The sequence below is a fragment of the Pseudopipra pipra genome, chromosome 2, assembly GCF_036250125.1.
Source record: "Pseudopipra pipra isolate bDixPip1 chromosome 2, bDixPip1.hap1, whole genome shotgun sequence".
Classification (NCBI taxonomy): Eukaryota; Metazoa; Chordata; class Aves; order Passeriformes; family Pipridae; genus Pseudopipra; species Pseudopipra pipra.
The window spans coordinates 115,959,088-116,100,699 of NC_087550.1; the positions used below are offsets into that span (position 1 = coordinate 115,959,088).

Sequence of the window (141,612 nt, forward strand, 5' to 3'; positions counted from 1 at the left end):
CTTTGGGGTGACCTGACTGTGGCCTTTCACTGCCTGAAGGGAACTTACAGGAAAGATGGGGCAAGACTATTTCCAAGAGCCTGGAGTGACAGGACGAGAAGGAATAAGTTCAAACTGACAGAGAGTTGGATTAGATATTAGGAAGAAATTCTTTGCTGTGAGGGTGGTGGAGCATTGGCACAGGTTTCCCAGAGAAGCTGTGGCTGCCCCTGGATCCCTGGAAGTGTCCAAGGGTGGATTGGACAGGGCTTGGAGCAAGCTGGTCTAGTGGAAGGTGTCCCTGCCCATGGCAGGAGGGTTGGAACAAGATGACCTTCAAAGTCCCTTCCAACCCAAATCATTCTGTGATTCTATGACCCCCTCCATCATCACACACCCCTGGGTACAGGCAGAGAGGCTGCTGCCTTTCCCAAATGCCCAGCACAGGGTGCACCCCTTTGGGGTGGTGTTGGGGCATCCTTGCAGGGGAGAGACACGGTGGGGAGAAAGGGGGAGCAGCCCTTTGCACAGCTGTGCTGGAGGTGACCTGGAAATGGGAATTATTGCTGCAGATTGGACAAACAAATGATATTGGGAAGAAATTTTTTACTGTAAGGGTGGTGAAACACTGACACAGGTTGCCCAGGGAGGTTGTGGATGCCCCAGCCTTGGCACTGCTCAAAGCCAGGTTGGATAAGGCCTTAAGCAACCTGGTCTAGTGGGAGGTGTCCCTGCCCATGGCAGGGGGGTTGGGACTAAATGATCTATTCCAACCCCTTAAAACTCTGTGATTCCATAAACCAGGCATTGTGTCACTGCTCTCACCACTGGGCTTTGCTCTTCATTGCATTGGTCTTGCTGCCATTCTTGTTAAAATATGCAGCATTTCTTCCATGGACACATGGAGAACAGTCCTTTCCATCTTTTTTCTGAATGGTTAATTAAAGGCAAACTTTGGGAAGAGCTGTTGTGCTCCAGCATCCATCTTCTGATGGAGCACCATTCCTATATTTGGCAATACACACTCAGATGCTCTGACTCATGTATTTGTGAAGAAATATAGATTCAATTATATTTAACTCTGGGAATTTAACTCTGTGTTTAGCTCCCTCAGATTTTTCTCAGATCAATAAAAATTTTAACATACTGTTTTGGAGAAGTTTGACAAGCCCTTCCACTTCCAGGGATTACCTTGCATCAGCCTCTTCTCTTCACCAATATCCATCCTCAGTATTTATAGAGGCAACAAAATAAATTTGGTGAGAAACCTCCTTTCCCCTTTGAGCTGCAGAGACAGGGTGGGCTGGGCTCCTTCACCTGAGGATGAGGAGCCCCCACAGGCAGTGGAACCAGGGATATGTATCCTGGGATGGGATCAGGAATGCTGAGGCACAGTTGGAGCTGAATTTGGCAAGGGATGTGAAGAATAATGAGAAGGGCTTCCATGGCTACACTGGCCAGAAGAGGAAGAGAAAATAAAATTTACGCTCATGGGAAATAAAACAGGAAAGCTGGTGGCAACCAGGTACTGAACACATCTGTCCTCCAATATTTGTTGAGCTCCCAAACCTCCAGGGGAATTAGGTTTCACCAAAAGTGAAGATCAGGTTCCAGACCAGCTGAGAAACCTGAACACATCCAAGTTCATGGGACATGGCAAGATGCATCCAAGGGTCCTGAGGGAATTGGCTGATGTAGTTCCCAAGCCTCTCTCCATGATATTTGACAAGTCATGGCAGTCTAGAGATGTCCCCAGTGACTGGAGAAAGGGAAACATCTCCCATTTTTTACCAAGGTCTGCCCAGGGTTGTGGACATGGGGTATGAGGCAGAAAAGGAACTCTACCTTTTATGAATTTCAAGCCTGAACAAGGTTCTCCCCTTTTTATGTCTTTCTTTTTGAGGCTTCTCCAGCTCACTAGTGATAACAAAAGAGAGGTAAGACATTTCAAATATCATCTTTGTCCCTCTTTCACTAAACTATTATTCCTGGGACCTCCACCAGCATCTGGAACTTTTTAAAATTGACCCTGGTTCTCCCAGTTTTTTGTTGTGAGTGGGCCAAGTGGGCAACGAGCACAGGAAGAGTCCATTGCATGAGTAGCTTCAGGAGCTCCCATGTAAGGACCCAAAGTAAAGATGATGAAGTTTAGCCCCTGGAGAAGCTGTGTTTTATGTGACAACATTTTCCAGGGAAAAGTAACTGTGGGTGTGTTGCATTAGCATTCATATTCTGACAGGAGTGCCGCTGGTCTGTCAGCTTATGGGTACAAGGCACAACGCAAACATAAATTATTAACAGAGTGTTTCTGATCAAAGGGCTCCCAAGCACATGGTAAGAGACACAGGATGCTGAGAGAAAATCTTTTCAGTTCCCTTTTGACACTGAGAGGAGTCGTAACAGTCTCGCTCTTCATCAGCAAAATAAATCTGTCAAATTCAGGCAGAAAATCTCCCGGTGAAAATTCAGTCTGTGTGTGCTCCCAGGAGAAGGTTGGCAGAGGAAGGCTCTTTGCTCCAGAGGCTGCAGGAGAACAGGCAAAGTCTTCATTTTCTGGCCTGTTTGGAGGAGGTCACAACTTCCAAGAGAGGCACACCCAGGGGTCCATGGCATCCAGCCCTCTGCCATCATGGCAGTGCCACCCACTGCAGGACATCCCTGAGGTCCCAGTCAGTCCCTGGGGGTGGGATTGATGTGAACTGGCATTTTGAGGGATGAGCTGCCCAGATTAGCCAGTGGAAGAAGGGGAGAAGGGCTGAAATCCCTCCCTTTTTAGGCCACTCAATGTGTCCATAGCAGCTGCCACTCTTTTCAAACACAGTACCAGGACTTGTGTCTCTTCTAGATCAAAAATTATGATGGCGGTGCCTTCCATGCAATGACTCTGCTCTGAGGACAACCTGTATATTTTCTAGTGTTCAGTCACATTATAAAATGTATAACCTGCCCTCAGACAGGTTTCTGAGTGAGCACAGGACTCCTGTCTCACCAGGGAAAGCCCTTGATCCACGGCGATGCATCTGTTCTCTCTCTCTCCCCCTCCGAATTTTGTTCCCTGCAAGGGATTAATAACTCCTGAATGTACAAAAACAGACACACAGCTACTTCCTAATCTTGGGTGCAATCAGCTTAGCTGGAGAAATCTTGAGTTCTGGAAATGCAGCAGCAACTTAAACTTTTCAAAAGGGTCTTACAATAAAGGTAAGCCTAATATTTGTTTTATTTATACCCTGTCATTTATGCTGTGTGATGGCAGCACATTTTAGTTTCGAGGCACCCCCTTTCTAACCTGTGGCAATCCTTTAACTTAAAGGTGGCCCAGAGTTCTGCTTTCACTTAAGTGCACAGCTAAGCAGTGGCACTCCTAAAGTAGAGAAAATGTTCTAAGTAATCTATTTTCAAGAACTGTTATATGCTGAAAATTGACTATTAAAATGCCACCTCCTTATTCATCATGTCTGTGCTCAGTGTGTGTTCAATCTTGTCTGCTGGCATATGACTGCAATTTTACTGCCTTTTACTCCCACTTACCTGAGAGATGCAGCACAGAGAAGAGGATCTGAGCTGGATCTTGAAACAAAAAGTCTCTCAGGCTTCCAAGGAGTTTCACCTGTGTAAAGGGACTGGAGATGGCTCTTCTCTGCAACACTGAGCAACCTGTAATTGAAGAACATGTTTTAGGACCATGTAATCACAGAATGGTTTGGGTTGGAAGGGATCTTAAAGATCATCTGTTTCCAACTCCCTGCCATGGGCAGGGGCACCTTCCACTAGCCCAGGTTGCTCAGAGCCCCGTCCAACCTGGCCTTGAACACTTCCAGACAGCCACAGCTTCTCTGGGCAACCTGTGCCAGGGCATCACCACTCTCACAGGGAAAAATTTTTTCCTAATATCTAATCTAAACCTACTGTGCAGCTTAAGGCCACAGCCCCTTGTCCTCTCATTCCATACCCTAGTTAGAAGCCCCTCTCCAGCCTCCTTGCAAACCCTCTTAAGGCACTGGGAGAGGATCTAAGGTCCCTCCAGAGCCTTCTCCTCTCCAAGTTGAACACCCCCGGGTCTCCCAGCCTGTCTCATAGCAGAGCTGCTCCATCCCTCTGATCCTCTTGGTGCCTCCTCTGGACTCTCTCCAGCAGCTCCATGTCCTTCCTGTGTTGGGGACCCCAGGGCTGGAGGCAGCTCTGCAGGGGGGGGTCTCACCAGAAGTGGACAATCCCCTCCCTCGACCTGCTGGTCACACCTTTTTGGATGCAGCCCAGGACATGGTTGTCCTTCTGGGCTGCAGGTGCTCATTGCCAAGTCGTGTTGAGCTTTCAGTCCCCAAACACCCCCAAATGTTTCTTCCCAGTCCTGTTATCAATCCTTTCTCCTCCCAGCCTGTCCTTGTGCTTGGGATTGCTCCCACCCAAGGCAGGACCTTGCACTTGTTGCAGTTGTTCCTCGGACACTTTCAGAGATGGGGACTGCACCACCTCCCTGGGCAACTCCTTCAGTGCTTAACAACCCTTCCAGTGAAGAAATTCTTCCTGATGTCCAACCTGAACCTCCCCTGACACAGCTTGAGGCCATTTCCTCTTGTCCTGTTGCTTGTTCCCTGGGAGAAGAGGCCAATCCCCACCTGGCTACAACCTCCTTTCAGGTGGTAACAGATAGTGCAGGGCAAGATCTCTCCTGCTGTACTTTCTGTACAAAATTTGATTCAAATCAAATCAAACCCAAAAAGAACAAAATGAAAATATAGCTGTGCCTTGAAAGGTGTTCCATATTCCATTAGAGCAGAACTACTCTGTTTGGTAGGATATATTTGAATTTTGACTGCAAGAACTGAAGTTTCCCAGCACCTGAAATTGGTACAGTGAAGTGAGACCTCGGCCTCTTGCTGGTTTTGCACTTCATGAATTTTTAAAGAGAAGGAATGATTTCACACAAGCTTTCTGCAAAATAAAAAGTCTCTGTTGCAGCTGAAATCAAGTCTGCTGATCTCAAACGGGAAGCTTTTGTTTCAGAGAGATGTGTGCCTTTGAATAATGGAAAACAGGAGAGGATCTGGAACACAACCTTAATTACAGAGGATATGCTGTGATTATAGGCTTTGGTTTGCTCCCTGGTAGTAAGGGATTTAACAAGCATAGTCCTGGATGCTGTGTGATGTGTGACTGGTCATATCACACATATCAGCTCAAGAAAAAAAATTTAAAAATCCATTTTCCACAGGCTCCCATTAGTATAACTTCTTACCTCTTAATTAAGAAGCCAATGGCTGTGAGTAGTTAATCAACAAAATACATTTGAAGATCTGGGCCTTGGGGCCCTTGTTGCAATCTAACCTGTGTTCCCATGGGAGAGAAATGAGTCAAGGCTTCCAACAAAATCTTATCACTGTCTGTGTCACAAAAATATCAAATATAATTTGAAAAATTGAGTCTTTTCTCAGGAGAGTTCCATGACACGACTTACTGTACAGTGTGAGTCACCTCCTAGCCTGAAAAATACAGCCTGAAACCCCAACACCCAAATATATGTCAGTTCTTCAGTCTGGCCAAAGAATTTTGATGGATGTAATACAGAGATATGTCCTTAACTTTGGTGCAAAGAAAGCCAAGTTTAAGCCAAAATCCCTACACTTTTCAAAGCCTGAAAATGTTCTGGGGTTTGACTCCCTGACTGACCCAGCTCTGCAGAAACCAGAAGATGAGATGTATAACATTCAGATGTTACCTGGTGGCAGTTAACTTCTTAATTAAAAGGTAAAAAGACATAATAATTATCGGTTAACAATTTTCAATCTCCGTACAGACAAAGGAATTAATGTGATTTCAAAGATCCACAATTATACATGGAGAGACAAGGAAGTTTAAAGTATATTTGTTCCCTTATTTTAGTTCAGTGAAAGGAAATTAAGTAGGGAAATTAAGGTTAAGGGGAGATTTTCAGGGAGACTCTTCCCCTTGGTGCACTCCCTAAATCCTTATTCAGTGCAGATAATGGATTTGGAAGGCTCCAAAAGGGCTGAGGTAACATCTTTGCCATTATTAACATCTGAAGGACCTCAGGGATCACAGACTTCCCTCCTACTCCAGCTACAGAAAGTGGGTTTGGCCAAAAATGAAGGGTGGTGCTCTAAGATCCCTTCCACCACTCACCTCCCAAAGTGCTCCTGGGACTGCTGGAGTTTTGGAGTTCTCAGCCTCAGGTTCTGGGGCTTTTTGAGCCGTACATTCCTGATTTTTAAATGGAGCTGGTTAAAATTGATGTTACATTGGGTGAGAAGAACAATATGGGCTTGATACTTCAAGAGGTCCTTTCTAGGCCTATTTCCTACATTTGGTTTATTCAGAAAATGGGATCTCTTCCACTTAGCAAGGTAAAGACATTTACTTAACATCCAGAAATTGAGCTAGTCAAGGGAAAGGTGAGATCAGCACTTTTTGTTTTCTGAGCTGTGAAGTGCAACAACAGACTGAGACAGATTGGGCTGTCTTACAGAAATATCCATTTAATGGGCATACTCAGAGACCCAAAAGCAGGCACTTTATCACAGCCTGTTCTGTCCCACTGGGTTAAATCTCTCCTTTTAGTGATGGTTAGTTTGCTGAGAGGACTGTGAGGCATGGAAAGGAAAGGAGACATAAAGTATGCTGGAAAAAAACCCATCATGTTCAGCATCTAAAGCCCTGAGATGATGAATAGGTGTAGCTAATCTGGCCAAATTTTTTTTTATGATATTCTTTGTAATTTTTTTATGTTAAAAAATGATAAAATGGAGGTGGAGATGAAAGCAGCTCCCTGCTGACTGATGGAAAAGGATGACCCCTCACTTTTAGCAGAAAGAAATGCTTAGTTCTCTTTCTTTCATCTTTCTTCTCCAATGCCTGTGTTACCAATAATAACACCTAATTTAGCTATTTCCTATGGACTAATGGTGACATTTCAGTTGAGTGGTTGATGGCTTTTCTGAGGGCCTTGTCCACCTTCTACCCTTGCTGGAAAGTGCTCTCCCTGAGCCAGTCTCTTTATCTGAGGTATTGTGAAGGTTCTTGCAAAGGTCAGCACAACTCCAGAATAGATTCAGGAACACAAAGGAGAAGTGGTTCTCTGCCCCAGCTCACTGTGGGGCTATTTTATTCAGCACAGAGTTTTCCTTGGTGGTATTTCCAGAGCACCATCAGAAGGTGAGCCTGGAAGGTCTGGGCTCTGGGGGATCTCTCTGCAGACCATGAAAGGACAAGTTTCCCCTGAGGTGATTTCAGGACATTCTGCCCAGCCTGATTTTGCCCTGGCCGAGCATCTCTCCCTCCCCCTCCCTCTCCTTTAACTTTCTGCTTAAATGAGAGAAAGGAAAGAACCCAAAGCTATTTTTTGGCCACGTGGATATGCCCCCAAGGGCTGACACAGAAACCCTTCCCCCTAAAAGATGGAAGTTTTCTATGAATGGCACCAGGGGAGGGTAAGAACAAGGCCAAGCCATGGGATCCCCTCCAGTTCCAACCTCCCAGGCTCTGTGTCTGGCACTGTGCACCTTCTAAAGTTTCTCTTCTTATGTTCCCTCTTTAAAATGCAAGTTGGATCACGTGCAGCTTGTTTAACACTTGCTGCTGCACAGAAACTCAAAGGAGCTGCATCCTCTTACTTAGGACTAGAAAAAAACCCAACACAGTGAGGTTTAATGGATTTTTGCCCAGTTGATTCATCCCTGTGCAGGGCCACGAAGCACAAAGGGGTCCAGCATTCACCCTGCACAGCAGGATTTGACCAAAACAAAAGTCCAGTAAGTGCTGCCTCAAATGATCTGATAATTTTGAGTCAGTTAGAAGCAGTTCAGGCTCTACAGTGGCCTTGGCAGTGGGATGGAGCACTAGCCATGGGTCTTAATGGAGTCACTAGCTCTGATCTCAGCTGGAAAATCCAGTGGCAGTCCTGGATTTGCATTCTTTTAATGCATTTTTTTTTTGTGTGTGAATAATAAGTGGGTTCATTTATATAAATTACTCGAAGGAGTTTGTGAAGGTCGGTGGAATCTAATCCCAGGTTCCCTTAAATATTTAGTTTATTATCTCTTTGTATTTAAAGTTTCAGAAGCTGAAATTTTAATGATGTTATGCAACTGTAAACAGATGAGTTCACCTGATATCGAGGAAGGGAAGGGTGTTAAATAACATAGCTCTTACCCAGAAAAGGCCAAAAACTTGCTGGCTTCTTTTCCAGAGGACATTGCCATTCTGCTGAGCATGTATCTACCTTGTTTCATGTCTCAAAATAATGGAATTCAAAATAATTCTCAGAATCGAGGAATAATTTAGGTCAAAAGGGACCTCTGGAGGCTGTCGGGTTCCCCTGCTCAGTGGAACAACCAAGAAATACTGAATACAAGTAAGGAAACATGGTTCAATATAAATTTCTGAACACCATGTGCAAGGGATTCTGTCCTAGAGCTTGGAATTTTTTTGTTTGCCTGTGTGTGTATTAGCTTTGTCAACAACTCATTGTTATGCTGCCAGCTGGAGTGGAATTAGATGTGAGAATATATTTTTATACAAATTTCAGGTGAGTAAAGAAGGCTTCTCTGTGAGCTCACTGTAGTTCCAGTCTGCAGCACATTTCCTGTATTTTCAGGGATATCTCAGCATTCCTAACACACACTATAAGGATTCCTTCGAGTTGTTCCTTAGGGGGAGAACCAGCCTGTGGAGTCACTTGGTTGTGGAGTTACATCAGGGGGAGATTGGCACATCCTCCCCTTTATGTGCCTCTTAGTGGTGCATCTCCAGAGGCCACAGCACTTCTCGGGCTTTGAAGTATTCCAAAGTTTTCTGGGAGGCAGAAAACCTTTGAATCCAGAGCCTGAGGGAAAGGGCTGCCTGATGTTGGACCTCTCTTATCCTGGTGTGGGAGGAAAACCCTGCCAGTCTTGCACCAGCCTGTGCTGGTGACTCAGGATCTGTAATGAATTCTGGAGCTTTACTTCCTAATGGGATTTTCTGTTGTTTGTTCTCCAGAGCTCAGTGTGATGAGCCCTGATCGGGCACACACTGAGGAGCAGGTGAAAGCCCCACTGTACACATCTCCTCCAGCTCTTGGATGAGGCTCACTAATACCTCATTAAGCAGGATGCTTAATTACACTCTCAGCACTGCATCTATAAACAGTTTGCTACTTATCTGCTTAGACCACATTTAAATTCAGCCTGGAAAAGCAGTGACAAATATTATCACTGACCTGTGCTCCAGATATCAGCGGGAGGGGGGGTTCAGTGGGCAGAGCTTTGATGATCAGTATAAAACTGGGTGATTTGACTCTCAGGAGAGCTGCTACAGAGCTGGCCAGGATCTTGTCTCAGTCACTCCACAGGACCTTCAGGGTGGTGTCTTTCAACAAAACAGTTTCAAATGAACGGGGTTTGGTTTACAACAGCAGAGATGACATGAGGCTCAGCTTCTTCCTGCTGCTGAAATGTGTCTTTCCTCCCTGTTCCTGTTCTCCTTCCTCCCTCACTGCTGCAGAAAACATCCCAACTCCAGTCCATTTCCGTGTTAGATGTTTCTTCCCTGTTTCATTACACACATTTCTAATTTAAAGGAGGACATGACTGATCCCTAAAGAATAAAGTGACCATTATGTCCTTTTGAGGCTCTGTGTTATAAACTATCTTAGCCATGAAGTACATTAAAAATCTGCTGTTCCAGTAACTGAAGGGAGCTGACAAGAAAGATGGAGAGAGACTATTTACAGGAGCCTGGAGTGACAGGACAAGGGGAATAGGTTCAAACTGAGAGAGAGTAGGGTTAGATTGGATATTGGGAAGAATTTCTTGACTGTGAGGGCAGTGAGGCCCTGGCTGAGGTTGCCTAGAGAAGCTGTGGATGCCCCTGGATCTCTAGAAGTGTCTAAGGCCAGGTTGGACAGGGCTTGGAGCAACCTGGGCTAGTGGAAGGTGTCCCTGCCCATGGCAGGGGGTTGGAACTGGATGAGCTTTAATGTACCTTCCAACCCAAACCATTCTGTAACTCTACTGAAAATCACCATGTCCTGCACACTGAAATGCCCATTCTAATCCAGGGGATGGAATCACTAATTGGCTAATGAAATTGAAAGCATGATAATAGATTTATTACTTAAATTGTTGATCATGCCAATTGACCTTGTGTTTAGATCTTTAAGCCTTCATAAAGTCCTCTTGCCCCCTGACAGGAAAAATAAAAACCAAAACAACAACCCTGTGCTAGCAATTATGTTCATTTGACAACTGTGTCTGAGAAGCAGAAAACACAACAAATGGAGCAAACTGAGTTCAGGGAACTCTTACCTATGAAGACTCCAGCATAACTGTGCACCTGCAGCAGGAAAAACAGTCCCAGCCTGGCACTTCCATGGAAATCACTGCAATTATGGGCTAGTTAGATGACATTTGGAATTGCCTGGTCACTGACCCACGAGTGTGTCTGCAGGCAGAGCTTCCCTGGAAGGGGAACACACAGAAAACAAGAGCTGGCCTGCCCTGTCACTCACGTGCCCACGGTGAACTTTCATCATTAAAGCAGCTCCAAAGGGCACAGGGGACAAAGGGGTCTGCCTGGAAAATCTTGCTCAGCAGCAAAATGAACCAATGCAAGCAAAGGACTGATTTCAGTGTTGTTACATGGGTAACCATAGCTGGTGGCTCTTCTTACAGTTTCCATTTCAAAGCACCACCAGTGCCCTCATAATGCTCTGACATTAATTGTGTCTACCTCAGTCCCACCAGAAGGGATTAGCACTTGAAATTAAGGAAACCAAGGCTTTGTAACTTATTAGCCATGAGCTGCTGAGTGTAGCAATATAGCAAAAGAAAAGAAAAGAAAAGAAAAGCTCCCTGTTTTGGTGGCTGATCTTCCCAATATGCATTAGGAAGTCTTCATTAATTATTTCTGATCGGGTTCATTGAAATAATTGAATTGCATCTGCAATGCAGGGCAAAATTTGTCAGCAGGCTGGCCAGAGAGGGAAAAGGGATATAGATTTCTCCTTCCTTATTTCTGCAGTGCCATGTGCCTGCTCACAGAGCTTGACAGGCAGCTGAGGAGTCAAGGTACCTGCTCTGAGGCGTTTGGGTTCCTGATTAAGCAAGTAAAGCTATGAGACTTGACAACAAATTGAGGGCAGAGGGGTAGAAAAGAACCATCTGTAAAGAAGGGTGAGAAAGAAAACTTTTCTGGAGGGAAATAAAACATTATTGGCAGTAGTGCTGCATAGTTCAGCAGTGACTTTGTTGCAGCAACTCAGTGGGAAAGGAATTGCACTGAGAAGGTTTCTGAACACAAAAGGAATTTTCTTTAGGCACCTGCTTAGGGGCAGCACAGGGCTGAGTGACTCTGGCCTTCTGTATCCAGGGATGGGGACTTCACTTCCCATTCCAGTGCCTGACCACTCTTTCCATGAGGAAATTCTTCCTGACGTCCAACCTGAACCTCTCCTGGTGCAGTCTGAGGCCATTTCTTCTTGTCCTGTTGCTGCTGTCCGGGAGAAGAGACCAACCCCCTCCTGGCTACAACCTCCTTCCAGGGAGTTGTGGAGAGTGATGCTGTGCCTCCCTGCCTGGTGGTGGGATTGCACTTAAATCTGGCACTAACTCTGTCCTGGAGTGAGTGGATGGTGCACATTATACTTGTCATAATGTGCAACCAGGGGAAGCCACAGAAGGTGCATTTGCCATTTGGTTTGTGTCGTTTGTAAAAACAACTTTTAAATCTACCCCCAGGATAATCTTTCTGACAGCCTGAGCATCCCCTTTTTACCAGGAGACTGAGGACTTCTACACAGCTCACAGAGGGCACAGGGTGGCACCAAGAGCCCAGGTGAGCACACAGATCCCTACTGGGAGGTAGATTTGAGGTCCAGCCAGCCCAGGAGGGGCAGAGGCCAGGCAGAGCGTCAGGATCCGGGCTGGGGATCCAAACTCCCATCCAGGGATTGCAGGACACACGAGTGGAGGTGCTGGATGAGGCTTCTCACTGCTCTCCCTCACAGCTCAGCTGTTTCCACAGCAGTGTGGTGGAAGGTTGCACAACATCACCTCAAACACGGGCAGCTCAATCCTTACATGTGTGGGGTGGAATTCCCAGCAGAGGAGGATTGCAGAGAAATGTGGATACAGGGGCTGCTGGCACAGTCAGGGCCCTGACAAGCTCCTTCTGAATGCTCTCAAAATTGTCTATGACAGCTAAGCCATCTCATTACCTCTCCCAAGAACCCAGCTATTAAATATCAGCTCAGAGCAGTGGAAATACTTGTGTGTACCACAGTCACCTCCTCCTTTACCTGGTACTTTCCAACCCTTGAACCTCCCAGTGTTCCAGCCTCTTCAGTCCATGCATCTTGTAAACACACATATCACACTCAGCTCATCCTTAAATGTCATGAGAAAAAGTAAAATATGGAAGGAATAAGTTTATTTGTAACTCTGGATGGTCCTATTGAATAATAGAGGTCTTTTAATTTTAAAATAGACTCACCCCGCCGAGATCAGCAAAGGTTTTGCATGAGCAAAGGGAACAGAATTTTGACTTGTGGTTTAATACAAAGTTATAAAACTTCCTCAAATTTGGTTGCACAATAGAAAATAGAATGGCACCTTTCTTTTCAGGATCTCAAGCTGAAAGGTAATCATAGAATCCCAGACTGGTTTGGGTTGGAAGGGACCTCAGAGATCACTCAGATCCAACCCCCTGCTATGGGTAGGGACACCTTCCACTAGCCCAGGTTGCTCCAAGCTCTGTCCAACCTGGCCTTGGACACTTGCAGGGATGGGGCAGCCACAGCTTCTCTGGGCAGCCTGTGCCAGGGCCTCACAGGGAAAGGCAAATAATGAATAATTAGTATTAGTAGCAAGCAGTATGACAGAATCCATACATAATTCTAGGCAAAAATGGTTAATTTTCTTTTAATCTGTGTTGCAGTCACAGCTGTTCTCCAAAGCACATTGCTCCAGTCCACCCAGCATCCCATGCCTGAGGACTCCTGGTGATCAGCAATCCCATCCCAGTCCCTTCTGTGTGTTTGTCCCCTGCTCTGGCAGTGAATGAAAGGAGTAGGGGAAAGCCACTGTTCCTCTGCCAGCTCAGATGCCTCTCCAATGAATTTTGGTGGCTCTGCACAGGCACTGCTTCCCTCTTTGCTCTCTTTTGGCTTTCATTTCACAAATGGAGACGATGAAGCAGAGAGCAGATTTAAAGTGTTTGCTGAGCTCAGGCTCACAGGCAGCAGCAAAAGGCTTGGCTGATAACATTAGATCTTCAGAAGAATGTCTTTAGAGGATCAGGGACCACCCTTGCAATCTTCCAAGATGGAGATCTCCACAAAATGGTTGCTAAATTTGCTTACATTTTGACAGAACCGTCTCTGTTTTAGAATCACAGAAACATGGAATGGTTTGGGTTGGAAGGGACCTGGAAGATCATTTGGGTCCAACCCCCCTGCCGTGGACAAGACACCTTTTACTAGACCAGGTTGCTCACAGCTCCATCCAGCCTGGCCTTGAACACTCCCAGGGATGGGGCATCCACAGCTTCTCTGTTCCAGGGTTTTGCATGGTTGGAGTGTGTCTGTCTGCTCTGTTCCAAGATAACACAACATAAGGCTGATATTCAAACAGGAATTGCTTCCCCAACACAGTTGTGGTGTGGACCAGCGATGGTCATGAAGATTTCTGGCTTCTGCACAGGAGCTGCAACAGGCAAAGGGAGCAGAATTCATCGGGGGGATTCACTGTAGGGTGACATCCAAATGAAACCCAGTGCCACGGGACACCTGGAACTGTCCCAGCATCAGGCACTTCCACTGGGAAAGAAAAATACAGTCTGTCACCATCTCTGAAAGACTCTCAGCTGTGGGGCAGAAATCCTGAGCCACAGATCTCCCTTTGTCCTCCCACAGCAGGTCTAAAATGGGTGGTGGCAGCACCGGTGAGCAGACTGAGACCACGGCATCGGTATCCGGTGGGAAGGTCACTGGGATTGAGGGAATCAATAGCCCAGATGAGCTGATCCAACGTCAGAGCAGCCCCTGGGCCTTTTGTGATGGAAAGTTAATGAGTTGGAGGAGAGCTGAGATGGATCTGGCTGACTTCTCTAATAAAAACATCTCAGTGCTGTTTTCCCTTGATTTCAGCATTATTCTTTCAAAACAAAAACAAACAGAGTGTTTTGCTGGAACATGATTTTTTTTAAAAAAAAAAAGCACTTAGTGTAAGGCTCATTTGAGGGAGTGATCATAGCACAGGAGAAAATAAACAATATAAATAACATCTGTGTGACATGAGCTCTGCTCTGAGAGCAAATGCCAACTGATGCTGGGAGCTCCCAGACATTAGTTCTCTGAGCTGGAAAGGAGTAGCCTATTGCAATATTGCTCTGAGACTGAAAACATCCATATTCATTTAAATAATTGTCTGTGCTAATCTAGCATAAATAACCTATGATTTCCAAGATAATGTAAAGGAGTTGTTGCCAACCTGCACCTCCCAAAGAACAGAGAGAAGGGTGAGGAATAGGGAAGAGAGAACAGGATTTAGTGGAAGGGGTTCCTGCCCACAGCACGGGGGTTGGAACTAGATAATCTTTAACATCCCTTCCAACCCAAACTATTCTATGACTCTACAGCCTGGTCTAGCCTATGAATTTCCCAGGGCAGAAGGGCAGGAATCTCACACAGGATCTCACCCGGAGCCACGCAGAACATTCCTGTCAAATCCCACCTTCACAACACCACGGAGAACTTTCCCACTGGCTGAGGGGGGTTTGGAGCAGACATTTAGTGCAAACCCAATTTGGCTTCTCTCTTTTCCCCCATTTTTTTCCAACAGCAGTTCAGGAAGGTCAGTTGAGGTGTGCACAGTGTTCCTGCTGTAATCCCTGTGGGTGGGATGATGGGAATTCACAGCCATCAGGGTGTGGGTTTTTTTGGGATCAACTGGTACTGCTGGAAATACCAGGCAAACTTTCAGGCATGCAAGCCTTTACTCAGGGCTGAAATAGAAGCAGCAATTTTCAGAGCTCAATACAAGCCGAGAACAAATTAATTAGGTATGTATCAATTAGGCCTTTGTTTAAAGGAAGCATATTTGGGAGCTGTGGAGAAGAAAGGATGGGAAAGAGGGCGGAAAGTGAGAGACAGAGAAAGTTAAAGTTAAATGAAGCTGCTTGTCACCTGGGGGGAGGAAGAGGCAGGTGGTTTATAGCCTGAGGAACAAGAGTCAATTGTGGTGAGTGGGAGGAGAGTAATCATAAAAGTCACATTTGCTGAGAGTATGTTCCTCCACAGCAAGTGGCTTTATGAATTTCAATGCTCAGCATCGTCTTTAGAAAGGGGTTTGGAGGCTGTTTGGAACAAAAGTCCCAAGACGCCAAAGATGTTTTGGCAGCAACGTTCTCCTGCTGGAAGCTGGGGTTGTTTGGTTTGGGATTTTTTTTTTTCATTATATCTCGAAAATATGAGATCATTCTGGTCTATCCTAAATGTTTAGTTTTATTTATACAGTTAGCACGAGGCCACTGGATGAATTCTGTGGTGTTGCTGGGAATGTGGGTGTGGGATTTATGGAAATTCAGACAGGGAGAGTTGGGGATGGGCCTCATGTCCCCCCTCATTTTAGATGGGTAAGATCTATTTGAGTGGAGAGGGAAGGGTAACAAGATGAGTTATCTGCAACACTTTGAGGAGACCATTCCCTGGTTTTCCATGAGCTTCTGGTGGGGGAGTTTGTGGGAAGCTGTGTTTTTCCTGCCTCATGAAGGATCCTTTTGAGGAAAGAGATAGTGAGCCCAGTAACCAGAGAGTTGTTCCCATCTGTGTCACTGGGAGGCCCAACTACTCAAGAATGGTGGTTTTTTGAGTTAGCAGCACCACATATTGTATATTCTGCCAAATAAACACTGAAAACAGGAGCTGTATTCAATCAGATCAGTAAGAAACCAAATGTTTAATCAATATTGTGAGTCGTCCTCAGTGAGAGTTCATCTGTTGATTCCACTCAGCCCACACAAACCTGAGGTGCCTTTTGTTGTAACAAGAAACCTCCACATGAAGCCAATGTTATTTTTAAGTGGCTTTGTGCTAAAGGTTGCCTGAGTTTCCTGTGAAACATAAAACTGGTGAGACGACTTCAGGAAACTTAACTGTAGCATGATACTGTTCATCTTCAATGCATTTTTTTCCCCACACATACAAGCAAGGAATTCAAATCAGAACATTTTGTGAAGAAACATAAAAGGGTTTTATACTATCAAATTGTGCACAGTCTGTGAGCAGTAAAAACCTGGATACTTCTAGATTACTAAAACATCCCTTAAGTCATAATTATAAATCAATATGCATATGTACAAAAGATTGGTGTCTCCATAAAGTGCCCGAAATTCAATATTTTCAGCCTACTCTGCCTTCTGAAAGTGCCTGCATATTTTATATTCCCTGGGTGCTGCAAATCATCTCTGTATTTTATGTATTGTTATTTGTGGAGCTCTATTTGCAAACATAAGTAACAGCTAGTCCTGCAGATGATATACAGTCTGTACAACATGCCTGAGGAAAACAAATCTGCAAGGATATAAATGCCCCCAGCCATAAATTTCAAGGACACCACAAGAATTTTTAACCTCATGCTAATGCTGTTCAGAGTGTTCCATAGCTGCGTGGGATGCATTCCTGGAGCTGGCAGGAAGGAAAATAAATCCAGGCTCTGGTTAATGTGAACATTTCCATGGCTGTGGTACCTGTTTATGAAAAAAAAAAAAAGCTCTGTTTGTTCAGTCAGAGAGATGTGCAGCCAGTGGGGTGTAATTCCTCCCGCTGCTCTGTGAGGTCCACTGGCAATTGTCTGCTGGCAGGTGGTTCCTGAGGTAAATGTGGAATGTTGGAGCACTTCCCAGGTCCCAGGCAGGATGCAGAGCTGGAGGGTGACCTGTCTGCAGAACCCTGATGTCTGACCAGGACTGCTTGGAGCTCCCACAGGGTCCCCAGAGGAAGGATCTCACCCAGAATCACAGAATGGTTTGGGTTGGAAGGGACGTTCAAGGTCATCTCATTCCAACCCCTTTCCATGGGCAGGACATCTTCCCCTAGACCAGATTGCTCAGAGCCCCATCAACCTGGCCTTGAACACTTCCAGGGATGGAGAATCCATCATTTCTCTGGGCAACCTGTGCCAGGGCCTCACCACCCTTACAGGGAACAATTTCTTCCTAATATCCAATCTAAATTTACTCTTTCAGTTTGAACCCATTCCCCTCTGTCCTGTCACTCCGGTTCCTGATGAAGAGTCCTTCTCCAGACTCCTTGTAGACCCTCTTCAGATACTAGAAAGTTTCTATGAGGTCTCCAACATTCTCTTCTCAGCTTGTCCATTCAACAGGAGTGCCAGGAGGTTCTTTTGCCACAGCCTGAAAACCAATTCTGTGAAACTTTGCTTCTTTCCACTGAAGAACCTCAAGCCCCAGGTTGCACCACGTGGAAATCCCAGTGGGGACTCCTCAGCATAGAAGACAAAATGTTGCTGACACAGCCTTTCACCTCAGAGTTTGTGTCCTCCTGCCCATGGCATCAACACAGAAATGTGTTTGATTCATGTGGAAGGACACAGATTAAGTGGAGGAAAGATTTTCTCCAGTTCTAGGTTGGCTCCTTTGCTATGACACCAAATAATATCGAAGCTAAGCTTGAAATCAAGGGCTTGGAGATAACACAGTATAGTTTGATGCCTTTGCAAAGTAAATTCTAATGAATCATCATTTTCTGCTGGGAAATTCCTGTGTCCATGCAGGTTTCATCATTCTCTGACAACCAGGAGGTGTTGCTAACCATGGATGTGCACAGAAAGCCAAAATTCCGTGGTTTTTCTACCCATGTCACAAGCTGATGTTGCCCTGGGCCCATCTCTCTTTCATACAATAGACATTCCTCTAATAAAATGGATTTTTGTTTGTGCTTAGGTTGCATTAAGCTACAGCTGTAACTAGATGTCAGCAACAGGAATACTTGTGTCAGTGAGGTAGATCATAGAATCATAGAATTAGTCATGTTGGAAAAGACCTCCAAGATCATCAAGTCCAACCCTTGATCCAACCCCACCGTGGTTCCCAGCCCATGGCACTGATGCCACATCCAGTCTGTCCTTAAACACCTCCAGGGATGGAGAATCCACCATTTCCCTGGGCAGCCCATTCCAATGGCTGATCACCCTCTCTGTAAAGAATTTCTTCCTAATGTCCAACCTAAACCTCCCCTGGAAGAGCTCAAGATCATACCCTCTTGTCCTACTGCTGGATCCTGGGAGAAGAGACCAACCCCCCCCTGGCTCCCCCCTCCTGTCAGGGAGTTGCAGAGAGTGAGGAGGTCTCCCCTGAGCCTCCTCTTCTCCAGGCTGAACAGCCCCAGCTCCCTCAGCCTCTCCTCACAGCACTTGTGCTCCAGTCCCTTCCCCAGCCTCGTTGCTCTTCTCTGGACCTGCTCCAGCCCCTCCATGTCCTTCCTGAGCTGAGGGCCCAGAACTGGACACAGCACTCCAGGGGTGGCCTCACCAGCACTGAGTCCAGGGGAAGAATCACTTCCCTGCTCCTGTTGGCCACACTGTTCCTGATCCAGACCAGGATCCATTGGCCTTCTTGGCCACCTGGGCACACTCTGGCTCCTGTTCAGCTCCCTGTCCATCCCAAATCCCAGGTTCCTTCCTGCCTGGCTGCTCTCCAGCCCCTCTGTCCCAGCCTGTAGCACTGCAGGGGGTTGTTGTGACCAAAGTGCAGGACCCAGCACTTGGCCTTGTTGAACCTCATCCTGTTGGAATCAGCCCAACTCTCCAGCCTCTCCAGGTCCCTTCTCTCTCCATGGAGATGCTTCTCTCCATGCACGTTCTTTTCAAGGAAAATAAGGATATTTTCAAGGAGAATGTCAAGACATGCCGCAACCTAAATTGCTTCTATTTTTCTCTGCATAACATAAATGCATTTCAAAGCTCCTCCCCAGCCAAGTTAGGTGTGGATGGTCAGAATTCCCAACAGCTTTGTGTACAATAGCACATGGCAGACCCTGCCACGTTCTGACAGACTGACTGGAAATGCCACCGGCAGCGCAAAATCTGCCACGACTTCATGAGACGCCAAATGCTAAACACGCAAAACAGCCTCTTCTTCTTCCTGGAATCAGGTTTCGGATTTCTTAGTTTTGTTGCACAGATTGTCACTGGAAGTGATTCTGAGGGGTGGCTTCTCTCAGCACTCGCAGGGCACCTGCATCGGTTTGTGCTGAACATTAACAAGCGACACGCTGAATAATTCAGAGTTCTTTGAGTGGGTAGGAAGATGAGCACACTGAAAATAACTTGTTTTTCTGGAAGAAGTTTGTCTTTTTGTAAAAAAAAAAGAAAAAAAAATCAGGCTCGAACTTTTTATTATGAAACACAAAATTTCAGGCAAAACATTTCTGCCAGAAATCACAATTATTTTTTTTTTTACTTTACAAAGTCCATTTGCTGGATCTGCTCTGCTGACAAGTTGCCTTGATAAAGTGCATTTCCCATGGTCCTCATCCACTCTATCCCTGAGGCAAAAACACTGTTCAACACGAATACCACCATTGCTGTGGCACAAGTCATTTGGTGCAAACTCAGCCCACAAGTAGAACAGAGACATAAAACATTCAAGCAACAACTCTTCAAAGTCAAGATTTTCAAATCTACATTTTCCAGCTCGAGATTTTTCAATTTCAATTTAAAACAGGATTTTTTTGGCACGTGGGTGACTGGGTTTTATTTCAAAATGGAACATTGGCTTTAAGGCAAACACCTTTTACAAAGTAACTTACTGAAATGGAACAAATTAATTTATGACCCTAAGATGATTTTGTTAGAAATTTTAAAACGGTCCTCACCAAAACTTCCCTTGATTTTATTACAGAACAGGAATTGAAAAATGTTGTTGATCCATAAGCTCAAGATGCTCAGCTGTACATAAAGTACATTAAAAAGCAGTTGATATTGTAGTAACCATTATTATTATTATTATTATTATTATTAACCAGTTCTTCTGAACTCATAAATGTCTTGCAGTTCCAGTCCTCGATCTTGCTGTAACATAGGATTTTTTTTCTGATAGGAGTTTTGCTGGTTTCCTTGGGACCCAAAGCACAGACTCTTCCTCTTGTCCAGTCCCATCAAATTCCTTGTCTCTGTAGCTCAGGCTGTCCACTTATGTCACTTATGTCCATTTATGTCATTTATGTCCATTATTTTGTTGAGATATAATGTGCTACTTCATAAAGGTTGCAATTTCATTTCATTAGACGAGGCAAAAAAAGAAAAATAACTTATAACAAACTGAGAGAAGTGGTTTTAACCTTTCTCTGTTGCTGAAATGCAAAAAAAAAAAAAAAAAACAATAACCTGGAGAAGTCCATCCTACACGAGGGTCACGTTCCTGATTTTCTTTGGGCTGATCGGATGATCAGGACGTCTTTGGGGTCGCACCTGTGGGAGAGCAAAAGCAGTTATAGAACTCAAAGAAATCCTACAAAAGTAGTGCCACGAGGGTTCTCAGGAGGTTACCTGCCAAAGCCTCACCCCCAAATGAAATCTTTCTTCAGCAACCCACTCAGAACCTAAACACAAAGGGAAGGATGAGCAGCAGAACGAAACAAAAGCTTCACGTGGCAGTTCTGGGAATTCATTAACTGATCCTGTGCTACCTGAGGACTTCTTGTGGCCTCTGCAGTCTGGATTCTTTAAAGGAAAACATGATTTTGGGTGTGTGTCTTTTGGTTCTCCTAAAGAAAATACCTGTTAAAAGGAAAACCTGAACATAGCTTTTAAAACTGCAGCAATGAGCACACCAGCACTTCATGTGCCTGAAGGATCCTTCCCAACATCTCAGTGTTTATTCAAGGCAGGCTTTTTTTGAAACTTCCCATGACTGGCAGGACTGTGCTTCCACTGACAGCAGCCTGTTCCCAGGCTGACCCCTGTTCAGCAGCTTTGCAAAGCCTGTCCTCATTTCCAGTCCTAATTACTTCTGTGCTCTTACAAAATATCATGGCAGAGAGAAAAGAAAAGGAAAAACTCATTCTCAGATGCATCCAAGTGACACACACTTTGGATATTTAAATGTAGTAGTGAGACCTCACATAGATAGTTATGAAGCAGCTCTGAGGAATGAAAATTTATTCCAGAATTATAAAACATGTATTTTCACATAGTTTCCTAAATGAAACACTGCAGCTGAATGGTTTGCTGTGTCCAGCCCCCAGTGTTGATTTTATCTGCCTCCAAGTAGATGCTGCCTTCTGGCTGCTCTTCCCTGCAATTCCTCACCTGCTCTCAAGCCCTTGGAAATTAATGGAAATTCCACTGTTTTTCCCAGTGAAATCTCTTATCCAGGCAAACGTGGTTCTTTAACTACTGACCAATCTTCTTGTGGCTTTTTTTTTTTTTTCTGGAGCATTAGTCCTGTGCAGTCTGTATTGCCTTGGTATTCTTCCAGTATTAAATATCTTCAATAATGCATTTGGTACATATACATTATTGAACAGGCCACAGAGGGGAAATGTTAGATAACAAATGTGGACAACATGTCTCTGGTATTTAATGAGTCCCAGCACCTCAAGGAAAACCGTGGGATAAATATAACTATCCTAGAAACATTTCACAAGACAGCTGCCTTCTGTTTTAAACGCAGCTCTCTCTCTCCTCCCTCCCCATCCCTTTTGTTGCTAGAACAGGCTGCTGTTTTCTAAATTTACCCTTCTTTGCTGTTTATTTTTGCAGAGAGGAGAGGTGCTCTGGGAAGTAACAGGATTGCCTGGCTCTGTTCAGGAGACCTTTCCCAAGATCTCTCTGCTGCACTTAATTTCCTGCAGTTCAGCCCAGGCTGGTGCTGAGCAGAGACATCACTCTCTCATTTCCAGAGCACATCAGAACTTCCCTGTGGTCTGTGTTACCCCAGAGATTAATATGTGATGAGATTTGCTCCATTTCTGGCAGAACAGCTCCTTGGCCTTTCCTGATTGTTCAATTACAGGTCTGTTATGACAGGGCTTTCTCACCAGGACAGAGGTTTGGAGAAGCTCTCTGCTACTGTTCCCCCTCAAGATAACGGATTTACAAATAGAATGGGGAAAAAAAAGTCTGGAAAAAAAGCTGAAGCCAAGTGTTATGTTTGTAGAAAGCAAATATTCCCAGATATTGGGGACTGTGAGTATAAAGGATACTGAACTAGCAGTGAGCTGAGTAGCCAGGAAGTTTCAGAGGGGGACCAAGAGCAAATTGTGTCTAAAACTGCCTGAAACAGGTCATTCTTTGGATCCCATGTTTAGTAAATTAGTGGGGTGGGGAAATCTCCCGGAACCTGTTGCACAAAAATACTCTATTGCACCCAGATTTACTACAGGAAAAAAAGACATTGATCAGAAAGTTCACCAAGAAGTGTTGTGGAAAGGGGAAAAAGATTTAGGGAGGGGATTCTGCCCCTCTGCTCCCTCAGGTGAGACCCCCCTGCGGAGCTGCTCCAGCCCTGGGGAACAGCACAGCAAGGACATGGAGCTGTTGGAGAGAGTCCAAAGGAGGCACCAAGAGGATCCCAGGGCTGGAGCAGCTCTGCTGGGAGGAAAGGCTGGGAGAGCTGGGATTGTTCAGCCTGGAGAGGAGAAGCTTTGGGATGACCTGATTGTGGCCTTGCAGGGCCTGAAGGAGCTCCAAGAAAGATGGAGAGAGACTATTTCCAAGGGCCTGGAATGACAGGACAAGGGAAAATGGCTTCCAACTGAGAGTAGGGTTAGATTGGATATTAGGAAGAAATTGTTCCCTGTGAGGGTGGTGAAGCCCTGGCACAGGTTGCTCAGAGAAGCTGTGGCTGCCCCATCCCTGGAAGTGTCCAAGGCCAGACTGGATGGGGCTCTGAGCAACCTGGACTAGTGCAAAGTGTCCCTGCCCATGCAGGGGGTTGGAACAAAATGATTTTTAATCCCTTTGAACCCAAACCATTCTATGATTCTCTGATTTCTATTTCCATGTGATTTTGAATAGCAGAGCCAGAGGACGTTCACCAGCTGGATCTCAGCTGCTCTATGACATCACTGGTGAAAATATAACCCCAATACGCCTCTTTTGCTTTAAAAATCTCATTAGCAACAATGAGCCATCCAGCCCCTGCCTTTTCCTGCCACTTCTCCTCCCCATCAGAGGAGGAACCAAGCAGTGACTTTGCTCCCGGGGTGGGGACGGTGCCCGTGATGTTTCACCTCTGCCCTGCTGCATCTTTCATAGTTATTTCCTTTAGAGCAAATGCCCTGGCTTACTTCTATTTCACTCTTCCTGTGCTCTGATATCAATTAATGAATAATTTCATGAATTTCAATCAGCCCATGCTGTGTGCTGCCCCATTTTCTGCAGAGCTCTCTCTGAAGCAGCAAAGCCTCACCGAGGCTTGCAGCTCGCTGGATGTAACTTCCCTGAAATGGAGACTGCTGGGCAGTGACCTAAAACTCATTTTCTGGTGCTGTGGAAGATCTCACACAACACATTACAAATCCATAATGTATGGAGGAGGAGTAGGACCACAACAACTGTTTCATATTTATACTCTGATCTGCTGTAGTTGCTTGAGCCTCTGCTTGGTTTCAATTTTAAAGTTGTTTCTTCTTTAGGTTGATTCCACTAGTCCTGTCAGTCCCAGACTGAGAAAAAATGGCTTCATAATTCACTGTATCCTACAGACTGAAGGGAGAAAAGGCATCTCTAATGGTTCTCTGTGCAGCAGTTTCTAAGGTGTTCCCCTCTATATGGAAGGATGCAGTAACACCAGAATTTCTTTCGTATAGTTTTAAATCTCTTTGCACCTGGCACCTAGTTAACCATAGATATTTGACAGTCACATGCTTCAAAGCCTGCCTGTTGATTTATCATCTGCCCTGGATGCCTTTTGATAGGGATTTCTATAAAGGGATAATTATACTGGGAAAAGCTTTGCACAGTTTGTTGGTTTGGCTGGGGAAACAGATGCCCAAATCTTTTCATCTCTTCCAGCTCTTGAGCTGGACTAAAAGAGAACCAACAACACGAGGATGAATCAGAAGGTAAACTGAGTGTGTATCAGCTGGTTTCAGGGCTGAATGCTTCTGTGATGTTTGGAATACTGCTCTGCAGTCAATGAAAGCAGGATTTCTGCTATCACAAGCACGTTTCAGTCACTTCTGCAACCCACGTGACACTGGTAATATGAATGATGAACACACATCTGGCATGATGGAAGAGGACTCTGATCCTGACATTCATTTGACAGATGGCAGCTCCTCAGACACTGTGGAAGTGTGTGATAAACTGAAATCTTGGTATTAGGCATCGAAAAAAATCCAAGTTTAACTGCATTAGGACAAATTGCCAAAATTAATGTGGTAGGAGTATTTCCAAATGTTCCAAAAGCATCTCGTGCTTGGTTGACTGCAAGAACAAAAAATCAGGGAGGCACAGCTTTCTGTTCTCAAGGTTATTTTCCCCCCTGCCCTCAGTTTTTAATTTTCATTCCGAATTCACTTCGTTTCCAGAAAAACACTCACCCAAAAGTTCTGGATACCCTTGAAATAGTTTGGATACACTATTACTTCAAACAGAAAACCAGTTACATCCTGCCAGCTTTTGGTACACTCAGCACATTTCCCTGTCCATCAGCAGACAAACAGCCTGGAAATTCCTTCTTGTTTCTTCATGGCTTAATCCCACCCACAAAACTTCACTCCTTCCCTTCTTCCACAGACACTTGGAAAAATTACACTGCAAACTGCACCTGCCATTTCTGTACCTGTCTCATCAATATTTATTACTCTCTTAATCAAGATCTGCTAACCAGTGGATATCACGACCTGACACATACTCTGTAGTACATTGCATCAGTAGAGGTAAAATTATTTGCTTTCATTGGTTTATATTTCTATTTATTGACCTTTTAATTCAATTTTGATAGCTTAATTTTTCTTTTCAAACCATCCTCAGAGTCGGAGCAGTTCTACACGGTGCAATAAATGGAGCTACAATTCATCATTCGCTTCCTTCCCAGTATAAAACCACAACCACAACTAAATAATATTTCCAGTTTATAGAGTGTCATTTGGAGTAGTTAAGAAGAAAAATGGATCCTTCTCCATTAACAGAGCCATGATTCACCCTGGATGGGAGAGGGGGAGTGTGGCTGTGGTGGCAAGTGGAAGCCTCTGAAGTCAGGGTTACACCAGGGATGGATCTGGCCCACTGTAAATGAGCACTCACTGCCTCTTACAGAATGGTCTCCTGATTTATCACAGAGACATTTATGGCAGATTAAATGGACTAATTATGAAGCTTTTCTAGGAGATTGTCCAATCCTGATAGTTGCCGAGTCCCTTCAGCTCCTTTTGTGGGAGCTTGAAACACGGAGCTCCTGGGAGGTGGCACTCAGGACCTGGCAGAACTGGCCCTTGCTCAGGCTCAGCTGTCTGTGGGACTGCCCCAAAATCTGCTAAAGCCAAGGCAGGGGATCCCCCCCATTGCACTTGGGTTTTGGAAGGGGCACTGTGCAATGGGAATGAGGAACAGCCCCTTGGATGGGATCTTTGTCCCTAACACCATTTGGCCTGTAACTCTACTCCAGAGCTGGGAGCAAGGATCACTCAGCCTGGAGAAGAGAAGGCTTAGGGATCAACCTACTGTGGCCTTTCAGTACACAAAGGGAGCCTACAAGCAAGAAGGAGAGAGATTAAAAAGAACATGTAATGACAGGACAAGGGGGAACAGTTTTGAACTGAAAACGAGTAGCTTAAATTGGATATTAGGAATAAAATCTTCCCTGTGAGAGTGGGAGGCTCTGGCACAGGTTGCCCAGAGAAGTTGTTAATCCCCATTCCTGGAAGTGTCCAAGGCCAGGTTGGATGGGGCTCTGAGCACTCTGTTCTAGTGGAAGGTGTCCCTGCTCATGGCAGGGGGTTGGAACTGGATGATCTTTGAGGTCCCTTCCAACCCAAACCATTCTATGATCACTGGCAGTAACTACATTTGCAATCAAAGAGGAGCCTGCAACTCTATTCTAAATTTGACCTTTTCTCAGCTAATGTAATCAGAGTGGGGACCTTCCAGCATCCCTGACTGATGCTCCTTGGCCTCCTCTTCCAGTGCCTGGCTCATTTTTTCCCTCAGCTCAATAATTTGCTTCGTTAGTCATCATTTTTTGAACATCTCCCACACCTTTTATTTTCCTCCCTTCTTCTTTGCTGAGGTATCACTTTTCCCTGAGATGATTTGCCAGATCTCTTGTTCATGTTGGGAATTCATCAGTGCAATTACTGGGCAGCATTTATCTTCTCTGTGGACATTTTGCATTAGCTTCTGATTCAAAGGGTTTGAATGGCCAATAGCTGACCTAAGTGATTTTCTGTTGCCACCCTTTTACAATGACACACACCAGCTCTTTCAGGCTTTGTGCCTGGCTGGGTCCATGGAAAAGGACTTCTGAGGAAACAAAATCCGTGATCTGAAGCCTCCTTTAATCTCCCAAATGCTTTAAAATTATAAATTTTTTTACACATGGAACAGAAGAGATCAAACTGGAATCAAATACCCTCACAGAGGCAGGAATAGGTAAAACTTTAGGGGTTCAGTTTGTGTGACTCTTTCCATCAGTAGATGGACTCCCTGCTCCTCAGGGAGGACTTGGACTTTCCCTCCTTCTTCTTGACCTCCATAGAATCACTGCAAGGACATTTGCTCATTTTTCTTGATTATGCAGGGAAAGAGAAGCAATTGACCTCCTTCACTATGAAAAAATTCGCCGGGTAACACCTCTCCCTCCTGTTTTATACCCCCTATTACTCATTAAAAACTCCTGAAGAATAAGGATGAACAATTTTTGGGAATGTTTCCAGTGTTCAGGCAGGGAAAGACAACTGAGAAACACAACTTCCTGGGCTTAGAAGATGCAGGAAGGCAGGTGGTTTCTGAAGAGATTGTTTGATTCAGCACTGACAGCAAACAGCTAAATGAGTTACCACCTGATTTTTCCTGCTTGACAAGAAATATAATAAAAGAGCACTTCGATGTTTAGTAGGCAATATATTGCCATCAGTGGTGATTGAACTTTATTAGAATACACCCAGTAGCACTTTTTTTTTGTCAGAAAACCTCTATTGTGCAGTTAACAGGGAAGGCAGTGAATGTCAAAACCCCCTACTTTTTGTATGGGAAATGTTTTGCCATATTTGCACTTGATGTCATAAATTTAAATTGTGGACTGCAGATCCACAATTTAAGACAAATCTTCATCAGTTTTATCAGCTTCTGAATATAGAAGATGGGGCCATCACAATATACTGGGAAGCCCTGTTCAAACAAATAATTTGTTTTCAGCAAGATATTTTTAGATTCTAAATATTCCCTTGACATATGGGAAATGGTTATAAACGATTTTCACCTCTAGATTATCTCTGGGTGTTTCTCAAAAACGTGTGGGCAGTTATTGATGCAGGGAGAAGACACTGTAACAGAGTTGTTATATTGTCCAGGGACAATAGAAATATAATCCTGTTCGTAAGCCTTTCAAACACTGTCTGAAACTGCTGCTCAGGGTTATAGATCCCCACCAAACCCTCAGCTGTTCTGCACATGCTTTTCAGCTTTGCTTCAACAGTATTTTGTTTGACATGTAGTTAATGTCAAACATCATAACTCCCAGGCACAAATACATCAGTATCAGTGCTATTATTTTTACTGTTATTATTTTGATCACTGTTTTAATCTTTGACTGAGCACTTCCTAAATTCCATCGTGTGCCAGAAGAGCCAGACACGCTCTGCTATGATTTATATGCAATGTCATCCCACGGCAGATTCCTGCACTGTGCATGTTGAAGCAGCTCTTCAAAAATAAATGAGTTCTCACTGTGTTGAGGAGTGAACTTGGTACCACATCACTGCTCCTTTCCCCAGAGAATATTGGCACAAACCATCATAGAGGTGCTAAAAGTATTTTAAAAACGTGTGACATAAATTAAGATCCACATTAATGCTGTGCCAGAAGACAGCCCAGCACCATCCTGCAGAACAGAGGTCTCTGAGAGAGGAACAATGAAAGGAATAAACCCTGAGCTCGACTTTTTACATGTTAGTCATGTGGAAAAGGGGAAAAGCTCTAGGGTGGGTGTTAATTGGGCACTTTCCCTCCCAGAACTTGCTGCTGAGATACCAAAAGTCTCCAAGATCAGCGTAAAGTTCCCAGTTGAATTGGAAAATACAGTCAAGAAATGCTCATTTATTCATTATATCACACTGGATTTTGCTTGCAAAGGAACCTCAAACCTTGCCTTCAGCAGTACCCCCATGTTATATCCTGCATCTCCTCCAGTCTGGCAGCTGGGGAGAACAACAAAAACACTGCAGACCTCTTTGATTAAGACACCTCTATAACAACTTTCTATATATTATATATAGAATTATATATATATATATATATATAAATAATAATATATAGTAATTATTATATATAATATAATAATATATAATAATTCTGTCCAGAATTACTACCTGTCAAGAGCAGAGGAAACCTTTATCATTTCCATTGTTATATAATAATAATTATTGTTATATAATAATTATAATTGTTAAAGGTCACATTATAATTGTTTAAGGTATAATATACACAGAGGTGAATTCTCAAAAGCCAAGCTGGAGTTATTCTGCCTGGAAAGGCTGAAAGAATTAATTGATTTGCTAATGGTAACAAGTAGGTTTGTGGAGAGAGAGGGGGAGACTTTCCCCATGGGGAGTCTGTCCCAGCAGGAAGGCCTGGCTGGCATTTGGAGCAGGAAAGACATGAAAAGGAATGGGAAGGAAAGAGCTGACGCTGCCTGAACTCCTGTCAGAGCTCGAGGAGAGTCTGGGGGATGGTTTTAGACACATGGTTCAGTTTTAGGCAGTCCTGGGAGGAGCAGGGAGTTCAACTCAGTGACACTTACGGGCCTCTTCCAACTTGAGATTTTTTACGAGGGGAAGTTTGTGGCTTCCTAAACTTTAGGCAGGGAGGTGGGGAGGAAGATGCAGCTGAGGAGAACAGATGTGGCAAAAGCTTTATTAGACACTCCTTTCAAAATCTCCTCCTCAGAGGAGGCTGTTTCTCCCTCATTTTCCTTCATTCCCCCCTACCCATTCCCTGCCCCCCAAATCAATCTAAATCTGAGGCCAACTCAGGTTACTTATCCCTATAAATCATTCAGGAATGCAGAAGGGACAGTCCACTTACCAGTTGTCTCCCTCCACCCAAAATCTGTGTATGCTTATAGCACAATACATACAGTGAGAAAAAGAAAAAAGCTCAAGATATTCAAGGTATCAGCATTGCAATTACCTTTGGCACAGAGCTGATGTATGAATTGTCCTCAGGGCCAGTGAACTTGGAAGATGTTGAGGGAAGAGAGGCAGTTCCTGTAAGAATATCCAAGATTACTGTAATTCAGGAGAGGAGCCCATGTAGGAGCAGGTTTTCTGGCAGGAAATGTGACTCTCCACAAGGCTGCCATGCTGGAACATTCCATTTCTTTACTAATGGAAAAGACCTGCACTGGAGCAGCTCTTGAAGAACCCACACTGTAGAATTTTGGGAAGGATTGTGCCCTGTGGGAAGAACCCACACTGGAGCAGGGGGAAGGACAGAAATGATGTGTCATGGACCGACCACAGCCCCAGTTCCTTGTCCCCTCATCCCCCTGCCGTGCCTGTGGAGAGGAGTTAGATGAGCTAGGAGGGAAGCTGAGTCTTGGAAGCAGTGGAGAATTGAGGAGGTGTTACTGGTTTTGTTTTCTTTCTCACTATCCTACTGTTATTAATTTGCAATAAATTAAATTAATCCTCTAAAAATGGAGTCTTCTTTGCCTGTGACAGCAATTAGTGAGGGATCTCCCCCATCTTCACCCACAAGCTTTTCTATCTTATTTTCTTCCCCTGTCCTGTTGAGAAGAGAGGGTGATAAAGCAACTTGGTGGCTAGCCAAGGTCAATCCACCACACTAACAAATATTAAAGGAGCCTATACAAGGCCTCAGTAGAATCAATTTGTCCAGGTTCACTTTTTTTTTCCTTTTATTCTTTGTAACAACATTTTACAACAACGCCACATGCTCTGGAAATCTTTTCAGTGCACTTATTTCTTCACCATGTATTTGTTGGAGAGAAAAGGATGTGTGCCTGGCTTACAAACTCTGCACAATAATTTTATGTCATTAAGTGTTTGATTAAATGTTTTGATAATAATGTGGTTATAAATGCAAGTGGTGGGTAACAATTTGGTGGAGATTTACATTTGCTTTTGAAGAGTCTTTGTGCTTAAGGACAAGAATTTATAATGCCTTAGTCATTTCTCAGTAAAATGATAGTTCACTAGCTGCCTTTTTTCTTTCCTTCTCTTCTTTTTTTATTTTTGTTGTTGTTGTTGGTAGTGGTGGATTTTCCTTTGTTTTCACAGACCAACTGCAAAATGTTGCCCAAATTAATGGTTGTATGGAAATCCAGTCCTCCCACATCTGGCCCCAGAAGATATTTGGAAGAACAAAGGCATTTAAAATACCAAACCCAGGACTAAATGCAAATTCCACTCCAAAGAACTTTATGTTTTCTCAATAATTTTGAAGGACCTTACTCTAGAAAGTCCAGAATGTTCTGAAGAGGCTCAGGGCAAAGACAGATCCCTCACTGAGTATTGTGAAATATGTGTGAAGTCTCATAATGTAATTCCTTGATATGTTGTCCAAAAGGCCCATGTTGAGAAGCACTTTGACAACATGTGATTCACCAGCTTAGACTCACCTGGGCTCTGTTCTGTGTTCCACAGTTCCTCTGGAAGGTATCCTGGGTTTTCACTACCATTCCTTTGCCTGTTTTCCAAATCTCCATCTTTTTTCTTCTCGGCTGAAACTTTTCTAGAAACAAAAAAGGTGTGTAATTAGAAAATCACTATGATAGGAGAACCCTTGGGTAGCAGAGTACAGAGGAAAAAGTCTTTTGCTTCCCAAAAAATAGGTGCAAAACATGTCTGGGACTTCCAAGCCACGAGTACAAATCTCTTCCCATGTAAGTATTACCCATGGAATTCTGTTTGGAAAGTTCCCATGAGCTGCAATATCCCAGAAAGCAGGAAAATAACTGAGCAACTTTCAGAGAGTGAAGACTCAGCACCAGTTCATAGGTTTTGTAGGCAATGAATTTTGATCTCTAATTGTGAATTGCAGGATATTCAGTGGCCCAGTAATGGTCACTCAGGACAGCTCATTATTTCGGTGACCTGAGCCTGTCCCCAGCTGCAAAAACAAAGAGTGTTATCTCACACCCCCACAGTGAGCTCCCAAGTGGTTCATCTCTACACTCCAAAGTTAATCTTTCACTTTGAAATTTACTTTGCAAGTGAAAGGAACTCCCTTGGTTAAATTTACACATCTCTGAATGTACAGAGCTGCACAGTGAGACAACAGTGCTTTTTTACCCCAAACTCTTACTCTGGAAGAAATGCTACTACTGATCTGTTCCTGCCATGGACCCCTCTCCTGGATAGCCCCAGGTCCACCTTTGCCAAGGTTTCAGGTGTGCCAAGCACAGATCCACCATGAAAACCCAGGAATTTTTAGGGGGAAGGGGTGACATGCTGTTAGTTTGTGGAAAATGCCACATGAACCTGTCCAAAGGAAGGGGGAGCTGGGGGGGGGGAATCAGCCTTTTCTCCCGAGGAACAAGGGACAGGACAAGAGGAAACGGCCTCAAGCCGTGCCAGGGGAGGGTCAGGTTGGATATCAGGAGGAATTTCTTCCAGGAAAGGGTTGTTAAACATTGGAAAGGGCTGCCCAGGGAGGTTTGGAGTCCCCATCCCTGGAGGTGTCCCAGGAAGGCCTGACCATGGCACTCAGTGCTCTGGGCTGGGGGACAAGGTGGGCATTGGGCACAGAGGGGACTCGATGATCTTGGAGCTCTTCTCCAACCTAAAGGATCCTGTGATTCTACTTTTTATGTTTAGCAGGAATGGCTTTACTGGCCCACAGATTTTCAGGTGGGTGTTACTGATGCACACAAACCTGATGAACCAGCCACTGACTATTCTAGGGGATAAACATGTCAGATACCACCAAGAAACCTGTCCTGGTTGCTGGAAGACAAAAGCAATTGTTCAGGGCTACCACCCCCACATGTTACATGACACTGTACTGTGTATTTTATCTGATCCTTAGTTCCCAACAAACTCAGTGTCGTAGCCAAATAAAAAAGGAGCTAACCAAAAAAAAAAAAAAAAAGAAAAAAAAAAGTTTGGGAGGTATGGGAAGATATCCAGGCAAGTTAAAAATAAATGTGGGAAATAAAGAAATATATGTTTGGTCTCACCACTTCTTTGCTACTATAATGGAGCTTCCCAAATCTGGACAATCATCATTCCTTTTTACTGCAGGTAAAAAAAACCCAACCACTGGACCTACAAAATCTGTAAGTGATTGTTAATAATCCTGATTTCAGTGCCAATGTTTACACACTTTGTAAAACTTTGTAGAGTTTTTAATTCAGAGTCTCCAAGCCTGAGCTGAGCCTCAGAAAGCCCGAATTCATCCCAGTTTTCTCAGCTTCCAAAGTGCAAGCTGCACTTGGCAAAATGATCAAGTCAGCCCCACAAATTAAGAAATCCCATGGAAGTTTGCATGGCATAATAAGCATCATTTCCTTGGGAGAAAACAGTGGGTATCTCATTTCCTTATTTTGTTCCGTATCAATAAAGTGCTCTATAAACGGAAATCTGTCAACAGACCTTCACAAAATTTCCCCCCCAAGAGGCTGTAAATGAAACTGGATATTACTGACGTGCCAGGCAACGGGGGGTGAGGCTTTGGAAACTCATGAAGGGACAGGGAGTTAAAAGCCCCCACAAGTGTAGGCAGGGTATGAATTTACAGCGCTGCCTGGATATAAATAATAATATAAATAACATAAATAACCCCACTGCCACTGCTGTCACAGCCACACTGTGCCAATAAAAAGGATCTTAATGCTGATAGCCATCAGCTATTGATGGCTAAAATTGTCCTGCTCAGTGCAATAATGTACCAGCAGCTTTGTACCCAAGCATGTCTGGCAACAACCTGGTGATGGGTTGATGCTTTTCATTGGGGAATCTTTATTAATTTTTTATAGAATCATAGAATGGTTTGGGTCGGAAGGGACCTTAAAGATTATCCAGTTCCACTCCCTGCCATAGGCAGGGACACATTCCACTACCCCAGGTTGCTCCAAGCCCCTTCCAACCCGGCCTTGGATGAGGGATGAGGGGTCCACAACCTCTCAGCATAACCTGTGCCGGGGTCTCACCGCGCTCACAGCAAAGAATTATCTCCTAATATCTAACCTAAACCTACCCTCTAAACCCCTCTTTCGCCAGTTTATCCACCCTCAAAAGAGCCGGGCGGACGGTGCGATTTCCCTGCCCATCCATCCCAAGGAGCTCCTCCTCTCCCGTCCCCGGGCTGGCAGTGACATCCTGTGGCGGCGGCGGCAATCGCCCGCCGGGCTGTGCTGGCCAGCCCGGGGCACCCGGCGACCCTCCCCTGCCTTCCCTGGGGGCACAGCCGGCTCTTAGGAATTCGCTTTGCCCATCAGCTTTAGCGGGAGTGCCTCCTCAGTTTGTCGTCTCTGCGCCCGCCGAGTCAGAGATGCGGCGCCGGCGGGATTTTGGGGCGCTTTTTTCACTCAGGATTCGCAACCTGCTGCTGGTTTTTCGCCCCTAAAGCCGGTCCCCTTTCCTCTGGGATGCTGGGTGGCAGGGCACGGAAACTCCCACATCCCTCTTGCCACCCTGAAAGAGTCCAGTTAACAGGAAAAGTTCCCCCCCTTCATCTGACTCACCTGATTTCACTTTGATATGTAGATGCTGAGAAAGAAGAAGAAAAAGAAGGAATGTTTTTAAAATGCAAGAAACTAAAATATAAATTATAAGTTCTCTTAGAGCATTCCCTGTGTTCCAGCTACCACAGGAGCATCTCTCCCCCCTGCTTACAAAATTTACAGCCCTGTAGAGCAGCTTACACAGAAACTGGAATCAGGCACACAGCACTGAAGATATTCTTCAACAAAGATATTCTTCAACAAAGAACCTCAGCACAGGGACTGAAAGTCTTTGAAAGTTAATGTGTTCCCAAAAAACATGGCCCTCTTGTAGTTAATGTGAAGGGCTGACACTGATTGCTGTGGAGTCAATTTATGAGAGGAACAGGAAGGTGAAATTAAGGAGCATCTGAGGCCAATTTAAGGAGAATTTAAGGAGCATTTTAACCAGGCCGAGGTTAAGAGCAGGATCTGTCCGCTCTCACTTCTGCTTACAGGACTTTGCACAGCACCAGAGCTGACACAACTTGGGGGTTTATATCTGGTCAAAGATACTTTTTAATATAGAGACCAACTGTAAAGTTCCACTCACCTCTCCTCTTCAGGCAGCAGCGAACAACCACCACAATAATAGTGGTCAGAAGAACAATACCAAGGAATGAAAGCACAACTGCAAGTACAATAACCCAGGAGCTTCTGTTTTCTTCTCTGTAATAATTTTCTGTTAAATTAAATGGAGAAACATTGTCTTATCAGAGCCTCAAAACACCCTTTGCAGAATGTTTACCTTTTCTCTGAGATGCTTGTTGATTATTAACAAGGAGCCTGTGTTTTCCAAATGACAGACAAATGACAAATTTGTGGGTGCTGCCCAAGAATTTAAAATATTTCCAAATTCAAATTCTTTAGTGCAGTTGTAACTTTTCCCACCAAAATAGGTATTTTGGGTTGTAATTTATTTGAGTAAATTTTGATATGCTGAAACTGCTCTGAAAGCATCCACTTCTCCCCACAGACCACAGCAAGAGTTTTAGGTGACTACTACAGTTGGTGATTTCTAGTCTGGAGATATGATTTTCTAATCAGTTCTGCCTTGGGGTTTCTCTCAATAATTTCAACAAGTGTTTGTTTTCAGGACATGCTTGGTAGGGCATCTGTCACCCACTTAAAGAGCAGCAAAGAGCAAAACCTGAAGAGGTTTTTTTCTCTACCAGCATTATCCCAATTAACTTGTTCCTTTATCTTTGCTGGAATCTCCAGGGTTAAATGAGGTGATTTCAGGATAACTCAGTGTCTTGCTGGAATCTGTTGCTGTGACCAACCAGGGCTCCTGCATGTTTTAATAATACCTTGGAAAAATAGAATCAGAGAATGACAGGATGGTTTGGGTTGGAAGGGAACTTAAAGATCAAATTCCAACTCCCTGCCATGGGCAGAGACACCTCCCACTGTCCCAGGTTGCTCAGAGCCCCATCCAGCCTGGCCTTGGACACTCCCATATTTCTCAGATAGACTGATGAAGAAGGAAGATATGACAGTTCTGATTGTCACATCATCCTGCCCTTTGGTTTGACCACATATTCCAGAAGCACCTCTATCTGATTCATTTACCCTTTGGAAAGCAGCCCCAAAATAACTTTGACAGATCTTTAGCTTCCAATCCAAATTCCGGGTGTGAGGCACATCCAAACCTGGCACAGCCCAGTCCATTGCATGTGTTTATGGATGTGTTTTCCTCATTAGAGGTCCCAGTTAATGATTCCATGGCCACCCTTAGCTGACAGCCTCTGGAAAAGGTGCCACAGCAAGGAAGGTGACTGGGAGCTGCACAGAGTCAGGGCAATTCCATGTGGGAACAAGGTTTACCTATGGCAGGGAATAAACTAAATCCTTTCTATCTACTTATTTGCCTGGGTGTGTGTTTGGGGTCTGGAGGTTTCAGACTTCAAAAATACAAGACCAGAGCCTCCTACAAAGCTTTAACCTCTGCTAGGAGTCTGCACTCTCCAAAGCTCAGGTCATTATGATTAAGCAATTTTTTCCAGTCTTCTCTAATCCTAATGCTCAATCAGCATGTTTTGGATTTCTTCTGTTCGAAAAAACAAGCACTCAGGAACCCTGAAACCAGTAGTAAATCCTGTAGGGTGCCATCAGTTGTGATTAAAAATGGTGATAAACTTGTTAATAATGTTTTTATCTAGAAGTACTGCAACAAATACCTGCATTGTGTTATATTTTGCTCCATCAAGCATGCCATGAGGATGTCAAGATGATTAAAATACTAAAGACAGCCATTTATCTATAAGGAAAGCTACTCCTTGGTGTGAAGAGAGGAGCTAAACACACCTGCACTGCCCACACCTCCAGGTCTGCCAGCCCAAGGTTTTTCACTCCCTGGCACGTTCAGGTTTTGTGCCAGAGGATTTACAGAGCTGAAGATAGGACAGGGTGCAACACAAACGCTCCCAGCACTCCAGCATTTTAGTGTTTCCTCAGTCTGGGAGCATCCAGAAAGAAACTAGAGCTGAGACCAAGCAGGTGGGGATGGGAGCTGCCAGCTCAGCACAGAAGCAGGGGTGCAAGGGAGGGGCACTGAGGGATCAAACCCCTTTGAGCCCATCAGTAAATCCACACGAGGTTACATGGGGTGTTTAGTGTGGACAAAGCCACTGCCTCATTCCATAGGACCCATCCAGACCTCTGGCTCCTCCCAGAGCTGTCCAAATTTTTAGTTGGACAAAGTATCTGCAGAGAAGGGGATTTTCCCTCTCGCATGCGACCAAGGAGAAACGAGAGACTGGAAAAACCCACACGTGGCTTCCTGGACACTTTGGAGCTTCCTGGATAGCTTAAAAAATCAAAGGAATTCCAGGCTCGTGGAAGATTCTCCATCCTCACCTTCTGCAGGTTAAAGGCCACCTGAATTCAACACTGAGGCCAAGGAGAGCTTGGGCCCAGCTAAGGGACTGCCCTGGATCCCATTTCCCAGTAACAGCTCTGTGAATGCATCACCTGGGATAACTCTGTAGGAGTTCTCAAATTTGGGGCTCAGCCAAACACCCCTGTGAGCAAAGTAACTCTGGAGGAGGTGTGACTGACATAAAAATGCATCACCTTGTAGGGCAAGACTGACCTAGAGGTGCAGGAAGGTGGGACATTCCCATCCCAGGAGCTGTCTGGCTGTAGAAGGCTCAGATTTTTGGTATTTCTTGTATTGCTTGGGAGGAACACGGAGGAATTCAATTCCTCAGGCTTTTAAGGGAAGGGGGAAATTGTTATTACAGTAGTTTTTGGAAGGATTTCTTAGATGTCTGAAGTTTTCCCAGCAACAGGTAGCTTAGGCTGAGCCTGATACGAAAAGCTCTGAGATTTTAAGTGTGATATATATACACATTATATATATTTCTCTGTCAGAAATGCCATGCTTATATTTCATTCTAATCATTTAAAGGCTTCATATTCTCCTACCCTCACAAATTTTGAGTGGCTGCTGCTGCACAGTGATATTTCCAAAGAGAAATGAATGATGGTCCTACGGAGTCACTAATAATACACTAATAGAGCTCCATGACATCTGTTTTTCTGCTCTTCTGATTTACAGTGAGTAGCTATGGAAACTGAGGGTGGATCCCTCACTACTTCACAAATCAGTAGGCAGGGGAATTTATTAATTTCCTCAGGATGGCCCTGTTTTGCTCAGCCAGTAATTAAGATCAATGCAACTACAAAAATCCATATTAAGAATGGTAAAATGGCCTTTTCCGACTGTGTTTCTGAGCAAGCTCTCCTGAAAAAAGGTAATGCTGATAATGACTCACACTGAAAACGAAAGGCACAGTTACTCAATCTCCTCAGGTGTTTATGTGTCAAAATGTCTCCACCAGACCCCTCGTGGATCCACTCTAAGGATGTCTCTGCATGTGCCACGTTCACCCATTGCAGAAGAAGCAGCAGTTCACCAAGAGAAGCTGTCAGCATGATTGTAACCTCAGCAAAAATCTTTAGAGTTATCAAAGGTCTTGCTAAGAGTTCTTGAGAGATTTGCATGACATCCAGCCTTAAACCTCCTTCAGTAAAAGCCAATATAAAGCAACTTAATGCACTGTCCAAAAAATTCCACATGTGTTGCTGCAGGACATTTTTTACCTTTCTCTAAAATTTAGAAGAGGGCATGCCAGGAAGAGGAAAACAGGTCTAATGGCTCTTTGATCTAAGTAGTCTTTGGGATAATGTCCATGGATATTCCCCATCCCTGGAAGTGTTCAAGGCCAGGTTGGATGGGGCTCTGAGCAACCTGGGCTAGTGGAAGGTGTCCCTGCCCATGGCAGGGGGTTGGAATAAGAAAATCCATGGACACTGCTCCCGTGTTTTCCATTTGCACCTGAAGTGCAAGTACTGAATTATTTAAGATCTAAATTCATTAGATGTTTTCTTGGTCAAGGAGCAAAGTCTGGTTTTCCAGTGAATCCATAGGAATCAGTGGCAGAGGTACAGCTTTGTTTGCCTTGCTCAGTCCTGCACTGGGCTTTGTGGTTCATTAGACTTGTACCAGTGCGTTTTATCCTACCCATATATCAGATTTGGGCTACTGGGTCTTAATTCTGTCACCTCTGCACATCCCCTTTGCAAATAAAAGATCTTTTCAAAATGAAGCAAAGCAGAACAAAACACCCAGCTCTGAGTACAGGCAGTGCAGCACAGGCAATGTAGAACAAACACTTACCTGCAGTGGAGTTGTCAAAAATAAGGGTTACAGTTGCATTCTGAGGTTCAGGGAGTGCTTCTATGTCAGCTAAACAAGTCAGAACCTCAGTGGCTGTTGGAGTCACAGTCAGGATGCTCAGGACATTGTGGAGGCCATCAGATCCTTGACTTTGCTGGTTAACATAACTTGACTTATCAATGAGAGAGTCATTTGTCATCCAGGCAATGTCTGGAGCTGGAGCCCATCCTAAGGCTTCACAAACAATTTCAACTGTTGTGTTCTCTTTTACTGTCAAGGTGCTATTTTTGATGAATAAAGATCCATTAACTGTGGGAGGGAAAAGATGTTTTGTTCCTTCAGAATGTTTTGCTGCATTGCTTTCCTGCTGGTAGCTTCAAATCTTATCTTGCTACCCAGAAATAGCTATGCCTTGAGATATGAAGTGAAAAACGATCATTATTACCACAGATATACCACATTCATGGTAGAAACATGCAGATATTGCAACTGCATGGACGTATTGTTCATTATATCTAAAGAACAAGCCTCAGCTTTCAGTACCTTTCCAATAAAAAGCAGGAAATTGCACTTTTTAGCCATCTCGACTTAACTTCCAGCTGACAGACAACATAATGAAATAACAGTGTTTCTCTCTTAAGTTTTAAATATGCTCAGGTCGTATCAGGAAAGGTTTATGGGTGGGTGATGAGATGTTATCACTGCACCAAGCACCTCTTTGACAAACAGGTAGTGCCTGGTGGTTAAATCCTGCTTTCCTGGCTTATTCTTATTAAAGAATAAGAGATGTAACAGGAAGAAACAGGGGCAGTTATCACCTCTGTTACTGGTGGTCTGAATGTGACTCTCAAACCTGCTTTGGCAGTAAAATTAAGACGAGGGGGACAGGAGGCAAAGGGTGGGAAATGAGAACATGGACTCCTTCCCAGGGATAGTTTGAGCAATTCCTCAGAGGATTCCCTGGAGTGCAGTGTAATACAATACCTCTCTGTTGGTGGCCATACACACCTTGGACAGAGAGGAAGGCAAAGTTGTTCTCGCTGGGTTGCTGGATGCTGCACTCGATTCTCCCGGCGTCGCTCAGCTGGGTGTTGTGGATGATGAGCTCCGAGGTAAACTCATCACCGCTGGTGTAATTTTGGGAGGTGAAGCGGTCTGTGGTTTCCACGGATCCCTGGGAACTGAGGACAGTGAGGACAGGATTGCCATTGGACAGCCAGATGAGGATTTTCCATCCTGCAGACACGGTGCAGTTAAACCTGGCCTGGGAGCCAGCAAGGACTGTGGCATTAGCAGGGCCTTTTGTGATAGAGTAACAACAGCCAAGACCTGAAAGGAATTAAAAACCAGCCTGTAAACACATGTAAAACACCACCAAAGGTGGTTAGATAGTTTAAAAAAATCTTAACCAGCTCAGAGATGGAGATGTGCAATCTCATCTTTCAGCTCCAGTTTAGATTAAGTGGGTTTTTTTAAAGATGTATTTAATCTTTTGTCTCTCCTTCTCCCTCTCCAAAATCACCTTTCTCTCTTCAGTAACTCGCTGACCACCATTTTATGGAAAGAAGAGGTTGCACTTTTGAATAGGCAGATAAATGAGTTCTCTAGACTTTAAATAATGAAAGGGGTATGTAAGTGGTCCCCTTGCCATATCTTGGATTGTCACTGATTTTTTGGGGTTCCACATATATCCTTCTGTGCTCTTTCCTCTATTCCTCATGCAGGTATCACATGAATACTTACCCACCTTCTCAGGCTTCCTGTTAACCAGAGTTGCTGTAACTCACCAGTTTTAATCCCCTAAAAGGCAGTATGAGTTTTGGCCACTGCTTTTCAGACCTGAAAGCTCCTTTCTAAAGAAGGCATTTTGTTTTCCTTTCCTCCTCAGAGGGCCCAGGGCTTCCCACTGCCCTCAGAGGAGTGGAGGTGCAGCTGTTCCCCAGGCAGATGGAGGATTCCCTGGGTGGGGGAAGGCAGGAGCACCTGCTCCTGCTGAGCAGAAAGTGAGGGAAGGACGAAGGATGAAGGCTGACACCTTCTTTTTCAAAGCAGCAGCTGGGACTTCAGTCCCTGAAGTCCAACTTTGAGTCTCTCCAAGGATGGACCTTTCACAAGCTCCCTGCAGTCCTGCCAGGGAGCTCTATCTTTTCATCACTTCCTGGGAAACATTCCTGCTGAGGACACACCAGGGCTGCCAGTGGTGCCCTAATGATTCCATCTGTACTCAGCATAACAAAAGCAATTAGATATTATTGTCCATAGCAGTCTAATTAGAACCTCGTGCCTGCAAATTTGGCCTGAGAATAACTGCTCGATTATTTTCCAGGAGAAAGGAAGTCTGGGATGGTCATTCCTCCCCTTCCTAAGAGTATTCAGGACAATGAAGTGATTTTTAAAGGTTTTGCTCACCCCAGGTTTTGCATACTTTGGGTAGTTTATTCAGTAATGGATTAACTATAAATTATTGAAAAAAAACTATTTTTCATTCAGTAAATTAGTAGGGGGAGAACATGATGTATTGTTTCACACAACAGAGATGTTTGATAGTTGTATAAATGGAACCAGAGCCCAGTCTCAGGTATGACATTGCAACCAGCACCCTGGGCATGGGATCTGTAATCTCATTGCTCCAGTGTCCAGATAATTTTATAATTCCCAGCCCACATTTAACCCAGTCAAAGTACATCTCTATCTAACCAGTGTGTAACTAATCAGATTTGTGCCCAGAATTGTTCTTTAATACAAATAGCTCCTCTCTTTCCTCCCACCCACTGCATGTATTTACAGACCTCTTTTGTTTTGCAGGGTTGTACAAACCCAGCTCTCCCTGGTTCTTTGTATGGTTGACTCTGAGTTCTCTCAGGTTTACAAAAACCTTTCCAACATTTTTTCACCTTCCTGGCTTATGTCACCTCTGCCTTGCACCTCAGTCTCCAAAGGATATCTGTGGGTGAGCGACGAAACATTAAATGAAAAGCAAACTTTACCTAAACTGATAGTTGATAAAGGCAGATAAGATACAGTAAAACGTATTTCTGACCAACTTAAATGGTTCATTTTTTCCAGCAGCATTTATTCAAAGCTTCCTTCAGACTTGTAAAGCTGAACTGAAATATCTTAAGACATGAGACAGCTTGAAGGTGAACTCAGCAATCAAACCTGTGAAAACATTGCTTTGCAAACAGCCAACCCAACAAGATGCCTAAAAACCATTTCCTCTCTTTTCTGTTTGTCACTTCCTGAATTTTAGGAATTGGCCACATGCCAGTGGATGGAACCATTTACAGAGCTCTGGGTTTCCTAATGAACATGCACTGATGAAGTTCACTCCATTTGCCATGTAATGTGTCCCTCTTCCCTGATATTCAACATCCAATTGCCATGATTTATATTCATCACTTACATTACCAGGGTCGAGACACTCTCCTAAGCTCAAACAAGTCTTTGAATTCACTATTTTTCCTTGACTCATGTTGTAGCCAGACTTCCCAATACTGCTCCCTGCACCTCTATAATGTCTGTAACATATTGATGTGTTGAGTTTGTTCATTTTTTAGATTTTGTTTGAGGCCTCCCAGCTTGGAAGACTTCAGCTACCACGATGATAGACATAGACATGAACAAACCTCCTTTGAGGGAACACCAAAATGCATTTGGCTGCTCCTGAAACAGGAGCTGCAGCACTTACCCACCCTGCTCCTATGCAAACTGATCCCTGTGCATTTGGAATTCATTTCCATGCCTGTGCAACCACTTTGCTTTTTTAAAGGAGCCATGATTTGCTATGGCTCTGAATAAATGATGTGACTTTCAGGACAATGTTTCCTGTTAATTGATCATTTGCCATGAGATCATGTCTGTGAGTTCCATTATAGCCTCGAAATTTATCCCTAAACAGGAACAATCAGTGACCATTGGCTCTAAAAATACATGGTTAATAATGCTTTTGTTCTCTTCAGACATTCAGGACAGCATGGGCAGGTAGGTAGGAGTTATTCCTGCATATATATATATATATGTAATATAATTATTTTTTATCAGTCCATAGATGTTGTAGGATCTACATCTTCTTCCTCCAACCACGTCTGTTGGAGCAATAGATGGTCTTTCCCTGATTGCTGTCCACCAGGGAACAGGTCCATACCCCACATGGGGATCCTTTGGGAGGCAGAAGGACTGAGGAGCAGGACACAGCTCAGCCTTACCTCCATTTAGATCCCAGTAAAGCCCCAGCACGGCCAATAAAGGAGTTTCATGAGCCTTCTCCACCTGCCCCCTAAACATTTTCTGTGATTTTACCTTTGCCTCTTTATCTTCTTGCTTTTATTGTTTATCCTGCAATAGCACGTGGAGCCCTGAGCCAACAGTGTGTTCCACTGTCCAGCCCACACACAAACACTGATAAAGTACCTTGTGGGAGGTCAGAGAGGACATTCATGACAGAAATGGGGTCTAAACTTGGTTCCCAGTGCCTCCAGCCAGGGCTGTGAGTCCTTTTGCTGGACCTTGCTTCTTGCACCAAGGAGAACATTTTAGTGCTGGTTTCATTTACATCCAGCTTTAAAAACGCCTTGCAGATGGTTGCTTTTAAACAAATTAGGGCCTCAGGCTTGATTTTCACTGCACTTTACAGCAATTACACGTTCAGCTCCTCACAGCTGTTTCAGCATCTGCTTCCCCACACACAACCAGCGAGACATCCCACCCAGGCAAACAGCACCCCCGCAGCAGGGGAATGTCAGACTGTCTCCATGATTATCCCAGGCTTTTGAAGAACAAAGCTGAGTGAGGACACCTTCTCTGAGGCACAGCACTAATTGTGTGCAGAGCAGTGGTGAGAATCTGCTTAGATGAAGTACTCATGGGGTCCCAGTTGCTCAGCCCTTCCCGACAGCACACGGGGTAAACACCGGCCCCTTTATGAGCTGTTTGTTCCCTCATCTGTCACACAAATTCACTGGCACATCACTGCAGGTTTTGAGGAAATGAAAATGCATCTTGTTCCCTCATTTGCCAAAGAACAGCCCTTGCCCTTCATCAACAGTGTTTTCTCTTCCACGCTTGAAGTGCCTCCAAAGGACCCCTTTCTCATGCTGAAGTTTTCAACAACAAGGGCATTGAGATGTGCCACCTTCTCCTCCTTCCCTCCTCTCCTGTGCCCACTCTGTCTTCCCTCTTTTGTAAGTGACCTATTTGGATGCAGCACAGTGAAGGACAGGATGGGCTTATCCTTTTGCCAGAATGATTCCCTTTTTTTTTTCAGCCTCATTATCGTATTTCAAAATAATCTCCCCCTTTATACCCATACTGCCCTTCCACAAACGCTGCCTTTTATCCTTCAGTTTTTGTGTCCAGTTTCTCTCTTCCTCCCTTCCCTCACTGCTGTTTCTGTTTGAATTTCTACATTTTTTTCCTTCTAGAGAGTTTCAAATTCCTTTTCCTCTTCACTTTTTCTTTAGTCTCTTCCTCCCCCCCACATGCCTCCCCTGCCTCACTGCTGGCCCACTGCTCCAGCAACAGCTCTGTTAAATAAAATAAATAACTAAATAAATAAACAGCTCAGGTTTATTCCAAAACCCAACAGCCCTGCAGCTGAGCTTTTTGAAAACCAAAGTAGGTTAGAGCTTGTCAAAGCCTGCAGAGAAGGACCAGCTTGTTCACTTATGTTAACAAGATTTTTAAATGCTTACAGGATGTTTCTGTCAAGTAATACCAGACTACTGATACTCAGCAACACAGCTTTCCACCCACCTGCACCCAAACCTCTCCACAGCCCCCAGGAGTGTCTTCCCCTCTCTTCTCTTACTCACTATTTGACAGCTGTCCCTGTTACAACTTCCCAGTGTCCAAAAATAAGAGATTCGGGGACTTCCTGAGCCAATAATGGAATCTGCACCTATGGATCTGCACTCTGTGATATTTGTTTCCAGCTTTTTTTCAGCCTATTTATAATTTGGTGTCCTCCATATCCACTGACCATGAGCTTTACTATTTAATTACACACTGTAAGAAAAAGTTCAGTCTTTGGTTCACCTTAAATCTTCTTTCTGATACTTTTCCTGGTTGCCACTAGTTCTTTTTCTTATGAGAAATTGTGAATAATCATTTCTCCATTCACTTCTGCAGAGTTAATTATTTGAATACATTGTTACCATTTATTCTTTATCACAAGGAGAAAAAATATCCCAGTCTAATGAAGGCCTCCTGATCCTCTCCTCTTGGCCCAGAGAAGCTGTGGCTGCCCCTGGATCCCTGGAAGTGTCCAAGGCCAGGTTGAATGGGGCTTGGAGCAACCTGGGCTAGTGGAAGGTGTCCCTGCCCATGGCAGGGGGTGGAACTGGATGATCTTTAAGGTCCCTTCCAACCCAAACCATCCTATTATTCCATGATTCTATACTTTTGACACCTCTGCCTCACTTTATACATTTCTCAGATCTTATATGTCCTTTTTGAAATGGAAAGGCTGACAAAATATCCAGTATCCAAGATACAAAGTTTTTGTGGATTTATGTAATGCCAGATTTCTTTTTATCTACCTTTCTGAAGGCACTGAGCAGTGAATTTTGTTTCTCTTTTTCAGCAATTTACTCTCCTTCCAATATATCCACTCTTTTCCCCCACTAGACATCTCAGTTCAGTGATGCTTTGCATTGAATGCTTTCTGTGCCTTTATTGCTTCCTTGGCATCATGACATTTTCTGGCAAATCTTCCTAGTCCCTTTTTGGATTTGGCTGCCCTATGTAATTCTGCACCACCTGCAAAGTCTGCCACCTCACAGTTCACTCCTCTTCACCAGGTTGTTTAAGAGCTTGTTGAATACCACACATCCCTGTGCAATTCCACTGGGAACAGCACTCTGTTTATAAAACACACTGTTTATTCCTGCATTGTGTTTCCTTTCACCAATTATTAAGCCAAGGCAATACCTTCCCTCTCATCCCACTGCTCCTGTCAGAGCCTGTTAAAACCCCAGCTAGACTATAATTAAAAAAAAAAAAATCAGCCTTGTCTTTATTAACCAGCGAGTCACTTTATATTTCCTTTGTCTTTAAAGCTTTGCACCAAGACACTTTTAATCTGAACCCACTTGGAAACTCAGGCGTGTGAAATGTGACTTGGTGGTAAACCAGCAACATGATGATTTGCACATATTTCTGGAAGCAAAACCAGCTGCTGCTACTGAGTTTTCAACAGATGCCGCCTCAAAAGCTGCAGAAAACAGAAGGAAGAGGAATACAAGGAGAGGGGGAAACTGGAAGAGGGCAATCTACCCATCTCTTCCCTACCCCACACACTGCTCAGTCCTGCTCACTGAACCCCATTCTGAGTCATCAGATCATTCAGGCTTGAAATGCAAACTCAGCTATTTCCCAAATTTAACAATCCCACTCTGGGACTGACTGTCCACTCTGATCTCTCCAGGAACAGCCGCTTATATGGCTTTTAATTTATTTCCCACACTTGGTCCACGGGGGCTCATTTCATGGGTTATGGATGTGTCCTACCTGGGAGAGAGGCAGTCAGGATGAGAGGAAGTAAAATGGATCTCTGGAGCCTCTCCATTGGAGCATTCTCTCCTGGTCCCTCAGGCAGAAAGCCACCAGCAGTCAGTGCATCCTTGAGGAGAAGCTGAAGGACAAGGACTTATCAAGTTGCTGCTTTGCGTCCTGGGATCAATGTGACTTTGTGCGACCTGTGATGCCAACAGGGGGAAGAGATTAAATGAGGGAAGGAGAGCAGGATCTTTCCTCAAATAACTGTTTCAATAGGTGGAGAGGAACTTTTTTCAGCAGAGAAACCTCCTCCTACAGACCTCACATCTCTTGTGCCCTTGGTCCCTCCTTGCTGTTACAACACTGCTGCCTCAGGTCTGACTGGGTCGGGGGAGCTCCAGCTTCACCACTGTTAATCATGAACAACTGGGAAAAATAACTCTCTGAGCTGCCCAAAACTGTGTGAGAATCTGCCACTGGTGTCCTGGCAGACTAATGAACCCTGTGCTCCATCACTCGCTGCCATGCAGGGCACCAGCCACTCCCTTGGGGTCAGAGGGGCCCAGACCTCCATTTGTAGGGGTTATTACCCCCCTCTCAGGAAACTGATGTCTCCTGAGCCAGGTATCCTTCAGGAGAGGAGGGATACACCCAAAAATGTTGCTTTGGTGTGTTTCTGTGTGCTTTACTCCAAAACTAGCATTCCTATTCATACATTTCCAGGGAGAGCTTGCTGTGATCATTGATGTGGCAGTCCTGTCACACAGGGGCCACCCCAGACAGGAGGACAGCTCCTGCCACTCTGGCCTCTCCATCTCACCTGCCTTGGGGCAAGGATGAGAAACATGAAATCTCCTCCCAGCTCCCCAGTCTGAGCACTCAAAAAGGCTGATAGTGCAAAGAAGGTCGCCAGGGTTATTTCTCTGAAACTTGGAGTGCCCCTTAAACTCCAGAATAAACCACCAGCAGCTCTCCACTGTGGTCAGAGATAATACACAGAGCCTGGGTGTGAGCCACCACTTTACTTCTGCATTTTCTGCCATTCAGTGTTTGTGATTCACTTGTGAGATATTTTTCTCCTCCCTCTCAAAATACGTGGGAGTTTGACTGTGCTGCTTGGTTTACAAACTTCTCCCCCAGGAAACCAAGTCATGGCACAGAGGATGTGGTTTTGTGGCCAGACCACATTTCTGGGCAGGAAAGTGTTTCTGATTTGGGGGATGTTCTCTGTGGCAGCACATTGTGCAAGGCACAAAATAAGTGTCACCACAGGGATACCCTGAGTTCCCTGCTCAGCTGCAGCACCAGGCTATGCCAGAGCTCCATTCCCTGCTTGGTGCTTTAAGCAAGGGGTCTCTCTGACTTTTCTGCTCAGCCCACCTGGCATCCTGCTCCACATTTCCCTTTTTACAGTCTTTCAATTCACCTTGAGAGTTTAAGGGGCAGCCCTGTCAACTAAGGAACATTTTAAGCCAAACCCGTGGGTTTATTTCTCCACCTGCTGTTCACGGGCTGGTTTGGGTTTACCCAGTGCGTTTTGAAAGGTTTAGGTTTTTTCTCACTTCTCAGGTTTCCTGTGTGGGGAGGGAGGGTCACTGTGCACAGCCTGGAGGGATTCCTCCTGGCTCTGTCACTGGGATGGCTCCTGGCACGTACACAGATCAGTCAGTAGCTACAAGAGTCAGTATTATCTGTCACACGCAGTGAAACAGCCCAAGTGAAGCAGCAGGAAACAAACACAAAAGCCAGGGCAGGGTCCTTTTCCAGGAAGCTGTGATCCCCAGCAGGATCTACAGGACTGGAGAGAAATCCCCTGGCCAGGGCAGCCTTCATACCTACAAATCCAGCTGCACTGATGCAATCTGAGCCGGGCAAAGTTTTTTTTTTTTTTTTTTTTTTTTTTTTTTTTTTTTTTTTTTGTTTTTTTTTTTTTTTTTTTTTTTGTTTTTTTTTTTTTTGTTTGTTTTGTTTTTTTTTGTTTCAGAAAAAAATGAACCGGAGAGAATCTGATGCCAAAATCCAGGGTAAAATCAGCAAACAGCGTGGGGTGAAGCAGAGCAGGACGGGAAAGGGAGGTATCTATAACGTTTTGTTTCACTTTGTTTCAAAACGGGCTTTCAAAGGGCCGGGAAATACTATCTGGTCCTCAGATGAAACGGGATATTTTGGCTGAGGATGAATTAAATGCCTGGGGTTCGTCCCGTGCTGCTTTTCACCCTGCAGGTGCGGGGGGTGACTCACATCGCCGGGGCTGCTCTGAGCTGCTCCCTCCCTCAGCCACGATACCCTCTCTCATCCACCACGCAGGCAGGGGGTTAATGACAACACTAGTGCCCCAGAGGAATGGCAGCTGGATCCAGCCTGGCACAGAGCAGGGCTCGGATGCTTTGGGACACCCATCCCGAATGCCAGGGAGCAGAGTAGGAGATGGGAGCCACAAAAATCCTCTGTTCACCCCGCTGCCGCCACCCCGGGGCAGCCTTCCCGCTGGGGCAAGAGCAGGGGAAAGGCTGAAATTATCCTTCATCCTCCAGCTCCTTCTGCTGGGAAGCCAATAAAATTCCTGGAGCGGTTACCTGGATCACATCCCCGGGCGCCGAGAGGTTCTCCCACCGCTTTCCCTTTGGCGACAGGTCCGGCTCAAGCTCCCAAACCAGGAGGTGCTGGAGGAGGAGGAGGCTGGAGGTGTTCAAAGCCGGGATTCCTGGGTTCCCTCACCTGTTGTCCCGGGGAAACTTCCCTCTGGTGTCGGGGTGACTGTCCCCCAGCCCTGGGCCACTCGCCTGTCCCACACTGTCCCCGTGGCACGAAAGGGTGGCCTCTCCCCTTCCCTCCGCCCCAACACGCCCGTCGGTCGCCCTGTTAATGTTTAACCGGTCCCACAGGAGGAAGTGAGGCACGGCCGGTGACACAGGCAGGGAACAAACTTCACGCCGTCCCAGCCGAAGGGATGGGTGGGTGCCAGCGCCCGACCCTGGGTAGAGCTCGGCTGGGCTGCGCAGCCGGGACGTGAGGGGGCTGCTCTTCCAGGTGTTCAACCACCCAGGTGAGCTGGTGGCACCAGTTTTCCCGTTGTAATGACACGTGGGAGCGCGAAGATCCTGGCACCGGTTTGGTTTTCCCCCTGTCACGACAAGGCAGGTGAGTGTGATGGTGCCTGGCACCGATTTTCCCCCGTTACAATGGCACAGGTGAGTGCCAAGGTCCTGGCAGCATTTTTCCCCTGCTCTAATGACACAGGTGAGTGTGAGGGTGCTTGGTGCCAAGGCTGGAGCTCATCCCACTGTTCCAGCCCTGCAGGAGATGTGGCAGAGAACAGAAGGGCCCGTGCCAGCTGTGCCCTCACCACTGTCACCCACGAGGTCCATCAGCAGCCCCTGGAAGGGTGAGGGGATGGGGCAGGGCCAGGGAACATCCAGGGGGAAGTAGCTGAAGGAGGTGGGGCGAGGGAAGGGCTGGAGACAAGGCTTTGTAGAACTTGTCATGTAAAACTTTCATATGTAAAATTTTACACAGCTCCAAGGGGCCCATCCAGGGCACAAGGCCAGGGCCAGGGACGCAGCAGGCTGTGACAGAATCACAAAATCACAGGATCCCTGAGGTTGGAAAAGCCCTCCCAGCCCATGGAGTCCAATCTGTGCCCGATGCCCACCTTGTCTCCCACCCCAGAGCACTGAATGCCACAGCCAGTCCTTCCTTGGACAACTCCAGGGGTGGGGACTCCAAACCTCCCTGGGCAGCTCCTTCCAATGCCTGACCACCCTTGTCAGGAAGAAATTCTTCCTGATGTCCAGCTCTTGCAGCCTTCCTCTTCCTCCCAGAGCTGAACTGCATCCTGCCCATTACATCACTGTAGGTCGGTGAGTTGAACTGATGTGACACACCAGGAGATTTCTGTGGTGACTCCATCTGCTGGGAAGCTTAAACAGTAAAGAGGGACATGCACCCTTCCTGAAATATATTTCCTACTAAGCACAGCAGCAGTTCTAGCAAGCAGAAATTAATGCCACAATGAAAGGTTCAGTTCAACAAAGGGAAATGAAACATTCTGTCTGGGGAGTTGTGACCAATTTCCGAAAAGATGTTTCAAAAACTTTGCTCTATTAGAAAAAAAAAAAGTTACCCTGCCTTGTTAAAAACAATAGTTATGAAACATCCAGGAAGGTGTTTTGTTTTTTTTAACCAGTTACAATTTTTTCTTATTGCTTTCTTGCTTTTACAAACTTCTCCATTTTTAAAGTCTAAAATCCCATTTTCTTGTTCCACCAACAGCCCCGATTTTATAAAAACATTCTTGAAATACCTTCTGTATAGTTATGTCTGAATAAAGGTAGAGGAAGAAAAGGTGTAACATCTAATAAGCAGATTCCATCACTGGTTGCCCAAGCAGGAAACATGCAGAAGGTTAAAAGAGATTGACTGGATTTTTAGCTTGAATTAATGTAGATAACTCTTCGTAAAAATGCTTTGGAAAGGATAATAGTTGCTTTTAAAACTTTTACAGAACTGCTGAGGACAGATTGGCTCTGTCATCTTTCTAATTGCTCTTCAGGTAGGTTTAAGCTGCTGTTAGATCACCCTTATCCCCTTCTCTGCCAGACTAAAGCCTTGCTCCCTCAGCATCTCCTCACTGGTGCTGTGCTCTAGACCTTTGTCCACTTGATGTCCTGCCACTGGAATTCTCTACATCCAGCTTGTGCTGAAGGGCATAAAACCACACACAGCTTCCCAGATGTGCCTAGTAGAGGGGAATAATGGTTTCTCTGAATTTGCTGGCAATACTTCTGGAATGTTCCCTAGTACCTGGTTTGCAGTGGGAGTGCACTGCTGGCTTGTGTTCACCCCGATGTTCATTTCTCTTCACTGAGGTTTTTGTCATCCACTGTCACTTAGGTGGGACCACTGCAGCTCATACCTTCAGGTTGTTGCACCTGATGTGCAGAACTTTGTGGTCCTTCTTGCTGGATGTCACAATATTTCTGTTGGCCCAGACCTCAGGCTTGTGAAGGTCCCTTTGGATGTTGTGTTACTGCACCTGAGCTGCTGCCCCACCACAGGGACTTCACTGGCATCCCCTCAATGTAGAGTGAATAGAATCATTTAGGTTAGAAAAGACCTCCAAAATCACTGAGAAAAGTTGAAACCCACAGTGGGAACCAGTTGAGTTGTGGCCCAGAGTGTTTATATCCTGCTCTGGATCTGACCCCGGTGGGAATCATCAGGAGAGCACCTGTCACCTCCACCCACACACACCCACTGGCTTGGCTACATCAACTGGAATCTTCCTGGAGCTCAGTGAACGGATTCAAACGTCCTTTGTTTTCCCCAGGGCTGCTCAGGCAACCACCACGCACTTTCATATTTTATTAACTATTTATTAGTGCCCTGTCAGCTCCTTCCTTACTTTGACTTGCCTAATGAACCGTGATATCGTGGTGAATGTGACCTTTGGCATTGGTAAGGAAGGGTATGGGATAAGACACCACATGATCAAGTGTCTGAATCCCCAGCTGCTGAGGACAGCCTGCATGCCCAAGGCTACCCATGCCCATGACTGTTCAAAAGATCAGGCCCTAAGTTTGCCACTCTGATTTAAACAGAAAGTCATTTTGTGAATCATCAGCCTGCACACCAGGCAGATTCCTACCTCCCACTCCAGTTCCTCTAGACACTTCTTTCCAATCCTTCCTTTTTCTTCTGCCTGTAAGTAGGAGGATTTTTACACATTCCCCCCCACCCTTCCAAACTCCTCTCTGTGTGATGTGTAAACTGCTGGAGCAACCCCCCACATTTTTTGTTCTGGAGTGTGTTAGTCTGGAACATAAATCTACACAGCTTGCTGAACAATCCCTCACAAGAAGCTCCAAGGGAAATGGACTTCCTGGGAGCCTCCTGTCATTGCCACTGGGGCCATGAGTGCAATTTTTTTATCCCTCAGGGGAGAATGGGACAAACTGTCATGACAGGAATGGTTTCAAACTGAAAGAGAGTAGGTTTCGATTAGATAATAGGAAAAAAATCTTTACTGTGAGGGTGGGGAGGCCCTGGCACAGGTTGCCCAGAGAAGCTGTGGCTACCCCATCCCTGGAAGTGTTCAAGGCCAGGCTGCATGGGGCTCTGAGCAGCCTGGGGTAGTGGAAGGTGTCCCTGCCCATGGCAGGAGGGTTGAAACAAGATAATTTTTAAGGTCCCTTCCAACTCAAACCATTCTATGATTCTGTGATGGAAAATGAACAATGTTTAAACACCTTCATTCATAAAATCCCCAGGCCCTACAGTTCCATGCTGTACTTTGGCTTATTTATCTGAATCAAAGGAAGTTTAACCACGTGATTTGAGCATTACAACAGCAGAGAAGGGGCACTTAAAATATTAAAGCTGATTCGAGGCACGTGCTAGAAACAGGAATAAAATTCTTCATTTCTTCATGAAAATGGGCTTGAAAAGTGGTTTGACCATTACATGGATTTTGAGAAATGGCTCCCTATTAAAAAAAATACACTTTCTTTTCTCTGATGAAGAGCAGGAGAATTGAAACAGCTGGAAAAGACTAAGTGAGGAGACAAGCTGCCCTTGTGACTGAATTAATTGCCTCTATCTTGATGCCTACAGGATGCTGCTCTCCAGGAGCAAATGAGGCCAAAGAGATGTTAAGCCACAGCTTTTCCAACTCTGAGTCTGTTTTTTACCCTCTCTTTCTATGCCATTACTCCTTTCTTCCACTGTTTGCCAAAATGTTTGGTGATCTGCAAGGCATGTTTCTCACTGGAAACAGATTTTATCAGCATTAGTTGTAGACATCAAAGTGAGACACACAGACCCCTCTTTGTGTCTCACAAATTTTTTAAATCTTTTAATTGATCTCAGTGTAGTCTCACTTTTCCTTAATCAGAAGCCTAAGGAAAAGCTCCAGAAATAACAGGGCTGTGCCATTTCCTCTTTGTGTTTCCTGTGGGAACGTTGGGATGCATTTTCCCCCATGTTGTTCCCAGGCTGTAGGGTATGAGAGCTCTGGAGACCCTTTCTGCTTTCAGCATCAAGCACAGCAAACACTCAGTGCAAGCTGGGCCCTTGCCTCTCTATTTTCACTCCAGAGTTGTCTGAAAGACTGGGTTAGACTGGACTTTCTGGTTTAGGCTGCAAAAGTCAGCTGGGATCAATCCCACCAACAAATGATGCTTCCCATTGATTTGAGGAATCTTGTTTTCTCTCTTTCCTAGGAAAGCAAGTAATCTTTGTCTTGATCTAAAGATTCATGAAGTGATGCTGCTCTAAATCAAGGCCTGGATAAATTCTCAAAAACCCTATAACACCAATGTAACTAATTTGATTTTTTCTTTTATTTCTTTTTCTTTCTTGCTGATTATTATAAAACCATAGCTGTGTGAAGAATTGCTGCGAGCCCTTAATGAGGAAATTTTTTGATATAACCTTCCTCCAGACTTTCACACACAGGAGACCACAGGATTAACCACTTTTTCTTTTTTTTTCCCCCCACTACTTTTCTTGCAGTTTTTATTTGACCTGACTAAATCTGCACAACTGGAATGTGGTTCTCCAGTACTTTCCTGCCAGCACTCCTTGTGAACCACATTCCATGTTCCCCCTTTGGCAGGTGTATTTCTCCTCTCCAGCACTGAAATCAGTGGTGAGCTGTAGCTGGTAAAACAAAAATGTCCTCATTCAGGGAATGTAGATGAAGTCCAGGCAACAAGAAGTAATAAAGTTTGTCACAGAATGACAGGAGATGCAGCTTTGGTGCTGTCAGGAGGAGTGTAAATCTGAGAAGGAAATTTTTAGTGCTCTTTAATACATCAGTTCCCCTGGCAACATTTTCTTTAGCTTTAGAAATGCTTTGTCTCTGGTCCAAACAGCTTAATTGGTCTGATTATCTTTCAGTTTATTCCTAAAGAACTTTTCAGTGCATATTAACGTGCCAAGAAAATGTAAACATCATTCTCTCCACTCGTTACGTTTTTTATTATTGCTTAAGGTCATGTTTTTAGGCTGCCTCCTGAGCTTTACATGCAAAGCCAGATTCTTCCAGGAGTTCAGGCAAAGTGCAAATGCATCCAGAGCTCCTTTAAAACTGGTTGTGTTCAACACCTCTCTGCCAGTGCACAGTAAGTCAGGTGGACACTGCCTTGTCCAGGGCTCCAGATCCCACAGGACTGCCCTGATAAAGCCAGGAAAACTACCATGGGACTATGAAATTATACCCCTAGCCTTTCTTTCTTTCTTTCCTGATGATTTTGCAAGGCTGCTAGTTATGAGTAACCTCTGAAAATAGAATATTAATGACTATTCCCAGAGTGACCTGCAGGCAGGATCCAAACTGCCACTGCAGTGATGAGAGAGCAGATTGTCACCGTAACAGTAGGTGTTTTACTGGAAGAGCTGTTTCTTTTTTGCATTTTCATGAAATACATCCTTGTGACTGACATCTTACTGCTCCCTTTGGGCATTGTTAAGATCACCAAGTAGAAATGGCAGGGTTGTTTGGTTTTTTTTTTAAATCAATGTCTCCTCTGCGCTGCATTTGTGATATCAAGCCTGTGACTGAAAGCTGCCCTTTCACTGTAAGTGAAGTCTCTGTCAGAGATGGTTTCATATATTCATTTCTCTTTATGTGCAAAAGTAATGGATCACTGCTGTATTTTGGCTTTCTCTTATACAGGAGTAAACTTTATGCTGATATTCAGGCTGAGAGAGCTGGAGCTGTTCATTCTGGAGAGGAGAAATCTCCAGGGTCAACTTAGAATCCCTTCCAGTGTCTAAAATGGGCCTACAGGAAAGCTGGAAAGGGACTTTTTACAAGAGGATGCAGTGATAGGACAGGGGGGAATGGCCTTAAAATGAGGGAGGGTCGATTTAGAAAGAAAGAAGTTTTTTGCAATGAGGGGGGTGAAAAACTGCGACAGGTTGCCCAGAGAGGTGGTGGATGCCCCATCCCTGGAAACATTGAAGGTCAGGCTGGACAGGGCTCTAAACAACCTGGTGGAGTTGAAAATGTCCCTGCCCATGGCAGAGGGGATTGGATTAAATGACCTTTAAAGCTCCCTTCCAAGCCAAACCATTCTGTGATTTCAGGATTCTCTTTGGTCTTTGCAACCCTTGTACACAAAATAAGATCCTATAAAATCTTAGGGAACTGGTGAGCACTGAAAGATGTCAAGAATATAGTAAAGATTTACGTGTTTATAGGGTAAAGTTTGCAGTCCTCTCTTCTTCCCTCTCCCACACAGCACTTTCTCCAGAAGGCTCAGTTCCAGTGGCCACTGGAGTCAAACCTCCTGCCAGAGTTACACCTGCAGGGCTTGGCCCAGCATGAGGGGTTGATGTGCCTAAAATGGGCTGAGGGGAGCAAAGAGGGGCATCAAACACCCTCACCCTCAGCACTGAGCTGCTGTTCCTCCACCTCCTCACCTCAGGAGGTGGCATCGCTCACACACCACCTCTCCCTCCCGCTCCCGGCTCAGCTCCCTCTGCTTTTTAATCCCCTGGTTGAACCTTTACCAGCAGAAACACGTGTAAAACCTGCAGGTCCCTTTATGTACTCGAGTCAAACATTTACTTACAGCTGCTGTTTCGGCGCTAATAATTAAATTAAACATGAAGGGAAGAGAGCAGCCTGGAAGATCTACAAGCTGTGGGGGTGTAAATCACACCACATAACTAATTTATGACATTCTGTGCCTGCAGCGGTTTGTAACTGTAATTGTGTAATTGTAGCTGTGATTTCTGAGGAATAGAAAGCTGATTACACTCTATCCCTGCACCCAAAGTCATAAATTAAAAGAGGTCAGGTCAGGTCAGTAGCTGAATGCAAGGAATGTTGTGTGCATGGTTCAGCTGGAGACATTCTAACGAGGCACTTGGATTTATGCTTTCCCCCCACAAAAATAACACATTTCTGAATTTGTGAAACGTCATCTCTCATCCATTGAAATTGTCCAATTACATTTTTCAGTGAAAATGCACTTAAGTGAACTTTTTAGAAGAACGGCATCAAACCAGGCTTTGAAAGAAAATCTCTGTTTGCTCTGCCAGAACATGTGCAAATTCAAGTGTGTTTTTTCAGGCTGGATCCCCTATGTGCTGTATATATCTCTTAAGTCCTGTGACTCAGATTCTTTCCTCTATCCACTGTGATATTTGTAGATATTTCTAGAAATGCATTGGTGTAATAAAATAATGAAGTTTGGTGCAGTGAATTCCAGCTTGAAACAAAGAAGCACAATACATTACAAAGGTAAGGAAAAAAACAAGATAAAATAAAAGATAAAGGCAGTAAGGGAGAACTTTTCCATTTGTGGGTTTTAGTTCATAACTCCCAGTGTTCAGCAGACAATCTGATGGCCTTCAGTTATTTCCCATTCCTCTTTTTAAGTGGTAAGGGAACAGCACTGTGCTTCCAGCTCCCAAGGAACACGTCAGGCAGCCACAGTCAAGCAGTGCTGGCGGTGGTGACACAGGCAAAGTCATCTCAGGCTGGATCTTGTTCTTCCAAAAGGTATCAGCTGTGGTTAAATTTAATTTATTTTCTTTGTCCAATTCCGTAGGTATTCCCTGAGGCATTTTTTGAGAAGGGGAGAAAATTCAGCAGTTTCAGACTCAGATCCAACCGGGCGAGTGCCTGGTCCTGCCCTTGGGTCACAACAACCCCCTGCAGCTCCAGGGGAAAGTGCCTGGTGGGAAAGGCCCTGGGGGTGCTGCAGACAGGGAATGAACACGAGCCTGGGTGTGCCCAGGGGGGAAAGAGGCCAATGGCACCTGGTTTGGATCAGGATTAGTGTGGGCACAGCCCCAGGGCAGGGATTGTACTGACACTGCTGAGGGACCTCCAGGGCTGTGTCCAGTTCTGGGCCATCATGGAAGAGAGACCTGGAGGGGCTGGAGCGTGTGCAGGGAAGGGAATGGAGCTGGGAAGGGGCTGGAGCAGCAGGAGGGGCTGAGGGAGCTGGGGGGGCTCAGCCTGGAGAAAAGGAGGCTCAGGGGGGACCCTCAGCCAGGCAGGAAGGGAGCTGGGAGTTTGGATTGACAGGGAGCTAAACAGGAGCCAGAGTGTGCCCAGGTGGCCAAGAAGGCCAATGGATCCTGGCCTGGCTCAGGAACAGGGTGGCCAACAGGTCCAAGGAAGTGATTCTGCCCCTGGACTCAGCGCTGGTGAGGCCACCCCTGGAGTGCTGTGTCCAGTTCTGGGCCCTCAGCTCAGGAAGGACATGGAGGGGCTGGAGCAGGTCCAGAGAAGAGCAACGAGGCTGGGGAAGGGACTGGAGCACAAGTGCTGTGAGGAGAGGCTGAGGGAGCTGGGACTGTTCAGCCTGGAGAAGAGGAGGCTCAGGGGAGACCTCCTCACTCTCTACAACTCCCTGACAGGAGGGGGGAGCCAGGGGGGGGTTGGTCTCTTTTCCCAGGCAGAGATCAGTAAGACAAGAGAGCTCGGTCTTACAGGGGAGGTAAAGGTTGGCTATTAGGAAGAAATTCCTTACAGGAAGGGTAATCAGGCATTGGAATGGGCTGCCCAGGGAAGTGGTGGATTCTCTGTCCCTGGAGGTTTTTAAGATGAGACTGGATGTGGCATCAGTGCCATGGGCTGGGAACCACAGTGGTAGTGGATCAGTGGTTGGACTTGATGATCTCAGAGGTCCCTTCCAACCCAGCTGATTCTGTGATTCTGGCTCTGCAACTCCCTGACAGGAGTGGGGAGCTGGGGGGTGTCGGTCTCTTCTCTCAGACAACAAGTGACGGGATGAAACGTCATCAGTTTGAGCCAGGGAAGGTTTACACTGGATATTAGGAAGAATTTCTTCATGGGAAGGGTTGTCAAGCATTGGGACAGGCTTGCCAGGGAAAGGGTGGAGCCACCATCCCTGGAGGGATTTAAAAGCCATGTAGATGTGGCACCGGGGGACATGGTTCAGTGATGGCCTAGTGGTTGGACTCAATGGTCTTAAAGGTCTTTTCCAACCTAAATGATTCCAAGATTCTATTAATTTTGATTGGAAAAAGAGCAAGCCCCTTACTTAACTTGACCACATCCCAAAATATTAACACAGTCACAACCAGAAAGATAAGTGAACACACAAAACTGTGGTAACAAAATACTTTACTAAAATATCATTCATGGAATATCTCAACATTCCCATCTTCTATGCCAATAATGAAAACATTCTCACACGTTTTACGTCAACATCACACAGTGACCTGCACAAATCCAAGAGGAGCAGCATTCCTGGCAGATCCAGTGCAGCCCTTGGGTTCTGTTCAGCTCTGACAGAAGGCAAAAGTTTCATTACAAAAATCTCCCCTGTGTTCCCAGAAGTGCCTGGCAGGGCTGTACCTCCAGGGTAAGGCTGAACCAGAGGAGCTGAGAGACCAAATCCTTCCTGCACATTTTGGACAATGCTACTCTAAACTAAGAATATGTTGGTTGATGAAAGTTGTGGGGAAAAAAACCACAATCAAACATTAATTTTTCTGTATTCAAAAAATGATCTTGGAAGAAATAGAGTGTGTTGAGATACACAATTTTAACCAACTCTGTGTCAGCTCTGTTATTCTTCACTCCTCCCCATTTAAATGAGAAGCAATGGAGTAACTTTTAGCTGACCTTTTCATAGCTATTCATAAAAAAATGATGTAATGATCTTCTGACCCAGAAAGCACAAAAATGTTAGGGGAGGGCTCTGCTTTCACAGACAAACTGCCCCCAGATAGCCTAAATTCTTTTATTAGCCCATACAAAATTTAAAAAAACAAGCCTATGTACACTGCAGTATCATGTTTACAGTTCTAGTTATATTTCTGTTCACTTTGTGATGGTATTTCATAGGAAAATACATAAAATTTAGCAAAAGGCCACTAATACTTTTTTGATTGTGTTAAAATTCATGATCTGAGGCCTAAGCTGCAAAAGCTAATTTCATAAAGTCACTAGCTCAGTGGTTTTGTTTAAATAAATGAATTTGCCTTACATGCAATCATTTACTTTTCTTAAATCACCTTTTCCAACAGGTCTAATTGTTGTTAATTTAACATAGTCTTATTTAAAGCAACCCAGAGAGCTGGGGGGGTTTACTCTGGAGAAAAAGAGGCTCAGGGGGCTGTGACAAGGTGGGGATTGGTCTTTTCTCCCAGGTAACAAGTGACAGGACAAGAGGAAACGGCCTCAAGTTGCACCAGGGGAGGTTTAGCTTGGACTTTAGGAAAAAATTCTTCACAAGAAGGGTGTGGAAAATTCTTCACAAGAAGGCCTGGAACAGGCTGCCCAAGGAAGTGGTGGAATCATTGCCCCTGGAGGTGTTCAAAAAAAAGTGTAGATGTGGTGCTAAGGGACATGGTTTAGGGGTGGACCTGGCAGTCTTGGGTTGATGGTTGGACTGGATGATCTTGGAAATCTTTTCCAACCTAAACAATTCTATGATTCTACGAATTACAGAATCAATTTTTAATTGATGTGAGCACAGAGAAAATCAGACGTGGAGAAAAATTATGTGCAGCAACCAAAATCAGTTCTGAACCAGCCAGTTCTCAACCAAATTCAGCTGGGAAGCTGCTTAGCAAGGAGAGGAACAGGCTCCCCTGAATCCATAACATTTCAACCTGAACTCATTTGCTCCCCAGCAGAGATTTAAGCAAAATGCTTATGGATAGGCCATCAGAGGCTTAGCCACATATAATCATTGGGGACAAAGTATTTGGAAGGCAGCAACAGAGGCATCTTGCACAAGTCACTTGAAATGACAAACAGACTCCCTGGAAACAGGATCCAGAATGGGATGGTTTCTTAGACCATTCCTGAGGACCTTATTCCTCAGCTGAATTTCATAGAATCACAGAACGGTTTGGGTTGGAAGGGACCATAAAAATCACCTACTTCCAGCCCCCTGCTGTGGGCAGGGACATCTTGCACTTGAATTTAACCCCAAAGATGTAGTGGTAGAGTCTGCAGAAGTGATTAAGAGAGAATAGCACCATCTTCCCAGTTAGTGGCTGTATCCAAGTAATTGGGAACACTCCTGAACTAAAGTAAAAGCCACAGCCAAGAGGTCAAGCAGAACTTGGCCCTCAGGGGTAACTTTTTTTAAGCTGATACAAAGCCCCAAACTGCTCGGGTGGGACATATCTTAGTGCCACTCACAAGCAGCCACAGTCCAGGGAAACAACCCAACATTCTGTCTCCTGAAGGGAAACTTTATCCTCTCCCACAGCCTCAGCCTGAGGGAAGAGCAGAAGCTGCAGGAGCCACCACAGCTCTTGGATGTCAACACCCCGTGGAGGTGAACAGCTCAACACCCCCAAATGCAAATGGAGACAAAGATCCCTGGGATTGCACAGCTGGGCTGGTCCTGCCAGCTGGGACAAAGCTGGCACCAGGCACAGAGCTGGAAGTGAGACCTACAAGCAACTGCAGGATTATTATATTATTATTATTATTATTTATCATTATTTTATTATCTGAGAGCAAGAAGAGGCCAAGATGACATCGGGCTGATTATGCTGTCCCAGCTCACAGATCCTCCATCCCACAAGACAGGGAGTTAGGAAAGACCAGGAAGCATTCCTTTTGCTCACCATTGTTCCATAAATTAAAGGAATAGCCAGCCTGCACCTTGGGCACAAGGGTAGTGAATGGCAAAAGGCATTTCTGCAGGTTACATGGAAAGAACAGGCATTAAAAAGCCTGACCCATCTCACCAGCAGCAGAAGTATTCAGAAAATACCTGAATTTTAAATAAAACTGAGCTGTTTAAATATTTAATTTATTTTAATAAAATAGTTAAAGTTTAATAAAGAAGATTAAAATGAAGAAGGTTATTCTTCTGCCAAACAAATAAATATATTTTTTTCATCATCAGTGGTCAAAAATCAGTGCATGAGCTCAGGTTACTCCACACCAGAAGAAAATAAATAATATATTATTACTGTTACTAAACACTTTTCAGATTGGGGCATATTCCTGCTGAAAATATTTGTCCTGCTCTTCAGACACTGGCAAGTAAAAAGAGACACCTGAACAGTCCAACACCCATAAAAATAAAAAGAAACAATAAAAATAAAGTAATAAAATCTCTTTCCCTGTCTTTGCTCCTGCTCCCTCGTGTGGGGATGAGCCTTTCTAGTTGTCAAATCTCCTCAGCTCCCAGACCACTTTCCCCCTTGGGAACAGCTCCACTTTTACTGCTCCCTGAAAAAAAAAAAAAAAACATTTCACACATATTACAGGCATTTGCTACTTCTTTGCTGATAAAACTGACCTTTCCTGTGTGAGAAAGAAAATCAAAAGAGAAGCATAAGGCAGGATTTAGGAGCTCCTTTCTCCCTCCTCACAGCCCAAAAGTATTTTTCGCATCTTCTACTGTAAAGACTCAATTCTTTGCCTCTGGAATCTACAAACATCCCAGAGATTTCATGATCTTTGCTTGGGAATGAAAGGAGAAACAGGGCTCCCAGCCTGAGGGATCACTTGAGCACATTATCCCTCTGGGTCTTGTTTAAAAGACAAAAATCCTCCCATCTTCTCCCTCACATGCCCAGTTTCTCACAGCAAAAAAATGTCTAAATCACCCTAAGTGACTCTAGTTTAGCCTTGGGAAACCATTTACAGAAGCTTTCAGGCAACCAAGGGAGCCAGAAATATAAAAGATGTCTCTGGGGTCTGTTTTAATCAAAGACACCCTCCACTGGCTCCACCACAGGTATTTTCAGCAGGAGACACATCCAAGGGAACAGATGAAGCAGCTTTACACGTTCACCAGGTGACCTGCAGTCCCCAAGGTCGTCCCAAGAGCATTGCATGGGAAAATTCTTCCATCTCTGCAAAAAAAACCTGTGTGGAGACTGAAGGAGGGATCTGTGCCAGGATGCAGCTCTGCCCACACAGAGCCCGCTGCAAGGGCAGGGCTGTTGGTTCCCTCTGCCAGGAGAGGAGCATCCTGACAGCTCCAAATACCATTCCTTAAATACCTGCACAGATGGGTGCAGGGATCTATCAGGGGCCACCAGGAGGATGGTGCAAATTTTAGTCTCTGAACAAAAAGTGCTTTGACTTCAGTTTATCACTGCAGGAACGTTCCCAGTCCTTTAGCAGCAGGATTTGGAGGGCAGGGCTGCAGGCCTGGATCTTCCAGAAAATAATAATTGTGTAGAGAAGGGATGCAATGGAGTGAATGAGAGAGAAAGGGATTTGCATGTTCTTGGGCAGAAATTGAGAATTTCTTCCTGGAAAGAGTGGTCAGGCCTTGGAAGGGGCTGCCCAGGGACGTGATGGAGTCCCCATCTCTAGAGGTGTTCAAGGAATGACTGGATGTGGCACTCAGTACAATGGTTTAGTTCATAAGGTCCAAGGGGGGACTTGATGATCTTGGAGGTCTCTTCCAACCTTAATAACTCTATGATTAAAATAACCATTTAAAAAGTCTCTAACGTGCTGGACCTGGAGTTAATTGGGAGTTTTGCTGGGGTCAAGAGCAGCCCTGTAAAAGCAAAGGATTTCAGTGTGTTAGTTCTGGCAGGGAAGGTGCTAGAGCACCTCTCCATGGTTTTCTGTCACCAAGTGGTTCCAGTAGCTCAGCTGCTCGGGTGGTTCCACTTCGTGGCACATCACGATTTTCTTGAAGCGGGAAACGGAGAACCTGATCCTTTCTGGAAAAAAGGTCTGCTCTGAATGGAGCTCCTCCAGCCTAATTTTTAATTTGGCAAGGCACAGTCCTATGAACACATCCTCCAGCTTAATGAACGAAACGCTCTCAGAAACATGATAGATCTGAGTGGCAACATCACTGGATAAAACATACCCAGTCCCGGAACAGAAGGGTGGGTAGGTCTTTCCTGGATACTCTTCCCTACTCACATACCACTTGCTCCCTCTTCTTCTTATGGGGTACTCATGCAGTTTTAAAAAGCCTGTGAAGAACCCAGTGGCCTTCTCCTTCCTCAGAAGCAGCTCAGTGAGGTAAAAAACGTTGACAAACACGTCTGTGTCGGTTTTCATCACGAAGCTGGACTGGGAACAAAACCTGTGAACCCACTCCATTCCCATCATGGTCTTCAAAGTCAGGTTGTAATAAGTGTCCGTGAAGTTCTTTTGGATGATGTCTCTGTACTTTTGGCCCTCAGCAGCGATGTCAGCCTGCTGGCTGGGATCCACAGTGCTTCCCAGGAGGAAATACGTCACCAGGCGCTTCCCGGCGACCGTCCTCTCCTTGCCCCAGGTCTGCCGGATGGCCATCCTGGCATCCAGGTGCTGGCACGAGGATGCCACAAGCAGGACGAGGAAAGGAGGGTTCTTGTGGCAGTCTATGTCTGGGAGCTGGGAGAAGTTTCCTTCTATCCTCCTGAAAGGCTCTGTGGGGAACAGGTAACCTTGGTTGTTCTCACAGAACACGCAGAACTCGGTCCAGTTGTAAAAAAACCAGAAGCTGCCACAGCTGAGCCCGAGGAGGCAAAAAAACAGCCTGAACTTTCTGAAATCCACCTGAAAGAAGCAGGAAAGAACAGCACATTAATAAAAACAATATCTAGTTCCTTTCAGTAATAACTGTCTCCTTTCAGTGCTGTGCACCAAACCCCCTGCACAGGGATTCAAAGCTGCCTGTTTCAGGGCAGTCAACCACACTCATTTCTCCTCATGCCATCCCCACAAGATGTTCTGCTGGCCATCAAATTCACACTCCTGTTTACTTTAGTCTTCCCCCTAAGCCACTGTATCCTCAGAAATCCATACAAGCACATCCAGGTTACCTTGGCTGATGCTCCAAACCTCCTCCCCATTTTCGGCGTCTCACAAACCATGATTTAGACCCACCGAGCCCGAGTGGAGAAGCAGCAGATATGTGTCCATGTCAGGTGACAGAGAATAACAACAGGACGGGTTTTTTAAATACCATGGTTCTCCATTTGTGCCTGTGTCCCAGAGCCAGCAGGTGTCCCAGGGGCAGACCCAGCCAGGTTCCTCCCATCCTCATCTTCCTTGTGTCCTGTGGGGCTCTTGCATCGACCCAGAAACTACTCCTGATCTTTGTGCTGGAGGTGCCATGAGTCACATCTTTGAAGCTGGGTCAGCTGCTCAGAAAAAGAAAAGAAAAAAAAAGCAGCAGTGGGTCACATTGTTTGGATGGTTCAGCTTGTGCAGAGTTTAAGTGACTCACTAGGGCATGCTGAGGTGAGAAGGGGGCTGTTCTGTCCTCCTCTCCTTTTACATGAAAGAGATCCAAACAATAACAGTGTTCACTCATTTATCCTTGTAAACAGATTAATGCGCTGCACATCAGGCTATGAACCTAAATTTTCAGAGAGAGAAAAATTGTCAAAGCAAACCCAAAAAGGTCACGGTGACAAAAATATTGCACATATCCATAAATTAACCTGGTGAGAAGAGTTTAATGCATCAGTTACTCACCCCAGTAACCCACAGGCCCACCAACCACTATTTCAGAGCAGTAGGATGGGGCCATTTCCACCTTCCCCCTTCTTAAAGAATTGTACCTGTCTTTCCATCTGAAAACACAAGTTCACAATCCCTAGAGCTGTAGATTTCATGGAAATTTGATCTCTGCCTTCTGACCAGGAGTGTTCTGTGTAGACTCCCCCAAATCACATCAGTGCCCTCCTTCTTCCTATCCATAAGCATCTTGCTTAAATCTCTGCTGAGGAGCAAACAAGTACAGGTTGAAATGTTATGGATTCAGGGAGCCTGTTCCTCTCCTTGCAAAGCAGCTTCCCAACTGAATTTGAACCAAACTCTGCTCTAGAGGTCATTTTGAACAACATCCAGTTGTTTTGCATCAAAACAAATCTTTCTGGTTTTATAGGAAGTCCTTTTGCAAGATGTTATACTTGACTTTTCTCTCTGATGTGAGCCAGAAATCACATATTTTAATCATCTCAAAGCTTTTTACATCTCCCGTTTGTTCCAACCGCAAAATATTTTACGAAGGGCACTGCCAAAAAAATTACCTCTTTTGTGTCCTACAGACTTTGCTAAAACTGAACTGGTGGGGTGTTTCATGGCCCTGTGCAGATCCAAAAGTGGTTTGCATGGAACCCTGGGGTGCAAACAATGGGGGCCACCAGAGTCTGCAGCCCAGAGCTCCTCTGGCACACACATGAAACGAACACATGAAAAAAAGGCTCTGCTCTCATGACACCCCAATTTTGCTGCATCCAGCTCTGAGGCCTCCAGTGCAAGAAGGACGTGGACCTGTTGGAGCGAGTCAGAGGAGGCCACGGAGACTCTCAGAGGGATGGAGCATCTCTGCTGCAGAGACAGGCTGGGCTGGTTCAGTCTGGAGGAGAAAAAAGGGTCTGTGGACACCTTAGAGCCCTTTCCAGTATCTAAAGAAGTTCCAAGAAAGCTGGAGAGGGACTCTGGGCAAGCACATGGAGTGACAGGATAAGGGGCAATGACCTCAAGCTGAAGGAGAGCGGGTTTAGAGAATCACAGAGTCACAGAATCCTTAAGGTTGGGAAAGACCTCCAAGATCAACAAGTCCAACCATTTCCCCAGCACTGCCAAGGCCATCACTAACCCATGTCCCCAAGTGCCACATCTACATGTCTGTTAAATCCCTCCAGGGATGGGGACTCCACCACTGCCCTGGGCAGCTGTGCCAGGACTGGACAACCTTTCAGGTGAAGAAAGTTTTGCTGATATTCAACCTTAAACTCCCCTGGCTCAACTTGATGCTATTTTTCTCTCATCCTGTCATTTGTTTCCTGGGAACTTTCCTCCTCCTTAATCTCATCTTTCCATCCTCCTCCTCCTCTTTTGTCTGCAGCAGGATTGCATTTTTGCTTTTCTCTTGCAATGCTTTGAGGAAGTAACAGTCTTGTAAAATAAGTTTATGCAACAGTTCATACAATAGAGCTAAAAATGTAAGAGGAGCTCTTACAAAACTCTGAAGAAGAAAACCCACTGAATTCCTACAAAGCAACCTGGACCAAGTGAGATCCTACTGGATTAAACTGCCACTGGTTTCCTTGCCTCCTTTTAAAATATATATTTTCTTAAGTTTTCTTAATCTATAATTTATTTTTTTTCTCCAAAGTACTGAAAAAGTAGGAAAATGCTCTCTGTTCATTGATGTTTTCATTTCAGTGACCTGTATTAATGCTCATCTATGAACTTTAAAAGGGATATGAGATGTGATAGAGAACAACATGTAAGTACATTCTGACCTGTAGACAGACAAGGTTTATCTCATCTGAGTAACCAAAGGATTCTGGAGCTGGGGTTGACATTCTAAGCATCTTTTCTGATTGAACAGGTAGAACAATAAAAGGTCCAAGAAAACAATTTAAAAGTGTGGGGCTACAGGTTTGTCAAAAAATTATTCTTCACAAATTAGGCATCAGATTTTTATGTGGAACAAAACCTGCTGCACTAAAGGCACAAAACCTTTCACTGTTGGACGTGACAAATATAAACCAGGTTTGACACCTTCCAATCTCTTTTCCTCTCAGCCCCTGCTCCCTAAAGCCAGGTCAGAGCACAATTCTGGGAAGGTAACAAAGCTTTTCTGTGTGCAGCTGAGCCAGCCCAGGGCATTCCATCAGTCCCTCGGAATCCCCAGCATTCCCATGCTTTTCCTACCTCCAGCCACAGCGAGGGTCAAACTTGCACCTCGGCTTTGGGAAGTGAATTTTGCACCTCAAAACACACCAGATGTGAGGAGGAAATTCTTCCCTGTGAGGGTAGGGAGGCCCTGGCCCAGGTTGCCCAGAGAAGCTGTGGTTGCCCCTGGATCCCTGGAAGTGTCCAAGGCCAGGTTGGACAGGGCTTGGAGTAACCTGGGCTAGTGGAAGGTGTCCCTGCCCATGGCAGGAAGTAGGAATGGGATGATCTTTAAGGTCCCTTCCAACCCAAACCATTCTTGTGGTTCTATGAAGAAGGTAGTCAAGGTCTGTGATCCAAATCAGTCAAACCACAGCCCTCTCTACTTTGGAAGTTCCAATTTCCATGAGTGGCACGAACTTCCCCCTGAGTTCTGCCAAGTTGAGCAGGTCGGCTCTGGGGTCTCTCTGCTCACACCACCGACCCTCATGGAACTCCTTCATGTTTCACAGCGATAAGGCCGTGGTAAATCCTGTGACAAAGCCTGGTTATTCCACCAAAATTAATCTGACACCTCCTTTAGGCCTGTTAATGAGTGTAATTATCTGAACGGCACCAAGAGATCAAGACTGTCTGCCACATAGTTCAGGAAAAGCAATCTGACCTGAGGCAGAGGGAGGTAAGTAGGTCTAGAGTCCCCCTGGGAAACAGATTTAAAATATCAATTAAAAGAAATGCAGTTTTCTTAACTTTTCTGGGGCAAAGCTCTGGTTGTGCCACTGAGTCCAGTGGAGGGTTGGTGTTGTCTTTGCACTGAGGCGTCACACGTCAGGGGACGACCCAAACCACAAATGACCAAAGTGCTTTTGGGCATCTGCAAAGAGTCCCCACTTTGTAAAGAGGCTCAAGCAGCTGTGACAAGGAAGACCCAAAAGCAGAGGCACAACTGAAGTGCCTAAACTGGACTTACAACCCCAAATACTGCACAGTTAAAGTCAGCGGTTTTATTCCCATTTTCCTTTCCCAATCATCAAAAGTAACATGTGCCCTGGTGTAAGTACTAGTAATAGCTGCTAACTCCAGATTTTCCTTGGAATAAAGCCCCTAAATTGCTTTCTCATAAGCTCAGCAGGACACAAGAAGGGATTAAGCACACACAGATAATAAGAAAATGTCAAGTGCAGTGGGAAACATTTCTCTTTTCCTACATTCAAGTGTTTCAGAGGAGCTTGGAGCTCTCAAAGATGATGTCTCTGGCAAGACAGTGGGCTCAGCAGTGGCTGGGCCACCGTTTTTACGGGAAAATGCTGCTTTTCAGAGGGAGGTTTTTACAGCAAAGTGTATCAGCGGTGTCCTCGCCCAAATTGTCGAGGCTGGCAGGAAAGGAGGGTGGAAACCCAAAAAGGGTACAGGACAAGGGAAGAACTTTTACTGCTGCCCTTACTGTCAGACTATGGAAAACCTTTTCCCCTCTGATACCTCTCACCAACCTCTCCTTGTCAGCCCATCAGCAAGACAGAGCAAGACATTGTTCCTCTGCTTCCATCACTTGAGTTGCTGAACATGTTATTTACAGACAAATCCTCTCCCTGGTTGGTTTTTTTCCCTTTCTTTTTTTCCCTTTTTTTTTCCTTTTTTTTCCGTGGTCTTGATTATTTTTTAGGGTTTTTTTGTTATTTTATTTTTGCAGTGCTGCTGCAGTGAGGGTTTAGCTTTCCCAGTTTCTCCCCAGGCTTGCCTTGGTGGGGTGTGTGTGGAGAGAGGGGCTTTTCATGCTTAAAATAAACCTCTGGCTCTCCAGAAGGGCCACAATGTTTTATGGCCAGGGAGCTGTCACAGACCCAGAGCAGGAGTTCCCATTTCCAAACCCTAAGCCATCAATTAGACAACAAATAGAAAAGGAGAATTACTGTTATGGATTTTCAAATCCTACTACGTTGCCTGGCTTATGTTCTGTCATTATGTTACTAATACCCATTTAGCTGATTGACCCTGTGACTCCAACAGCAGATTGAATCTTCTCTGTAAAACGTTGGCCTGGTTTTATTTACCTTTTTGGGTTTTAATAAGGCAAGAGTAAAAGATGATTAAAAGAAAAAAGATGAAGAGTAGAAACGAATCAAGTTTTGAAAGAGTAGAAACGAGTCAAGTTTTGAAAGAGTAAAAACAAGTCAAGTTTTGAATTTTCCAGAGAAAAAAATATGAGTGATACATTAAATTCTAGATTAGTATTAATCCCAGTGAAATGCCATGCATATATAAATTATGAGATATATACAGATATGTGCACAGCACTGTATTCTTAGCAGTATGGCCAATGCAGCCTGAACACTGGTACAGTTATAATAAGAAGGAAATAAACATTTTTTTGCAGCAATCAAAGAAAAAAACATGATCCAAAAAAGAGACATTATAATATAAATTGGTTAAAATTCAGAAGTTTCACCTCCATGCCCTTCCATCATGAGACAGTTTTCAGAGGAGCCACCTGACCTGCTGTTACTCCTTGACCTTACCCCCTCAAAGGCAAGTTCCCACTGTTTCCTCCTGTGAATCATGTTTTCTGTGCCACAGATGGTGGTGTGCTGGTGGTTAACCACAGCCCCAGCATATTGTATAAACACAGCCTCAGCAGGGCAGCCCTCCCAGAGCCCAGGCACAGGAGCAGCTTTGCAGGCAGCAACCACCCATTAAGGAGGTGCATCTTTATTCTCACCAGGAAAGAATAAATGTCTGCAGGTCTCATCAGTTCAGACACCGAAGTGTCACCTCAAGGTGTGGAGATTCCCATTCCTAAATGGATGCAACGCCACGTGGCCTCTGGGTTCTGCCTCTGAGACAACCCAGATGGCTGATGCCTAAAGGAGAATAAAGATCATGGCAAAAGGGAAGGTTTGGTGGCACAGGGATCTTTTTAACCAGAGGATGCATCTTCCTCTCTATTAAAAAAATCATCATTAGCTCTTAATGCACCTTGAACTCACCCACCCAACCATGACCGGCTTGTAACATTTGTTTTTGGAAAAGCCAAAAAGCCTCCTCAGACCAAAATGCAATTTTGCCCTCAAAACCAGCCAAAAAAAAGTTTGGCAGGAGGTGTAGCTGCTCTGGTAATGTCACGGGAAAGAAGTGCTGCATCTGAGGAGTAAAAAAGAAATGTATTTCCAGGGACTTTAGCCAAGTCAGGAAAGCTTACTTCTATTTTAGAACATCAATTGGCTTTCCCGAGCTGCCTGGAAAATTCTCTGGATGAATCCTGGCCCTAAAACACCCACCCAAATGTCAGTTTGGGTAGTAGTTAATAAGGTCAGAGCCCTTTTCTCCAGGATGGAGAAAGCTGCTGCAGAGTTCAAACCATCAATGTGGAGACACTGTACGGGACAACCATTACAGTCCAACCCCAGTGCAGGTGCTTTTTGACCTTTTTGGGAGCATATTTGGACAGTTTAACTTAATCCACTTCCACAGGTGATCCAAACCCAGCTGGCAGGCAGCCAGCAAAGGGCATCCTCCCTCACAGGCAGAGAAAACAGCAGCACCCCTGGGGCACTCCCTCCTTGTTCTCCCAGAAGGACCTTTCCTCATCTCAATAGTAATTTTTTTCTAAACATTCAGCCTAAAAGCTTTCTCCTCCTGCCTCTGTCCTTCCTTCACCTGATGTGAACCAAACATCCCTTTCTGGACTTGTCTTCAATGCTAATAGACCCTCTTCTTCTAATGCTCCCTCTATTTCTATGGTACCCCCATTTTCCCTTTGTTGCTGATGCTGATGGGCATATTTAACTTATTTGAGAATTGCCTCATGAATCAGCAATTTTCCTCCAATTACTATTCTACTTGCTATATTCCAGATTCTACTTGCTCTAACTCCAGATCTCACCACAGATAAGCAATTGTCCACAAGAGGATGAATCAGAGCAACCTGACCCCACATAAACCCGTGTGGTTCATTGTGCTGAACAGGAATAAAATCCCACTCACACCCACCCTCTCATCTTTATAAAAAAAGCAACCAGGAAATTTCTTCTTTAGGCTCTTGCTGTCAATGCCAGGACTCCAAAAGTCCAGTTATTCTGAGTTTATAGAAGCACCGTTCTTCAAAAATTGTGTCCATGTGCCAGTGTCCCCAAAAGAAGTTATTTCTTGCACCCTCGTTTACAAGTAGCACTGCATGTTGTTTGTCTCATCTTAATGAAAAAGAGAAAAAAAAATCCCTGAAAATAGTATTTCAAATAGAATGAGAATCTCACTCTTCTCCCTTGGAAACAGACTCAAGATACATGAAGAAGTAAGAGAGCACTGCAGAGAAGTGACAACTGTGCAGAATGTACAAAAAAAATCCCCATTCAAAATGGGGAAAATTAGCAATAAAGATATTCCAACGTCACTTTTAAACCTTTGAGTGCTGCTCAGCCCTGCTGTAGGATGAGGACCTGTTAGGATCTTCCCTTTCAGATGGTTTTTCCCCCCCATTTAAAGGTGTGGGAGCACCTTCATGGAGCAGGTGAGCCCAGTGCTCTTCTGTGCCCTTTTGTTTCATGCTGCCTCTTGGCACGATCGGTTTTAGGTGTTTGGAACTTTACACTCCGCTGTCCATGTAACAGTTGAATTAAGTCTTTGCATTTATGTGCCTGTTAAAGAAACAATCCGGTACTTTTGGAGGAAAATGTTCCTGGGCACCACAGGGCTCTCACTCAGGGCAGAGAGAGCCTGGGACAGCCATCCAGGGTCCCCTCACTGCTCCAGCCCTGTGCCAAAGGCTGACTGGGAGGGACAGTGCCCAGCTCCTCATTTGATTAACGGGGCTAAGGCAGAAAGCAAAGGAACAGAAATCCAACTGTATGTCCCTCCTGCTGGCAAATCCTTTCTCGATGACTCCTTGGCTTTAAAAGTGCTGATCAAACACAGCAATCTTGGCAGGATCAGGCCCAGTGGCTGCTTTTTTAATTACTTACCTGTACCTCGTGGATCTTCCTCCTTTGGAGCGTTTTATCCAAGCTCTCAGCAGGACAGCGAGGACATTTGCCCTGTACTTGTCCCGACTGATCCTGGGCTTTACGTGGGGCTGCCAAAACGTTTTCCCCGTGTAAAACATACGATAAATCTGGATTATTTTTACTTACTCGAACCTTCTCACCATCAAATCGTTCTACCCCTCGTGCCAATCATCACGATGCCCCTCACTGCCCGTCTTACCAGGGGACGAACTTTGCACACACTGCTCGGCTCGGGAGAGGGACGTCCCTGGATAGGGAACTCTGGGCTTGGATCCCGATCTTCCAAGCAGTGTTACACCTGCTGCCCCTTCTTACTCTCTCCCAACCCTTCTTATCTCTCTCCCAACCCATCCGCGGCGCTGGGCGTGTTTTGCGAAGTGGATGAGTCTGGTCCAGGGGCGCGTCCGTGGATGAGCGGGATCGCCTGTCCCGGGTCCTACCTGGAGCCGGAGTTACGGGAAGGAAGAGGCACCTCCTCACCTCGGGCTCCTGCAGCGCATCCCCCGGGCTCTGGCCGTGCAGGGGAAGGGCGATGGGCTCCTCCTCCCACCGGGATCGCCGGCTACAGCCGGTGAGGTGTCCCCCGGTGCCCCATCCCGAGCGAGGGGTCCATCGCCGGCGGTGTCTCCCGAGCCGGGAGCGAAGGAAGGCGGCGATGCGGTAACCTGAACTCCCCGCCTGCCTCTTCCCTCTCTCCCTCCCCCCTCCCTCTCTCCCTCCCTCCCTCCCTCTCCCTGCTTCCCTCCCTCTCTCCCGTAGGTAACAGACCGGCGGTCCCGCTGCGGCTCCATCGGCGGGGAAGGGAGGGTCAGGAGTTCGCTGCCCACGGTTTTATTTTGGATATTTGGGATGGGAAAGGGGGGGGAAGGCAGCGGCCTGGGAGGCGCGGAGCTGGGAAGCGTGTCAGGGCAGCGCCAGCCCTTCCCAGCGCTGGGAAAGTTCGGCCCCGCGCTCCCAATTACCGGCGATCCCGCCTGGATTTGCACAGTGGGAGAGAAACCCCCCTCTCTGCTAAAAAGCCGGCACTGAGGCGCCCTCGGAGCGGCCGACGGGATTTTCCCTGATGAGGAATGACAACCCGGCGAAAAGGGCGGAGGGGAGCAAACACTGCAAACCCCTCGGTCCCCACACATTCCCCCTCTCCTTGGATCCCTGTGTTTGCTTAACCCCTGACCCTGCGCTGTTTGGGCTCGGCACAGCCCTCAGCCCCGGGATTAGTCAAGCCTTTGCTTTAGGGCTGGTCCAAGTCCGGGAAAGACCTCCGATCCATTTCCACGACCACTTCCAATACTTCTTGGAGTAAGAAGCCTCTTGAGGAGAGGCTGAGGGAGCTGGGGCTGTTCAGCCTGGAGAAGAGGAGGCTCAGGGGAGACCTCCTCACTCTCTGCAACTCCCTGACAGGAGGTCGTAGCCAGGGGGGGGTTGGTCTCTTTTCCCAGGCAACCATCAGCAAGACAAGAGGGCTCGGTCTCAAGTTCTGCCAGGGGAGGTTTAGGTTGGATATCAGAAAGAATTTCTTTGCAGAGAGGGTGATCAGCCATTGGAATGGGCTGCCCAGGGAGGGGGTGGATTCTCCATCCCTGGAGGTGTTTAAGGACAGACTGGATGTGGCATCAGTGCCATGGGCTGGGAACCACGGCAGGGTTGGATCAAGAGTTGGACTTGATGATCTCGGAGGTCCCTTCCAACCCAGCTGATTCTATGATTCTATGATTCTATGAAGTGGGGAATTGCAGCACTTTCACCTTTATGCACACGCAAACTGTCCCCCGTGACAGCAACAGTGACACTTTCACACGGCAACAATTATTGTAGCAAATGGCTTCGGGGAAAATACGTTTCTCTTCCAAGGGCTGCAAGCTCGAGCTGAAAAGATCACTTCCCAAAAAAGTGTTATGGATAAAACAGCCCATTTCGTATCGAAATACCCACTGGCAATTCGGGGGAGCTTGAATTTCTAGCAAGGAATATTCCCTTGGATTTGTCGTTGTCATTTTTGAAACAAGTTGTTTCAGCACAGCGCAAAAAAAAAACCCAAACAAACAAAAAACCCCCAAACAAACAAAAAAACCACAAAAACCAAACAAACAAAGCCCCAAAACAAAACAACAACAAAAAACAAACAAAAAAACCCACAACAAGAGACAAATCAATCACTGGGAGCTGCTGGCAGCTCCCTTTCTCCTCCCCCTGCACTCCAAGGCTGGGGATGGATACATGTAGTTAAGGAGACACAAAAAAAGCTGTTTACTTGTTGTACTTTGCAGGAGAAATACAAGTGAGAAGAGAGGTGCAGATCCACTTCCAGGTTTGCTGCAGAGAGAACTGCTCCAAAAAGCTTGTGGGGTTGTCTTTTATTTTTATTATTTTTATTATTTTTATTATTATTATTATTGCTCTAAAAAACATGCCCAGGTAGCTTTAGTTTCCTCTAGTGAGGAAGCATTAGCTAAGGCACCTCGAGTGCCTGTGCCTCCCTCTGGGTGCATGACTCTCTTTTGTGCTCCGAGTTCCTAAAAAAAACTTTCCTTTAATTTTGGGAAACTGCTAAAACTTTCTTTGTCAGAGTCTGACCTACAAAGTCCAACAGGTACCGGTCATACAAAAGCTTCTGCAAACAAATTACCTGCTCTCCACCTGGAAAAGGGATATTTTCCCATGGAAAATGTGAAAACAACAGAGGGCTGGGGCTCTTGCCTCTGCCCACATCACATTGTTCACTGGCTGCCATCAGGGCAGACCAAAAATGAGAATCATACAATGGTTTGGGTTGGAAGGGACCTTAAAGATCATCCAGTTCCAACCCCCTGCCATGGGCAGGGACACCTTCCACTAGCCCAGGGTGCTCCAAGCCCCCTCCAACCTGGCCTTGGACACTTCCAGGTATCCAGGGGCAGCCACAGCTTCTCTGGGCAACCTGGGCCAGGGCCTCACCACCCTCACAGTGAACAATTTCTCCTTTGCCAGGGCCTCCCCATCCTCACAGTGAACAATTTCTCCTTCATATCTAATCTAACCCTTCCCTACTTCAGCTTTAGGCCATTCCCCCTTGTGCTATCACTCCAGGCCCTTGGGAGAAGTCCCTCTCCAGCTCTCTTGTAACCCATTTAGGTACTTGAAGGGGCTCAAAGGTCTCCCTAAAGCCTCTTTTACCCCCAGCTCCCTCAGCCTGCTTTCACAGGAGAGATGCTCCATCCCTCTGATCACCTTCGTGGCCTCCCCTGGACTCACTCCCACAGCTCCACATCCTCCCAGTGTTGAGGACCCACAGCTGGAGGCAGCACTGCAGCTGGGGTCTCACCAGAGCACAGCAGAGGGGCAGAATCCATTGCCAATCCCTATTAAAGCCTGTTTCCAGTCCCTCCAGCCAGGCCAGGGGCAGGTTCCTGCTCCCAGCTTGCTCTGTGAGTTTTAGCACTTTGATTCTCCAGGGCTTTTCCCCTGCCCAGCTGCCAGCAGGGCCAGGGAGATTTGAGGGCATTGAGTCCCAGGCAGGACCTCACGCTGCAAAGCACACACTGAGCTGGGAGATTACACAGGGCAATGTCTGGGAGGGGCATGAGGGAGGAAAATAAACTCTGGGATATCTTTATGCTGGGGGGAAAAAAAAAAAAGCAAAACCAAGCACAATCTACTTCTCTAAGCCTTTGATGCAGGATTGTGTTTGCTGTGTGAGTCCACCCCTACACCAGCAAAGCATTTAAGCAGAGTAATGTACATATATGCCTGTATTTCATTAGCAGTAAATTTAAGCCAACATATGTCTACGTGAAGTCAGGCCTCAAAGAGTGAGTCAGGGCCTAAATCAGTGTTGTAATTGAACTAAAATAATCTAAGCCTGCTCTAAATGCACATAGCTTTAACCTGTCACATCAAATGAAAATTATGTACTTTAACTGTAATCTTCCTGTTCCCTTAGTCATCAAAAGAGGCCAGATCAAATTTTTTAAAAAAAGAGACCATGGATGCTGCTCAGCTGCTGAGGAGGAGGTGGGGCTCATGGAGCAGGATACTGACAGAATCACAGGATCATTTAGGTTGGAAAAGCTCTCCCAGCCCATGGAGCCCACCCTGTGCCCCATCCCCACCTTGTCCCCCAGCCCAGAGCACTGAGTGCCACGGCCAGGCCTTCCTTGGACACCACCAGGGATGGGGACTCCAAACCTCCCTGGGCAGCCCCTGCCAAGGCCTGACCACCCTTTACAGCGAGAAATGTCTCCTGATGTCCAACCTGAGCCTCCCCTGGCACAGCTGGAGGCCGTTCCCTCTCCCCCTGTCCCTTGCTCCCTGGGAGCAGAGCCCGACCCCCCCCAGCTCCCCCCTCCTGTCAGGGGGTTGCAGAGCCAGAAGGTCCCCCCTGAGCCTCCTTTTCTCCAGGCTGAGCCCCCCCAGCTCCCTCAGCTCCTCAAAGGACTTAAAACTCTACTTGAACCAAGCCACATTTCCACCTTCCAAGCTGGACTCACCCCCAAACTCAGGCACCCCCATCCACGTCGCTCCTTCCTTCTTCAAGGAGAAAACCAGCAGCTTGAAACTCTGGTTGCATTGGTGGCTCTGTGTTGTCTCTGATCCCTGGTGGCTCTATATTGTCACCTCCTCTGGCATCTGCTTGGACTTGGCCTCGCTAAGGGACAGTTAATATTTCCACAGACGACTTTGTTCGAGCACGAGGGAGGCAAAGATAAGGTCAGGCTGCAAACACCCCTCTCAGGATACCATTGCTTGGTTGGGATTTGGGTTTGCTGTGGTTTGTTTGGTACCACTGTGAGAAATGTGCAGGGGAGCTCTGTCCTTGGGCTCCTCTGAACACTTGTGCTGATAAGACAGGGCAGGAGGCAGAGCAGCTCTTGCAGCTGAAGAGGGTCAGTGATCTACAGGCAGCTACTCAGTGTAGGTATGGGATGTTTGAGCAGCTTCCTTACCTCACTGCATTGGAATTTTCAAGTTTAATCCAATATTAAATTGAATTTTCTCAAAGAACTTTTCGAGAGTTTTCTGCAGAGAATCCACACAGGTTTATTTCAGGCAGGAGGAGTTTTGTTGAAATAACTGCCCTTCAATGGACACAGTTTACGATATAAAGGCACTGACAGAAGTGCAGGTTAAACTAATATGAGGAAAATTGTTACCAATAAAATCTGCTTGTAAGGCAGCAAAATGGTTTCTACCCTCAGATTTACAGTATTATAATTCTAGACATGCAAAAGTGATGATTGTTGCCTAGAGAAGCTGTGGCTGCCCCTGGATCCCTGGAAGTGTCCAAGGCCAGGTTGGAGGTGCCTCTGAGCACCCAGGTCTAGTGGAAGGTGTCCCTGCCCATGGCAAGGGGTGGCACTGGATGATCTTCAAGGTCCCTTCCAACCCAAAGCATTCCATGATTCTAAAACCACGCTTTTGGCAAACAAACTGCTAAATTAGACACACCAGGTACCCCACGACACCTGAAGCTTGATTTATATAACAGCACCCCTGCCAGGGGGAGGGTTGGAATTGTGCTCACCTAATTAGATCAAAATATGTGAAGTTCTACAACAACTTGTGCCAACAAGGCTTAAATTCCGTTCAGCATCAGCAGTTAATGAAGTAAGTGGGCAGCCAGTGTTGAGTGCCCTTCCCCACAGCTGCCTCCTGTGATCAGTGCTCCTGGGGCTGCCTCTTGTCCTCCTTTAATCCCTCGGAGCACGGAAGGGTTTTTCATGCTGGCAGAATCGTGTCCAGGCAGGTTTTGAATATCTCCAGAGAAGGAGACTCCATAGCCTCTCTGGGGAGCCTCTTCCAGTGCTTTGCCACCCTCACAGTGAAGTTTTCCTTCGTATTCCCATGGAACTTCCCGCGTTGCAGCTTTTGCCCGTTCCCCCTTGTCCTGTCACTGGGCACCACTGAAAAGTTTGGCCCCAGCCTTTTGGCACCTGCCCTGGGGGTATTTGTGTGCATTGATAAGGTCACAGAATCAGAGAATGGTTTGGGTTGGAAGGAACTTCAAAGATCATCCAAGTCCAACCCCCTGCCATGGGCAGGGACACCTTCCACTAGCCCAGGTTGCTCCAACCTGGCCTTGGACACTTCCAGGGATCCAGGGGCATCCACATCTTCTCTGGCCAACCTCTTCACCCTCACAGGGAAGGAATATTTCTTCTAATATTCTTTCTGAAGATGCCAAAGCCATCTCAGCACCACAAGAGCAAGGTGAACCCTGGCTCCATGTAGATTTTATCCCTCCCTGCCCTCCAAGGGTGGACTCAGGGCTGGCACCACAGTGCTGTGGTTTCAGCCATGGTCATCCCCATCCCCACCAGCCTCAGGACTGGCCAGGGCTCAAAGGTTTGGCCCCAACAGTGACCTAGAGCTCACCCTGAGTCCCCCCTGGCTTGGCTGAGGGATCTGAGCCTGTTACACCCCATTTTCTGGGCTGTTTTCCAGGCCTGGGTCCTGTCAACTCTTCCCATCACTTCCACGTCCTTCCTTGAGCAGAGCACCCTGGACAAAAGCATCCCACTGGTGCTCCCAAGTGCCACTGAACCCTCCCACATCCCTCCTGTTGCATCTGGGGATTAGGTTTGGAGCCATTTAGGCTTTAACTGAGACCTGTGGTTTATTTAAATAAATAGTGCAGGCTGTGAAATGCTGGGGACATCAGGAAGGTGCAGCACAGCCTCCCCCTCACTGCCTGTGGCGTTTTGGAGCTCTCCTGGAAGGAGCATTTGGCACATCCCTGTGAGGAGGGGTCTGGAGGGACAGGGGTTGGACACAGCTGGGGGTCACCATGTCTGCCCTTGGAAACAGTGACCCCTGAGCCCCCCAGAAGTGTCCTCTCTCACAGCAGGCCCTGGGCACGGCCTCAGGACAGTGATGATAATCAAATCACATGCTCCAGGGATTCTGCCTGCAGGAATAAGGAAAGCAGGGCTTTTTTTGGCCCCTGCCCACTGCACAATTAACTGGAAGTATGTGGAGGCTTCTTGTGTGTTTGTGTCTCTTTGCCTTGTCTCCCATTTTGAAGGAAAAGAAAAGGAGAAAATAAGAAAAAGAGGAAGAAAAGGAGAAAAAAAAGAGAAAAAGGAAAAGGAAAAGGAAAAGGAAAAGGAAAAGGAAAAGGAAAAGGAAAAGGAAAAGAAAAAGAAAAAGAAAAAGAAAAAGAAAAAGAAAAAGAAAAAGAAAAAGAAAAAGAAAAAGAAAAAGAAAAAGAAAAAGAAAAAGAAAAAGAAAAAGAAAAAGAAAAAGAAAAAGAAAAAGAAAAAGAAAAAGAAAAAGAAAAGAAAAGGAAAAGGAAAAGGAAAAGGAAAAGGAAAAGGAAAAGGAAAAGGAAAAGGAAAAGGAAAAGGAAAAGGAAAAGGAAAAGGAAAAGGAAAAGGAAAAGGAAAAGGAAAAGGAAAAGGAAAAGGAAAAGGAAAAGGAAAAGGAAAAGGAAAAGGAAAAGGAAAAGGAAAAGGAAAAGAAAAAAGAAAAAGAGAAAGAGAAAGAGAAAGAGAAAGAGAAAGAGAAAGAGAAAGAGAAAGAGAAAGAGAAAGAGAAAGAGAAAGAGAAAGAGAAAGAGAAAGAGAAAGAGAAAGAGAAAGAGAAAGAGAAAGAGAAAGAGAAAGGAAAAGGAAAAGGAAAAGGAAAAGGAAAAGGAAAAGGAAAAATTAAAAAAGAAAACCAATAAGAAACAGAAAACTTAAAAGAAACAGAAAAGGGAAAAGAAAGACAAACCACTGTGTCACAATGAGTGCACAGCCAGGAAGTGTGTGTCCAACTCACTTGCCCTCATTTCCCCCCAGGGAGGGATTTTTCCACCCAGCCCATGGCCTGGGGCAGGGAATGGCTGAGGCAGGCACAGAGGACTGGCTTTCATGCTGCCCCAGGGGTTGTGGCTCAGCTCCCTGCCTTCCAGCCCCAACCTCAGCCATCCCACCCCGAGCCTCTCATTATCCCCCTCTGGCACAAGAATCCAAACGGGCTCCCAGGGCACATCAGCTCATGGAAAGGTGGATTCCTAACACGTGTCTTTCTCCTCCCTTCCCAGCACCATGTTGTTTTGTCCCTGTCAGCAGTGAGGGGCCATGAAAAGCCCAGGGGATGGGCAGGAGTCCCCATGGAGCTGTGCAGGACAGGAGGATGGAACCTGGACATTGGGATGCTGGTTGTAGGCTCAGCTTGGAGCAGGGGCTGCCTGGGACTCCTCACTGGGGGTGGAGAATCTGCAGCCTCCCCACGGGGACAGAACTCACCTCTCCTCACCTCCTGAGGGAAGGACAACACCCAGACAAGGATGTGATTCCCAGGAAACAATGAATTGAGATCCAGGTTTAACAGAACTCCCACTCCTTCCCTTCCAGCCTCATCTGCCTGCAAGTGTTTTCCCAGCACTGATTGATCTGAGCACAGTTATCTGGTGCAGAGTTGGAGATGAAGGTTTTGATGGAGCTTGATTGAATTGCCAAAAACCTGTTCGCTCAGTTATGGCTCTGACAAATGGATCCATCTGAGCTGCTGAGTTTAATGTGCTTTTTTTATTAAAATTTAGTACCAGCCTGTTCCTGTTCTGGGCCAGCAAGAGAGTGAAAGCCAAGGGGAAGGTGTCCAAACAGCATAATTTTGTTCTGGTTCAAAACAAGGGCTTGTCAAGAGGAAAGCTGAAGGTCATTTGGGTTAAAAACAAATTTAAAAAAATAAAAAAAGGATTGTGTTCTCATCTTTTTGTCTCTTCTCTGCATTTTGAAGAAACACCAGTATTTCTCAGAGGGCAAATAGTTCCTGAAATGTTTCCAACTTGTTTCTAGAACACTTGCAGGATGCTTTTCCTCAAAGCATCACCAAAGGAGAGATCTGGAGTCACCTACTCAGGTTTGCCAGCAAGAATTAAGCCATGGGGCCACTCTGCATGGCCAGTGAGGACCAGGGCAAGGGATGGGGATGTGATGCCCTGTGTGGCTGCACCCCAGGTTATAAAATGGTATGCAAAGGAAATGTGGTGCTCCATTACCTTCCAAGAGTTTGGAAATGCAAAAAAGTTCTCCTCAACAGACATGAAATAGGGGTTTTTGACATCATTCCTCTTTTCCACTTGGTTTCAAGATGAATTCCAAGGAGAATTTCACAAAAGAAAAAGAAAGGCCATTCGTTGAACATTTATTTCTTAAAAACCTGCAGCTGATCTATAATGTATTGCCATGTCGGCATCTGAAATAAAATTATAACAATTTTACACTATTTTTTTTAAGGAAAGCTTGTTTATCAGCACAGTCCTCCATCCACCTGCCTGCAGCCCTGCTCTACTACATTATTTTCTGTTCCTTCAGAGTATTGTTTGCAAAGATTTTGTAAACTGAGTAAAACCACTGGCTCCACAAATATTTATCAATGCCCTTTAAATATTTATACATTAAAAAATGTCCTTTTTTTTCATGTTGGGATTTTGAGAGAGCTTTTTTTTTCAGGAGAATGTCCATCTTCCCTATGATATATCAGGTGCTTAAGCCACTTGAAATCTCCTACATGATCAGCTCCCAGGTTTTTTGGTTGTTGCTGAGAGTTTGTCTGGCATGTAAGGCAGGGAAAATATGGATGAGGAGCCAGCCTGTGGAGCAAGGGGTGTGAGGCAGATCCAACAGAACCTCTGGGGGCTGCAGCACTGAAGCCCCTGGTGCCAACAGGTGCCCTTGGTGTGTCCTCCACCTGCTGTTAAAACACAGAATCCCAGAATTATTTAGGTTGGAAAAGCTCATCAAGTCCACCCTGTGCCCACCTTGTCCCCCAGCCCAGAGCACTGAGTGCCACGGCCAGGCCTTCCTGGGACACCTCCAGGGATGGGCACTCCAAACCTCCCTGGGCAGCCCCTGCCAAGGCCTCACCACCCTTTCCAGCAGGAAATTCCTCCTCCTGGCCAACCTGAGCCTCCCCTGGCACAGCTGGAGGCCGTTCCCTCTCCTCCTGTCCCTTGTTCCCTGGCAGCAGAGCCCGACCCCCCCCGGCTCCCCCCTCCTGTCAGGGGGTTGCAGAGCCAGAAGGTCCCCCCTGAGCCTCCTTTTCTCCAGGCTGAGCCCCCCCAGCTCCCTCAGCCCCTCCTGCTGCTCCAGCCCCTTCCCCAGCTCCGTTCCCTTCCCTGCACACGCTCCAGCCCCTCCAGGTCTCTCTTCCATGAGGTTCCAGAACTGGACTCGGCATTCAAGGAGCTCTTTGCTCCCTGCCCCCTCAGCAGCCATGGCTTTGGCTCTGCCTGATGGCAACCACAGAGCTCAGGTCTCTCCAGAAACATCTTTAGCCTTCTTTAATCAGGAAAAAGCATTTTCACGTGGGAGGGTAACAGGAATCCACAAGTTGCTCATGGGGAAGTTCGGAGCAGGTGCCTTCACTGGAGGTGGTCAGGATTTGCAATAAGTGTCCCGGGGAGGTGGTGGGGTCACCATCTCTGGAACTGTTCCAAGGGCATCTGGATGTGGCCCTTGGAGATGTGATTTAGGGGTGATTGTGTTAGTTCTGGGTTGAGGGTGGGACCGGATGATTTTGAAGGTCTCTTTCAACATTGGGGATTCTGTGATTTTGTGAAAAGGATATTTAAAAGAACCCCAACAAATTTGCAGATATTAAAACTGGTTCCACTTATAAGCATTTTACCTTATCTCCAGTTTACATCCCTCCTCTCAACCCCCCCCTTTTTCCAAGAGAACAAACCCCTGATCCATCCCAGATCAGGGAGTGCTGTTCTCACCCAGACACGGGGGTGTCAGCACCCCCACAAGCTCCTCTTTAGTGTGAGTCAGGCCAGGAAAAGTGGCTGCCCAGAGGTTCAAAGCTCATTAATCTTTCATACAGGGCAGTAAAACGCAGATGAGCAGCAGATGTACCTGCTCTTGTTTCCTCTCACCCACTAAATCAACCCCCTGCTCCTTGGCATTCAGTCAGTATCAGGATTCAAACATAAAACCACCAAATCTTTAAGCAATCAAAGTTTTCCACTTAAAATACATGTTAGGCAGCAAACTTTCATGTGTTATAGCCAGCCACAAAACCAGGATAGTCAGGATAAGGGCTCAGGGCAACCCCAGTGAGGTTTGGGATCAGGGTACAGCCACCAGGCCAACAGACAGTTGAATCTCAGAGATAATTTCTCTCTAAATGATGGTACCATGGCAAGCACAGATCAGCTGCTTTATGATTCAGGCAGAAACAAAAGCAGACACAGTCATTCACCAGTGCTGGGCTCAGCTTTGCATCCAGAAGCACAAAGACTTAGCTGGGGGTGGTGGGCAGGGCAGGGCAGCTCCTTCAGACTGGCTCAGAGCAGCCAGTGGGCTCAGGGAATCCCACATTCCCCAGGGATGGTCCTCTGTCCTTGCTGAGCTGCAGAAGTGCAATGGGGCTGGATTTGGCAGCTCTCACAGCCAGCTCTGCTCCCCCAGATCTCCCAGAGGGGTGTGGAAATACCCCACAGACTAAACCTCTCCCACTCTTTTTTGGTCAGAAGTTCCCATTTTGGCATCATCCTGCCACAGAGGGTTTCTCTGAGCCCTTGTACACAAAGACAGACAGGAAATAATTCCTTTAAAAAAATTTCAGACAAAATTTGAGGAGGTCATTGAGCTTTGCTTTTGTGAAACTTTTCTTTTTTTTAATCAAACTTCTTAAGTGATGCCTTATACAAAAAGCTCATCCAACTCACAGAAAAAACCTGCTGGAGTAATTATTTTTGCCCATAAAGCAACTGTTGGGGTTTTTTATCTTCTCTGAGTTATGTCATTGAGAGACAAAAGCCTCCCCACTTCCTTGGGATCATCTTTTGCAGACAATTTCTTCTGCCATGACACCTTCATCACCACCTAACTGGTGTGCCAGTGAGGTTGGGGTTTTAATGGGTTAACAAGTATGGTGTCTTACCAAACCTCTGCCTTTGCTCATCTCACTGAGTCAGGGAGAGTTTACACAGCTCACAAGTGATTTTCCAGTAGCCCAGTATGAGGCATTAGGAACTGATCCTCTCAGTGGCAGCATCTGGTGAGGGCTCAGTGGGCTTCCATGCCACCTTCCAGGTCATAGAAGAGCAAATGGCCATGACCCCCTGGCCCCATCCTGAAAAAGCTGTTTGCTCTGCAAAGGCTTAATCAAACATAAGGGACAAGTCACTGCTCCAGAGTGAAGCACCTGTCTGATCAGTCACCTCTTCGTGTCGTGGTACACTGGTAGAGAAACATAAAATCATAGAATCACAGAATGGTTTAGAGTGGAAGGGACATTAAAGATCATCCAGTTCCAACCCCCTGCCATGGGCAGGGACACCTTCCACTAGACCAGGTTGCTCCAAGCCCCGTCCAACCTGGCCTTGGACACTTCCAGGGATCCAGGGGCAGCCACAGCTTCTCTGGGCAACCTGGGTCAGGGCCTCACCACCCTCACAGCCAACAATTCCTTCCCAATATCCCATCTAACCCTGGTCTCTGTCAATTCAAAGCCATTCCCACTTGTCCTGTCACTCCAGGCCCTTGCAAATAGTCTTTTTCCATCTTTCTTGTCAGCTCCTTCAGGTCCTGGAAGGCCACAATCAGGTCACCCCAAAGCTTCTCTTCTCCAGGCTGAACAATCCCAGCTCTCCCAGCCTTTCCTTCCAGCAGAGCTGCTCCAGCCCTGGGATCCTCTTGGTGCCTCCTCTGGACTCTCTCCAGCAGCTCCACGCCCTTCCTGTGCTGTTCCCCAGGGCTGGAGCAGCTCTGCAGGTGGGGTCTCACCTGAGGGGGCAGAGGGGCAGAATCTCCCCTCACCTCTGCCCACACTGTGGAATCAACCCAGCACATGGATACCATTGGCTTTCTGAGCTCCAAGTGCACATGGCCAGGTCATATATTGCCAGCACAGTTCCAAAGCTGTTTCCTTCCATACACACGTGACAGCACAGAACTCCAACAGGTGACACAGGAGCTGTTTTCCTTCCCATTCCACCCCGTGAGTGGGTAAAATGGACTAAAATTATCATAAAACCTTGGCTTACAGCAGGTGCCAAGGACTTTTTGCTGGTGAGCAGAGGATGGCTTTACACTGGGAGAGGCACTCGCTGTTTTAGTGCAGGAGGCTGGGAAAGGGACGTGGCAACTATCACCCCTGGAGCTGCTTCTTCCTCTCCTGGGACAGGATTTTGGGTCCAGGCACCGCCCCACGGGGTGATGGGACCCAGCCAGGAAGAAGCACTTGCTGAGTTTCTGCCGTCGGCTCCGTGTCTGGTTTGGAAACAAAAAATACAGCCTGACAGGCCACCCTTTAGGAGTCCCTGACCTTCATCCATGGCATGTTGCTAAGTCCTGCTGCCAGCTTTTGGGACTGGGACTCAACCCGTGGATGACTTGTGGGGTGGACTTGTGTGTAACCCAAAGAGGCTCTGTCACCTCCCAGGGGATTATCCCGGCGCGTTCCCGAGTCCCGCCTGCTGGCGCAGCTGGGATCGAGTGTCTGCCAGGCTCTTGTGATGCTTCAGGAGCAGCAGACAAGACTCCAACAGGCACCCTGAAGACACCATGCACCAAAATACCTGTGTTTTCAGCATGAGTCACTTAGAGAAGAGGTTGGTGCTGGTATTAGGAATAGTAACAGTCAGGGAATGGTCAGTACGGGTAAAAAACAGACTGGTAAGAACAGGAGTGCAGAATATTTTGCTAAGGACATACAGCACTGGTTGAACTCACTCTCTTCAGGTGCCTCTAATACACTACAGGCATTCCCAGGTCCTGTATATCCAGTATGTGCTGTCTCTCCTTGCTTTATTTTCCATGTACTGTACGATGTCTGGTGGGCATCCGCTGAAGGGCCATTATTTCCTCTTCCTCTGGACTGAGTTCTTTCTCCAGCTTTATGTTTTCTCTAGTCCTGAGTATGAAACAACTTTCATTATCCACTATTTTTGTGAATCCCAAATTTGGAAATCTGGAAATCTTGCTGCACTACCCCAAACAAGGCCCTGTTGCTTCCTCTCATAACCTGGACAGTGCAAGACCTGAATAACTGCAACAGCTTTTCCCTGATCTCTCCTTTTTGATCAGGAGTCAAACACTGCACAGTACCTGCTCCAAAGGAGGTGCCAGGGCAGTGCATTGCCATGTGACTTGGTATTCCCTTTGCTTCTGAAAATAACTCCTTAGCACATCCACTCATCAGAGCCATGGCTGCATCACATTACAGCTCCCCATGCCTTGGAGACAAACCTGTGCACACAAGCCTTTCCTCCTCCTGTGCCAGTCCTAGGGGGAAAGGATCCCAGTTTCTAGCAGGAATTCTTATTCCCTCCAAAGCACACGATGCTGGGACTCCATACCACCAGATCTTATCTGACATCTGTACTTCGGGATCTGTCACTTCTTTCTGGGACGCTTTTTGCTCTGCGCTGGCAACGCTCCTCAACTCCTTGCCAGTTCAAACTTCAAACACACATCCTGTGCTGGGGCTGCTGGTTAAACACAGTCCCCAGGACCCACCCTTGGAGGTCTTCCCTGCCGTGGGCACATCCCTGCTGACCCCCTTCTCCTCTCCCAGTGCTGGGGATCAGGTGGAGGTGCCCAGCTGGGTGATACATCACCCCCCTGCCACAGTCAGCACAGCTGGGTGACTCCACACCCAGATTTTGGCCACCCAAGCCTCTAAGGTCCTCCAAGAGCTGCTTCCTCATTTGTCTCTGGATGAGCCACAGTGGCAACTGCCCTGTAACCAGCCCAGGGCTGACCAGAAGCTGAATGTAATTTTCTTTTTGTGATTTATGTGATTAAGAGCACACGGATGCCAGTACCCGGCCCACTTGAGTGGGATGCAACCAATATTAATCATTAAAATCCAGCAATACTTTAACGTTTATGGAAAAGTACTGGAGCCCACAGAAAGCCAAAATTCCTGCTCCATCACTGACTGCTGGGAATCACTGCAGTGATGTGCTGAAACTGTGATCTCCCTGGCCAGAGGGATCCTGGAAGAGAAGGCACCTGTTCTCTTTATTTCTTTGGAGCCTGTTGTGGAGGGGGTTCTCTTTTGTTAAAATAAAATATGAAAAGAAAAATAAGGAAAGGAGGGGGGGAGAGTAAGGGAGGAGAGGAGAGAGGAGTGGAGGGGAAGGGAATGGAGGGGAGGGGAAAGTGGAGTGGGTTTCTGTGGCTGGGTTTTGGTAGTGGGGGGCTACAGGTGTAGCTTCTGTTAGAACCTGCCAGAAGCTTCCCCTGTCCTGTGGAGCCAATGCCAACCGGCTCCAGGATGGAATTCCTGCCGCTGGCCAAGGCCAAGCCAATCAGGAGTGACAGTAACACCTCTGGGATAACATATTTAAGAACAGAAGGTTATTGCACAGAAAGAATTCCAGCAAAGGAAGAGGAGTGGGAACATGGGAACAACAAAGTAGACACCAAGGCTGGTGCAGAAGGAGGGGCAGGAGGTGCTCCAGGTGCCGGAGCTGAGACCCTGCAGCCCATGGGGGACCATCAGGGTGCAGAGACCCCCCTGCAGCTCTTGGAGGAACCCGTGCTGGAGCAGGTGAATGAATGAAGGAGGCTGTGACCCCGTGGGAGGCCCAGGATGGAGCAGGTGGATGCATGAAGGAGGCTGTGACCTGTGGGAGGCCCAGGATGGGGCAGGGTCCTGCCAGAGACCTGCAGCCCCTGGAGAGGGAAGCCCAGGCTGGAGCAGGTTTTTCCCGGGTAGGATTTGTGGCCCCTGTGGGGGACCCACATCGGTACAGCTCATTCCTGAAGGACTGACCCCATGGAGGAGTGACCCACGGGACAGCAGGTTGGGAAGAGCTGCTGCCCGAGGGATGGACTCACACCAGAGAGGTCCATCAAGGACTGTCTCCTGTGGGAAGGACCCCACGGGAGCAGGGGAAGGGCTCCAACTCCTCTCCCTGAGCAGCAGCAGAAACAACAACTGACTGCAACCCCCATTCCCGTCCTCCTGCACCGCTGGGAAGGGAAGGGAAGGGAAGGGAAGGCGAGGGAAGAGAAGGCAAGGGAAACTCACAGGATGTGGGGAAGGGGAATACAGTCTGGGCAGCAGGAAGGCAGGGATCATGTGCTTGTTGCTGCCTGGCAAACTGTAGGACAATTTGCTCAGGGCAATGGGATTGTGAAGGCTGAGGCTGGCAATAGCAGGGTCTGTCCCTTTTTCTCTGGGAGCGGAGCCCAACATCCCCCATCTCCCCCCTCCTGTCAGGGAGTTGCAGAGCCAGAAGGTCCCCCCTGAGCCTCCCTTTCTCCAGGCTGAGCCCCCCCAGCTCCCTCAGCCCCTCCTGCTGCTCCAGCCCCTTCCCCAGCTCCGTTCCCTTCCCTGCCCCTCAATGTCTTTCCTGTTTTGAGGGGCCCAAAACTGAACACGGTACAAAAAATGAAACTAAAAAAAGCTCTTCTAGGTTCTTGCATTGTTTTCTGCCTCCAGGCTTCTTTTTCTGGGGCTACATTTTCCTGAGGGACTGTGCTGTTGAAAAAGTAGAGATGCAAACCACTTTTTTCCACACCTCTCAGCAAAATCCCAGCTAGTGGTAGGAAGGCACTCTGTGTGACATCCTTCCCTACACACATTGAGAAGGAGCCTCTGCAATTTCAGAAATAGGCTCTAAACTTTTTCAATGAAGGAGGAAATGCAGTTAAATTCTGTTCTGCTTCAAAACGTCACAGAATCCCAGAATCATCGAGGCTGGAGAAGACCTTCAGGATCATCCAGTCCCACCCTCACCCAGCACCACCACAATCACCCCTAATCCATGTTCCCTAGGGCCACATCCAGGTGCCTCTTGAACCCTTACAGAGATGGTGACTTCACCACCTCCCTGGGACACTTAATCCAATGCCTGACCACTGTTGCAAGGAAAAAAAAATTCAGTATTTAATCTGAGCCGCCCCTGGAGCAACTTAAGGATGTTTCCTCTCATCCTTTCACTGGAGAATATATTGTGTAGTAAACGTGTTGCTTAGTAAATGTGTAAGTCCTGTGAATCTGACTTTGATCAAACAACTACAAACATTTACGTATTTTGGAGGACAGCTTGTGACACAGGTGGGTGTAGAGAAATGCTTGTTAAACTCTCAGAGGATGGAGAGACACAGATGATATTTTCTGAGAGGAATCCCCAAAGAGGCTTTTCTTGCAAGTGCAATTCTGATCTAGTCCAGTGAGCAACAGTGAGGGAAAGGTGACCATTTTCTCAGCCTTAGTAGGAGAGTTGGGTGGGACATCAGTGAAGGTATAATGTGAAGGAGAAGGTGGGTTTGATAGCTGTCAGATATCAACATGATGGGGAAAAAAAGAAGTTATCATTTTTCGAGTGGAATGGGCCACTCAGAAGCAAACAACCTCATCAAAGGAAGAAGGTGCAGTTACACTTTCATATTCCAATCAGTGCATTCATGCTTTGATTTCATTCCCTCAAGTATTTCTCACTTTCACGGGAAAAGTAAGGTGCAAGGAAGTTAACTGGGTAATCTGTGGTCAAAAATGGGTTTGGATGAACTGGTGTCAAAACTCAGCTTCTCTTAAACCTGGTGACAGAGTTATCCCTCCCAGATCAAACATCCTGAAACAGAAATGTATTGTGCCCAGAAGAAACTGTGGCCACTAAAGCAGTTCCAGGTGTTCTCAGGGATTCATCCTTTGTCTCTTTGAGATAAGGACTCTACAATTCCTTCCTGGTTTTATCCCTGGAGGTGTTTAGCAGATGTGTAGAGGTGGCTCTTCAGGACAGGGTTTACAGGTGGGATTGGCAGTGTTTGCAGTTGGACTCAGTGATCTTAAGGGTCTTTTCCAAGCTAAATGATCCAAAATATTCAGTGACAGGACATCATCGCCACGTGCAAGCCCATGGTTGGCGTGTTCTGAAGCGGGGGAATGTGCAGCAGCTCCTCCACATCTAACCTGGACTCTGCTGCCCTTGATTTGTGGTGGTGGCTGTGTCATCCCAACTCTGCACCTCGAGCAACCAGTGAGTTACTTTCCCAGGAGCTAAATTAATGAGCTAAACTCATTAAGATGAGTCTCAGCTGAGATTTGTTGCTCCCCCTCTGTGCTTTCTGCTTGGTAATGACAGGAACAACAAGCATCCCTCAGGATATTTGACATCAAACCTAAAACTTCCAATCTGCTTTCTGAACAAATTGCCAGCTTGAATTTTCAGCTTCCCAGATCGTTTGTCAAGCGTATTTCCAGCCTCCTGAAGTCATCAAAGGGTGCAGATAAACAGATTTATCTCCTTTAACGCTGATATTCTCCCGCTAAGCAGAAGACTATGAGCAAGTTTTATTACTTGGAAGGTGGGTGAAGAGATGTGGTGGCTGAAAGGTGGCCAGAAACACTTGGCAAGGGGCTGGTGCTGCCCTGGCAAAGCTACTGAACACTTTAATTTCTCTCCAATGAATTTCACTTCAAGTTTTCTTAGGAGAAAACATCTTACACAATTTGTTGGCTCCAAGGTGCTCTCATCCAAGGGACAGCATAGCCTAGGTTGCCTTCTGGACCTGCTATTCCAAACCCTTTACTCTCAGCAACACAATGAAACTCCTAATATCCATTTTCCCTAGAAAACAAACAATTGACTAACCCAATCTACTTAGTTGCTTGGCCATGAAACTTGAAATCACTTCTTTTAAGCCTCAGCAGCCTGTTAAACTTGACAATCAATCACTCCAAAGTGCCAACAGCCACATCCTATGACATATATGGATCTGTAGGAAGGATAGCTCGAAGCCTTTCTAATTTTAGCTTGTTTCAATATACTGGAAGTTTCTAGCATCAGTCATCCAAGGCAAATGCTTTGCATACCAAAGTGTCACCAAGTTAAAAAGCAGTTTGTGTTTAACTGGGGTGCACTGGAATGATTTTGCATCCATGGATTCCTAAGAAATGCCATGTACTGGGAGCACCGTGTTAACCAGCTGCAGTTGCTTTCTCCCAGTAAAATAGGAATGATATCAAAATGCAGACACTATGTTTCCAAATGCATTTAAGCCAACAGCTCACAAATTTGTTCTCCTGATTTTCATTCAGCTGTAGATAGAAAAGACTTAATTCTTTGCCCCGTCGCGCTAAATTACTGCAGAAAGTATTAAGCTTATGTAAGCAGAATTAACATTGTGGTTCAAATCACTGAGCAGCAGCTCCCAGTTTATCCTTTGCATACTCACAGCGTCCTTTTCCTCTGGCAGAAGGGATGAACAGCACGTGCTGATCCCAAGGGATGCCCCAAGGAGCCGCTCTGGGAGCTGGACCATCCGCTGTCCGGCTGCTCCACCACACACTGAGCACCTCAGTCACCAGCTGAAGGCCAGGGGAGAGCGTCACTCCCACATGGGAGGCTTAGCATTCCTCACATTCCCTCCCAGCCTTTCCAGATTATACCCTCTGGAGAAATTGGTGGCTGTACTTCTGCCTTAACAACACCTGAATATACGAGGGGAGGAGTGGTGGGGTTTGTTTCAAGCCCAAAGCCTGTGGCCCTGCCTGATGTGCTGAGTGCCCTCCGGCTCTTTTTTGGGGGGGAAAAGTGGAGCCCATGGTTCATCAGCCATGGGAAGCTCAGGTAGCCTATGGATACATCAAGAGTACCATGGACATGCCAGCTGTTGCACAACAAACACTGGATTTACCACACTTGCAGGGTGATTGACAGTTCTGTGTTCATATTGTCTACCACGCTCCCAAAAGTCCAGCCTGTTCCTCCAAACCACTGCAGCAATGACAGGCACCCTGATTTGGGAACATTTTCCCCAGGAAGAGGAGTCACCTGCAGGAACACAAGGAATGGTCAGATCAGTGGCTCACCCAACCTGGTACCAACCTTTGAAATGGAAACGGGCAAAGCTATTTAGGGACAGCAAGGCTGATGTGTTCAAACCCTCCTGCCCCCACAATTTATTGGATTAGGGATATTGGTGGCTATAGGATCCACTTACAAGCCTCCTGTTCCTACCACTGCTCAATACCTTCCTGGGCTCATTGACATTTTCAGTCTCTATAACATCCTGTTACAACTAATTCCGGAATTTCCTGACTCCCCACACTCCCTCTTATCTCTTTTGAGCTGATCTACTAATTTCATTGTGTCTACTCATTTTTATTATGCTGTTGCAGGACTTCTTGACTCAAAGCTCTGCATTCATCCTGTGCTCTGCCTTTATTATTTTTGTAACTTGGCTGCCTCTCCAAATTGAAGAGTCTTTTCAGTCTCCTCATGGAGCAGCTGTTTCATTCTCTCCAACTGCAGTTTTCTCTGTACCTCTTCTTACATCCCCAGGTCTTCCCTGAGACCAGACAGCACAAAGTGTTCAGGATGTCAACTCAGCAAAGCTTTATATGGCAGCAGAGTCCTGCAGCCCTGCTGACAGTGCCCAGCATTTTCCTGGGTCTTGGCTGGTGCTCCATGTTGAGATGATGATTTTGGAAGGACATCAACCTGTTGGAGAGAGTCCAGAGCAGGCCCCAAGAGGATCAGAAGGATGGAGCAGCTCTGCTGGGAGGAAAGGCTGGGAGAGCTGGGATTGTTCAGCCTGGAGAAGAGAAGCTTTGGGGTGACCTGATTGTGGCCTTGCAGGACCTGAAGGAGCCAACCAGAAGGATGGAGAGAGACTGTTTGCAAGGGCCTGGAGTGACAGGACAAGGGGGAAGGGCTTCAAACTGAAAGATATTAGGGTTGGATTAGGTATTAGGAAGAAATTGTTGGCTGTGAGGGTGGTGAGGCCCTAGCACAGGTTGCCCAGAGAAGCTGTGGCTGCCCCTGGATCCCTGGAAGTGTCCAAGGCCAGGCTGGATGGGGCTTGGAGCAACCTGGTCTAGTGGAAGGTGTCCCTGTCCATGGCAGGGGTTGGAACGAAATGAGCTTTAGGGTCCCTTCCAACCCAAACCATTCTACAATTCTATAATTCCATGGCTTTGCCTGGCCCCAAAACATTTGCAGGCAGGCTTAAATTAACACTTTTGCAGACAAAGAGCAGATATGACAGAAAACACATTTATTTATCTGGCTGCACAATGGAAATCTCAATCATTTTCACATGCCAGCTGAGGGAGAAGGGACTCACATGGCTTGTGCCTCTCTGCAGTTTTCAGTGCTGAATTTCTCTTTCTCTGAAGACATCCCCGTGCTGAGTGGCAGTAAAGTGTTTGGCAGTGCATAAACATGGAGAAAGACGTGGTTCCTGCCCTGAGGAGCTTAAAATGTGACACGGACAACACTATTCCAACATATAACAATTGACTGAAATATGATCCATCGGACATAAGATCCATTTTAACAAGCAACTGGAATACCAAATATATATATAAAGGGCACAGGGAGGACACAGTGGTGTGTTCTGCTATGTATTTATAGGTTCAGAAGTCTACAGGCACATAAGGTAGTGGTGGTTTGCTTGAGGGAAGGATTTTAGTTTCTTTGGCGGGGCTGCTCCAGCTGGTGCTTCCTGAACAAAAATATGGAAAATTAGGTTAGAAGTCAGCAATCCTTCTGTGATTTTACATGTCTGAACACTGGAAATATTGAAATGAATTAATTCCCATGCAACAGAGGAACTCAGATATAGGAGAGGTAGTGTGAAAGAAGTGATGGGGTTTCTGTCCTGTTGAGGCCCCACCAGCATCTGGTTGGTGAAACCCTTGGCAAGGTCTGAATTAGCTGGGAATCTAGTCCAGGTCAGGTTGGATGGGGCTTGGAGAAGCCTGGTCTAGTGGAAGATGTCTCTGTCTGTGGCAGGGGGGTTGGAATGAGACAATCTTTAAGGTCCCTTCCAACCCAAACTGTTCCATGATTCCATGGATCCCCCCAGCTCTAGAAAGAGCATTTTGCACTTTGTGTCTGTGGCAGGGAGGAGGTCCCACCACCCAAGGGAAAATCTGCTGGCAATTTCAACTCTCTTGTAGGCTAATGGCTTTTTCCCAATAAGTGATTGCCTGATCTGTATTTCAGTGAAGAGGAGAAGAGTCAGCAGGATGAAGAAGAAAACCTAAAAATAAAGATTGAAACCACAGAACTGGAGAGAACTTGGGCAATGCTGGACACTCACACCCCTGTAGAGGCACTTCCTGTTTGGAATTAAACTTGGTCAAGTTTCGAAGACAACAAGAAAAAAATTATATTATGTCATATTTCTGGTCAGGTTTCTCCCCCTGAACCAGTAATTTTCTTTTTAACAGTTCAACTAATTTGAGAGAAGGCTTCATTTGAGACATGAAGCTCCTGAAAGTTTCGGTGAAATCAGAAGCTGAGTAAGGGAGGAGAGAGAGGAATTCTCATTCCAGATGGAAGAGAAACTGCAATGAGTCTAAGAGTTAAGTATACTTTTGGATTATTTGGGCACTTAATACTGACCTCTTTATCAATTTTATGTTACTTTACGAATATTTAGAAGCTCAATTTCTTAATAGTTACCTGAAAACCTGTTCAAGAAATAATGTGTCACAGGGAGCTGTACTAAGACTCTTCTTGCTCCTCCACCTCTTCATTTCCTTCTCCCTCTTCCTGCTTCTCTTCTTCTTCCTTTTTTAGAGAAAATAGTTGTAGTTACCATAGAGGAATTGAAAGAAAAAATAAACAGTCTTGAAATGCAGAGCTCTGCTTCTGCAACTGTTCTGTTTCTAGTAAATGCAATATTCTTTGAGATTAAAAAATGGAATTAATGTATAGAGCTTTTAATGTACAGGGCATTTAATCTCCACATTCCAGGGCTTTAATCTGTGGAGTTAATAGGCAAGTGCTGGAATATAAGAACTCTCTTTTCAGGGAGGTTAGAACACAGCACATGGGTGAGCTGCAAATCAAAGCTCAAGAACAAAATGAGAATGTGAAATACATGTGAATATGACAAAAAGTTTAGTATTTTTAATGACATGCTTTCTTGGACCAGTAAAGAAGATTCATGGCACAGGAACTGGACTCCTGAATAATCTAAAAATCATTCAGAATCAGATAATACAGCCTTAGGTATATTGCAAAACTTATTTCTCTATTTTATGTGGAAGAAATGGCACAATTTGAAGACAACAGCCCTTTGCTTCACTCAGCCAAATGAACAGTTATCTGAAAGCTTGAATTTGTGCAACACAGACAACAACCTGTGCTTATTCTCTTCAGGAGAAAATGAAGCTTTGGAGTGTTGTTCTATTCTGAAAAACAACTGAAAATTGCTTTGCAGGCTCCTCTGCTCCTTCTCTTCCAGCAAAGTCTTGTCCAAAGGCACTCCCATGTGGATAAATAAGCTTTATATCAAAATGTCATCTCTAAGCTGCAAAAGTGATGTGAATTCCTTCCTGGCATAATCAACCTATCAAACAATATATAATTAGTTTTCAGTCAGGACTGCAGGTCTTAAATGAGCAGCTCAGACCTTTGGTTTTCCCCTCAGACACCTCCTGTCTTAATAAGAGTCACATCTGAGTCTCTGAAGTAAAATCCTGCTTAAACATGAGCTTAGAATGGACCTGCTGGAATCAGATTCCTGGTTTAAATAATTTTTCAGGGAAAATAACTGCATTAAGTGATTATCCCTGCAAAACCAGAAAGTTAATATGAACACCAACACAGGTCAGCTGGATTAGAAGTTCTTGTGCCAAAGGAATATAATTTCTTTTGGCATTTTCCCCCCAGAAAGGTCCCTTTCATGAGCACTCTTTGGAATAGGACAAGCAACATCTTTCAGATATCCCCAACTTCTGTTCAAAATTCAAGTCAGTTAGCTTTTCTAGGAAAAGAAAAGGCATTGTTCTTGCTTGAAGTATTATTTTGTGGTGCCAAGGTGCAAACAACCACCTTGATGGTCCTCACCAGCAGCCCTCACACTTTGCCCATGGGCACAGGGGGTTTAGGGTCTAGAAAACTCATCTTATGAGGAACAGCTGAGGGAGCTGGGGGGGTTTATCTGAAGAAGAGGAGGCTCAGGGGGAACCTCATTGCTCTCCCCAACTCCCTGACAGGAGGGGGCAGGGAGGGGGGGTCGGGCTCTGCTGCCATGTCCCGAGGGAAAGGAGGAGAGGAAATGGCCTCAAACTGCCCCAGGGCAGGGTCAGATCAGAGATTAGAAACAATTTTTCCCTGCAGGAGTGGTCAGACCTTGCAATAAGTGTCCCAGGGAGGTGGTGGAGTCACTTTACCTGGAAGTTTTCCAGAGGTGTCTGGATGTGTCCCTTGGGGCCATGGATTAGGGGTGATTGTGGTGGTGCTGGGTGAGGGTGGCACTGGATGAGCTTGAAGGTCTTTTCCAACCTTGATGATTCTGTGTTTTGGGGATTCCATTTCAGCTGCCAGGGGCACAAGGCACAGCTCTGACATAGATACAGAGATATAGGCAGGGACTGCCTTTGGGAAGTGGGAAGGTGTGGATGTGTCCTCTTAATAACTGCAGGTCTGTAGTGGAAAACAGCCTGAAGTAATATTTAGTTTTCCTGGGAACCCTGTACAACATTCCAGGCCTAAACTTGCAGTGCTGGGCAAAGCAGAAAAGTGCATAAGGATTTGCACCTGGGTGAGGAAAATATCTCCTTTACAGGCAGAGCTGCCTAAATTGTCAGAATGAACCTTTCCCACTCCCAACACTGCAAATGTAATCAGTTTGGTGTCATTGATTGCCAAAAGTAGAGTTGCCTTGGGAGTCCTTGGCAAAATTTATTGAAGATTCTGAAACACAATTTTTCTTCCATTTGCAGTTTTTTAATGATTAAAGGCCTATCTTTTTTCCCAGACAATAAGGCACTGATATGACCAATAATTATCTCTAGCAGAATGTGGTTGATATTTAGTTTCATGAATAAGGATTTACCAACTTCTGAGTGAAGCAATGGGACTGAAAAGGAATTCAATGCACACAAACAAAAGAGGAAAACAAAATGTCCAAGTACACTTACCCCTGTTACTGCATGTTCTTCCTCATTTTCCTACATGAGAGATAAAAAAGAAAATGTTAAAAAGACAAATCAAATACAGAATAGCAGAGGTCATACAGGAAAAAACACAGCAGAAATCAAACACTGAATTTAGGAAAATTATGTGGCATTCAGTGGATTCATTTTGAGACAATGTCCTCCAGATTAACTCACGCAGCACGTTTAAACTAAGCTTTTATGCAGGAAAAGGGCTATGAAATCATTAAATTGAGCTCCATTTTTCTCAGTTGTTTCAATCAAACCTGCTTCATTGACAAGCAAAGCCTCGGAGCTGAGGTTTTGTTTGCTTGTTCAGGTGGAGTTTTTGTGGGGTTTTTTGGCAATGAGCTGGTCTGCAAAATGCAAGTTAAATCAGAATTGTAGAGAGTCTTATCTATGTTAGTTTTCATCACTCAGAATCTGGCTTGTGCTTCTGTTAAGTGTTGTAGGCTGGAACAGATGCCTTGGCTGGGGAATAAGGAAAAATACAAGCTGGGTTTAGGCTGTGCATTGAACAGAAGTGATGAGAGAGATAAAAGAGAAAAAAATATGAATGTACAGTGAATAGAACTTAATGTCAGACCCTAAGCTGGTTGTTAAGGAAAAGAGCTGATCCTACCCAAAATCCCAAAGAGAAGGGGCAAAAAAATCAGTGGTTGATCTGAGTTTTCATAGAATGAGTTGAGATAAGAGAGGGAGGTGCAGTGCCAAGGTTTATATATGGCCTGGGGAATTGCTGAGGCAGGATACAGACTTGCATTCTAGTATGATTTTTAACATGATTCTAAAATAATTCTGCCCTGAAGGGAGCCTAATCTGTGCTGCAAACTGATTTAACTGGGGCACCTCTTAAAAAATATTCTAAGCTCCAGGGTAAAATCCGCAGTGAAAATCAGACAGTAAAAATATAGAAAAATTATTGCCAGCACATTTAGTGACCAGCAGAGCCCTTGCTGCTCCGTGTGCAGAGGAGCTCATGGTCTTTTCCTCGAAAAACTCAAAGGGATAAACAAAGCAAGGAAAAGGAATACTGCATCCAAACAAAATGGCTCCTAAAGTTCTCCACCAGAGAATGGGGATTAGGAATGAAAAAAGGAGATTAGAAGGGAGTTAAGGCTGAGCTTGATGAAGTGATTAGGGAAGGAATGTTCAGCAACAGGTGAAAAAAATTTCACAATCTAAAGAAATTTGAGTGCAGTTGTGTGTCAGTGGCCCAAGCTGAGAGCTGTTCCTGTCACTGCTGGATCTGTTTAAGAACTCTGGGCTTCCCAGACTTTTTGTGTGGATGAGGGGCTGGAGCTGCTGGAGCCTGAGGAGTCTCGTGCGAGTTCCATCAAGCACAACCTGTTGCACTGTGCCCTTATTGCTGCCCCTCTCAGGAGGCAGCTGCTGCCTTCAGAGTTTTGTTTTTCAGAGGATTGGGCTCTCTCACCGGTTCCCTCAGGGTCACACCAGCCTGAGGCAAAAAGCTGGAGCTTCTGGACTCCTGCACGTCCCACAAGGGCAGCAGAAGAGTCGGAGAGAGCTGCAGCCTCCACACGTATCCACATGGACCATCACCTGCCATTCCTGCTACCCAGGCACTGGAGGAGCCTCCATGGAACCTGGGAGCCTCCATGGAACCCAACAACTGAGACAGTCCCAGTTCATTTTGTGATCTGTCTTGTGCTCAAAGCCTGAGGTAACTTTACCTCACCAGGACTCTCCTAGAGTTTTTCCACAGCACTGGCATTTCTCCTGGGAAGTCACTGGAGAAAAGCTGGCTTGGTTACACCCAGCCTGAAGGAGTCATTTTTGAGATGGTTGGAAACTGGTGCTAAAAAGGGCCAAAATGCCAAGACTAAATTCCCACTGGCAGATTAATTCAGACACAGAACATAAAACTGCCATCTTTCCATTTTCCACATATGTCCTTTAGGATTTAACATCCAGTGAAGATACTCCAATGGCAGTCTTTCAGTGTATTTACCTTCATAAAACCCTAATCAGGTAAGAAACTGTTATTCTAACTTTCTTTTATAGGCATAAAACAAGATGAAGAGACAAAAGGTGGAATTCATCTCACTGTAGCTGCCTCAGAGTTGTTCTTCTCATCTAAACTTGCCCTCTGTGTGCTGTCTGGAGTGAATGAGGATACCAGAATTCCTACAGAATGAATCATGCCATCCCAACAGAAGTGATAATTGGAATGAACTATAGCAAGGCGGGCAGATGCCACATTGCTGAAAGGATTTGTCCTGGGTGACATGAGAAGTGGGTGGTGGAACAGGGTGAAAAATGCTTTTTGTGCTCTCTCCCCTCCCTGGAAAACTGAAGGAGAATCTATTTTCCCACTTCCAGCTCCAACCCATTCCCTGAGAAGTGGAGCAAGGTGCTGGTTGTGCAGGAGTGCTGCTGCATGATGTCACTGCTTGACACATTTGCAGACATGTTCCAGCATTCTGCTCTCATTTGAAAAACATCAGAGCACACTGGCAGCCAGAAGGGCAAGAAACCCAACCCAGCCAGGGATGAGCTGCAGTTTTGTGCTGGGCTTGCCTTGAGAACCAAGGAAAAAGGAATTTGGTGGCATTCACGTGTCAGCTGGAATTCAGTGAGACGTAAAAAGGGCTCGGGTATAATTTAAGGAGGAATGTCGGTTCCCACTGAGGGCTGTATCTCCTCATCACCATTTTGAAATTATAATGGAACTTCCCAGTTCCTGAGGCTGGCAGGAGGATGTGAAAAGAGGCTTTTCCAGCCCAACAGTGACTGGATCAGTCATTTTTAATAAGGGTAATGAGGAAAGGCTCACAGAGAGGTGTTTCCTCTGGAAAAACATTGCAGCTGGATGAAAACAAAAAAGAACCAAACTCCATTTATTTTGGTCTTTAATGAAAGAGTTGATGCATTTGTGACAGATATTCCCCTGGGATTGTCTCATCTCCAAACCACAAAAGAAACTGAGAAGTGTGAGGGCTTGATACTGCAACAGGCCTGACTCCTTGGGAAGAGTCACCTCACACTGCAGCATCAAAATAAACCCAGCCCTAAATGCCAAAAGAAACCCATCCCTAAATGCCAGAATAAACCCACCCTTAAATGCCAAGCTGCCCTGCAGTTTGAGATGTGCCCATGTGGCTGCAGTGTCAGATCATGACCCCACAGAAAGGAAAACACTGCTCTCTGTTTCTCCAGTGCCCAGGGGATTCTCCACAGCCTGGAGAAGCCACTGTCAGATCTACAACAAACATTAACAAGGAGATTTATGAGCACTGCAGATGCTGGCAATTTTTTCTTCCACCCAGGCAGGACTCAGATATCGAGTCCTAAATTATTCTCCATAACTAGGGTCTGGTTCCAAATGGCCATCAGAAAAAAAAGCAAGCTTATGGTGGCAAAAGGAGGCTGTGAAGTCATTAATTTAGGTTTCATAGCATCCTGATATCAGAGAAAATGCATCCAGAAAACAAGCAGGACCTCTCTGCAATCAATCTTCCCACCCTTGGGCACACTGAGAGGACCTGTAGGCTTGTTTCCTGTGCTTAGCACAGGCAAAACCCTCATTCCACAAAGAGAAGGGAAAAATTACCTGTTGATCTTCTGATGGTGCCTGATCAGACTGAGCCTCTTCAGGAGCCCCTTCATCTGCCTTATCTTCTGTGTGGGTCTCAGTTTCCTCCACGGCCTCAGACTTTTCCTCTGTGGCCTCAGATTTTTCCTCTGTGGCCTCAGATTTTTCCATGGCCTCAGACTTCTCTTCCACGGCATCTGACTTTTCCTCCTTGGCATCAGACTTTTCAGTCTCCTGGCAGCAGGGGAGAAGTCATTGTTACCTTCAGAGCTCATAATCAGCAATTCATTTCTATCAAATTCTTGACTTTTGGGGCATGTGGTTTTTTTTAATTTTGTTTCAGCACTCAAATGAAAATCCAACCCTTTTGGGTTCCTGTGGAAGGAACACTTGCTGGCATGTGGATCTGTTGGAGTTAGTGCAGGGAAAGCATGAATTGTGTAGGGAAAACATGAATTCAAGCCCTTCTCAGCACAGCAGATTCTCTGACTTTTCTGTGGAAAATTTAGTAGAATAGATGTTCACCCTGATGGCACATTCAGGCTTCAAGGAAAAAATGCTTTTTCACCAGCATGAATTCCAATTAAGGGTCATCAAGAAGCTACAGAAAAACAGAAGTAATAGAGGATTTCATATATAATCTCAACTTTCTTGCTGAAAAACATCAGGAAACTGTTCCTACAGCAGTCAGTCAAGTCTATTTATTCCAGCACTGTGACCAAGCACCTCCTAGAAGGCTCTTTATTTGACATCCTGCTGTACTTTCAGCCAGGAGGCTGAGAAAGGTCACCCTGGCTCACACACTGTGTCAGATAAAAGGAGGCCTGTATGGCCTTGAGTGGAACAGCAGAAACAGGATGAAATGCAACAGCAGGGAGAGCAAAGTCACGTTGTTTGGGACAAGCAGTTCTGGGGTAGAGACTAGAAACAGATTTTTCTGTTGCACTTTGGGAACCTGTTGGTCAATGATTATCAAGGAAGGAGAAGATGGATGTATTTAAATAAGCACAGAATGACTGAGCCATGAGTGTGACAGTGAAAGAGGTAATAAATGTGATGTGATTCGCAGATGTGTCCTCCAGATCTCTCTCTACCATCCCAGTCACTCAGGCTCAAGAAAGAGAAGCTCAGACTGGAACAGGTGCAGAGGGGGCTACAGGAACATCTGAGGGAGGGCAGGGCCTGTCCTATGAAAGGGTGACAAAAAAAAGCTTCATTACTTTAATCTATTGAAAGAGATGCTGGGAGGGGATATGATATATCCCAAAATAGATCAGAGTAAACATCAGGGAGGGATAGGATAAGGAAGAGCTCTGAGGTAGATGAAAAATGGGTACAAATTGGCTTTAAAGAAAAATTCTAATCAGCGTCGGTGTGAGATTTTGGAAGGGGTTTATAATAAAGAAGCTGAGGCAAAGGACCCAATTCATTAAAAGGGAATTTGGCCCCTTCTGAGAGGTGTTATCTGCTGTGGTTTCCTCCAGCAACAGAGAACTGGATTCAGGGAAGGTCTTGTCCTGTGTCATCCTGAATCCTACACCCTATGGGCAGAGCAGCACATCCCTGATAGGGGACTGGCTCCTTCCTCATCCCTGTGACCAAGCCCTTACAACTCATCCCCTGGCTCCATTTGAGTTTTGCTGCTTTTCCACAGTTTCATTTGTTAAAGAAAAGCCTCCAGTAACGATCCCCTGTCCTTTAAGCTTCACAAGTCCTCCTCCAGTGTCCCCATCACAGATGATTTCCTCAGCCAGTGTTCTTATCCTACAGAACCATGGCATGGGCACAGCTCTCCAGGTTTTATCCCCAGAGCAGGCTGGGGGGAGTGCTGGCCTAGGGATCTTTGTCCCATGACGTGGTGTGGGACATCAGACACGTCCTCCTGCTGACAAGCTCTGCTGGACCGGGACAAAAATGATAGAAAAGAGGTTAGGAATGGATCTTTTTTTTCCTGAAACTTCATTGTCTGTAAGATTTGGTGCTCTCTTGGCAGTTGTCTCCTGAATTATGGAAAACAAGTTTTACAAGTGAGGAACTTGCAAGTGAGAAGAGAGTGGGCACAAAGGCTCCTAAATTCCCCTTCCTCTCCAACTGGAGCAGGGGCCTGATCAAGATTAAAGCTTTAAAAAGCCAAACATTTCTATCCCACAGCATTTTCACACTCTGTTACACAGCTGCAGGAATGTTTTTGCCAGCACATGGGGGATGCTCAGGAAGAGGGATGAGCAGCTGGGAGTGAGCAGGAGGAGCTGCAGGAAGGAGGAAGGAGAAAAGATAATTTCTTTTTCTGGCAATATTGTCTCATTTCAAGTCCACATAAAACTGTGGGCTCACTGCACTTGATGCTGGTGGCATTGTTATTAAAAAAAGATCTCCAGAGGCATTTGTTTGGCTTAATGTACCTTTTACTTTTCCCCCAATCGGCCAACAAAATATTTGAAGATTAAAATATGTAGTAACATAGACATATATTGAAATTCTCTTGTGCAACATTATGTTAATACATTATTTTTTTAAGCAAATGATAACTTCTTAGAGATACTTTCTTGGCAGAAGTTCCCAAAATGAAAAGGATAGTGTTAATGAAAACTAAATTCATAGAATCACAGAATGGTTTGGGTGGGAAGGGACCTTAGAGATCATCCAGTTCCAACTTCCCTGCCATGGGGAGGGACACCTTCCACTAGACCAGGTTGCTCAGAGCCTGGTCTTGAAATAAGTTAAATATTTTTTTTCAGCATGAATATTAACATTTTAAAATCCATATGCTAAATTTGTTTTGGCAGATACATGAAACACATAAAGACCAAAGAAGGCATTCTAATTAAAACAAACCTATTGTGTAAATCTACCTCAGATGAATCACATATTCACTCAGCTCGAAAGGCAAAAAAAGAGTTGGAGCTGAAAGCATTTAACTCCAGAGCAGCTTGTTGTCAGCCAGAACACACACACATCCAGAGTTCTTGTTAATTCCATGGAGAACTCTGACATTGGGAATGTCATCGTTACACTGACTCTCCATAGAAACACAGAATTTGATTTTCAACTAATTTGAAAGGAAGTACCATTTATAAAGACTGGCTGGCAGGGCATTTACACACACTGTAAATGTGTAATTCAAAGCCAACTTAGGAGAAGCCTCCTTCCACTAACAGACTTAAGCTCAAGTATCTATGGATTTTGGGATATCAAGATTCTGGATATTAAGATCAAGAATACCAAGATTAAAACTTTAATATATTTAAATACAATTTAAATATATTTGCTCAGGTAAATCACTGAGTTCACTGAGTCTCAGACTAAGCATAAAAGTGGCACTGGCTTTAAAAAGAAATGTGCCCAACTTTGAGAGCAGCTGAGGCTGACACACCTGACCCCAAACCCACAAACTACATTGATTATAGTTCAAATGTACACACCTCTTGTAATGGGACAGCACTGTTCGTGTCACTAACCCAAGATTCAATGGGATCCTTCAGAAATCTATCACTGATTTGAGTGACCTTTCAGTCAGGAATAAAGGAATAAATAATTGTTTCCTACTGAAACAATTACAGATTTTTATAAGTAAGAGAATACTTAAATAACGACGTGTAAAGGCTACTTTGTGCTTGCTGCTGGTGTGAGAAGGATCTCCTTTACATCTGAGTGTATTCAGAGCTTCTTTACGTGTGTCTCAGAGTCAGTGTGCACCTTGGTGACAAGCCTGATGTGTCCCAGACATACCAGAGTCACTCTGTAAGTGTGGATCAACTTGCACAGGGAGCTGTGGCACCACCCCAGCTCCAACACTGGGCACTGACTGTTCAGTGTAAACAAGTGGATCTGGTGACCAGTTGTAGCCACACAACCCAGGGAGGAGTCGGGGCTGCAGAATGAGGATCTGCAGGACTGAAATGTGCATTTTGCACTGAGCAGTGGCAATTAATTGGCAGAGAATTTCACTACAAGTGTTTTGTTGGGAAGCTGTGATTTGTTAGGGAGCCACAAAAGGCTCATCTGGTTCTTTTAGGAAATAGGCTCAAAACAGTCCTGGATCAGGATCCTGTAGGACTGTGCTGTGAAACAGCATCGAGGTCATTAAAGAGCTTCTCTACTCCTGGTGCAGTATGAGACAGAGGATGGATGGAAAAAGAAATAGAATGTTTTAAGAGAAGAGTATAAAACATTCATGTTAATCTTATAAAGATTAATCCCTAGTAAAAATGCCTAGAAAGCAAATGTTTACCGACCTTTGGTGATTTCATGCTTTACAGTTTGCTTCTTTTATAAAGTATCACCACATTCCAGACAAAAAAAATATACTATCATTTAAGAAAGGATTAGAAGGAAACTCTGTCACATGTGTCATCATCACCATCCCTTCCACACCTGACTTATTATCCCAGATTTCTGCTGCTGGAAGTCACTGTCACGAGCCACCCATTGTGCTTGTGCTAAGTTGAGGTGACAGCTGAGCGAGGGGGAAGGTTATTTGTGTGACAAAGCACAGCCAACCCCTCATGCAGAGGTGCTGAGAAACACCTCTGCAAGAAATGCTAAAACACTTTTCTGTGTCTCTCTCAAACAGGAACAGATTCGAAAAGGGAGACAGTAGAAATTCTACTTTTTACATGGACTTTTTACAAACACTCCCACTTATTTCCACTTTCTGGGCTGGAGTCACCACCAAGGAGCAGTTAATCAGTGTAAACCACACTTGCACTAGCAGGAATCTGCCCAGCAGAATGTACCAAACATATTATTTTCAGCATTTACAAGGTTGTCACGAAGTAGAAACCGTAACAGTCTCTGCTGTCAGCTGGGAAGGAATGAATTCTAAAAAATTATTACTTTGCTTCGTAGACATGGTATCTAACTGAACCTTGCATGAAGGAGCAGATAATCTATGAAGTGGGAAGATGAGGAAATGCAATTTTCTTTATCTCATTGATTTCCCACATATCTTTTATAATGGTTATAATATGGAGTACCTGCAGTCCTTTAAGCCTTTCATGGCTTTGTGGATGTTAATTAAATGAATTCTCACAAGACCTTTGTGAGGTAGGCGAGTCATTTTTATTTCCCTGGTTAGGAGATGGCACAGCTAAAGCAGAAAGTTTAAATGACTCTCCTTATCACACAGGGACTAAGTGTCAGAGACATTTATAACAACTGGGGCTCTCCCCTGGGTGCCTTTTCAGCTGTAGCTCTCAAAGCACTCAGCAAACGTTCCTTTTCCTCTCTGCTTTTACAGCAGAGGATAAACAGGGACATTTACACTGGTGTTTCACTGCACAGTTGGCAGCAGAGCTGGACCAGAAGGCAGATCTCCTGCTCCAAGGCAGCTCCTCAGCCAGGTCACCACAACACAGCAGAGTTCTCTCCTCACTCTCCTGATTCATTTCTTTTGTTGAATCACCCACAAAAGGTGGCGATATTTTATTATCATCTAACATGAGCTCAGGAGAAGGGAGCTATGGTGCTCTCTGTTATGAAACTTCTAATTAGGAGAAGACTCTGATAAAAAGAAAACACACCGATGGCTAAAAAGAACACAGTGAAAAAAATGTGGGGAAAAAAAACACCAAAATAACAGGTTTTTCTTTTGCCAGAAATATATTAGAACATTGTGAAAATACAGTGGATGGAGAACCATGGGTAGATTTGCCAGAGAGACTTGGTGAAGTCCTGGGTGAGCCTTTATCTCCTCAGCCCACAGCCCTGCTGTTGGGGGACAGGACAAACCCTGTTTGGTGCCCTCAGGGGGAAGGGAAGGTTTCTTGTAAAACAGCCTAGAAATTGCATCAGGAAATTCTGCATCATTTAAAAGCTGAACATGATAAAATACTGCTTTGTGTCAACAACAACAAAACCATCAGCTGGAGCCATGGTAACAAGCCTGCAGTGAAAGAAGGGAAGAAAGAAGGATTTTCTAGTATTTACTGAACCAGTCACTGTTTTTTCCCCCCCTGACAACACTTTGCTGCACCAGAATCTAAAGTATTGCTTGTGACATGCTGAGTCACTGCCTATGTTCATCTTTTATTAAAATCAAATAAATGATCCCCATGGAAGGACAGCAGTGCATACCTTGGTGCCTGGAGGAGGAGCAAGGCCCAGGAATGAATAAATAATATTTTCTTCCTTTGCAGAGAAAAAGGATTCAAAATCCTAAAAAAAAAAAAAAAAAAGACAAACAGATAAGAGAATTGGCATCAAAAATCAAATCAAAAGCACAGGAGGAAGAGACCAACCCAGGTAAATCTTATACTGATGAGAACGACCATGAATTTGTACTTCTGCCTGCATTATCTAAGCCCCAGGAAGAAAACACAGATAAAGGGAGTTTCATATAGGCAATAAAATTAATAAATGGGCAAATCTCTCCAGGGACTTACACTTTAATTATATCCCATGGATGTCAGAATCAGATAAAATTAAGTGTCTGGTTTTAATGTGCCTCAGCTGTGCACTCCGAGGCAAAACTATTCCCACTTCAATGTTAGAATGAAACTTGCTGAGAGTAAGAACACAAAACAGGCCCTCAAATAAAAGACAACACTCAAAATGACAGCATGGCTGAAATGATGACAAGGAAACTTTATTTTAAAGAAAGGCACCCTGCTTAGGAAATGTAGATATTTTTCAGATCAACTTAGCAGAGGGCTGTGCTGTTCCCTCTGACATGTTTCTGTCAACCAAAATGTCTTGTCCACACGTGAACAGATAAATCCTTATGTTAAATGCTTGTTTTCACTGCTAATATAACTGGGAAGATGGGAGGGAGGCCTCCTGTCCTGCCTCTAGAACTTGTAGGGTATTTACTGTTTTCACCTATCAATTAAGGAAGCTCTGCTGTCACTGTTTTGTTACTGGAAAGCTCAGGACTCACATCTTACACAGGTGAAAATCAATGTGTGCTTAAGGTCTCAGCAGAAACTCTGGCCCACAATCACACCAGGTCTAGGACAGGGGACTGAACCCATCTGCTGAGTCCTGCACTACTGCCTTGAGCATGTTATCATCCTTCCTTTAATCCCAAATAACTCCAGAAATAGAAGCCTGTAAATAATAAGGTGCTGAGTCATCCTTGAGACTTGTTTGTAAAGCTGGGTTAGACCCCAGTTGTTTTATTGCACCCTTTCAGTGTTTCCAGAGAATAAATTGCTGGCCAAGAGTAATCCCAGGGAAAAGCTGGAGTGGATGGTTTAGCAGTCGCCTTAATGTCAACAAGACTGGACTCAGTGACATTTCAGTCCCATTTGGAAGAGCTTAAAGGCATGATAAACGACAGCCCATTTCACCCATTTGTCTGGGGGACAGATTGGCTTTCACACAGTCACAGGCAGTGGGAACTGCCTGGCTGGGAGAAGCCCTGGAGCACATTTTGTCCTGAGCAGGCAGAAAACCTGCTGCTGCCCCAGGCCACCCACTGCTCAAAGGATCTGTTTGCTGCTTTCCTGTTGCTGTGGGATTCTCCTTCTCACCTAACCCAGGCAGGGTCTGCAGCCTCACCCATGAACTCAGGAGTAACGCAGCAAACAAGAATATGAGGATTTTCTGCAGATTCCAAGGGCTGGAATTTGACATGGCCATGAAAACACAGGAGACTTGTGTCATCCACGCACCAAAAACTCCTAAAGCAGCCTGAGCAAACTATGGCATGACATGTCAAGAGCTGGGAAACAGGAGAAGACAGTAATAAGGAAAGGCCACGAAGTGGACTTGATATTTTATACATCATTTTGAGGAAAAGCAGCAGATGGCAAGTGTATTAAAAATCACCAGAAACACTCAGCCTTGGAGATAACCAGAGCTGAGGGCTAAAGCAAGAGGTGTGAATGACCAGACAACTCCTTATCAGAAGGGGATACACCTCCTATCATATCAGATGTTCTTTGGCAGCAGGGAATGTGCAATGACATCCCCAAGGAAATGTGGCATCTCGTAGTAACTGGAAGGTCACATATTTCCTCACACTGAGGAGGAAGCTGTTATGTATTAGGTAAGGGATAAAGGAATGATTACAGTGATCATGGAATAGTTTTTCTATTGCATGTTTGCACTCTTGCTCTCCTAATGCTGACCAAAGCAAACATTGCCAAGGCAGGCAGTAGGAAAAATGAGCAGTAACAATTTGTTTCAGGTAAGCAATAATATATCTGTATGAGAAGGAATAAATGGTCTAGGAGGAGGGTAGTGGTGTCATTTGTCAAGTGGACATCAGTGGAAAGTTCTTCCCCACGTGCCTGGTAGGACAGCAGGTCAGAGAGCACAGAGAGGGCATGGAAAAACCACCCTTGGAGTCTTTTTGAATTGTGGTGGTCAAAGCCCCAGGCAACACCAGCTGACTTTAAGGTCCCTTCCAACCCAAAGCAATCTGTGATTCTGTCGTTCATGTAACTGCTACAGCCAAACATATGGAAATACAGGGACCTCTGGAGGGCTGTAGTCCAGCCTGCTGTCAGAGCAGGACAGCTTTAAAGATCATCCAGTTCCAACCCCTGCCATGGGCAAGGACACCTTCCACTAGCCCAGGTTGCTCCAAGCCCCGCCCATCTTGGCCTTGGACACTTCCAGGGATCCAGGGGCAGCCACAGCTTCTCTGGGCAACCTGGGCCAGGGCCTCACCACCCTCACAGGGAAGAATTTTTTCCTGATATCTAACTAAACCTACTCTTTCAGTTTGAAGCCATTCCCTCTTGTCCTGTCACTCCAGGCCCTTGCAAATAGTCTCTCCATCTTTCTTGTTGGCTCCTTCAGGTCCTGCAAGGCCACAATCAGGTCACCCCAAAGCTTCTCTTCTCCAGGCTGAACAATCCCAGCTCTCCCAGCCTTTCCTCCCAGCAGAGCTGCTCCAGCCCTGGGATCCTCTTGGTGCCTCCTCTGGACTCTCTCCAGCAGCTCCATGTCCTTCCTGTGCTGTTCCCCAGGGCTGGAGGCAGCTCTGCAGGGGGGTTCTCACCTGTGGGGACAGAGGGACAGAATCCCCCCCTGCCCTGCTGCCCACAGTGCTTTGGATGCAGCCCAGTTGGATTTCTGGGCTGCAGGTGCACACTGCAGCATCAAATAAAAGTCTAATAATCCAGAGATTTTTTTTTTAAAAGTATGTGCATGGGAACTTTTTACTACAGTTTTCAGTTTACAGAGAATAGCCGAGATTTCAGCTCACAAAGAAAAGCAGAAGTGTACAATTCCATTTCTTTCCTAGTTTTCTGGAGTTTTTTTGTTAAGCAAAAGCAAAGACAAGAGCAACAGAGTGCTCAATATATTTAGCAAGTGACACAGATGCAGACTCTGTCTAGACATGAGCAAAGAAGCAGCTTAAGAAAAAGATCAAATAAGGACATATTTGCCAACACTGATGGATTAGGATGGATACTTGAAATTGGTGCTGTAGCCGGGCATACAAAATGAATCCATTTGTAATCTATTTCTTCAAGTGGCAATAGCAAAAATCTGAGAGAAAAATAAGATTTGAGTTATTTATAAGACAGTCTTAAGCTTCTCTGACCTCAAGGAAAAGCTGCTCCTAGTCGATGTACCTTCATGAAAATGCACCCCTAGGAAACCCCCATTTTACAGAACGAGTTGGGAAGTGGTCTTCCAGAACATCCATAAAAATATCAGCAGAAAAGCAGGTTAGCAGCAGGACTGCATTCTCTTGCTCATTGTGTCACTCTATTCCAGCATGAAAAAGAAGACTCCTCACCTGCCCCCAGTATCCCCTCTGTTCTCACCACCACCACTCCCAAAATGTCACTGACGTGCGAGAGAGGACATTGGAGAAGGTCCCAAAGGACCATTTCTCCGAGGCAAGAATCACTACACTGTTCCTGGCAGGTGTTTCCCTGATCCATTGGTAAAGACCTTTAATGAGATAATTAGTCAATCCCCTGAAAACTGCTTATTTTCTGATGTCTGACTTCAACTTTCTTTGCTGCATTTTTCCCTCATACATCTTGTCCCACCTCTAGTGGGAGTGGAGCAGGAGATATTTTACAAAATCCTGGAAGCATGGGATAATTCATGTGGGAATAAACCTCAGGAGATCATCTAGTCCAACCTCCTGCTCGAAGCAGGGCCAATGCTGAATTCACACCAATAATATTTGAAGGTTGTCATGTCTCTCTCCAAATTTCTTTTTCTCAGGGTGAAGGAGGAAAAGAGTGAGCTCAGAAAGAAGAATGAGCAAAAATGAAATGTATCAGATTTGACCTACAAAAAGAGTCCTACCTGGGAATGAAGAAAGAAAAAATCAGCAGGAAGAGAAAGCCGAGAAAATGAAAGAGAAAATATCCTATCCAAAAAAAAGAGATGGGAAGAGTTTGACATGTCAAGCACAGCAAAATGAAGATTAATAGAGGATATGATTCCCATTTACAAATACAAATTTACAAATTCTCCACCAGCCACATCATCCCACGTCACACTCACAGTGCAGCTCCCCTGAGGCACCTTCCCCTGGGCAACAGGGACAGGCTCATGAGCTGATGTGGCTCTCATTACCTCATTTATTTGGAAATAATGATGCCATGTTATGCACCCACTGGGATCATTAGCTATGAGCTTTGGGAGCTGGGTACATTAGAATTCTGGAGAGTTCTAGGCTAATTGTAATTTTGATTTAGTTTTTTAGATCAGTAGCTGCAGTTCCTTCCCCCATGGAGGTGTCTTTGCAAAAAGACTGTTTCTTCACTTAAGTTTATTTCAAGATGTAGATTATTTGGCTTCCTGAAATAGCTTCAGACATGGAATAAAAACTGTGTATTTACTATTTACTGGCAAGGCTGACCAGCTGCAGCACTTTATAAGGCAATTACTCTTTAATTCCCTGTATAAACTCTCCAGGGAACACCAGAAATATTTATTGCAGCATTGGCTGCCACAAACCCCAGAGTAAGATATATCAAATTATACTTTTCATTGGTGCAGACTGAGTGCTGAAATGCACAGGAACTCCAACACCCCATCTTCTCTTTTAAGAATCCTGTGAGAAAATGGGGGAAAAAACTGCACTCCAACATTTGTACTACCAACTTTTGCTCTGGGAGCACCGAAATTAATTCTGAAAACTTAGTGGCATGTAAATCCCTGCTCTCCCAGTACAACCTTGCAGTAGTTCACACTGGATTTGTGCAGTAACTTAAAACTGAGCTCACTATGTGAGCTGCATTTCAGGGTGCTTTGCAGGTTCATTCCAGTGATCATATCACAGCACTTTCCAGACTTTGTATTTCCATCCAGACTATGAGGAAAACAAGGCCTCAGATTATCTCCTTTGATTCAGAGTCCTAATATTCAGGCTGGCACAGTCCTATCTATCTGTGATTTGAACAAACTGTCTCAAGAGAAAGAAGCTGTTACAAGCACATATGAAAATACAAAAGTATCTGATGAGTCTGTTATGAAGAGATGGATGTTAATTGAATAAGCAATATAATTTCAACAATTCAAACCACATACTAAAACTATTCCAGCATACAATCATTCCTATTTATTTGCATGATATAATGGAAAAGAAAGATTCCTGGTCACAGCCTCTGGTGCCTCAGATGTCTACTTGACAGCCCAGATGAGCCTGTGTCAAACAAACAAAATATTAGCACTTCCCATGCAAAATTAATTTAACATTTTCCCTCCATGTGTACTCTGCTCTTGAAAATAAATAATCTTTTGGGTTTTTTTTTTTTGCTCTTCTGTGCTTAAAAAGTGCTTCTTAAGGGTTATTCTTTCACAGTGAGTCTCAAATTGTCTTAAGGAGTTTGCTTGACACTTCCCACTAGTGGAAAAGAGTCACTTCCTATGGAAAACAACTCTCTGAAGGTATTTAAGCATCCAAACAGTTTCTTACCCCACAGTATCGCTCCTCATTGAAGATCTGTGGAGGGAGGGGAATTCCATTTTGAGGCTTTTTTTCACCTGGGACATTCTCTCTCATCCATTTCCTGTTGTCCTCATCCCCTGCTATGTCCATCTGCTGAAAGTCAATCTTGTTGGCCTCCAAAAAGCCCACGACTTCTTGCTGCTTCTTTTTTATCTGGGGAGGAAAGAGGAAAAACTGAATTCCTTCTTTAAAAAGAAAATTGTTGTTACAAGAAGAACTCATGTGAGTATGTCAAGTTTACAGAATCCCAGGATCATTTAGGTTGGGAAAGACTCCAAGGTCAAGTCCAACCTTTGGCCAATCACCACTTTGTCAGCTAGACTGGAGCACTGACATGTCCAGTCGTTCCTTGGACACCTCCAGGAATGGGGACTCCACCACCTCCCTGGGCAACCCTGTCCAAGGCCTGACCACCCTTTCAGTGAAGAAATTCTTGGTGAAAGTTAGAAGTTCTTGAAGCTGGATCCACTACTCCAGCAGCCCTCACACTTTTCAGTCCCCAGAGCGCTGCCATCCCCCCCATACACCCACCCCCAGCTCCTTTCTTTCCTCCCTGGAAGCACTGATACCTCCATCTAGGGAATGAGGCTCAGCAGGGAGCCTCCCACTCTGCTCCCAGATCCATGAGTGTGGTGTACAGATGCCTAAGCTAATCCTGCCTGAAGTCAGCACAGGTTTGAGAAGGTACATATTCTCCTCAACATGTAAGAGCCTCCTTTTTCCTGCTAATTACATTCGACATTTAGCTCTCCATGAGCCACGTTTCTCTCTGTCCCTGTTCTTTAAAGCTGAGGGATAATTAAATATCACAGAATTAGAACCATGGAACCATCAGGGTTGGAAGGGACCTCTGGAGATCATCCAGTCCAACTCTCCTGCCAAGGCAGGGTCACCTGGAGCAGGGGACACAGGAACGTGTCCAGGTGGGTTTGGAATGTCTCCAGAGAGGGATACTCCACACCCTCCCTGGGCAGCTGTTCCAGTGCTCTTCACCCTCCATGGAAAGAAGATTTTCCTCATGTTGAATGGAACTTGTGTTTTAGTTTATGGCCATTATTGATATATAACATATAAATATGAGTGAAAGCTCAAGAAAATCCAGTACAGCTCAACTCCTGTGCTTCAGTATTTCCCACATTACAGAATGACATTGAACTTGGACCAGGAATAACATGTTAGATACAATTAAAACGTATTAGACATAGTTTCTGTGACACCTAAAAATCCTTCCTGGCCCTTATTCCCTTTGAATAGTTCTGTACAGACCTAGAATGCAGGCATCAAGCCTGTATCCCATCCCTTTACTCTGAAGATGTAATACTCAGTATAATTCCCTAATAAAGGAATGCTACTCCTGAGCAACACTTGAAGAACTTGCCATCTGACTTAGCCAGAATGATGCATCATGGTAATTCTGACATATGAGCCATCCTGTGATTTGAAACCATGTCTTCCACACATCAGACATCTGAACACCTGAGTTTAAATGACACCAAGCTGGTGTAAATCAGTCCGAGACAGGAAATGAAATAAGAAATAAATCATGGATTATGTATTTCTATAATCTAATAAAAGAGAAGAGCTGAAGCAGAGTGATAGCCTGTTATCCTGGAAGAATTTATTTGCATGAATAAGAATAAAATTTCCCAGATTATTTGAGATGGAAAGAACCCACAAGGATCACTGAGTCCAACTCTTAAATAAATGACCCATATGGGGGTGGATCCCACAACCCTGGTGTTATCACCATGTTTTAACCAACTGAGCTAATCTCAGGGTCAAGCTTTCCTGTGTAAATAAAAAAAGTATCTATGCTTGCTTGTAACAAATAACAAGAATAAAATGGTGTACATTTTTATGACAACAATAGAGATTTATGGTGAACTGAAAAAAGCACATCACTTTGAATGGAACCACTAATCCAAAATAGTCAAAACCCATACAGCTGACAGAGCACAAAGGTGCTTATTTACATTCTTATTTTAACTTTTCAAACAGAGATAATTTTATTAACGGTTACTCAGCATTTATGTGCAGAACATGTTCAGGTGGCAGAAAGGATTTTTTTGGAGGAAGTGGGAGAATAATATTTGTATAAATGGTTAATAAAATCTGTACAAGCCAGTACCAGGAGTTTCATCACATGCTCTGACAGACAGTGAACTCAAGTGCTGTCAGCTGCAATTCCAGTGTCAGCTTGTCCCCTTGGACACAGGCACTGCAGTGGGTACTGCTCCTGGAATAGCTGCACATGGATAGTGCCTCTGAGGAGATAAGGGAAACAGAGCTATAGATTCTGTACTCCCCTGCTTATGGCTGTAGATATAACTTTTAAACCAGGCATAGCAATTCTTCTTCAGGAGGGTCAGGCAGCACCAGGTCTGAAAGCAAAAATCAGGCAAGAGCTGTGTAAAGAATTAATGCTGAGGTAAAACAGTAAATTACATGGAATTATGCTGCATAAGGAAAAGGCAAGATGTTTCTTATTATGACAATAACAATAAACCAAGCAGAAGCTGTGCTGTGGCTTAAGGCTCCCCATTGCCAGGGTTAATCAGAGCAAAGACTTGGGACACACACTAAGTGTAAAAGTACAAAGCAAACCTTTGCTGGGGCTGGCACAAAGCACTGGGCAACCAAAAGAATGTCTCCAGCAATCAGCACTCAGAGGGGGGAATGGAGGATGTAACAACCCAGAGGACAAGCAAAGATTTTCCCAGAACGGATGAGATCGCAGGAGCTTGTTTGTGTCCTCACTTGTGTCTGATGGCATGGGAAGAATTCAAATTGCTTGGGCATAGATTACTTGGAAAGTGGTGGTGAGCAGGATATTCTTTCATCAATGCCATTTTCACTTTCAGCAAAGCTTAAGTTCCACCATCGCTGGCTGCTGGTCTGTTAAAATAATAAACCACTGTTCTAGATCGTTTCTAGCTAGAGGGTAAGAGTTGACCAGAGGAACTGTGGATGTCCCATCCCTGGAAGAGTTCAAGGTCGGGTTAGAGGAGGCTCTGAGCAACCTGGGCTAGTAGAAGGTGTCCCTGCCTATGGCAGGGGTTGGAACGAGATGAGCTTTAAGGTCCCTTCCAACCCAAACCATTCCATAACTCTGTGAAATTCTATAGATAATATTGTGTTCACCTGATGCATAATGAAATATTATCATCTATATTCTCACAGTCCAGTGCATTCCTGTTGATCAGCTGCCCATGGCAGAAGGAAATAGTCAACAATTTATAGCAAGAGGAACAGTTTGAAGCCATTGCCCCTTGTCCTGTCACTCCAGGCCCTTGCAAATAGTCTCTCTCCATATTTTTGTCAGCTCCTTCAGGTCCTGGAAGGCCACAGTCAGGTCACCCCAAAGCTTCTCTTCTCCAGGCTGAACAATCCCAGCTCTCCCAGCCTTTCCTCCCAGCAGAGCTGCTCCATCCCTCTGATCATCTTGGTGCCTCCTCTGGACTCTCTCCAACAGCTCCATGTCCTTGCTGTGCTGTTCCCCAGGGCTGGAGCAGCTCTGCAGGGGGGTTCTCACCTGAGGGGGCAGAGGGGCAGAATCCCTCCTCACCTCCTGCCCACACTACTTTTGATGCAGATTTGGAGGGGGGGAAGTTCATAAAATATCACCAAAATCACTAGGAATAAAAGATTTTAGAGGTGCCCCAACCATGAGCAGCAGCAAGCGAGACTTTGGAAGACCTGAACCCCCTTTCTCCCATGATTTAAAACCTTGCAGGATATTCCCAATTCCTAAACACCTCTGTAACTAGCAACAAAATTATTTTATTTTTTTTTACTACTTGCTCCAAGCCAAGCATTTAGTGCTTTTCAGAGCTATAAATAAGCTCTCCACATAATGAATAGTTCAATATTGGCTAAGTTTGGAGGAGAAAGATAATAAAACTGAAGATATTTAAAATAAATTGCTGAATCCTCGATGGGGAAAATGCAGATTAGCTCTAGAGCTGCAGTGAATTAGATCATTCAAGCATCTGATCCAGAGCACCACAATGTCACTGGGTTCACTGCAGTCACTTTTACAAAGCATTTATTAACATTTAAACAAGTAACAATGAGTAGTATGACCGTGTAGTACACAGAATAGAAACATTTTTCATTCTTTACCAATGATCTGATTTACACCAGAGGAAGCTGGACCCATCCTATTTGAAATTCAAAATCAACACCACACATTTGATGGAGATCAGGCACTTTGAAGAGATCACCAGTGCTCCTAGGACAGTTTAAACTTCCAATTTAAACTCTTTAGGGATTAAATTAATTCTTCTCGGGAAAAGCTGTACAAGGCTGATACAAAATTTAATTTTAATAGGATTTTAGTGACACATTGAATTTTAGGCTGACTCCTTGCATGAGTGAATTTTATTTGATGTAGACTAAAACTCGTTAAAGGTTCATTGAAAGGATCCCTCCCATCCATGTTCATCAGTAAATGTGGAAAACTGCTCCAGCTGAACACTTGGCATTGCAATTCTGAACCAGTAATGGGAACACATGCTGCCTTCTGAGATTGCTACGGCTACACACACCCCCAGCACACCAGAAAGGAGGAAATACGGAGGCACGTTGCCATGTGAAGATTCCATACTCTTCTCCTGGAGTCTCCAAAGGAGACCAAAACAGGTCGAACAGGGGCAAAAATACTGTCCATGCACAGCGTGTGGCGACTTATAAAGCTCCTTGAGCAGCAAGTGAATTATTCCAAATTACCAAACCTGAAGTCTCCAACCTCCTCTTCTTTTCTTGTGTTTTTTTTTTTTCCCTAAATTTCATTATAAAAAGAAGGAATGCTAAATGCCAGTAGTAAATTTAGAGTGTCAGGCTTAGTGGGAGAACTGCAAACCTCCTCAGCGGTATTCCAACTGGAATTTTGGTGAATGACCCCTGGTTCGTTTTCTGGAGATGATGGTCCCATGAACAGGGGGTGTTTTTTGGAGCTTTTCCACTCTGGAAGCTTCTTGAAGAAATGGAGCTGGTGTCAGGGAGATAGAGATGTAGTTCCAGCTCTGTGCAAGCACCAGCCAGTTTGTTTAGCCGTGTCACTGGCAGTGAGTGAGTGCCAGAGGAAAACTGAAATCTGAGCTCATCTGGGAACTGGATATAAAAGGAAACAGTCCTTTCCCGGTTCCCACCTCCCACGGACTTCCAACCTCCCCACTATTCACATGCCCCTCCCTTCAGCTGATACGCTCTGCTGACAGCTACAGCAGTAGATCTCAATGCTAAAAATCATCAGTATAACGTTTCAAGAGACACACACCCCAGAAAAAAACCCAAAAGACAAACTACCAAACAAACCAAAGAACTCCCCAAACCTAGGGAAAGGGAGGGGAGTGGGGAAGAAGTTTTTCTGCATAACTTTATTCAGCTCCAGGCTCTTTCTCAGCCAGAGTTCCCCTTTTGCAGGAGAAGTGTCCTAAAGCCTCTTTTAAAACCAAATACATTATTTTCTACTGCAGACAATCTGCCTTCACTTCTGTGCAAATACAATATCCACTGTGTCCTTCTTCAGTGAATATATACTTCATATATTTTTTCAAACATAGTAAATCTATTAAATGACAGATAATTTAGATGTAAATGTCATAACTGTGGCAAAAGCTCTCATGCAAGCCAGACTGCACTACCAGGAATTCTCTACATCTCGAGCAGCTTTCAAGAATAATGTGGCCAGTGTACAATAAAAATAAGGTTTATTACTGTTAAGAATTCCAGTTGTTTTTTTTTCTCAAATGCAAGCTCTGTCCTGGCACCTTCTGGGCTAATTCCCCACCCTGATCCCAGCAGTAAGAGGACGTTAAAGGAGTCACCTACCGCTGTAGACCCCGAAGATGTGGCCACAAATACTTTGATCACCATGTTGGCAGTGATGGAAGTGAATCAGCAGAGCCTGCTATCCACAAGTCACCACGATCCCAAGAGGAATTCAGCAGCTCCTGGGCTAACCCGGGTCCTAAATGGATGCCCCCTCCCCCAGGCAATCCAGCAGCTTTGCCCTCTCCTCGGGGTCCCGGGTTTTCCCACTCCATTGGCTCTCAGGTATTTTGGGACGAGGATTGGTCTGTAAGAGGAGCCGTAGCGAGGGGTTTGCACCTGCCCCCGGCCTTATTGCATTAGATTGACAGGGTGGCAGCCCAAAAAAGGCAAGGGAGAGTAGTGCACCAATGAGACAGGGCTGGAGAAATATCTGGGAGAGGGGGAAGGGACAAGTGAGAAGGGACAGGGAGCTGGGGGCAATCACAAAGCCATCAGGTTGCATGGGCACTGTCGCTGCTGTCGCCCGCACAAGAGAGCTTGTACCCTTTCCTTGATCACAACCAGGCTTTGGAGTTGTAGCTGGAAAATTTAGATTATAGAAGGGGAAGGAAGAAGGAGAGGGCAAGGGGAGCATAGATGCAGAAGTAATTATAGCAGAGATCACATTGAAATAAGCCTTGGTTATGAACACTCAGCTTTAAAGAATTCAGCTCATCGTCCTCACTGCAGGCTCAGGGATTTTTCCCTCCTTGATATTGAGGAAGGTGATTTGGCTGACTCCATGCACCCAGAACCTGCAGTTGCCTTTTCTCCCTCTTTTTGCATCACCAGTGAAAATTTCCAGGGCACAAGGTGAAAGAAGAGGTTCAGAATACTTTGGAAACGCCCCCACCTCCCCGTTCTACTCTCATTATCCAGGATGCTCTTTTTCCATCTGGTTGCCGCTTCTGCCCCAGAGATGGCCACAATTCACTGGCTGCCTGCACATATTTGCTCAAGGAGGTCTCTGAGCATGAGAGGTATTTTAAGAACGTTAAATAACAGATTACTTTCAAATTTTAAGGGCAAAGTTTGTTTCTGCTGTAAGTGAGCAATGTGAGCTCAGTAAAGCTGTCCCTATGCCAGAGGTGAAACTGGCCTAGGTTTTAAAAGGGGCTTACACACATTTCACATGTTAGGATTGAATATAGCAATGTCCTGAAAACACTTAAAATGGAATATAACACTTTATTTCTAGGATTGATTAGGTAGGACCAAATGCACTGCTAAATAGCAATAAAGCAAATAGTAAATATGCTATTGAAAGGAATTTTTTTTGTCTGTGAAAACCCTCCTGTGAGGCTGGAAATGCAGTACTCCATGTATGGAACTGGGATCCTGAAAACACTCACTGAAAACTAAAAATAAAACTATGGATAGTTTACACTGTGTGGCTCACCATCTGTCATTTCTTTTTACTTTTGAGAGACAACAGGAGGTCCAGCAAAAAGCCTATTAAAAGCAGGTATTTTCAGAGCATTTTCCTGTAAAACAACAACAACAAAAAAAAAAACCACATAAGTGAAAAAACATAAATTACAGCCAAAAGTTGTTTTTCATACTTGTTTCCCAGGAGATTTTGGATGTGAGTATAGCCTAGGAGACAACGGGCCACTTGGAATTTAACGTTTTCAAATTATTTGGTTATTAGTTGTCTGAAGAAGTACAATCAAAGGATGCTGTGGTCATTACCATCGAAGCATATTGATAAGCCTTGTGATAAGGATGCTAATAATTTCACAGAATCACAAAATATGCTGAGTTGGAAGGGACCCACAAGGTCATCGAGTCCAACTCTTAGCCCCGCACAGCACCATCCACAAGAGTCACACCCTGTGCCTGAGAGCGTTGTCCAAACATTTCTTGAGCTCTGTCAGCCTTGGTGCTGTGCCCACTGCCCTGGGGAGGCTGTTCCAGCACCCAACCACCCTCTGGGGGAAGAACATTTTTCTAATATCCGACCTAACCCTGTCCTGACACAACTTCAGGCCATTCCCTCAGGTCCTGTCTCTGGTCGCCACAGGGAAGAGATCAGTGCCTGCCCCTCCTCTTCCCCTCACAAGGAAGTTGTATACTCAATTTATACTCAAAGCTGTAAATATTTGCACCATCGAACATCCACAGTCAAATTCTGGGGCAGAATTGCCAATGAACTCTCTTTCCTGCTCCGCTGGAATCACTGAAACAATCACTGACCCCCCCGTGGAGAAGCCATTCCTGGAGCTACAGGGAATGGCAGGTGAGGGCTTCAGGACACAACTCCCATCCCAAGGAAAACATCACTTTGTTCTGAAGGGCTTTTCTCCTTTTTCAACATAGGAATGCTTAGTTTAAACCCGAGTTTGCGGCCTGTTGGGTCTGGCCACTGAGCTCCGAGGTCCACAGGCCGTGACCCCACATGTGAGGCACCTCCGTGGCTGCGGCACAGCGGGGTCCCACGTTGCCAAATTCCCATTAATATCCCAGTGGGGTATGGAAATATGAGGGCAGAAAAACACACACAGGCACCTCTGCTGGGTGCGGGGTGAGGGAAGAGGGAGGGAAGGGGTGAGAACCCGGTCCTGGGGCGCTGCCGCCATTTCCCACAGCAACGGCGATGGAGGCCGGTAATGGCGGCGGGGGAGACGTTCGGGAGGCCGTGAGGGGACGGCACAGAATGGGGAGGGATGGAGGAGATTTATGGAGAGGGCAGAGGACAAGGTGGGATCCCCTGCCTGGGGGGGACAGGGGAACAGGGAGAGTGGAGCAAGGGGGTGGCAGGCTGGGTGGCGGGACACGGGACTGGGTGTGGGATTGGCTCTCCAGGTGGGAAACTGAGGAGGGTGCCAGGGCATGGAACTGGGTATGGGATTGGTTCTCCGGGTGGGATACTGAGGGGCTGCCAGGGCATGGAACTGGGTGTGGGATTGGTTCTCCGGGTGGGATACTGAAGGGCTGCCAGGACATGGGGCTGGGTGTGGGATTGGTTCTCTGGGTGGGATAATGAGGGGCTTGCCAGGGCATGGGACTGGGTGTGGGATTGGTTCTCCAAGTGGGACACTGAAGAGGCTTCTAGGACTTTGGGGGGGCTGTCAGGACATGGGACTGGGTGTGGGATTGGTTCTCCAGGTGGGATACTGAGGGGGTGCATGGGGCTGGGTGTGGAATTGTCTTTCCAGGTGGGACACCGAGGGAACTGCCAGGACATTGGGCTGGGTGTAGGATTGGTTCTCCATGTGGGATACTGAGGGGGCTGCCGGGACATGGGGCTGGGTGTGGAACTGGCTTTCCAGGCGGGACACTGAGGGAACTGCCAGGACATTGAGGGAACTGCCAGGACATTGATGGGGCTGCCAGGACATGAGGAGGGGTGTGGGATTGTCTGTCCAAGTGGGACACTGAGGGGACTGCCAGGACATTGAGGGGGCTGTCAGGGCATGGGGCTGGGTGTAGGATTGGTTCTCCATGTGGAATACTGAGGGGGCTGTCAGGGCATGGGGATGAGTGTGGAATTGTCTTTCCAGGTGGGGCACTGAGGGGGCTGCCAGGATATTGGGGTGTCTGTCAGGGCTCTGAGGTCCCTGAGGTGGTCAGACCCCACCTGGGGATGGATCCCTGTGTTCCTGGGGCTGCTGGGCTGGAGGAGCCCCTTGGAGGAGCCAGTGGCAGGTCAGAAGGTCCTGGATACACCTTTCCCTATGGAGCAGGTGGGCCCTGGCACCTGGCTCAGCTCCCCCGGGGTTCAGGGCTTGGCTGCTGCTCCATGGGGCTGGAATTCACACCCTGCTCTCCTGCCTGGGCTCCCCCATCCTTTACTTACTCTTTTTTTGCACACAGACAACAATTAATTCTTTCCTGTGGCAGTTTTGCTGTTTATGGATGCTTGAAATGGCATTTTCATCCCTGTCAGATGGATTTGGCCTGAATTATTTTTGTTCCTGCATCTTGTCAACATAAATTCTCCTGGTGTTCATCCCTTCCAGCCTCCCCTTTCAGCTCCTGCCGTTTTTCTTCCATTGTAATATCTTTCATTTCATTTCCCTGTTCTCGTCCTTCACCTTTTGTTTTTCTGTCTTCTCCTTTTCCATTTTATTTACTTTTCAACACCTGCTCTCAAAGCTGGATGATGAGGTTCAGCCCACACTTCTCATCAAAACAAATTAAAGCGGAGTTTTAAGTTCAATTTCAGCTAATTTGATTTGAAGACAAATTGCCTAGAAATTGTTGGCAGAGCCAAATCAAATTTAAACACAAATAAAAATCTATGTGCCAAGCTGGGCTTTGCTTAATGCTCAAAATATGATTTCTCATCTCTTAGGGATTATTGCACTGCCTCACATTTAGCAGGATCCTGGCATTCCTTAGTATTCCATGAGGAAAACTTGTTCTTGTAAAGGAATTAAGAGTAATGAAACTGTTCTGATTCAACCTAAAATGTTTTGTGAAATCCTGAATTAAACTTTTTAATTTTCTTGGGGAGTTACATGATTCCCCTCCCTCCTGTAAGAAATTTAATTTAATAATTTAAAATGAAATGCCACCACAAAGCAAAAATGCCAATAAAGGAGTTAGAATGTTCCAAAAGTATCTTCTCAGATATTTTTTTAGTGAAGGCTGCTTTTTAAAATCCATCTGAACTAAAATATCATTTTAATACCCCTCAAATTTCTTTTACATACTTGCCATGCCCACTTCAGAGACTCCCAAATATACAACTTATTCAACTACAGAATAAAATTCTTCACCCATAAAACTGTGATCTGAGTAGTCTTCATGTGATAGTAAGAAAATTAAATGGATTGGACAATACCCCAGGAAATAATTTTTATCACAACCACGGCTTTGATTACATTGTGGGGTTTTATTTACAAGTTTTTTGTTTGTTTTTACAAAAATAGATTAAATAAACAACATCCCAGAAGTTTAGAAAAGCTTTATTTCAGTCTCAGATACTCTGTTGTGCAGCTTTAGGTGCTTCTATATCTTCTACCTATAATATTAATATGGCAGCTAAGGTGGGTTTTGTTCTATTTTAATACCTAAGTTAATGTTGTGATCTGATTTACTACCTAATTCTTCAAAAATATTACTAAATTATATCTTTGTGACATGAATGGAAAGTTAAAAAGACTATAAAAGCACAGATAGAAACACTCAGTTTCTGGAGACTCGACCAATTCCTTTCTTTAAATACTGTAAATCACTTTGTAGGTGCTGAGAATAAATACAATTACACTCCTTTAAATTAAATCCTGGAGAAAATGTATGCATGACAGGAAGCAAACTATGGTATCTATTTCCATTTAAATGGAAATGCCTTGCAAATCTTAAAAAAAAAAATACAGGCTGCTCTCATAATAAATTCTGAGATAAAACCAGTATATTTCATATTGCAATTCATTTTGGAATCAAATTAGAGACCACACAATTATTTTCATGGATTAAAAAGAAGTGTCTGGGTTTGTTTGTTTGTTTGTTTTTAAGGTAACTGAGTTGTTCTTAGGATCATTTAATATATTTGAACACTTTTTGGTCTTTATGTTACCTGTAAACAACTCAATAGCTCAAAACCTCTCCACAATGTTCTGATTCCTGACAGGGATTTCCATGTTCTCCCATAACACAGGTGGTTTTTCCCTCCGTGTTTCCATGACAGAAGTTGGAATGTGGCACAAAAAGCAGGAAAACTGAAGATCCCCCAAGGCACAGAAGTACCAGAGGCAGCAGCTGGAGCAGGGTCATGATTTTTGGCCACCCAGCAGAGAAGATCCAAGGGAATATTCTCCCACTGACATTCCCAAGGGCTTTGCCAGTGATTGACTCTGGAACAGTCAGGGCCAGCCAACCTTTAGCAACAACAGGAACTGAAGAGAAGAAAACACAGAAATATGGCAAAAAGAGGATGGGAAATAAGAAAAAAGGTCAGTGTCTCTTCCCCCAAGGTGATAAAAAGGTGGTTTTTTTCTGGTATTATGAGACACTTTTTGAGAAATACAGTTGTTCTCTTTCTTTGGCAATATTTTCAATATTTAGGAAAACAGAGGAAACAGTTTTTTCAGTGAAGAAATTAATAACTCATGTTTCAAACACTGCTGGAAAAGAGACAGAGATTCCCTGCTGTGTTATTCCACAGTACTCAGCGATCCAAGTGGCAGGATAATCACCTGGGGGGTGGGAGCACCTCTGAAATCCTTATTCCTCAGCTTTAATCTGAGGGCTTGAAAATGGCTCTCCCACATTTCGGTTTCTGACCTTGCATCTCGTGATGAGGCTGAAAAAGCCTTTCATCAGGAAAATGATTAAAAATAATGCACAAAAGTGTCACTTTTTACCAGAAAACCCCCATGTTTTGGCCACTTAGTCATGTAAAATTAAGTTTATGCCTCAACAGAATGACCATATAGAACTAATATGTAAATGTACATGGAATTTAGGTAAATATTACAGTGAAGGATCACTCCATGTCTGCATGTTTTCACATCTAGACCCATCCTTTCCCAAATCCTACCACACCACATCAAAAAATGAGTGTAAACCCAACAGCCCTTTTCCTGCTGAGCTTCAAAATTTCATCTCAATCTGCCAAAGCTCCAAGATGCAAATCAATCAAATAAAAGAGAGAGAAACCACTGATTATCTCTGTTATTATCTGTTAAATGCTACTGTTAGATGTCAGAATGGAAAGAAACAAGCAGACCAGAAAGAATAACGACATTTTTTAAATCTAGTTAACAAAAGAATCATTATTGGCCTCTACCTGCATTGGATAATTTATTTTATATATGTATAAATTTGGATAAAGTGGTTATTATTATATATATATATATATAATTTGGATACAGTGGTTATTTTTACTTGTTCATGACTACTTGAAATGAAATATAAAGATTTTACAGTACTTTTGACAGCTTTTACAGGAAGGTATTTTCCCTTTTCCATCCTCTCCTTCCATTCTGGCAAACTGAAATAGGAACATAATGTAATTTTGCAAATATTTGTATGACAACATTTGTGGTCATCTGGTAGCCTTCCTGCAGTGGAATTGTGTTACAGAAAACATTGGATTCAACAAAAACTCTTGAAAAGATCTGTCTTTTGGTGTTGTTTTTTTAGGTTTGACCTTGCCATAAAATATCAGGTGATGTATAAATCATAATAAACTTCCAGCAAAATGCTGCCTTGAGAGCTGTAGTAAAATCGAATATATATGCCTGAAAAAGGGAAACACATTCAGATTTACAGCCTTGACTACTTTCAAATTCTAATTCTGCTTCAGGAAAGGAAAAGGAGAGTAATTCCCTCAGAACCCTGGCCATAAGGGAAGGCAAATGGCGACAACACACTGAGGATGTAGCCCATAAATATATATTTTTCAATTTCTGTTTAAAAACCATGTACAAAAGTCCACCTGTTCTATGCTAATGAGCCCGTAAAAATGTTTAAAAAAATACAGTTTAATTCAAAGCTGGCTTGAAAGTTCTGGAAAGCTGGTTAGAAATCCCAGCTGCAGGGCTTTTCAGCATGTGCTGTTGGGATCATGGTGGGTTCTGAGTCTGGAGGTTACTCTGATTATCATGATTATCTGGACATTATTGCCCAGAGCAGCCACAGAAATACAGAGAGATATAAAATATTTAATGGATTTACCTGTGAAATACTTGAATTATAGAAACACAGAATTGTTTGGTGGTTTTTTTTTCTATCATGCATCCATTCAAGGTGTAGCTTCTTCCTCTTGGGGATCTTTCTAGATGGGCTGAATTTGGTCCACCAGGCCCCAGATTGTGCCTAAATTAGTGAACTGAGTGATTTACAGGGAGAAAATTTATTTCCATTGATTCTGGAGCGATGTTTTAACACAAATCCGCTTCACTAAGTTATTCCTGTTGGCTGTGGCCCAGAGCAGCCAGAGAAGTACCCAAGGATATAAAATATTTAATGGATTTACCTGTGAAATACTTGAATCATAGAATCACTGAATGGTTTGGATTGAAAGGGAGCTTAAAAATGATCTCCTTCCAACCCCCTGCCACGAGCAGGGAACCTTCCACTAGACCAGGTTGCTCATGGAACAGTGGAGTCTTTGGGAGTTTTATCAAATACACCAGAGTTGTGGAGTTGGATGAGCAGAATTTCTGTGAGCAGACAAGCCACCCAGTGATTCAGATGTCTCCAACAATTCCCATATTTCAATGCCACTTTGCTCTCAACACAGGAGGAAGAACATTCCCAGCTCCAAAGACACACCACTGCTCCTGTTTAACCCTGCAGAGCAACGTGACCTCCCAGGATAAAAATGCAGCGGCTCAGAGGATCTCCTCAGCCAGGCTCCACAAAATCAAGGAGCTGAAGAACGAAATCTTTGACTTGCAGAGAAAAATAGAAGCCTCCAGCTTAGAAAACCACGCCCTGAGGCAGCTCCAGTGGAGACAGTCCAAAGCAATAGGGAGGTACAAAAGCTCAGAGAGTTACTTTGAGGATCTTGCAGCCAGACATTATGATGAGGTGAGGAATTTAAGGAACCTCCTGAGGATGTCCCAGGAATCCGAGAGAAACACTTCCAAGGAGCTCAGGAAAGTGGAAGCAGAGCTGCTGAAAGTTAAAGATGCTTTGCAGGCCTTGCTGGTGCTGTCAGAAGACAAAGGTCTGGCAGGGAGGGAGGAACTTCATCACAGGCTGTCGGTCCTCACTGAAAAACTGGAAGCAAAGGAGGAGGAAATACAGGTAATATCTGCTTATCATTGGATTTGTGGGACACTGGATGGTGGAATGTCCTGATGGGAAGGGACTCACCAGCAGCATTGAGTAGGAGAGGTTTTGGGACAGGAATAATAGAAAAGTTTTGGCTGCTTCTTGTCACATTAATGATTCTGAGACAATCCTGTAAAACAGAATAATTTTTTTAATCCAGTGTTGTCTCAAGTGTAAGGAAGTTTCAGAGAAGGTCATTAATCTCATTTTAACATCTTTATTTGGCCCTTGGACACAAAGACAGGGACAGTTTTTAATACAGAACTGGAAGAGAGACATTTCCATCGTCCTTCAGGAATTAATTTCTAATTTCTATGGGGTCTGTTAGGCATAAAATTAAATAAATAAAGAGACAAGAAATCTTAGAGAAAATGAAAATATAAACAGCCGAATTCAACCCCTCTTTTGAAAATTTTCAATTTACAGAAGCCCTAGTGAGCAGCTATAAAAAGCACACAGGGTTGGGTGTCCACTCTACAGGTTTAGAACTATAATTCCAGTGCATGGCACTGGGTTCTGATGATAAAATACTCAATAAAATATTAAAAAAATTTCTTAATTGCCATTTGCACCAAACCTCCTTATTCTGCCACAGTTAATAGCTCTCTGTGAGTAGAAATGTCTTAACATTTCTCAAAGGTAATTGTATTTATTAATCCACCAGAAAGGTAATGTGCAGCCTTATTTGTATGATTGATGGCAAAATCTTTGCTTTTGCTTAGTGAAATTAGGGTTTAAATTATTTTTTTTCTTATTTTGAAAGTAATTTTTCAGATCCTTCATCATAATTTCATGTCATGTTTACAATAAAATATAGTTATTCTGATATAATAATTATTATATAATTACTACTACTATACATAATATGATCAGTTTAATTTTTCTTGTATTAACACACTTTTTTTAAATTTAGTAAGAACTGAAATTTTTCAACAATCCTGCTGAGTATGTTCATATGGTAAAATATATCATTTTTTAAGAGTCTTGAAATGCAGCTGAAGCTGAACAACAACACCTTTAATCGTCAGCTGGCAAGTGAGAGCAGAAAGGCTCTGGAAGCTGGAATAATCACACAGAATTTGAAAATGGAAATTAACTCCCTGCACCAAAAAATTAAGGTATTCAAGATTGTACACAGGTTTCTGTTCCTACAAGAAAATTCATTGTTTTAATGTTACTTATTCCTTTTGGGGTTTTATGTTAATTTTTACTGGGATTTTGGTTTCCTGCTTGAGTCTAAGGTCAAAAAAGTCAAAATATCAAATGATGAAATTATTGTGAGGTCTACTTGTCAAAGTAATAAGTAATAAGTAATTGAAACAGAGATTAATTGAATAAAAATCCACACCAATGTGTTCCTATTTTGCCAGATCTGGGTCAGTTTATTCACCTGCTAACTTTAATGAGCCCCCCTAGAGAAAAATCAAATCAAAATGAGCCAAACATCACAATCTGCAAAATTAAAATTTGACAAGAAGACTCATGGAAATGTTTCAGTGGTTTGTTTAAATTCCAGCTTGGTTTTTGGACAAATGTTTTTGGGACAAATACATCCAGTTCAACGCTTTCTGTAGTGCTTGTGAGCCAAACATACAGGAAAACTAGATAGAAATAAAAACAAAACTGCCAGGAATGAGATCCCAGATGAGTTTTAATCAAGAAAAACGGTGCATATTCCAGAAAACCTTTATTTTCATGTGGCTTTTTAACAGTTGTGTTTGGAATACAGTTAAAATACATTTTAATTAATTAATTGTTTGTTTCTACATAGAGCTGAGCCCACTGGGGAGCTTTCTCTTTCTAAATAGAATTAAATGCCTGTGAAAGATGTTGTTAAGGGAAGTTTTTCCAGACATGGTGAAGGGCAGAACAGGCAGTTCCTGAGGATTCCTGGAGATTTCCATTTTTTGCACAGGGATATTGTTTATGCCTCTTCCCTGTGTATCAGGGGCAGAAATTTCCTCCTGGTCTTTCCTTGCCTGTAGGTGCAGATCTGGGAGATGGGAAAAATCATAATCCCAGCAACACCAATATAAAACTGTCCCAAAATTAGTGTAAAATCCAATTTTCACCTTAAAATTCCCCTAAAATATTTCTATTTCATCTCTTTTCCACGCAGTTTTCTCTGTGTGTCCAGTTCTCTAATGGTACATTTAGATCCACAAAACCTTCTATTGTTTTATCCCAAAGAAGCCCAGACATTCTAATTAACCTTATTTCTGTGCCAGAACGGAGTTTATTCTTCCACATTCATAGTTTTGAGCTCCTGGCTTATTCCAGGCCATTCCAGCTATTCAGACACACTTTCAGGATAACCTGTAATTTGTCAAAGTAAATGAAGCTCCTGTTTTTTCACACTAAAATCTGATGTGGTGAGAGTGGTGCTGAAATCACTCTCCTGTGTTCAAGTAAGATTTCAGCAAGGAAAGAGGAATCTTGTGGAAAACAACTGAGCACACGAGGACAAGGGCACTGAATAAATCAATTTAATAATAATTAAATTTTTAAAAAAAAGGAAATAAAGGCAAAAAGTTACTTACTCTGAAAAAAAAAATAGAACAACAAATGAAAAAAATCGTGAGGGAAGCCTTCATATTCTGAATGTTGTGTTATGAAAAACATCATGTAGGTGTTCTTAGCCTGAAAAAGGGATAATTTTAACTTGGAAAGAAATGGGAGATTCCTGTTTCTGTAAATGACACAGTGACCACATGGCCTGGAACGAAGCAAAATCACCAATGGTTTTCTACCAACGTGGGAAAACTAAGCTGGTAAAAAGTAATTCTTAATGTCTATTAGAAATTTAAGAGTTTTTGTTTCTTCTTAGGAAAAGGACAGGCAGCTTTATATAAAAAATATCTATGCAAATAGGATGCCCAAAACCCTGAAGGACAGGATTGATTCGGTACCTCAGGAGCAAAGTAAGTGTATATTCATTTTTCTTTTCTGCTTAAGTTATGTGATACTTACATTGTTTTATAATTGGGGGGTATATTCCAAAATAAATGCCAGTGTAGCACTTTTATGTGGGCTAAAAAGGAAGTTTAAAGGCCAGTCTGATGGTCTCATCTGAGAGAAAACCATGTGTGTCCTCAGTTATCCTTTGGGTTTTAATTCCAAAGAGATTAATTTCCTGCACAGAATTGATGTTATTTAGTATAAAATAGTGGAATGATAGAAAAGAACAATAGAAATTAAGTTATATCAAAGAAGGAACTCTTTACTAAACAGTATTTTCACATGGATGCTCAGATAAATGTTGGGGAGAAATATCTGCTTTATGGAATTGTGTCCATCAAACATTCCAGGAGCAGCTGCCTTTGGGATTCCACTCCCTGATTCCAGACATCCAGTGCTGTTTGAGACACCCCAGTGCATGCTGCCTTAATTACACCCTTAATTAGGCACTTAATGATCTAAACACGGACTTTTCTGGGTGAGGCACCTCTTTAAAATACCGGCCCTAAAATTCCTGCTCCTGAACTGAAGGAGAAATTGGAACTTTTTTTTCATGCCAAAAAACACTTAAAATGTACACGGCAGCAAACCACCCTGCTGGAAATACTGCACATTCCCACAGAATTCCTCAAATTACGGGGCCAACACAAAGTTTTATCACGTTCAGCTGCTTATTTCTTTCCTCTCCCTCACCTTTGCAAATCCATTGCTCTGCCTTAACTGCAAGTGAACTATGGGGAAAAGACTGGGAATTCAAGGTGTAAAATTAAGAAAAAACATATTCCCCCTTCTCATCCCAAGATGGCCATGGTTTTTTTATGAGGCTTTGAATTCCAGTTTCCCACATAACTAATGTTTTTTTAAAAACTTTACTCCCACATGGCCTGATACAATATTCCTATTAAATTCTGGTGCTTAAACCACCATTTGTTATTTTAGTTAATTTTTTTTTTAAGCAGGACAAGGGAGCTCATTTGGAGAGAAACATGTAATTAAAAGGTTCCAAGCAGAGCTGTCTGATCTTTTGGAATTTTTGGCCAATAAAGGTTTAATTCTCCGCCAGTTAATTTGGAAACCTAGAGCTGAAATTCCTGACAATACTTTTTTTTCCTTTTCACTGCTGAATTCTCCTTTAACAGAGCAGTAAAGAGCTGCCTCTTCAGGTCGTGTTTTCTAGTTGATGTTCCCAAAAGTTTTCAGCCAGCAGGAAACCGAAGACGAAATCTGGGGCTGTGTTTTTTAACACTCCTGATAAATCGCTGAGGGGAGGCTTCCTTGTGCACGCAAATAAAATGGATTTATGGGATGAATCCACCAATTCCACGAGCTCTTCCCGAGGGCAAAGCGCGCAGGTGCCACCAGCTCACCTGGGGGGGCAGCGCCCTCTAGTCCCGGATCTGGAGAACGCGCCGCTCATTCCTGATGGGAAAAGGGCTGGAGGAGCTGGGAAGGGCAGTTCCCTCCGCACCATCAGAGCGATCCTCGGGTCGGTCACCTGCGACCTTTTCACCACTCAGTGCAAACATTGGGAGGGCACCGTTTTTATGGAGAGCGTTGCTTTGATTTCTGAGATCACAGCTGGGAATAAGGATGAATGTAGATGTAGGTAAAATGCCATTTTTATTGCTGTGTTAGCAACTGTCTCAGCTCCTGCACTCATGTCCAAATTACCCTAAAAGTAGAATAAAGATCAATATTCTCCATCCCGTCTCCATCCAGCTATTTCTTTAAGTGTCTCATTCAATCTCTCCCTTGAAATCTCTTCCAAAACCCATCAATATCTCAAACAGTGTTAAGCATTTGCTCTGAAGAGCTGGGTTCCATAAAGGCCCAGATTTAGGCATCTGAAAGCTGAGGGCTCATACCAGACCTCTTAAATTTACCTTGTTAAAAATTAAGCCCATATGGGCTCTAGGGAATAGACACATTCATTTGTCTTTGCATGTTCTATCTGAACAGAACTTTGTATATTTTTAATATATGTTTATGTATAATATAGATAAATTATATATATATATATGATGTACTGATGTACAGATGAAAAGGCTCAGAAGTCCAGGTAACTCTTTGTGCTCCAGTTTCAGCATCTATAGATCAAGCAGAACAAAGGATTTATTAAAGGACATTAAGACATGCATTAAAAAAACATGTTTAAATCCTAGGCCACATACCAGTATTATTAGTCATCAGAGATATCTTTTGTTTATATCAACAATACAATTCCAGAAACTGCTGTACTGCCAATGACTGTCCTTTTCACCAGGTCTGAGTGTAAACAGAGCAGTACAAGTAGATAAAGAGAGTTTCAGAGCACTGCTGCTGTCACAGCACCAGGACACAGAAAAAAGCCCAATGCAGCTCATAAAGGTAGGAAAGATCTGGATCCAAATCTAATCCCGTATTCAAACTCTCAGCCAAGCTGTATGTTATTCCCTAAGTTTCAGTAACATGCCTGAATAGCCTGATCCATCATCTGAACTTCCCAGGAGGTGGATTTTGCACGAGTGTAATTATAGTGCAGAAAAATATGTTGTGATGCAAAATAAGAACGTACCAGCAATGGAAATTACTAATCTTTTAATAAGTGTACTTTTAAAAGTCACTAAACAAGCATTCCCTTGTTATTTTTACCTCTAATTGCCAATTACAGGAGAAAAAGTCTTCAGAAGACAAGGATGAAGAAGCTGCAGCAAATGAAGTGAACTCAGATGCTCAGAGAACAGAAAATCAATCAACCAAGAAAACACTGGTGCCAAAAACTTCTAACAGAGCACACAGAGGTATGTTCTATAATTTGGCTCACAAACTCTCTTGATCTTTTCAAATTACCAGTGGTGTTGGTAATTTAGCTGGCACCTGACTGACAGGAACGAGTTCCAAATGATGTATTAAGGTGGTGTCACACAGAGCAGAGCAGCTCTGCAGCAGCCAACATCTCCATCCTGCTGCTCTTCCAAAAGCACTTCCTGCTCAGGTTGGTAAAAATTCAGTGCTTTATCTGTAAAAGTTTAACTATGAGCTGTTAATTCCACACTAATCGACCACTGATCTCAAATTCTTGTTGGGAATCTTCATGCCAGCTGGTGGGAACGTGTATTCCTATGGCTGGGAAAGGAAAAGGACTTCAAGGGCTGAAAGTTTCTCCTCATTACAGTGATGACTGTAAATAGATTTAATGCAAACTCATGTAAAAGTTATTTGCAAGGGACTCATTACAAACACCTTTATTTTGAAGTAATTCTACAGAACAAAGAAGAAGCTGGTGCATTTGTTCCTCTATCCAAGTTTTCCTTTCTAGAAATATCCATGTGATTTCCATTAAGGCAAGGCTCATAGGAAGAGCCAAGATCTGAATGCCAGCATGGGAAACACTTCCCAAAGGGCAGGACACATAAAGGCCACACGTTTACAGAGGTGAAACAGGTTGAGGTCACTTCATAAAGCCTGAAATCTGGGCTGTGTTAATTCCTGTGCTTTGTACTCTGCCTTTCCAGACCCCACCAGGTAGCCAAAGTCATTTGCCTTTGGAATTTCCTTTTAAAACTGGCAGAAAACACAGATCTCCTAATGCTCCCTGTGAATCTCTGTCTGAAAACCTGAAAAATCTGAGTTTCTCTCACTGCTGGTATCAGACTTTCCTACTGAAGCCTTACTCAGCTTTTTTAGTTGCTGCAGCTCCATATTTCTCCTTTAAGACTCTGCCTCATTCTGGAGGTATCCTGTGACTCTCTCCAAAGCACAGGAACTATTACAAGATAAATATATTCACTATATTCCTTTTCCTGCTAAAAAGTGGAGTCACCTCACTTACAGGTGAGAGTTGCTGTATATTTTGCTCCACAAGCAACCCTGTTATGAATTAAGGGAAGGAAAATCCTACATATATCTGAGTTCCACTCAACAGCAAGAAAATGGCAATTACAGTTCAGACCTCACATAGTTTCTCTGTTGCATTGTACATGACTTTTCTGGCCCTATATTTAGGAATTACTGATGATATTTGCAGCTAAATTCACTTAATAAAATTAAACATTGTGAAAAGGGTAAAAATAAAGACATTAACCTGCGTTCAGTGGCACAATGATCTTGTTTAAATCTTGCCCCATCCTGTTGTATTTATTATGAAGAGCATTGTCATAACCCCCAAGACTGAAGTACCATCAGTAACAACTGAAGCATTGAAATAGGGATGTGAAACTTGCCCTCTAATGTTTCCTGACTCTTTTATATTCCTAAACCCCAAAATATTTAATTTTAGAGTATTTAAGGGAGGGCAGGCTACTGATGGAAGAACACACTTTTTCAGGATTTATGAAAGAAAAGGAAAAAGAGACAGAATTGCTCAAACAGGAGTTGAAAAACCTCATGAAAGCTGAACAAGGTCCTCAAAGTGATGGTGTAAAAGACAACAATCAAGAGGGAGATGCAGTGGAAGAATTTGAAAAGGGAGAAAAGCCAGAAGAACAGCAAATTAACAGTGGGAAGGAAGGGAAGGAAGGTGCAATTCCAAACAAAACACCCGTCAGGCCGAAAAAAAAATACACATTCTCAGAAGCCATTGAGAATTTGCATCAGGGGCTTCACACGTCTGGTAGAAACCCCAAAGCAGGGAGCCAGGGACAGGCAGGGCAGGGCTGCACTGAAACAGCTGAATCCAGAGGGAAAAATTCCTTTGGGCTCTACGAGCCATCCTTTGGTAAAGACACCAAGCCCAGGCAGGAGGACGGAGCCGCCGGAGCGGAAGGACGTGCTCACGTGGCATTTGCTGAGAGGAAAAGACAGCTTATGAAAGAACTCTTTGGAGCAGGAGCCGCTCAGAGAGACAACCCTTTGAGTCCCAACATGAGAGGAACAAAATGCAAGGATGCAGGATGAGACACAGGCCAAATTCCAAACCTCCACGGCGAGTTCGTCGCAGGAAGAGCCCGACGGGAACAAACTGCCGAGAACACACAGAGCATTTCTGACAGTTAGACAAGTTACAGCAACTTCTCTTTGGAAAGTTACAACTTCTAAAATGTAAAACTGTTAAAATTGTTAAAACCAAATGTTTTACCTTCATTAAATGTGTATTAAATCTTACAAGCACTGGCAGTTTCTTTCCACGAGTTTTCCGACACGACACTCAAAATATTGTCGCAGAAGAACGTTCTCCTGCTCTTGGTCTGTGTGTTGCAAATGCATCACACTGAGAGTCCCTTAACATTTTTACCTGCTATCAGATGTCCAAGTTAGTCCTTGGTTGGTAACTTCCAGGTTTTTGCATCCTCAAGCAGTTGGAATCTGGGAGCTCAGCACGACACGACAAACCCGCTTTCGTAAGGTTCATCTTGGGTTAGCCCCAACAATGCAATCAAAGAAAATACTTCTTTATTTTCTTCCCTCCCCAAACAGCTTCCAGAACTCGCATGTAATGAAAATAATTTGCTATTCCATTGTTTTCAAGAGCATTAGAAACCTCTAAAGCCTCGTTCTTTCCCACTGTTCCAACTTATCAAAGCAGTTTGCCTGGTAACTTCCCCAGCTGACATCCAAAGATGAATGTGCAAGAGTAAACTATTGTTTAGGAGAAGTCAGGCATGGCCAGCTCCCAAAAAGCCTTTAAAAATCCTGTGTTTAAGGTTATGTAAGCCAGGGGAGGAGGATTATGGTTTGTTCCTCATAGTAATTCACAAAACACTTGCTAAAACGACGTGAAATTAGGGAAAATTGGGTGTATTCTGTTAGTTTTAAAAGGTAGTAGCAGTTTGAAAACCTTCTAAAACTACACTGCAAAAGCCTTTAAAGATGACAAAGATATTCAGAGCTGAACCTACTTTCAAAGTTCAAATGTTTGTAAAAATAAATTAGTCCTGTTGACTCCAAGAGTATTTCCTTATTCAAGAACACAGGGGGTTGTTTTGGTTTGGATTTTGGTGGGTTTGGGTTTGTTTTGTCACTTGTTTTTTTGGGTTTTTTTTGAGTTGGTTTTTATTTGTTTTGTTTTGTTTTTTGGTTGGTTGGTTCTTTTTTTTTGGGAAAACTGCACTAAACATTAAAAAAGGGATCAGGAAACCTGAGAGGGCTTGAAAAGCTTTATTTCCTTAATAAAACCATAAGACATAACATTCAATCACAACATTTTTTATCCTTGATACTTAATGTATCTATTCTCATGTTGGCCCAAAGTAACTCTGAGTATAAACCCCTAATTTTTAAATTAACATTAAAAAAACCCCAAACATATCCATATATACACAACATAACATGACCTTTTGATCTGATTTCTAAAGGCAGTGCTAATTTTGGAGGGTTCCTGGCCCCAGAAGGACCTGGAATAGCAGAAGAGATGCATTCCACTGTGGGAATTCCAAAGTGGGATGCTAAAACAGGACCACCTCTGCAGGAACAGCACTTTCTACTCTCTCTTTATTAAAATGGAGCTTGAGACGTTTGGCCAGACCTTTCCTCCCAAAACATGGAAGGGAATAGTTTCAGTGAAACATGGAAGGAAATGGTTTCAGTGATCCTCAGTTTGGGAAGCAGAAAAAGCAAGCAAGGAAAGGTCAATTAGCAATAAAACCAGGAAAAAATTCAATTAATTTTAAAAGACAGGGAGGAAAAAGTATCCAGCCATCCTGTGCTTGGCTAAGGGAGTCTCTTAAGAGATAAAAATTCATTGAACTTATCTATCAATGGGTCATTTTTAGGAGAGCCCAGGAATATTCCAATTCTAGGATAAAAAATACCAAGGAAACTCTATTTTACCCTGAGCCAACCAAACCACCCTCTGCCCTTTAGCACCTACCAAACATGTGGGAGTGAAACCACCATTATTATACAGCAAAGAAACAGCACAGATCCCAAATTAATTCCTAATGCCAGCCCATTCCCAATTTAAAAACCCAAATCCAACCCTTTTAGATGTTGGTAACCACAGGCCATGCCAAAATGTTATGGTTTTGCCATGAACAGACCCAAACAGACCCAAAATGAGGATCTATAACCAGGAATGCTGTTCTTTCAAAACTGACCCACCCAAAAAAGACAACCTCTGGAAAGAGAAATCAAAGGGAATCCTGACTAATATCCAACTGGAATAACAAGGATTGTCTCAGTCTCATGAAAGACAACTGTCCCTTTTTTTTTTTTTAATTAATTTAAAATAGTGAAAATGGTGAAAATGCAGTTGAGGGTTCCATGGATCCCTGGAATTCCTTCAGCTGAAGGGGTGCAGCATGATAGCTACAACTTTATTGCAAACCACGAGCCAGCAGGTAATTCCAACACCACCTGGAAGAGACATAAACCACGGTTTAAGTCATTGCATTAATAACCCTGAGGAACACAGGCATCTAAAAACAACCTTGGAAGTGTAGAAAATGGAACTTAGAAGTTATGAGGTGAACAGGAACAAAACATCTCTTTATATCCAAGTGAGTCTCTCCAAGAGATGGCAGAGAACTCCAAAAAAAACCTTGTGAAAAGAGCACCAAACACACAAAAATGAGCCAAAGTGTGATATGGTAAAACTAAAGGTAAAAAAAGCTGAAAACATTTGCTGTGGACCTGAGGGAAAAACATCTGAAGTGCTGGAATTGAAGGCCTGGCAAGTCACAGAATGCTTTGTCTGAACCTAAATTCAGGGTCTGAGAGAAGTAAAAAGCAAATATCCTCTGAAATTTGATTCAGCCTTTCTAAAAGGAGATGGTTATTCACAGCAAACACGTGAAGAAAGTACCTTTTGGGTGATTTAAGACATTTTTGTGTTTGTGACCTAGAATTCAACAGTGATCTCCTTACTCTATAAACCAGGACAAAAGATTTGAAAGTGGACACAACATGAACCTTTTTAATTCCTTTCCAATGCTATTTAACAAAAGCCTTCCAAGGACTATTCCCTCCCCCTGAAGCAGACTCCTCTTGTCTAGTAAACATGCTGGATACAAATCATGGATACAAACACACAATTCCACCAACATATATCAGAATTCCTCCAAAGGCAGGCAGGATTTATGAGTAAAATATGAAGATTTGCCCCCTACCCTGTCCTGCTATCCTGCCTGTCCCTCATCCCTCAGGACAGGGATAACAAACCTCTGCCACTGTTCTGATCATTTGTTTTTTAAACTGGCCAGAAGAAAAGGATTTTCGTGGGTAAAAATGCAATAGAAGCGTGGTGGGAGCACACAAGACAAAATGCCAACAGAGAGCAAAACTAAATCACAGAATCATGGAATGGTTTGGGTTGGAAGGGACCTTAAAGATCCAGTCTCACCCCCTGCCATGGGCAGGGACACCTTCCACTAGCCCAGGTTGCTCCAAGCCCTGTCCAACCTGGCCTTGGACACTTCCAGGGATCCAGGGGCAGCCACAGCTTCTCTGAGCAACCTGTGCCAGGGCCTCCCCACCCTCACAGGGAACAACCACTCTGGAGTTACTACTGTGAAACCTCACCAATTTATATGAAAAGCAGGTAGGACATCCACACCTACGAAGTATTTACCCATTTTTAAACCCAATTCTACTATTTCAGTGGACTCCTTGATATAAAAATAATTCTAATTGAAATCTTCGATACAGATAAAGAGATAAAGCTGCTGTTTGAAAACGAACAAAAATGACAAAAAGCTCATTTCAGTTCCCAGTTTTGACAAATAAGATCTGAACACACAGGGAACAGAATAAAGGGAGTCAGAATAAAGGGGGTGCAGAAGCAGTGCTGTTAATCCATGGGAGCTTGGGAATGTCCTTTTCCTTACCTGCCACCCCTGTAGGGAAGGCCACCAGCCTCTCCAGAGGAGCCAACCATTTGCTTGGAAGCACAGTAACTGGCTCAGAGTAGTACTTCCAAATCAGGGAGATCATCAAGGCAGCCTGGAAGGGAAAGTTTTATTAGCTTGGGGAATAACACACATCAAAGTACATTCCAGTAAATAAGAAATTCTAATTAATGGGAATCGTTTCTTTGTTATTTTATCCCATTCTTTAGCAAGTTCAAGATATTTTTATAACTCTGCACGAGCTTAAATTCATACACAGCACTCAGAGGTAGCTGTAGAACATGGAAAATGCTGATTTTTTTTCAAGACCCTGGTTCCAGTCCAGCAGAGACAAACACAATCAGAGCACTTGGTAAACTGATGACTCTTTTTAGCCTTAATTTTTGCCTGCTAGAAATCCAGCTCGGGAATCTTCAGGGTGAGCACTGTCATCCTTATTAGCAGCCAATTCTTTGGCATCAAGTCACAACTACAGAGACAACCTGATGAGGCACCGTGGGGAAATGTGTGGCAGCTGCAAGTGGAGATTTGCATCCTCAGCAAGGGCATATTTTGTTTTCAGAAACACAAATAAAATACATTTGCCTGGAGCAGAACTTTCCTGGATCCGGTGCAACATGTAAAATTAACGAAAAAACCCCCAGTGATTAAAGAGCCAAGACAAACTCCCATCCTGTCACCCCAAAACCAGAAACACAAAACTCCTTCCATCCTCAACTCCCAGACTTTATCAGCAGCATCTCCCATTTCCATTTTAAGAAACTCTTTCCACTTGGCATGCACTGTGTCATTGGAATCATAATAATGGAATGGCTTGGGTTGGAAGGAACCTTAAAGATCATCCAGTCCCAACCCCTGCCATGGGCAGGGACACCTTCCACTAGCCCAGGTTGCTCCAAGCCCCGTCCAACCTGGCCTTGGACACTTCCAGGGATCCAGGGGCAGCCACAGCTTCTCTGGGCAACCTGTGCCAGGGCCTCCCCACCCTCACAGGGAACAATTTCCTCCCAATATCCCATCTAACCCTGCCCTCTGTCAGTTGGAAGCCATTTCCCCTTGTCCTGTCACTCCATCCCTTGCAAATAGTCTCTCTCCATCTTTCTTGGAGCCCCTTCAGGTCCTGCAAGGCCACAATCAGGTCACCCCAAAGCTTCTCTTCTCCAGGCTGAACAATCCCAGCTCTCCCAGCCTTTCCTCCCAGCAGAGCTGCTCCAGCCCTGGGATCCTCTTGGTGCCTCCTCTGGACTCTCTCCAGCAGCTCCATGTCCTTGCTGTGCTGGGCAGCCGTGTGGCCACTCACCAGCCAACAAATGCAGGAGAGAATTGTAACACTGTTGAAGTTTAGGTTTAATTTGTATTCATAACAAAATATTTACTTACCTGTAATATGTAGAATACAATATTTATAACCCACTTTATTTTGGCCAATTGGGCAGTTCGTGCTTTCACTGTTAAGAAAAAAAAAATTACTCTGTGATTATTTAGAATATTGAATTATCCTTACATGAAATTAGCAATTTATTAATATCTCATTCAAGTCAGGACATTACACTGCTGAAAAATCTTTTTTCAAAATGATTCACTGCTATATTAAAAATACCCTTCTGCAAGAAACTTCTAAGTTTATCTCACACCTTAGTTTTTTCCTTGACTTACTCAGGACATGGTTCAGTGGATACAATCACCGAGAAGGATGGGAGGAAAGAAAGAAAGAAAGAAAAAGAAAAGAAGGAAAAGAAGAAGGAAAGAAAGAAAGAAAGAAGAAGAAAGAAAGAAAGAAAGAAAGAAAAGAAAGAAAGAAAGAAAGAAAGAAGAAAGAAAGAGAATAAGAAAGAAAGAAGAAAGAAAAAGAATAAGAAAGAAAGAAAAAGATGAAAGAAAAAAGACAAGACGAAGAGGAAAAATCTGAAGGAGAAATATACTTAAAATTTAAAATACTCTTGACAAAATGTTTTTCAGAAACTAGACAAAGGAGCAGACATTGCCCCCTACCATGAGTTTTGAGCTTGTCAGTCATTTTGTTGATCTTCCTTTCCAGGCGGGCGTATCTGGCAAACTCATCCATCATACTGATGGTTGCGAGTTCTTGTTTCATGGTCTGAATTTCAGCTCGCATTTGGGACTCCTGCTCTGCGTCCTTTTGCAACAACCTGGATATCTAAGAAGTAAAGAAATAGCACCAGTTGTTGATCCGGAATTCCATTTATTGCCTTTAACGCGTATAAAGTATGATCTCAAAAGCCTCCCATAAAAAAGGCCCTCTCTCCCTTTCTTTTACTTTCCTAATTTCTTTTAATGAGGCACCACCTGCTTGTTGACTCCTGAACTCTTTTTACCATTGAAATGAAGATAGAAAGGATATAAAATGTTTCACTTGCTGTTTCTTAGGGAATCTTCCCAGCTTTCCCAAGTCAAGTGTAATTTGTTCCCCACAGATGCCATTCCCAGGACTGCAGCCAGTGAGGACATTAAGGACACTTTCAGTCACAAAACACAGCAGAAAGCTGAGCAGAGATTTTCATAGACTCATGGAATTATCCTGAGTTGGGAGGGACCCACGAGGATCATCCAGCCCAAGCCCTGGCCCTGCCCAGGACACCCCAACACTCCCCCCTGTCCCTCAGAGCGTTGTCCAAACGCTCCTGGAGCTCTGGCAGCCTTGGGGCCGTGCCCACTGCCCTGGGGAGCCTGGGCAGTGCCCACCACCCTCTGGGGGAAGAACCTTGTCCTGAGATCCACCCTGACTCTGCCCTGTCCCAGCTCCAGCCCTTCCCTGGGTCCTGTCCCTGCTCACACCGAGCAGGGATTGGAGTTGCCCCTCCCCTGCCCCTTGTGAGGAGCTGCAGAGCCCGATGAGCTCTGCCCTCAGTCTCCTCTGCTCCAGCTGAACAAACCAAGTGACCTCAGCCACTCCTCCTATGGCTGTTTCATCAGTCATCTCCAGGAACACCGAGTTCACCTTCCCAAACTGCTGGGAGTAATCCAAGTTTTAAAGGATTTTTGTCCACTGTCAGTGTACACTGATCTCTGTGACAGTGAAGTTACGTGAACAAGCAGAACGACGGGGATTTCAGTGTGTGTGTTCACATGTGAGTTTATCTGGCAGTCATAGAGTTTATTTGCTCTTAATTCCATTATCCACACTTCCACAGGAATGCTTTGGTATCCTGGTTAGTGACTGCGACTCAAGGTTCACTCCTACAATGCCTCAACTCCTCAATCTCCGTATCCACTGATCTCCCTTCTCAACAGTGGGAATGTCCATCTGTTGAAAACACGGAAGACTGAACAAAGCTGCCTTTTATATTCCCTGAAAACTGAGAAATTGCGGCTGCCCCATCCCTGGAAATGTCCAAGGCCAGGTTGGATGGGGCTTGGAGGAACCTGGGATAGTGGAAGGGGGGGTTGGAACTGATGATCTTTAAGGTCCCTCCCAACCCAAACCAGGCTGCGATCCCACGACGCGTCCTCA

The 141,612-nt window shown here is 44.8% G+C and overlaps 4 protein-coding genes and 2 long non-coding RNA genes across 16 annotated transcripts; 3 read left to right on the forward strand and 3 right to left on the reverse strand.

The window, feature by feature from the left end:
- Positions 1-20,353: 20,353 nt before the first annotated feature.
- IGSF5 (immunoglobulin superfamily member 5) lies at positions 20,354-48,925 on the reverse strand. 3 transcript variants are annotated; one of them, XM_064647065.1, is made up of 9 exons: positions 48,643-48,921; positions 46,079-46,266; positions 39,581-39,901; positions 38,573-38,881; positions 34,442-34,570; positions 33,871-33,895; positions 30,805-30,917; positions 29,352-29,428; positions 20,354-20,465 (listed from the first exon to the last, which is right to left on the reverse strand). In XM_064647065.1, exons 2-9 carry the CDS (start codon positions 46,134-46,136, stop codon positions 20,397-20,399), a joined length of 1,101 nt encoding a protein of 366 aa, XP_064503135.1. In that variant the 5' UTR covers positions 46,137-46,266; positions 48,643-48,921; the 3' UTR covers positions 20,354-20,396. The 3 variants fall into 3 exon arrangements, with proteins under 3 accessions (XP_064503135.1, XP_064503134.1, XP_064503133.1); XM_064647064.1 differs by lacking the exons at positions 20,354-20,465; positions 29,352-29,428 and adding an exon at positions 29,440-29,617 and having other exon boundaries at positions 48,643-48,925; XM_064647063.1 differs by lacking the exons at positions 20,354-20,465; positions 29,352-29,428 and adding an exon at positions 29,440-29,635 and having other exon boundaries at positions 48,643-48,925.
- Positions 48,926-48,933: 8 nt separating this feature from the next.
- LOC135410392 (uncharacterized) lies at positions 48,934-60,459 on the forward strand. Its single transcript, XR_010428659.1, has 2 exons — positions 48,934-49,207; positions 60,280-60,459. It is a non-coding gene; the product is annotated as an uncharacterized LOC135410392 (long non-coding RNA).
- B3GALT5 (beta-1,3-galactosyltransferase 5) lies at positions 58,159-72,237 on the reverse strand. Of its 6 annotated transcripts, none has more exons than XM_064647069.1 (3): positions 72,101-72,237; positions 63,955-64,132; positions 58,159-63,545 (listed from the first exon to the last, which is right to left on the reverse strand). In XM_064647069.1, the coding sequence occupies exons 2-3, from the start codon at positions 64,033-64,035 to the stop codon at positions 62,592-62,594; spliced, it is 1,035 nt and encodes a 344-aa protein (XP_064503139.1). In that variant the 5' UTR covers positions 64,036-64,132; positions 72,101-72,237; the 3' UTR covers positions 58,159-62,591. The 6 variants fall into 6 exon arrangements, with proteins under 6 accessions (XP_064503139.1, XP_064503138.1, XP_064503142.1 ...); XM_064647068.1 differs by having other exon boundaries at positions 63,955-64,350; positions 72,101-72,162; XM_064647072.1 differs by lacking the exon at positions 72,101-72,237 and adding an exon at positions 71,820-71,928.
- LOC135410389 (uncharacterized) lies at positions 72,198-80,809 on the forward strand. The gene is made up of 2 exons (XR_010428656.1): positions 72,198-72,280; positions 79,623-80,809. It is a non-coding gene; the product is annotated as an uncharacterized LOC135410389 (long non-coding RNA).
- An 11,724-nt stretch (positions 80,810-92,533) lies between these two features.
- SH3BGR (SH3 domain binding glutamate rich protein) lies at positions 92,534-119,114 on the reverse strand. 4 transcript variants are annotated; one of them, XM_064647079.1, is made up of 7 exons: positions 119,090-119,114; positions 111,844-112,029; positions 106,080-106,160; positions 100,023-100,238; positions 96,434-96,463; positions 93,966-94,073; positions 92,534-93,000 (listed from the first exon to the last, which is right to left on the reverse strand). In XM_064647079.1, exons 1-6 carry the CDS (start codon positions 119,090-119,092, stop codon positions 94,008-94,010), a joined length of 582 nt encoding a protein of 193 aa, XP_064503149.1. In that variant the 5' UTR covers positions 119,093-119,114; the 3' UTR covers positions 92,534-93,000; positions 93,966-94,007. The 4 variants fall into 4 exon arrangements, with proteins under 4 accessions (XP_064503149.1, XP_064503146.1, XP_064503147.1 ...); XM_064647076.1 differs by lacking the exon at positions 119,090-119,114 and adding an exon at positions 117,709-117,927 and having other exon boundaries at positions 93,966-94,069; positions 96,433-96,463; XM_064647077.1 differs by lacking the exon at positions 119,090-119,114 and adding an exon at positions 117,709-117,927 and having other exon boundaries at positions 93,966-94,066; positions 96,430-96,463.
- Positions 119,115-121,215: 2,101 nt separating this feature from the next.
- On the forward strand, positions 121,216-135,243 carry LCA5L (lebercilin LCA5 like). Its single transcript, XM_064647062.1, is given in 9 exon segments — positions 121,216-121,338; positions 123,296-123,402; positions 123,405-123,590; positions 125,885-126,393; positions 127,401-127,538; positions 129,248-129,341; positions 131,642-131,745; positions 132,029-132,158; positions 133,685-135,243. Coding segments are annotated over 9 exon segments (1,899 nt in total). The 5' UTR covers positions 121,216-121,276; the 3' UTR covers positions 134,254-135,243.
- The last annotated feature ends 6,369 nt before the right edge of the window (positions 135,244-141,612 follow it).

Excerpts from the sequence above, each read along its gene's own strand:
- IGSF5 (XM_064647063.1), bottom strand. The coding sequence starts at position 46,136 with ATGGAGAGGCTCCAGAGATCCATTTTACTTCCTCTCATCCTGACTGCC. Across the intron at positions 39,902-46,078 it reads CCTGACTGCCTCTCTCCCAG|GTCTTGGCTGTTGTTACTCT; the intron begins GTAGGACACATC and ends AATTCCTTTCAG. Across the intron at positions 38,882-39,580 it reads TGCCTTCCTCTCTGTCCAAG|TTAATGGATCTTTATTCATC; the intron begins GTGTGTATGGCC and ends TCCCTCCCACAG.
- B3GALT5 (XM_064647069.1), bottom strand. The coding sequence starts at position 64,035 with ATGAGGATGGGAGGAACCTGGCTGGGTCTGCCCCTGGGACACCTGCTG. Across the intron at positions 63,546-63,954 it reads GGCACAAATGGAGAACCATG|GTGGATTTCAGAAAGTTCAG; the intron begins GTATTTAAAAAA and ends TGCTTCTTTCAG.
- SH3BGR (XM_064647075.1), bottom strand. The coding sequence starts at position 117,753 with ATGGTGATCAAAGTATTTGTGGCCACATCTTCGGGGTCTACAGCG. Across the intron at positions 106,161-111,843 it reads ATGAGGAGCGATACTGTGGG|GATTTTGAATCCTTTTTCTC; the intron begins GTAAGAAACTGT and ends TTTTTTTTTTAG. Across the intron at positions 100,239-106,079 it reads CTCCTCCTCCAGGCACCAAG|GAGACTGAAAAGTCTGATGC; the intron begins GTATGCACTGCT and ends CCCTGCTGCCAG.